General features: G+C 38.7%; 1 protein-coding gene and 1 pseudogene across 15 annotated transcripts; one reads left to right on the forward strand and one right to left on the reverse strand.

The window, feature by feature from the left end:
• Positions 1-36577: 36577 nt before the first annotated feature.
• On the reverse strand, positions 36578-99102 carry LOC114084515 (intermembrane lipid transfer protein VPS13A-like). 15 transcript variants are annotated; one of them, XM_071610459.1, is made up of 8 exons: positions 98844-99102; positions 88546-88589; positions 86133-86175; positions 83773-83868; positions 83406-83507; positions 46249-46338; positions 45661-45765; positions 43042-44663 (listed from the first exon to the last, which is right to left on the reverse strand). In XM_071610459.1, the coding sequence occupies exons 1-7, from the start codon at positions 98941-98943 to the stop codon at positions 45752-45754; spliced, it is 489 nt and encodes a 162-aa protein (XP_071466560.1). In that variant the 5' UTR covers positions 98944-99102; the 3' UTR covers positions 43042-44663; positions 45661-45751. The 15 variants fall into 15 exon arrangements, with proteins under 15 accessions (XP_071466563.1, XP_071466560.1, XP_071466561.1 ...); XM_071610460.1 differs by having other exon boundaries at positions 45661-46112; XM_071610466.1 differs by lacking the exon at positions 46249-46338 and adding an exon at positions 46666-46795.
• Positions 99103-100391: 1289 nt separating this feature from the next.
• LOC139705109 (U6 snRNA-associated Sm-like protein LSm5 pseudogene) lies at positions 100392-100626 on the forward strand (annotated as a pseudogene).
• Positions 100627-144179: the final 43553 nt, after the last annotated feature.

Here is a 144179-nt window from a genome sequence, read left to right on the forward strand (position 1 = left end):
TTTTTAGCTCCTTTGTCTAGTATGAGATAAATCTATTTTTGTAGGTTTGTGTCTGTGTCTTCTAATCTGTACCATTGATCTACAAGTCTATTTTGGTGCTAATGCCATGTCATTTTTGTTACAATAGCTTTGTAGTATAGTTTAAGGTCTGGTATTGAGATGCCTCCTGTTTACTCTTCTTGCTAAGTATTGCTTTGTCTATTCTGGGGCTCTTCTTTTTCCAAGTGAATTTCATGATCGCTGTCTCTATTTCTATAAGGAATGACATTGTGATTCTAATTGGAATTGCATTGAATCTATATAATGCTTTGGATAGTATGGCCATTTTGACAATATTAATTCTGCCTATCCAAGAGCATGGAAGATCTTTCCATCTTTTAAGGTCTTCTTCAATTTCTTTCTTTAGTGTCCTGAAATTTTTGTTGTAGAGGTCTTTTACCTCTTTTGTTAAGTTGATTCCCAAGGTCTTTTTTTTTTTTTTTTTTTGAGGCTATCATGAATGGGATAGTTTTTTCTAATTTCTCTTTCATGGGATTCATCACTGATATATAGAAAATCATTTGATTTAGGGGTATCAAATTTATATCCTGCTACTTTGCTGAATTCATGTATTAATTCTAGAAGTTTCCTGGTGGAGCTTTTTTGGTCCTCTAAGTATAGAATCATGTTGTCAGCAAATAATGATAGTCTGAGTTCTTCTTTTCCTATTTGTATTTGCAGTATTTCTTAAATGTTTTATTCTGCATCCTTTCTGGGCTTAAAAAAAGTATTATTCTCCAGACCCTTTTATTGGTTTGGAATGTATTAATTTTGTTTTAATACCCAAGGGTATTGTGTAAAATGTTAATGCATTTACTTGGTTTCACAATCTCTACCAGTAGAGCAAGAAACTTACACTGGACTCTGATCTCTCACATTATTGATGTGCAACTTTTGAATGAAGATTTGTTTTTTTTACTGTATCTAGTACTATGGACTTATGTATGAAGATTACATGTTTTATAGCTTTTTGTTTATTTTTGCATCTTGGATTTTACTATCTTTCCTTTTAACAGAAGTGCATCATTTATTAGTCTATTAAAATTATTGAGAACAGTTGGTAAAATCTTTGTGGATTTTTTAGTAAGTCGTCTTTACTTTTGCTTACTCATGAACAATATTTCAGCTAGAAATAAAGTTCTAATTTGAGATCTTTTCCCCAGAGTCAGACAGAGTCTAATATTCTCCTCTTTTTGTGTAACCTGCTGAAATTGGCCTTAGTCTTGGTAACAGGGCAGGCTGACTGGGTTTCTGAAGGATTTCCTGGACAACACCAGACACCCAGGAGCAACAAACACAAAGAGCCGACCCAGAGAGAGGGTCAGCCTCCCGGAGTAGGGAGGGGGAGAGAGGCAGCGAGAGCAGAACTCCCTCTCTTCCTGCTGACTGCTAAATTGTCTCTTTGACTTTAAGGTTTCAGTTTGTTTCCTAATTTTAGACATGAATTTGTTTTTATTTCTCTCTTCCATAGTTCAGTATATTCTTTCCATCTGAGATTTTAGTCTCTAAAGTCTGCAAAATGAACAACCTGCGTGATCTCATTCTAAAATTCCTATTTTTCCTGTAGTGACTCTGTTTTTCCTGAACCATAACTCCTCTCGCCCCCCTCCCCCTCTGTCTCTCTCTTGCCTCATCATTAGCAGAGCTTTCTTCCTATGGACTCTCACTGTGGAATTACTCCATAGATGTATTTTTCAGTTGCTTCTGTTAACCGTAGGGATTGGCCAGTCACAGACTCATTTTGATGCTTCTCCTAAAAGGTGGTTAGGACACTCGAATGCTGTGAATCCCAACCCTTCCCCTGAGTTCTGATTTCTCACCCTGACTTCAGTTCTAGCTGAGGCTCTTGCTGGCTGTCGCCCTTGCCCCTTGCTTAGGACCATCGTCACCTTCCGCTGTCCCCAGCTTCCTGGACAGTGCAGTCTAAGAGGTTCCATACTGTCGCCATCACACCATCTTCAACTCCCTGCTCCACACAACTGCGGTGTCATCCGCGGCTCCCACTTAGGTGCGAATGTCACTTCTCTTCATTCCTGCCTGAGTCCTGAACCTCCTTCAGCAAATGCTTATTATTATTTTTTTAATCTTTGAATACACTTGAGAAATACGCTGGAAAAAAATTTCTTTCCTTTGGAACTCAGGTGTTTTCTATTTTATCAAAAGCATTTCTACTTGTTTGGAGGAGACGGTAACCACCCCTGCCAGTTCAGTTCGTTGCCTCCACCTGTACCCTAGGGAAAGAGCACCTACCCCGATGCTTCCAGCAGATCCCTGAGACCATGCTAAATCACTCTGTTTATTATGTGGGTGTGATATGACCCACAGAATATGTGGGTTTGTGCTTTTAATAGGCAGAAGGAGAACTGAACAGTTAATTTCTTGAAGCTTCTTAGAAATGTTAGGAACTTGTTTATTTTCTTCTTCACACATGACTGAGGCACCATTGGCGGTGTGACTGATGTCTCTGCTTTGTCTTGGGAGACTCTGTACTTGTGAACAGTTCACTTTCACATTGATAATTACTTCCAGCAGAATCTGTTTCTTTCCTGCGTGTAAGCCAGAGTTCTCAGTTGTTCATACCTTCCACTGGCAAAATTTTCTTCACCCATCAAGCAATATGGTGCTCTTGTGTAAGAACCATTCATGGTTGTCTGGGCCATTTTTAGATTTATTCATTACATTTTGGTAGCAAGTGATTTGCAATTCTAATGTAATATTTTACTTTATGCACATAGTATATGACAATCTACTATATTTTTCAAAAACAAAGTCGTGCTCCTTACAGGTAAAATTTGTACACACACACAATGCAAGTAAGGTTTTATTCCAAAGCATAGTACATAAAATTAATACATAATACAGAGTCTGAATAGTTTGACCAATCTTCTGCGGGTAAATAATCTACTATTGACACAGGTCTTCAAACCAGAGGACCCATGGAGCCACAGTGGTCACCAAATATGAATTAAGTTCATATACTCAGGATTTGAATGCAATTTATACAGTTTTACATCTTAAAAATGCATACAAATTTCATTGCCTTCACATTTCCAGATAAATAAATTGCAACACAGAGGTTGCTTTATACACTCCTGGTCAAATAGCCATCCGATGTGGTCACCATTAAAATCAGAACATTTTCTACTTTAAGTCCAGTTCCCAAAATCAGAGGAAGTGCCTTCTTCACTTGTCCTTTGTCCAGAGCCCCTGTCCAGGGCAAGTGCCTGAATTTATGCAGCCTGAGTAAAAACCACAGCACCCAGCAAGAGCCACCTCTGTGAAGAAGTCTGCCTGGTAACCAAGTGATCAGCCTTAAACTGAGTCCTTCTCTGTTATCAATCCTGTGGCCAAGAATCATTATTTCAAAACAATGTACAAACCATCTCCAATATTCCTAAAACAAACAAACAAACAAACACAACCCTTCACTTCCTTTGCCTCCCTGGACACACCCAGGTCGGCCACAACTGTTTTCCCAGATGGCGTCCCAGGGCATTCCTGATCAAACTGTGTCAGAGAGCCATCTCTGTGTCTGGTTCAGGGTTGAAAGAAGCACGTACACAAGGAGATGCGACCAGAGAAAGCAGAGCCTGATGGAGGGATCCTTAGTTTTCACCTTTAGCAGAAGGATGTCAACTGTCTCAAGATGGTAGACATTTTCCTCTTCAAATCAAAGAACCCACAGAGACATATTCTACCCCAAGTCTTTAAAATGTTTCACTCATGGATTCAAAATGCCACTGAACTCCTACTTTATTCCATAAAATTTTGGGGGACAAATTTGGCAAATGAAAACACCGGTCTTGCCTCCAGAACATTTGCAGTCTGGTGAGTCCATTCATTAATCCAGTTAACTCAGATGTGCACAAAGCAAGCCAGTCTACACAGCAAGAGTCCCGTGCTCTGGACGACCAATGGGACGCACCTGAGAGGTGACATTCGCTCTGAGTCTTGAGTAAAGCGATTCAGTGAGGAAGCGACGCCTGGTCCAAATGGCGGGGTGGAGGGAGCCATCTGGGAGGAGTGGAGGACGGGATGCTCGGGCGGAGGGAGCAACACATGGTTCTGGGAAGGACCTGGCTGGGCGAGGGCCACGGAGCTGCTGCAGCGCAGGGAGAGGGGTTTGAATGGGCGCAGCCAAGGGCGCGGTCGCCCAGGCGCAGTGGTCCTCAGCAAGAAGCAGGCTGGCGCCATCCGAAGGGGTTCACAGAATGAGCGCAGCGACCTGTGGAAGAGGGTCAGAAGATTTCTTTCTTGTTTCTTTCTTTTTTTTTTTTTTTTTTTTTTTTTTTTTGTTACAACATTTATAGCACAGACAACAAAACAAGAATAGATAGTGGACAACATCTTCCCATACTGCAGAAGGGGACAAACAAAGTCAGGGCAGAAAACAACCTGCAGTAGGGAGGAAATGCTTTCACACTGTGGATTTCCAAAATATATAAGAATGTCCAAGGGTTTAATAGCCAAAAAAGTTACCAATCCAATGAAATCATGGCTAAGGACTGGAAGAGACATTATTAACCTAAGCAACCTCCCTGGGAAAGGTATGGGTGTGAGCAGAGAAATGGTGCCCAGTGAATTTCCCCAGGAACCCGAGGTCTGATTCCCAGCTGGTTTGGACATTGGTTACAATGATCAATTTAAGAATTGCCACAATGACAATAAATAGGTTACTTAAATTGAAATTCTTGGCCAAAAGATAAGCATGCACTTTAAATTTTGGTATATGTTCTAAAACTTCTCTGACAATTTTGCATTGCAATTATCAGAGCATGACAATTCCATTTTCCAACCCTGTCAACATTAGATTTTTCTCATTCTCTTTATTCTTTTATTAGATAGGAACATACACATACTTTATATGTTCTTTGGATAGCTATATTAACATGAAATGCCATCTCAAGTTTATAGTATGTCATATTTTATAATTGACCTACATTTGTCTTTTCCCATTTTTAATAGGCTGTTACTTTTTCTTGAATTATAGGAGCTCAGTGTATGATTAACCTCTGGTGAGTGAGCTGTGCAGACACCCACAGGAACATCACCAAAATACTGTTTTCAAGCAACTGTCAACAGTTTTGACTCATGTATAGAGCTCTTTGCCAGCTTGGAAATTCTGGTTCTTCTTATATGTTTCCAGAGTGAAATCAAGTTTTTCAGACAAGATATTCTGGTGAATATGGTTGATATTGTTGACAAGTCAGAGAAGATAATTTCAATATTTCACAATCATGTTTTATTTTTACATGGACAATATTTGGCCCACCCAATTCAGGACTAGGTACTATAAATCTCTTGAATTAATGAATAGAGTCAATCCATGAAGTCCTACTGAAAGGAAATGCAAAAAATCAGGAATATGCGTAATCTAGATTCATCTATCTATCTATCTAGGCTATTTGTTTCTTGTTGAGCTCCTTCAGACTTTCCTGGTGGAGGGATTGACTTGCAGTTTATCTGAGCCCTGGCAGCCATGCAGGTTGGCAAAGAAGATCTGGGCCAGTCCTGAGCTCCTGCAGGGGATCTCCTGGTGGCGGGATAGATCCAGGTCTATCCTGTGCAATGGGCTCCCATGCATGTCAGCAAGGCAGATCTTGGAGGAGCAAGAGCTCCTGCAGGGTTCTGCAGGTGGTGGGATAACCCTGGGCCTACCCTGAACTCTTGCTCCTGCACAGGTCATTGAGGAGGACCTGGGCTGTGTATGAGCTCCAGAACATGTCTTCCTGTTGGCAGAGGCGATCCTGGGTGGATGCTAAGCTCCAGCCAGTGTATCCTGTTGGCGGGATGAACTTGGGCCTAACCTGTGCTGAGGCTCCCTTGCAAATCTGCATGGTCAATCTGGGCAGAGACTGAGCTCCTGCTGGGGTCTGCAGGTAGTGTGAAAGACCAGGGCTTACCCTGTGCTCCTCCTCCCATTCAGGTCATAGAAGCTGATCTGGGCCAGTACTGAGCCCCAGCTGGTGTCTGTCTGTGGCCAGAGGAGATCCTGGGCCATGCCTGAGTTCTGGAGAGAGTTCCAGTGGGCGAAGGCATTCCTGAGCTCCAGCGTGGTTGGCTGGTGGGTGCAGGTTGTCCAGGCCAAACCTGAGCTCTGGTGGAGGTCTCACAGAGGTTTTATGGACCCGGGCTACCCTGTCCCCTGGCTCTTGGGCATGTTGGCAATGTAGATCTTGGCAGAACCTGAGATCCAGCAGGGGTCAGTTGGTGGAGGAATGGACCCTGTGTTACCCTGGGCACCATCTCCTGTGTAGGTCAGCAAGGCAGACCTGTGTGAGACCTATGGCTACAAATTTCCTAGAAAAAAACAGGAGGAAAAAAACCCTTCATTGTCCAGTCATTCTTGGCAATGATTTCTTTCTTTTTTCTTTTTTTCTTCCTTCCTTCCTTCCTTCCTTTCATCCTTTCTCTCTTTCTCTTTCTTTCTTTCCTTCTTTCTTTCTTTCTCTCTCTTTCTTTCTTTCTTTCTTGATACAACATCTATATCACAGACAACAAAAGCAAGAATAGATAATGGACAACATCTGCCCATACTACAGAAGGGGACAAAAATCAGCGCAGGAGACAACCTGTAGATGTGAGGAAACACGTGAATATGAATTTCCAAAATATATAAGAATGTCCTAGAGTTTAATGGGAAAACATGTTACCAATCCAGTGAAACTATGGCCCAAGAGCTGAGAGAGACATCTCTGGAAGGAGGGCTGTCTTTTTATGATTGTAAGCAACCCCCAGGAAAGGCATGGGTGTGAGCAATGCAATGGTGCCCAATGACTTTCCCCAGGGACCTGAGGTCTGATCCCTAGCCAATGGGGACCTTGATTACAATGATCAATTTCATGGTAAAATTTAAAAATTTGCCATAATAACTATACATAAGTTATTTGAGTTGGAATTCTTGGGTTAAAGGAAAGTGTGCACTTCAAATTTTGGTATATATTTTAAACTTCTCTGAAGAAGGGTTATGACAATTTTTCATTGCAATTATCAGAGCATGACAATTCCATTTTCCAACACTGTCAACATTAGGTTTTCTCATTCTCTTTATTCTTTTTATGTGATATGCACACACACAAATTTACTTTATATATTCTTTGGATTACTATATTGACATGAAATGCCATCTCAAGTATATGGTATGTGATATTTTATAAACAGCCTACATTTGTCTTTTCCCATTTTTATTAAGGTGTTTGTTTCTTTTTCTTAAATTTTAGGAGCTCCGTATATGATTAACCTCTAGTGAGCTGTTCAGAAACCCAAAGGAACATCATCAAAATACTGTTTTCTACCAACTGGGAACAATTTCGCCTCATGTAGAGAGCCCTTTGCCAGCTTGGGTATTCTGGTTCTATTTCCAAATTTCAGATGTGAAATCAAATTTTTCAGATGGGGTATTCTGGTGAATATGATTGATATTGGTGAAAGTCAGGGAAGAAATCTTCAATATTTTACAATCATGTTTAATTTTTACATGGATAACATTTGGGTCACCCAAATCAGGCTTAGGTAATATAAGTAAGTCTCTTGCATTGAAGAATAGAGTCAATTCATGATGTCCTACTGAAAGTAAATGTGAATAAAATCAAGAATACGAATGAGCTAGTTTTCTTTCTTTTTCCTTCCTTCCTTTATTTATGTATTGTTTTGGCTATTTATTCATCAGCTCCTGGGGGATTTCCCCTGGTGGGATTGAGCCATACCTAATTAGGGTTCTGGCAGCCATGCAGATCCATGAGGAGGATCTGGCCTTACCTGAGCTCCATTATGAGTCTGCTGATGGGTGCATACAGTCCTGGGCCCTGCCTGAGTTCTGGAAGTGTCTGCCAGTGGACTGAGATAGTCCTGGGTTGAGCCTCAAATCTGGTGAGGGTCTGCTGGTGGCTTGATGGACTCAGGCCTACCCTAGGTAAGGACACCCATGTGGTTGCAATAGGCTGATCTGGACAGAGCCCGAGCTCCAGAAGAGGTCATCCAGTGGCGGGATGGTCCTAGGCTTACCCTGAGCATGAGCTCAGGAGAGTTTGGCCAGGCAGATCAGATCTAGGCATAAGCTCCTGCAGTGGTTGGCTGGTGGGAGAATGGACCTGTGGCCATTCTGTACCCAGGATTCCACTGCAGGTCGTCCTCACAGATCTGGGGTGATCCTGAGCTCCCAAAGATGTCTGGCAATAAGTGGAGGAAGTCCTGGGCTGAGCCTAAGAACCACAGATGTCAGGTGGTGGCAGGTATAACCAGAGCTTTCCCTGGGGCCTGGCTCCTGGACAGAGCTTGAGGTCCAGGTGAGGTGTGCAGGTGGTGGGATGGAACCATTCCTACACTTGCCAAGGTTCCCGTGCAGGTCGGAGAGGCAATCCTGAGCCAAGCTTAAGCTCCACCTGCTATCTAGCAGTGGAGAAATGAACTCAGGCCTACTACTGGACTCCCACAGGTGTACTAGGATAATCTGGGCTGAGCCCAAGCTCCAGCAGGAGTCAGCAAGTGAGCAGAGGCAGTCCTGGCCTGGGCCTGAGTCTGGTGTGCATCTGACCATAGATAGAGGTGGTATTGGGCTGAGTCTAAGCTCCAGCGGGGATCAGACACTGGTGGGATGGCACTATGTCTATCCATGCGTGGGCTCCCAAGTAGGTGGACTAGGGTGATCGGAGAAGAACCAGAGTCCAGAAGGTGTCTGCCTGTGGGGTGAGGCTGTAGAGCGTGTGGCCTGAGCTCTACCAGGGGCCTACTTGTGGCAGTTGATCCCAGGCCTTCCTTGGACCAGGCTCCCACACCTGTCAGCACTGCTGATCTGGGTGGGGTTGAACTTCGGTGACTGATTGTCAGTGGGTGGAGTCATTCATGAGCGGAGCCTGAGCTTTGGTGCCAGTCTCATGATGACTGGATTGACTTGGGCTACCCTGGGCTCCAGCTTTGTCTCCTGCCAGGACACCGAGTTGGATCTGGTTAGAGCTGGAGCTCTGGTGGGATTCTGCAGGTGGAGGGATGGAACTGGGCCTCCCCTTGCACAGGATCCTGCGCAGGTCAATCTTGGCCATGTTTGAGCTCTGCCTGTGGGCAGAGACGGTCCTGTGTCTGGCCTGAGGGCTGCTTGGGGCCTGCTTGTGGCAGTTGGTCCAAGGCCTACCTTGGGGCAGGCTTGCTTGCCTGTCAGAGGGAGATGTGGACTGGGGCTGAACTTTGGTGACTGTCTGACAGTGGGCAGTCATTTCTGGGAGGAGCTTGAGCTCAGGTACCAGTCTGAAGGTGACTTGATGGACTTGGGCTACCCTAGGCTCTGCCTCTGTCTCCTACCATGTTGTCGAGTTGGATCTGGGCAGAGATGGAGCTCTGGTGGGGGTCTGTAGCTGCCAGGATGGAGCTCAGCCTCCCCTTGCCTGGGCTCTTGTGCAGGTCAGCAAGGAAAATATGGGCCATTTATGAGCATCAGGGGACTGCTTGAGGGTGGAGGTGGTCCTGGGCCAAGCCTGAGCTCCAGCAGGGCTCAGACAGTGGAGGAATGGGACATTCCTAACCTTTCCCTGGCTCTGGTGCAGATGCTCCAGCTAGACCTGGGCTGGGAATGAGCTCTGGAGAGTGTCTTGCCTGTGGGCAGAGTCGGACCTGGGCCAAGCCTGAGCAGAGGTGGAGGTCTGGTGGTGGCCATATGTTCCCAGTGTTACCCTGTGCCAGGGCTCCTGTGCACATCTGCAAGGGTTAACTGGTTGGATGCTGAGATACAGCAGGGTGTCAGCTGTTGGCAGGAGGGAACAGGATCTACCTTGTCAGGACTTCTCAGTGGATCAGCAAGGTGGATTGGGGCACAGATGAGCTCTGGCAGAGGTGGGCCTTTGGGCAGAGACTGTCTTGTTTCTGGCCTGAGCTCTGCTCAGGGCCTGCTTGTGGCAGTTGGGTCCAGGCCTACCTTGGGCCAGGTTCCTGCACCTGTCAGCAAGGCTGATCTGGTTGTCTGCCAAAATGACTTTTGACAGGGTAGACCTTTGGGCAGAGACTGCTAGTCTCATGGTTACTGGATTGCCTTGGGCTACCCTGGACTAGGACTTCATCTCCTGCCATATCATGGAGTTGGATCTGGGTAGAGCTGGAGGTCTGGTGGGGTTTTGCATGTGGCGAGATGACATTGGGCCTATCTTTGCCTCTGCCTCCAAGCAGGTCAGCGAGGCCAATCTTGGCCAAATTTGAGCTCCACTTGTTGATCGGAGGTGGTCCTGTGTCTGGCCTGAGCTCTTCTTGGGGCCTGCTTATTTCAGCTGGTATCAGGTCTACCTTGGACTAGGCTCCCGTGCCTGTCAGTGAGGCTGATCTTGGTTGGGGCTGAAGTTCTGCAGCTGTCTGTCAGTGGGCAGAGTCGGTGCTGGGCAGAGCCTGAATTCCAATGCAAGCCTCTTGATGACTGGAAGGACAAGGGCAACACTGGACTCGGGTTTTGTCCTGCCAGGTCTTTGAGTTGGATCTGGGCAGAGCTGGAGCTCTGGTGGGGTTCTGCAGGTGGTGGGTTGCAACAGGGCCTCCCCTTGCCTGGGCTCTTGTGCAGGGTAGTGAGTCTGATCTGGGACTTGTATATGCTCTGGCAGGGTTCTGCCTGTGGCAGAGTCAGTCCTGTGCTGAGCCTGAGCTCTGGTGGTGGTGTGGCGTTGGACATATGCTCCCAGGGCTACCCTCTTCCCAGGCTCCTGTGCCCATCTACAAGGCTAATCTGGTGGGTGCCTGAGATACAGCAGGGGTCTGCTGGTGGTAGGATGGACCAGGGCCTACTCTGGGCTTCAGCTACCACTCAGGTCATCGAGGCTGAAATGGGCCAGGATTGGCCACCAGCGAGTGTTTGCTGGTGGGCAGTCTGTCCAGGTCCGAACCTGAGCTCTGGAGGTAGCTGCTGGAGGGTGGAGGCAGTCCTGAGCAGAACCTGAGCTCTGGGGCCAGTCTCAAGATGAGTGGATGGACTAGGGCTACCCTGGGCCCCGTCTCCTGTGCAGGTCCTCAAGGTGACTCTGGACTGGATCTGAGCTCCTGCAGTGGTCTGCTGGTGGGCAGAAGCAGTCATGGCCCGAGGCTCAGCTCTGGGGAGGGTCAGCCCGTGTTGGGATGGACCTGGACCTACCCTTTCCTGGGCTCCATGCAGGTTTTCAAGGCTGATCTGGGCAGAGCCTGAGCTCCAACTGGTGTCTGCCAGTGTGGGGAGGTGGTCCTGGGCCAGACCTGAGCTTGGTGCAGGTCTCCCAGTTGAGGGATGGACACTGGCCTACCCTGTGTCTGACCTCCTGCCCAGGTCAGCGGGGGCAGATCTGGACTGTGCATGAGCTCCCGTTGTTGTCTGCAGGTGAGTAGAAGCATTCTGGGCTGGGCCTGAGCATCCCTCTGCAGCTCCAGTGCATCTGGGAAGGGCCTGAGCTCTGGTGGGTATCTCTGGACCTTTATTTTATTCATTTGTTCATAGAAGGTACTGAGAGTCAAACCCAGTGCCTCACACGTGGGAGACAAGGGTTCTATCACCGAGTCACAACCTCAGCCCTATTTGCTTCTTGTTGACCTTTAATCGTACCACCTTGTTGTTCTATATCATTTTTTTTCATGCATGAATTTGAATTTTTATAAATAGCTATTATTTGATATCACCAGCAATGCTTACCAAGCTGGCCCCAAATGAGACCTTGATCCTCAGCAGGATTACATCCTACACATCCACGTCACCTCTGGCATAGGTGTGGAAGAGTGATAACTAAGACATGGTCCATGACTCTCAAGTTTTGGGAAAAATTGCTTTGAAGAGGTAAAGGATAAGCGGTCACTTGACAGAGATCCTGCAGAATTCAGAGCAGGTATGTTTTTGAATAAGATTTATGTATTGATAAAGTTTGTTTATTTCCCTTTTGCTGACGTTGATTTATCTGTAATTTTTTTTTTTTTTCATTTTTCTTTTTGGAACAGGGATCAAACCCATGGCTTTGGGAATGAGAGGCAAGCACTTTGTGGCTTTGCCATTGATCTCTTCCCAGGCCATTCATTCATTGTCAGCGTGGGAATTTGGGTCTGCTTCTATGAATGAATCTACTATGAATATTAAAAAGAGACTGACCAATGGAGTTAGTCTGTGTCCAACCCAATTAGCATAACTTTGGACCAATAGCATTGGTACTTTTTTCAAGTCCTAATTAGCATAAGTTTGGACCAATAGCATTGGTACTTTTTTCAAGTCCTAATTAGCATAAGTTTGGACCAATAGCATTGGACCAAGTGCTATATAAACCCCTTAGAGGCTGTTCTGAGGAAGAGAAGCTGCAGACGCCATCCAGATCACTGCGCTCGAGTTCCCCGGAGATTCCCCGGAGTTCCGCCTGAGTTCCAAGGAAGTTCCAGCCTGCTTTGTTTCCCGGAGATGGTTCCTGGACTTTGTAGAGACTGCCCAAAGAAGAAGAAATGGTTGAGGATCTGCCGGGGTCGGCTGCAGCCCTGGATGGAATGGCCCGCCATGAAGACCTAGGACTCTTCTCTGCTGCAGAGACCTCCCTGCCCCTGGCGGGCAGCCGCCTACCTGCCAGCAGAAGCCATGGAGTTTCGTCTTTGAACTCCGGTTTCAAAGGTATTGTTATATTCTAGATAATTAGTCTAAATATTGAAATTTGTTAATTTTAATTTCTAATAGTGAAAATTATGAGATTTATAAAGAATAGAAGATTATTTCCCACAGTTCTGGAGGTAAGAAGCCAGAAAAAGTCTGTCCCAATAGTTGTGTCGTCATTTGGCAGAAAAGTGGGAGAGACTATACCCACTCTTAAAAGCCCTTTTTCTTTCCATTCATTTGAAGTTGATTTGAGTGTTATCAAAATGTTTAAAGGAACCTAGGAAATCTTTCATTTTATTAATTTTCACTTATTGGTTGTTTAGTTATAAAATCCATTTTTAAAATATTTTTTATGTTGTTAATGGACTGTTTAGTTTATTTTATTTATATGTAGTACTGAGAATTAAACCCAGTTCCTCACACATACTAGGCAAGTGCTCTACCACTGAGCCACAACCCTGGCCCATAAAATTCATTTTGATATAGTCCGTGTTTGTATAATTATACTTTATCTTTTTAGAGTTGCATTCTTAGGATGTACATGGCGGTGGGATTCACTGTTGTTTCCACGTATATACATGGGAAAGCTGTGTCAGAGTCTTTCCACTGTCTTTCCTTTGCGTATGTCCTCTCCTTTCCCTCCATTCCCCATTGTCTAATCTACTGCACTTCTGTTCCTATCACCCCTCCTGTTGTGAGTTAGCTTCCACATATCAGAGAAAACCTTTGTCCTTTGTTTTTTGTAAACTGGTTTAGCTTCATTAGCATGATTTTCTCCAGGTGAATCCATTTATGGGGAGATACTGTAGTCATATATTTTTTTGCAAATTGGTATGTTTTCTTTAATCAACTTTCTAAAAAAGTTGTTCTCATTCTACGTGACAATAGAATGCACTTTGACATATCATAAATAAATGTAGTATGATTTCTCATGTTTCTGGTTGTGCAGGATGTAGCATCATACTAGTCATGTATTTGTGTACATACTTTGGATGATAATGTCTGATTCATTCTACTATCCATTCTACCCAATATTCTCCTTCCCCTCTCTTCACTCCTCTATGCAATCTAAAGCAACTGTATACTTTCCTACTCCCCCACCTTGTCATACTGTGATTAGCATAAGCATATCAGGGAAAACTTTCAACCTTTTGTTTTTGGGGATGGGCGTATCATTTAGCATGATAAGCTCCATCCATTTACCAGCAAATGTCATAATTTCATTCTTCTTTAAGGCTGAGTTGTATTCCATCATATATATGTGTGTGTACAATTGTTTTTTTTTTTTTGTGTGTGTGTGTATATATATATATATATATATATATATATATATATATTATATGTAATATATCATATATACACACACACACACACACACACACACGTATATCTATACTCACACACACCACATTTTCTTTATTATTTATTTGTTGAAAGGCACCTAGGTTAGTTCCATAGTTTAGCTGTTATGAGTTGAGCTGCTGTAAACATAAGGTGGCTGTGTCATTGTAATATGTTGATTTTAAGTCTTTTGTGTATAAAATGAGGAAAGGGATAGCTGTGTCAGATGTTGGTTCCATTCCACGTTTTCTGAGGAACCTCCATACTGCTTTCCTTAATGGTTGCACCAATTTGCAGTCCCAGAAGCAATGTGTGCATGCACATTTTCCCCACATTCTCGCCAACATTTATTGTTACTTGATGATTGTATTCTAGATAATCATGTTTGTGACTGGGGTGAGATGAAATCTTTGAGTAGTTTTGATTTGCTTTCCTCTAATGGCTAAACGTTGAACATTTTTTTCATGTATTTGTTGCTTCTTCTGTGAAGTGTCTGTTCAGTTCCTTAGCCCATTTATTGATTTGGTTATTTGTTTTTTTTGGTGTTATGCTTTTTGAGTTCTGCATATATCCTAGGGATTAATGCTCTGAGGTGCATGTGGGGAAGATTTTCTCCCATTCTGTAGGCTCTCTTTTCACATTATTGATTGTTTCCTTTGCTGAGAATATGCTTTTTAGTTTGAATCTATCCTGTTTATTGATTCTTAAATTTACTTCTTGGAATGTAGGAGTCTCCTTAAGAGAGTCAGATCTTAGACTGTCATAGTCAAGATTTGGGCCTACTTTTTTCTTCTATTAGGATAGGTTCTCTGTTCTAGTGCCTAAGTTTTGATCCATTTTCAATTGAGTTTTGTAAAGAGTGAGAGAGAGGGCTTTTCTTTCTTTTTGTTTTATGTGGCTTTACAATTTTCCCTGCACCACTTGTTGAATAGACTTTTTTAAATTTAATGTATGTTTTTGGTGCCTTTGTCTAGTATGATATAACGGTATTTTGTGAGTTTGTCTCTGTGCCTTCTATTCTGTACCATTCATTGGTCTCTGTGTTGTTTTGGTGCCAATACAATGCTGTTTTTGTTACCGTGGCTCTGTAGTACAGTTTAAGCTATACTATTATGATATGTCTTACTTCACTCTTCTTGCTAAGTATTGCTTTGGCTATTCTGAATCTCTTATTTTTCCACATGAATTTCATGGTTGCTTTTTCTAGTTCTGTGAAGAATTGTCTTTGGGATTTTTATATGAATTCCATTAAAATTTATGCCCAAGCACAAATTAGTTAAAACTATGAAAAAGAATCCTAGCTCACCATGGACGTGACAGTATCTGGTCACTGGTGTCTGTTGAGCCAGCTACTATCTCCTGCACACTGGGTGGTGGCTAAGCTGAGGTTACTTGTTGCACTTCGGTGTTAATGGTGTCTTAGAGTTGAGTCAACTCTGCATGTTGGTGCTGAGGTCTAGATTCAGGCACACTTTGCCACCACACAACCTGGGATATTTTTCTGGGTTTTTTAAACTTTTAATTGTGTGTGAAAATTTCTTTGGGTTCTTTAACCACTTTGCTTGATCAACTTCTGTGTGTTAGGCACTATACTAGGTGTGGAGTACAGAGTGAATAGGCCAAGTCCTTGCTTCCATGGCACTTAATGAAGTTAGTAGGATAATCATAGCATCTGTATCTACCTCAATGTTACTGTGAAACTTAGAAGACAGTATGTCTGTTAATAACGGCAGTGCTGAGGACTGTAATATTGTTGAGGAAATTCACAGATTTCATCAGGCACCACCTTGTTTTTGTCTGGGAAGTCAGAGCAATATGAAGTTGTTACTTTTTCTGTAATAAAAACAGACATTTTTTAATTAGTTACACATGACAGTACAATTCTCTTGACAATTCATACACTTGAATCAAATGGGGTATAATTTCTCATTTTTCTGATTGTACAGGTTGCAGACTCACATTGGTCATACACTCACCTATATATACATACAGCAATAATAATGCCTATTTTATTCTGCTGCTCTTCCTATCCCTGCTCCCCCCCTGAAATCTCTCTACCCAATCTAATGTGATATACTTCTTTTTTTTTCTCCTCACAACATCATACATGTATTCTGTATAACGATGAGGGTCTCCTTCCATCTTCCGTGCAATTCACCTTCTCCCTCCTTTTCCCTCCCACCACTCTTTCCTATTTAGTGGTAACCTTCTTCTCATGCTCTTCCTCCCTGTCCCATTTTGAGTCACATCCCTTATATCAGAGAATACATTCCGCATTTGTTTTTTAGGGATTGGCTAACTTCACTTAGCATAATCTGCTCTAATGCCAACTATTTCCCTGTAAATGCCATGATCTTGTTATTTTTTAGTGCTGAGTAATATTCCATTGTGTATAAATGCCACATTTTTTTATCCATTCATCTATTGAAGGGCATCTAGTTTGGTTCCACAGTCTAGCTACTGTGAATTGTGCTGCTATAAACATTGATGTGGCTATGTCGCTGTAGCATTCTCTTTTTAGGTCTTTTGGCTATAGTCTGAGAAGGGGAATAGCTTGGTCAAATGGTGTTTCCATTCCCAGCTTTCCAAGGAATCTCCATACTGCTTTCCAAATTGGCTGCACCAATTTGCAGTCCCACCAGCAATGCATGAGTGTACCTTTTTTTCCACATCCTCCCCAGCACTTACTGTTGTTTGACTTCATAATGGCTGCCATTCTTATTGGAATGAGATGGTATCTTAGAGTACTTTTAATTTGCATTTCTCTGATTGCTAGAGATGGTGAGCATTTTTTCATGTATTTGTTGATTGATTGTATATCCTCGTCTCAGAAGTATCTGTTCAGGTCCTTGGCCCATTTGTTGATTGGTTAATTTATTTTTTTGTTGTTGTTGTTTAAATTTTTGAGTTCTTCCTATACTCTAGAGATTAGAGCTCTATCCGATGTGTGAGGGGTAAAAATTTGTTTCCAGGATGTAGGCTCCCTATTCTCCTCACATATTATTTCTCTTGCTGAGAAAAAACTTTTTAGGTTGAATTCATCCCATTTGTTGATTCTTGTGCTTTAGGTGTCTTATTAAGGAATTTGGGGCCTGCCCCCACTTTTGCACAGCAGAGTGCTGCACTAGGTATAAAAAAAGCCCTCTGTGCATGACCAAAGCTGGCATCAGTGGAACTGAGCTGAGGACTTGGCATCACCATCACCCAGATCTTCAGGCACAGAGGAGCAGAGGCTGGGCTTGAATGGAGAACCGAGAGGGAGGAAGGCTGAGCAACACGGGAGCCACAGGCCATGGACAGGCCCGTCCACCAGATGAACTGGACAAGAGCCTACCCATCTGGGCTGCTTCCCTCATTTAAAAGTGAGCTCCTACTGGGTGCTGCAGAAGCACTGCTGAAGTGGCTGGAAAAGCAGCGAGAGGTTGAGAGGACTTTGGGGGAATTGTTATTTTTAGCAAATAATACAAAGTTTTCTGAAGTTGACTGCTAGCATCCTCTTCTTATTTTTTTGTAACTCATATTATGAAATTCTTCAATATGCGTCCAATTAGAGTACATAGCATAACAAAGCCCTAGTTGATTTTTCTGGAATACCTTGAAGCACATTTTAGATATCATCTCCTGTAGACATGTCCACATTCTGCATTACTAATCCAGACCTTTCTTGGCAATACCTTTCTTGAAGTAGAACTCACTTATCATAGTGTTCACCCATTTGAAGTGTACCAATCAATGTTGTTTAGTCTAGTCACAGAGCTGTGCCTTCAGCCCCACAGTCAGGACTGCCACACTCTCCTCCACCCTCCCCCACAGAGAAACCAGGCTCTCCAGTCCTGCCCACAATCCCTGCTGCCCTCAGCCCTGGGCAGCCACCTATGCCCTTCCAGCTTTTGCAGAGTGGCCTCCCCTGGGTGTTTCACAGAGGTGGAACCCTACAACCTGTGGCTGTGGTGTCTGGCTGTTTTGCTTATATGTGGCTTTCAATTTGTCCATACTGAGCCTGACCCAGCCCTTCCTTTATTTTTATGGAAAAATAATAATCAATATGTTTTCATACCACATTCTGTATATGTTCTATCAAATGGATGGATGCTTTTACTTAAATTTAGTGTAATTCTCCAGAGTGGACACAAAGAGTAGACATTTGGTGTGTTTCTGCCTTCTTAGGAGTAATTAGCAATGAACTGTTTAATGTAAGATGTTGTGTGAACATGTGGCGGTCTTCCACTTACCTGTCGGATTCCTAGACATGGCAATTCTATGTTGAACTTCGGGAAAAGCAAGACTGACCGAAACTTCTGCCCCATTTTACACTCCCACCAGCAGTGTGCAAGGCTCCTAGTTCCTTGGTATCCTCCTCAGGATGTCCCCCTTTTATTTTTTGACTTCTTTATTCTAACCATCCTGGATGTGAAGTGTCTGCTACTGAGCTTTGACTTCATTCTGCAGTGACTAATGAGGCTAGGCATCTTTTCATGTGACTTTTTTGGTCTTCTGTCTTTTCTTGAGAAATATCTGTTCATACCACTTGGCCAGTTTTAATTGGGTTGTTTATATTCTTTTTTACTCCTAAGCTACAAGAGCTATTCATGTAAGTTTTAGAAGTACTAGGTAGAAGTCCTCATTAGATGCAGGATATGCAAACATTTTCTCCCATTCTGCATTCTTTCAATTTTCTTGTTAGTATATTTTCAACATGATGTTTTAAATTTTTATAAGGCTCTATATTTCTAGTTCACTTGTTGCTTTTGTAATCATATCTACAATTCATGACCAAACCTTATAGAAAATGTAAAGCTTATCTGAGTGTTCTTCATTTATTCCAGTATGCTCCAGATCATCAACCAGGAACAAATGTTCAAAAAGAGGACTAAGACTATTTTATATCATTCTTTTTAGGGGGTGGATACTGGGAATTTGAACTCATTTACTACTAAGCTACGTTCTTGGTGTTTTTATTTTAATTGAGATAGGGCCTCACTAAATTTCTGAGGCTGACCTTGTCTTAGGATCCTCCTGCTTTAGTCTCCCCAGTAGCTGGGATATATGCTGCCGTGCCCAGTTATTAATTATCAATGTTGTTTACCCTTTAATTTCTATACACTAAGCCTGTATACTGTGACTTTTAGTTCTCCTCTCTTAGAGCCTAAGTATATAGGACAAATATTTCCCTCTCAGTGATTCTCTAACCATGTACCACAATTTCTAATCCATAGTTTTTCCATTTTTGTTAGATTCTAGATACGCAGTGACATCAGTTTACATTTTTCATTATACCCAAATGCTGTTTAAGGAAAAATAATTTTAATTCCCAGGTAGTAGCAGTGTTTTCTTTTATGATTATGCTAATATTTTCAGCTTATTGAATTGTGATCATAGAATTTTCCCAAGTCTTTTCCTACCCGTTGGAATACATTTAATTTGTAGATTTACATACAGTTAATTTTTGTGAAAAGCTCATCCAAACTCTGAAGGGCAGTACATCTTCTGGTGTTGGTATGCTTATGTGTATAAATGTAATCAGTAGAAGGAGAACTTACAATCTGGACTTCATTATTTAGCTTTGTGTTGAGCAACTTTTCGTGGTTTAATTCCTGCACCGCCTGGATGGACTGTCTTCCAAGCTGACTGGGATAGGCTGTTCTCTCCAGGAGCAGAAGGTGAGCATCGTAGCTTTGTGGGCTCTGCAGCCTCCTGGAGCGAGGGCTCCGCTCTGCCCTCACCCCCATAGAAGGGCCACTGTCAGAGTGCACATGTCGGCTTGGCTGGACATCCAGCCACAGGGCATAGGTGAGCAGCTTGTCTGCCTGGGAGATTCTAGCACTCTCCATGTCCTACCTAGGGCTCTTCTCTATTGCTTTATGAAGACTAATTCTGAGCTGATTTGGTACAGCTATCAAAAAATGATAAGTTTCAACTTCAGATAGAATGGCAGGTCCTCTTGGCCATCTCTGGTCCCTTTTCTCCTGGGTTCAGCCTTCTGTGGCGTTAAGAGTGTGACTCTGGTTTTGTTTTATTTCCTGGGTCTGTGTTCTTCTTGTCAGTTTTCTCCACTCACACACCAATTTTCAGATGTATATGTTTTATCAAATGGATGGATGCTTTTACTTAAATTTACTGTAATTCTCCCGAGTGGACACAAAGAGTTGGCTTTACTTTTAGGCTACTTGTCTGCCTTTCTGTTTTTATTTTAAGGGTTTTCACTGCTCTATGGATTTGTTAGTTCTGCCTTCACATTAGTTTTGTTTCTGTTCTATTGTTCTAATTACAGAGAATTTATTTTGTTACAGGATTTATTTGTACAATGGTAATTTTGCATCGTTATACTAACCATTTTCTTGCCTAGTGTTTATTCACTTTTATGAGTAGTGGGAGCAAGCTCATATTTCATTTTCTTTCTCCCTGCCCTCCTTAGATTGCATAGATTTTTTTTTCAGTGCTTTGCTTTAAAAGAAAAAAGAAAAACCCTACATTTGTATTATAAATTTTTTTCATTCTTCCACTCTCATTTTTTGTTACCTATTCTTTAAAATGTTTTCAGAATTTTTAACATTTATATCCCATACAGTAACTATGAATGCTTATTTCTATTAATGTAAACTGAACATTTAAATATTTTAATGGCCCCCTAATAAATCATATCCATGGTGTTTATTTGTGAGCAAGACTTTCCACCTTGGATTCCCTGTAATAGGGCTTCTTATCATTACATTTCTGTAATTCATTTATTGTTTTGGGTAGGTCTTTATATGTGAATGGCACTTTGGTTAGCTATCAACTACTGAGGGCCACTCTCTTGGTTTTATTGTAAGCGTCACTAATCCTCAAGCATTGAAGGTTGCTGCCAAGAAACGTGAAGCCAACCTAGCACCCTCTCTTCACAGGTTAATCATTGCTTTTGCCTTGGCACCCAGTGAATTCTTTTAAGGTCAACATGAAGCCACATTGCTAAAATATCTTTGCCTTGTTTGTAAAAGGGATACTGTGTGGATTTTCAGTGTAAGATGTGAAACAGTCTTGTAGTTTTTAGAAAATAATCCTTAGTCATAATTGTGAGGTCTTGGCTCTGACTTTAATTCTCCATCCGGTGGCCTCCAAACATGGACTCGCTGAGCTTCCCTGAGCCCCCACCAGCAGGAGTGATTTATTCATCATATTTGTCAACTAAATATTTGTCGTGTTTTCTGGCTGTGCTGTTTCCCGCGGCCCTCTGCCGTGTTCTCCGTGTCACTTGTGGGCTGGGCTCTCAATGTGACCTTCCTTTCAGTTACTCTTGGTCCCCCCTCCCCTGAGCCCTGTCGCTCAGGTTCCTTCTGTCCTCGGCGTGGCCTCCTGGTGCTGATGCGCTGCTGATCTTTCTCTTATTTTATAAAAGTGATGGCTTCATTAAGTTTTTATGCCCTTAATTCCCAGCAATGTGTTTGGAACCCTGTGTCCCTTCTCTGGGAGGAGCTGCCAGCCCCCGGCTCTTGGCCACTGGCCTCCCCATGGCCTCCTTCTGCTGTCGCCTTCTTAGGATCTGGGGCTGCTTTTCCGTTCAATTTTTTTCTCGTTTCTTTCTTGGTATTTCTAGAATGAGATATTTACTAAAACACAAACAAGTGGGCAAGACACAGACACAGTGGGGAAGGGCAGGCAGCTCTGGCTGGAGGGCGGCCTCCTTGATCTGCTTGGTGACATATTTTGCCCTCACTTTCCTGCGGGCTACATGAAGCTGGCTGCTGCGCCCAGTGTGAACTCCTCTCTGCTCTGCTTTCCTCAGCAGCAGGGTCCTGGGAGCACGGAGAGCTGCAGATTTCCTAGAAGGAGGCCAGGCAGAGTCTGAGGAGAGCTCTGGGCCACCCTGGCCCTCCCCGCTCCATACTGGGGAGGAGACCCCTCCCTGGCCTTCCCTCTGTGGCAGGACTGGGTCTGTGGTCCCACCCAGGGCTTCTCAGGCCTCCTGGGGACCTTGGAGGAGAAGGGAAAGTGCTCTCTGTTTTCAGTCCTTCATGCTGAAGCACGCTGTTCATTTTGTACTTTTTCATAGTTTAGAAAGTTTAATTCAAACATCAGCATCTTGTGATAACCAAATGAACTAAGCTGTCTGAGGTGGGGGGGGGGGGGGTGAGCGTGAGAGGCAGCCCCTTCCTGCCAGGAAGCTTATCACATTCTTAACATTAAATTACATGTCAAGGACATTTCCATAAGCTGGGTATTCTCATATCTGTTAAGAGTTTTTAATCAATGAAGGTGATTAAAAATGATACATTCAAAACACTTTGAAATTTACTGATATTAAGAAAATATGAATAATGAAATTGTTTTAAAACACCTATTTATGAAATTAAAATTTTAAAATAAGATTCTACAATAATAAATTAAAACTTTTATCTGAAATATCACAAAGGTACCTGTGAGAAGTTAGTAAAAATACCTCAAAAACTAACAGTGGAAGTGTGCACATACTAACACACAACTCAGTCATTCAAGTTTAATTTCAGTTTTGGAGAAAAATCAGATTTTTTTTTTTTTAACAGAGAGAGAGAGAGAGAATTTTTTAATATCTATTTTCTAGTTTTCGGTGGACACAACATCTTTGTATGTGGTGCTGAGGATCGAACCCTGGCCGCAAACATGCCAGGTGAGCTTGCTACCGCTTGAGCCACATCCCCAGCCCAGATTTTTTTAATAGTCCTTTGTTCTCACTGTGTAAAGAGTTTTTACTTCTCCCTAAAGTGGACAGAACTGAACGTGAATTTCAAATGATGAGTGATACCAGCCAGTGGTGGGACAGAGGGCTCCAGCTCCTTACAACATCCAGGAGAAGCCAGGAAGCCCTCAGGACTCACATTGTCAGAGCTCTGAAGAGCAGTCAGAGATTCCAGCAGCCAGCACACACTGGGCTCTGAAAGCCAGTGGCAGAAGGGTCCCTCACCCTTGCCCTGTCCTCTGGGGCCCAGCTTGTGTTCCCTGTGGGCCCAGGGTCCTATCTATCTCCAGAGAGGGCAGAGTGGGCCTAATCCTTGAGTTACAGTGTGAGCTGCGCTCATCTTTCTGGAGCTACCAAAAGGTCCAATGCAAAGTGTTCATTCTGCTTTGTCGAATTCTAAACACCCAGGTGGGGAAAGCAGGGGCATCCATGGAAACTGATGCCAAGAGCACTATCCAGCTACAGACACTGGGGCAGCCGAGATGCATGGGGTCATCTAGGGCCTGGGAGGAAGAACTTGGAGCAGCTCCTTTGAAAAATCAGGGAATTCAGAGGCAAAGTGTACTGAGGGCGGATTGAAGAAGTCACGTTCATGCCCAGGGAAAGGTGCGTGCCCTGAGGAAAGCCAGCAGCTGCCCTCAGACTGGTGTCCCTGGGCTCAGCATCATTCTTGAAGAGCCTAGTCCAGAGCCCATCTGCAAAACTGTGTGAGACTGTTTGTCTTCTGGAATTCGTGGCACCAGAGTGGACTCACGGTGAGAAACAGCGCTCTGACCACACATCTTTGGGAAAGTCGATAGACAAGCAAAATATAGGCTTTAAGAAAAAAATAAAAAAAAAAGTGATCCCTGAGGAAGGGAGTCATCTGGTTTCCAGAGTTCTACGTTATTTTATCCAACTGTTTCATTATCCACCAAATACATAAAAAGGCCTCTGAAGGAATAAGAAAGCAAGCTTGATGCAAAGGAAAAAATTAGATTCATCCACACCAAATTTGAAAAAGACTACTAGGCATTAGACATTGAACTTACTACACAGAGACTTTAAAACAGTGACCTTAAGTACACTTAAAAAGCCAAAGGATATTGCTTTAGACAGCTTTGTATTTCTGTGACCAAGATATGTGACAAGAACAACTTAGAAGCCAAAGTTTATTTTGGCTCATGGCACCAGAGGTCTCAGTCCATAGACAACTGACTTCATTGCCCTGGGCCCAAGATGAGGCAGGACATCATGGAGGGAGAGCATTCTAAAGGAAAGCTGCTCAACTCATCTCAGGGTCAGGAAGCAAAGAGAGAGGGGGGAAGGAAGGGGCCTCTTCCAGGGCATGCCACAGGTGACCCATCTCCTCCCGTCCAACCCCACCCGCCTACAGTGACAACCTCGTCAGCCCATTCAAACTGGGAGGGACTGATTAGGTCCAGCTACAATGACCTAATCATTTGACCTCTGACTATTCCTGTGATAATGAGAGCTTTTGTGGGACACCTCATATCCGTGCCATAACAGATACCAAGGACTAAAAGAAAATCAGGAAAATGCATATGAAAAAAATGAGACTATCAAAATTGAGATGGAAATTATTGAAGAAACCAAACAATTATGGAACTGAGAATTTCAATAACTGAAATGAAAAATTCACTAGAATAGATCAAAAGCAGATTTGAGGAGGCAGAAAACATAAATAGTGAACTTGAAGATAAAGCATTCAAAATCATATGAGGTGAATAAATACTAGGGGAAAAAGAATCAAAGAAAATTAGTGAAGTGTAAGCAAACACAGGGGCATGATCAGGTGGGCTGTCACGGGTGTTAGAGACCCACAGGGGTTGGGCGGGGAGAGAGAGAGAGAGAGAGAGAGAATGAGTATTAGAAGAAATAATGTTCAGAGTCTCCCAAATTCATAGTGATATTCAATAACTCCTCAAATGCAATGAAGTACATGAGTCTAAACATTCAAGAAACTAACAAAACAAAAGCCCCACAAAGTTGAATCAGTTCACAGTGGTCCACCTTGAGACACATTGTAATTGAACTATTAGCAGCCAAAGACATGATGAGAACAACAAGATAGAAATGACTTCTCATAGATTAGAGATCATCAATATAAGAATCCTTAAATGTCAGAGGGCAATGAGTTGTCATACTGAAGGTTACAAAAAAATCAAAATAAAAGTAAACCATTAATTGTATACCAAACAAAATGAACCTTCAAAAGTGAGGGAGAAATTAAGATGCTTCTAGGTAAACAAAAACCTAAGGAATTTGCTGCCACTAAACCAACTCTATAATTGCTAAAGTGAATCCTTCAGGTTTAAATGAAAGAATAGTAGCCATTAACCTAGATCTCTGTTTTAAAGTAAGCTGTGTAGAAAATGCAAAACCATTGTATATTTTTAATGTGTGAGTGAAATTTTTATTCACAACAAAATTCAAAGGACAAATACGTAAAAAAGTTATGAATTATTATATTGGTAAAGGTTTAAAGGTTTAAAGCAATACCTTTGTGTGACACTTGTGACAATAACAGCAATGGGGAGAAAGTTTCATAAGGTGCAGAATTTCTGTATGCTATTGAAGTTGAGCTGATAGCAAATCAAAGTAGATCTACCAACAGAGGATTAGAGACAAAACTGTGTACATAAAGTGAAATAGTATCTAGTTGTGGAAAAGGATGAAGCTGTAATTTTCCTATGTATATGTATGAATACATCAGTGAATCTCACCATTGTGCACATCCACAAGAATGGGGTCCTAATCAGAATAAGATATATTCCGTGCTTGTATGATTATATCAAAATGGATTCTACTGTCATGTATAACTAAAAAGAACCAATTTAAAAAAAAGAAGGAAGGTATGATATATGCTGCAATATGGTGATTCATAAAACAATATGCTCAGTGAAATAAGCCAGAAACCATAAGAAAAGTGTGTATGATTATATTTAGATGGCATATACAAAAGAGGCAGAAGTGCCAATCAGAAAGAAAATTAAGATTACCAAGCACAGTAGCCAGGCCAGAACAAGGAGCTATTGTTTAATAGGTAGAATTTCTATTTGGGTGTTGGAAACATTTTAGAATTAGATATTGTTGGTGATTGTGCAGCAGATTGTAAAAATCAATGCCATAATATTGTACCATTAAAAATTATTAAAATATTTTTTATTTCCATTTATTTTACATAATGAAAAAATATAAAAGTGAATTACATAATTAATTTAATTTAAATAACAATGAAAGAAAAATAATAGCAGTAATTTTAAGTCATGTTCTTATTATGTAGAAATCCCAACATATTTTGGAATTGGTATCTTTAGATCAGGATTTTTGTTTCATTACTACCCTTACCCAGCTATTCTCTCAGTATCTTTAAATATGAGCTTCTTCATCTGGATAATGCAATTACATTATTTCCCAACTGAATTCACAGCGTACTTCATAAAATACAATAAACTTCTTCAATTGGTAATACTTTGAAAATGACAAAATAACTTTCTATTTTTAAGATAAAATTATTGTTAATTATTTAATTTTGTGGATTGCACAAATGGTACAGAATTGTTGCGTAAGCTCTATTTCATGTATTCAGAAAAGTAAGAGTAGACACAAAAATAGCAGTTTTAGAGAGAGAATAGAAACGTGGTCCTTTTCAGTTGAATTGATATGAACAACTTTCTTGCAAAAACTGCACGGTACCCGCCCACGGCAATGCTCTTTCGAGAATCACAAGAACCTGATTCTGCTCACCAAGCATGAACCAACCAGAATTATTTAAATTCCCCATATTTCTCTCTTCTTATGTTCTATTCCACACAAAATGGCTCTTGAGTGTCCACGTACAAAATGAAAGTTTCAGAATTTAAAAACATCAAGGAAGGGGGAAAAAATGGGAGAGGCGGTGGCTTCCCTTCAGGCTGGCCAGGTTGTGGCCCATAGTCAGGTCCTCCGTCAGCCTCACCACTTGGCGGCCTTCCTGCCTCCACTTGCTCCTGCAGTTCCACTTCCTCCCCAGGATGCAGTTCAGATTGTCTATTGAGTGGGACACACAGCCGGCTACTTCCAATGCTGCGGAAAACCTGCAGCACCTTCAGAACACACTGCCCACTTTGGAAAGGATAGGCTGTGGCAGTTAAAAGCTTCATTTTAACTATTAACCTTCTGATAAGATTCAGATCTTCTCTGTTTATTTGACCTAACACTAATTTTAAAAGGAAAGTTTCTACATAGCGGAAAAGTGAGAAAAATCATGTACCACATGCTTGAAAGGAGTATAATGAGGAGCCCACCTGTCTATGGCCATGGGGACAGGCATTTCAAGGCACAGCCTCAGGGGCTTGACTCCATCCGTTGGTGGAGTGGAGAACAAAGGGGGCACTTGTGGACGGGGGAGGAAATCACTGGGGAGTGGGACAGGGTTTCCAGTGGCCTTCACAGTTCCCTGTCTTCTCAGGAGTGGCTTCTAGTGTCTGGCCTTAGGGGATGTGGAGCCAGGCTCCCAGGTATGCCCAGACTGGGTTTTTTTTCCCCATAATAGTGAGATTTATTTGGACCTCCTCCTGCATGCATATCACATGGCTTCCTCCGTTTCAGCCCCCAGCACTACCTCTTCTTTTACCCAAATTCCCCTCCTCCACCACCTTGGTCTTTCTTCTATTTATTTCTTGTTTTTAACTGGTACATTGTAGTTCTATATAAAACTGGAGTGCATTATGACACAGTCGCACACATGGAATGATTTCGTCAACCTTACGACCACTTCTTCCTCTTTCCCTCCCCTCCTCGTCACCCCTGGTCCCTTGATTCCACTCTACTCTTTATCTTCTATTTTCATGTGATTCCCTTAAGTTTCTCTCAAGTTTCCATCTGGGAGAGCGCTGGACCCTTCCCTCTCCTGAGTCTGGGGTTCATTTCACTTAGCATGATGTCCTCAAGTTCCACCCACTTGTCAGCAGATGTCAAGCTTTCATTCTTTATGGCTCAGCAAAGTTCTGTGTGTGTGTGTATAGGTACCACATTTCCTGTATTCACTCACTTGTCGACATGCATCTGGGCTGGTTCCAGAACTTAGCTATTGTGAATTGTACTGCTATAACACTGGTGTGCTTGTGTCACTGCAGTGTGCTGATTTTAGTTTTTGGATAAATACCACGGAGTGGGAAAGTGGGTCTTATGGCGGTTCCATTCCGAGTCTTTTGTTAAATCTCTATTTTGCTTTCTAAATCCATTCTACTGATTTTTAGTCCCATCAATAATGTATAAGTGATCTTTTCTCCCACATCTTTCCCAGTAATTATCATTATATGTATTTTTTTTTTAATTTTGGGTACCAGGGATTGAAATCAGGGGCACTTGACCACTGAGCCACATCCCCAGGTCTATTTTGTATTTTATTTAGAGACAGGGTCTCACTGAATTGCTTTAGTGTCTCACCATTGCTGAGGCTAGCTTTGAACTCACAATCCTCCTGTCTCAGCCTCCCAAGCCACAGGGATTACAGGTGTGTGCCACCCCACCAGGCATCATTATTTGTATTCTTAATGATTGACATTCTTACTGGGACAAGATTAAATCTCAGTGTAGTTTTGATTTGCACATCTCTGTTTAGTAAAGGTGTTGAAAACTTTTTTCGTGTATTTGTTGGCTAATTGTATTTCTTCTTTTGAGAAGTGTCTCTTTAAATCTTTTACCCATTTATTGAGTGGGTCATTAATTTTTTTCAGTATTAACTTTTTCAGTCCCTTAATATATTCAGTTATCAATCCCCACTTAGAAGAGTACCTAGCAAAGACGTTTCCCATTCCATAGGACCCTCCTTCACACTGTTTCCTTTGCTCTTCAGGAGCTTTTTAACTTAATGTCATCCTGCTTATTTACTATTAGTTTTATTTCTTGAGATTTAGAATCTTGTTAAGAAAGTTAGTGCTCACAGCCACATGTTGGAGTGTTCCTCTGTGATGTGCTAAAGCAGTTTCACTGCAATTGACTTAGAGTGGATTTTGGGCATTTGAAAGGTAGGGATCTACTTTCACTCTTCTCTATACGGATGTCCATTTCCCCAGCACCATTTGTTAAAGGAGTATCTTTTCTCCAACTTAGGCTTTGGGCAAGTTTGTTAAGGGTCAGATGACTGTCCGTCTGTGCATTTGTCTCTGTGTCCTCTGCTTTACTCCATTGGTCTTCATACCATGATGCTTTTGGTGACTATTGCTTCGTACTGTCATTTGAGATCAGGTGCTCTGATGCCTCCAGCTTTGCCCTTGTTGTCCAGGATCTATTCAGCTATTCCAGGTATTTTCTTCTTGCATATAAATCTTAGGACCACCTTTTCCTAGTTCTTTGAAGAATGTTATTGGTATTTTGATGGGGATTGCATTGAACCTGTATGCTGCTTTTGGTAATAGGGATCTTTTGATATTATTTTTACCTATGCATAAACATGGTAGGTCTTCTCATCTGCTAAGATATTCTTCAATTTCTTTCTTGACTATCTTATAATTTTCATTGTAGAGGTTTTTCACCTTTTTGGTTAGATGTATTTCCAAGAATTTTATGTATGTGGGCTGTTGTGAAGGAATAACTTTAGTGATTACTTTCTTACTGGGTTAATTATTGAACTATAGAAGAACTATTAATATTTGTGTGTTGATCTTGTATCCTGAAACCTCTCTGAATTTGTTTGAGATCTACAAGTATTCTGGAGGACTTTCTGGGATTCTCTAAAAATATAATTATGGCATCAGCAAGCATAAACATTTTGATTTTTTCTGTTCCAGCTTCTATACCTTTAATTTCCTTTTCCTGCCGTATTGTTTTGGTTAAATTTTCCAGAACTGTATTGAATAGGAGCTGTAAAAGTGGACATTCTTTTTGATTTCTGATTTTAGAGAAAATGCCTTTGCTTTTTCTCCATTTGGTGTGAGGTTGTCCATGAGTTATTCGTGTGTGTTTTTTACATATGAATATATCAAGTATGTTCTTTTTATACCTAGTTTTTTTTCAGAGTTTTTAATATGGATGGATGCTAGATTTTGTTGAAGGATTTTTCTGCATCAATTGAAATGTTCATGTGATTTTTGTCCCTGCTTCTATTTATGTGATGAATTACATTTATTAATTTTTGTATATTGGACAAACCTTACATCACTGGGATGAAATCACTTGGTTATGAAGTATAATCTTCTTAATGTGTTTTTGGATGCAGTTTGCTAATAATTTATTAAGGATTTTTGCATCCATGTTCATCAAAGATATCGGTCTGTAAATTTCTTTCATTGATGTGTCTGTATCTGGTTTTGGTATCAGAATGGTACTGACTTCATAGAATTAGTATGGGAGTGTCCCCTCCCTTCCTAATTTATGAAATAATTTTAAAAAGGAGTTGCATTAGTTCTTCTTCAAAGGTATAGTAGAACTCGGTTTAAAATCCATCTGGTCCTGGGCTTTTCTTTGATAAAGATTATTGGGATGAAAATGTGGATTAGTTGCAGAGTGCTTGCCTGGCCTGTATGGGGCCCTAGATTCAGTCCCCAACACCAAAATAGGAAGGCTTTTTATTAATACTTTAATCTTAATGCTTGATACTGGTCTCTTTAGGTTTCCTACATCTTCTTGCATTAAATTGGTTAGTTCATAAGTTCCTATAAATTTGTCCATATCTTCTAGATGTTCCAATTTATTAGATTATAAATTTTTAAAATATTACCTTATGATCTGTATTTCAGTGATGTCTGTGATATCTACTTTTTCATCTCTAATTTTGTTGATCTTTTTTCTCTTTCTTTTGGCTAGTTTGGCTAAGGATTTATTATTCTTAATTATCTTTTCAAAGGACCATCTCTTTGTTGCATTGATTCATTGTATTATTTTCATTTTTAATTTCATTAATAATTATTTCATGCCTTTTAGTGGTTTTGGAATTACTTTGTTTATGCTTTTCTATGGCATTGAGATGTATCATTAGATTATTTAATTGGGATCTTTCTGTTTTCTTTGTTCTTGTTTTATATTTTGCTGAGAGCCACGGCCGAGTCTGTATGGCCCCTGGCATTTTGCCAACAGTATTGATTGACAGGCGAGGCATTACTATCCGCCTCTGCCACAACTTTTGAGTTCTCGCACTATTTTGGAGTTCTCGTGGGGATTTCCGGGGATTCCCCGAGAGTTCCCATTGGTTGGGGAAGTGCAGGAGGAGGGATTTCCGGGAGATATATTTCCGGCTGGGGGTTCCTGGACAAGCCTCGTGGCGTTCGGGAGGATTACCCGGGAGCTGTGTGAAGTGTTTTCCTGCAGTTTAAAAATAAAGTTTGTTTCTGCTTCAGTGGCTAGTGATTTGTGCCCAGCCAGACTGCAGCATTTGGTGGCCCGTATGGGGAACGTGTGAAGCTTCGGGGTAAGTGAAATTGCTTGCCCCTAAGGGAAGGCGAGAGAATGGGTGACCATTTTAAAAAACAATGTGTTCTTGTTTTGATTTGTTTTGTGTTTGTTTCAAGCTGTCTATCCCTAGAATTTTCTCAGGCAGATTGGGAAAAATGGTTGGCTCAAGGTTTGAAGTTGTTCGCCCCTGAGGAAGAGATAGAAATAGACCACAAATGCACATGTCAAGAAAATAGGAAACTTGATACAACGATTTTTTGTTCCGTTTTTGTTTCATTCTGTTTCGGTTTTGTTTTGTGTTATCTTATTGGGTTGCGTTATCTTTATAACAGATTAGAAATTAGTAAAAAACAAACTGAAAGAGTGTTAAGTAAATTGTTAGAGGTTCAGACCATGGAGAAAGACATTTTAGATCAAGCAAAAGAGAAGGTGTCTCAAGCTAGTCAGACAGAGGAAGAAAATTTAAAGGAAGAAAACTTAGAGGAGAAACAGCTATTAGGGAAAAAGCTACAACAGGAGGCTGCTACTAACACCGTTCTATCACCAGAGGGCGTAATTCAACCAACAGCTCCCCCTATGGAGATAGCTGAGTGGCCCTCAAACCCCGTAGTTGATAGATGGGATCCTGAGACAGGACCTCAAAGATTAGCATGCCCTGTACTTGAGCAGGCAGGAGGGCAGCGAATTCACCGTGCTTTAGATTTCAAAACAGTGAAGCAGTTAAAGAAGGCTGTAACAACCTATGGTCCTCAAGCACCGTTCACTGTAAGCATGGTCGAATCCATTACCAACTTGGACATGACGCCAGCAGATTGGGCTAGTATGTGTAAATCTGTGCTAAATGGAGGACAGTATTTGTTTTGGAAGGTTGCCAATGAGGAATTTTGCAGGGAGACAGCTAGACGAAATGCAGCAGCCGGTTACCCTCAAAGAAATCTAGATATGTTGTTAGGAAAAGGACCTTATGAGGGTCAACGGCAACAAATTGAATATGATCCTGGCGTATACGCACAAATTGCTGTAGATGCGGTTAGGGCATGGAAAACTTTACAGGGGCATGGAGGTTTACAAGGTCAATTATCTAAGGTAATACAAGGAACTAATGAACCTTACGCTGAATTTGTAGATAGGCTTATTCAAGCAGCTTCCAGAATTTTTGGGGATACAGAACAGGCAATGCCATTTATAAAACAACTGGCTTATGACCAAGCAAATCGTTGTTGCAGAGAGGTCATTAGACCATGGAGACATGAAGATTTAAACACATATATTAAATTATGTAGAGACATTAATGAACAAGGGCAAGTCTTAGCAGCAGTACAACAGGCTTTAGATGCCAGGCCAAAAACATGCTATAATTGTGATCAAACAGGACATTTTAAAAGGAGTTGCCCCATAGGAGGAGGGTTTAACAAAGCTAGATATCAAACGAATAGAATACCGGGTATTTGCCCACGATGCCGTAGAGGGAAACACTGGGCTAATGAATGCCGTTCTCAAACCACCATAGAGGGTATTCCGTTATCAAAAAACAGACAAGGACCAAGTGTTTACCCACGATATCGTGGAGAAAGGCATCGGGCTCCATTGCCAAAAAACGGACAGGGGGGCCCAATGCTCCGGGGCCCATGACCACAAATGTACGGGGCACTGGAGGAACCCAGAAACACCATGGAGGAACCCAGCAATACCATCAGGGTAGTGCCCAGGACACATTATCCATCAGATCTCTCATCAGACGAACCAGAGGGAGCGCAGGGTTGGACATCTGCGCCTCCGCCAGAGCAGTACTAACTCCAGAGATGGGAGTTCAAATCATTCCCACAGGAGTAAAAGGACCTCATCCCCAAGGAACAGTAGGCTTATTGTTAGGACGCAGTTCTTCTACGCTAAAAGGACTTATGATAAGTCCCGGGGTAATTGATCCCGATTATGAAGGTGAAATAAAAATTATAGCTAGTTCTCCAAAGGGTATATCAGTAATTTCACCAGGAGATAGAATAGCACAGTTATTAATAATACCCAGCCTACATGATAAATTTTCCAGTAGTACTATAGAAAGAGGTTCCAGGGGATTAGGCTCCACAGGTGTAGATTGGGCTATGCTGTCTTTAAATTTAGATTCTCGCCCCATGCTAAAACTAAATATTCAAGGACATGAATTTAATGGGCTACTGGATACAGGTGCAGACCTTAGCATCATATCTCGTCAAGAATGGCCAAAACTTTGGCCGTTACAACAAGCCACTCAAACGCTTCGAGGCCTAGGAATGGCAACTAATCCCCATAGAAGTGCAATGGTATTAGATTGGAAGGATCCTGAAGGATGTGAAGGAACTATACAGCCATATGTATTGGATCATCTTCCTATAAATTTATGGGGACGAGATGTCCTAGATCAATTAGGTTTGACATTAACAAATAACATCAATCCAAATGCGCCCACTATTAGGGCTAGACAAGGTTTCAGGAAAGAAAAAAGATTAGGAGAACAAGGCATAGAAGCACCAATTAAAATAGATCAGGGAATAAATAGACATGGACTGGGTTTTCAGAAGGGGTCGCTGAGGCAATAAAAATTACTTGGAAATCAGATAGACCAGTATGGGTTCCTCAGTGGCCCCTGAATAAAGAAAAGATACAAGCAGCCCATGACCTGGTCAAACAACAATTAGCGGAGGGACATATACAACCTTCTGTATCTCCTTACAATACTCTCATTTTTGTCATTAAAAAGAAATCTGGTAAATGGAGATTATTGCAAGATTTAAGAGCCATTAATAATGAGATGGTTATTATGGGACCTGCTCAATCGGGGATTCCTCAATTGTCTGCTTTGCCAAAAACCTGGTACGTTTTAGCTATAGATATTAAAGATTGTTTTTTTTCAATTCCAATTCATCCTGAGGATAGTCCACATTTTGCATTTACTATCCCTGCACTGAATCATGAAGGTCCTGATCAGAGATATGAATGGAAAGTACTCCCTCAAGGGATGGCTAACAGCCCAAATATGTGTCAAATTTATGTTAACAAAGCAATCCAGCCACTTAGAAATCAAAATCCTAAACTACAAATATTTCACTATATGGATGATGTATTGTTAGCACACAAAGATAAAAACACATTGCTAGAATGTTATGCCACACTTACAAATTTATTAAAAAAAAAATAATCTAGAGATAGCAATAGATAAAGTACAATTAAATTTTCCAATTAATTATTTAGGAGTTCTATTATCCTCAACCATGGTCCATCCACCAAAAATTCAAATACGAGTAGATCAACTCAAATCACTTAACGACTTTCAAAAGTTATTAGGAGACATAAATTGGATAAGGCCTTATCTAGGCATACCAACAGGAGAGTTGGGACCTTTATTTGATATCCTAAAAGGTCCATCAGATCCAAATTCACCCCGCATGTTAACGCCTGAAGCAAGAAAGGCATTAAAATTATTGAAACACTTATGGAAAATATGCATTTGGATAGAATTGATATAACTTTGCCTTTATTATTTATTGTAATACCAACAAAAAATATTCCTACAGGAGTATTTTGGCAAGAAGGTCCATTATTGTGGATACATTTATCTTATTCTCCTAACACTATTCTTACTAGGTATCCTGAGGCTGTAGGACAATTAATACTCAAAGGAATAAAAGCAGCAAAGGGAGTGTTTGGAATTTCTCCCAATAAAATTATTACTCCATATACTATGGATCAAATTGATGAGTTAGCTAATGAGTTAAATACTTGGGCAATAATCATGTGTAAATCTAATGTTTCATTTGATAATCACTTACCATCTAATCCTTTGTTGTCTTTTTGGTCTAAGCATCCTGTAGTTTTTCCAAAAATGACAAGAAAAACCCCTATCATGAATGCTCCAAATGTATTCACTGATGGGTCAAATAATGGTACAGCAGCAGTAGTTACCCCTGATCAAACTTTTACATTTTTAGTACCCAAACAATCAGCTCAAAAGGTAGAGCTTAATGCAGTTTTACAAGCTTTTGTGATGTTTAATGATTCTGTATTTAATTTATTCTCTGATAGTCAGTATGTAGTTAATGCTATAGTATCCCTTGAAGATGCTGGCAGGATTTCCCCTTCCTCTACTGTTTTCTCTTTGTTTTCTGCTATACAAAGTCTAATCTGGGACAGAAAAGATCCATTCTTTATAGGACATATCAGAGCACATACAGGATTGCCTGGAGCCCTTAGTTTGGGCAACGATTTAGCAGATAAAACTACACATGACATACATATTTTCTCTACACTAGAAGAAGCTACACATTTTCATAAAAGATTGCATGTCAATGCTAATACTTTACAAAAGTGTTTTAAAATAACTAAGGAACAAGCTAGACAAATAATAAAACAATGTCAAAATTGTGTGACCTTTTTACCACAAGTTAATCTTGGAGTCAATCCTAGAGGACTGATACCTAACCATATTTGGCAGATGGACGTCACACACTTGCCACAATTTGGAAAATTAAAATATTTGCATGTTACAGTTGATACTTCTTCCGGATTTTTGATGGACTCCCTTCATTCCAGAGAAAAAACTAAAGATGTTATAGCTCATTGCTTACAAAATTTTGCCACTGTGGGCGTTCCAAAACAGTTAAAAACAGATAATGGTCCTGGTTATACTTCTACCTCTTTTAAACAATTTTGCTCATCATTTGGCATTACTCATATAACAGGAATTCCATACAATCCACAGGGACAAGGCATAGTTGAAAGAGCTCATCAAACTATTAAAATGTACTTACTAAAGCAAAAAGAGGGAATTGGAAAGGGGTATATGTCACCCAAAGATAAACTTAAAATAACCCTTTTTACTCTAAACTTTTTAAATTTGGATTCCTCAGGGCTTAGTGCTGCGGAAAGGCATATGTGTCCAAAAAATGTACATAAGCCTAAGGTACTTTCGAAGGATATTCTAACAGGACAATGGAAAGGTCCTGACCCAGTGATTGTCTGGAGTCGGGGTTCTGTTTGTGTTTTTCCACAGGGAGAACAGCAGCCGATTTGGATTCCAGAGAGATTAACTAAAACAATTTATACAGGCCAAAAGGAAGATGATTTGACTCAAATCCATAACAGCTGATATCCAGAACTCCAGTTTGGCTATTCTTACATCTGCAACAGTGATTAACCAGGATGCTTTTTTCAATATTTATTTTATTATTTGCCTTTTCCCACATCATAAAGTTCTATTTTATTTTTGAGCTCATACAGACCTAAGTTAATGTTTTTCTGATCAGTTTTATTTTTTGACTGTGGAGTTTTTAAGCATTGCAATGGAGATTTCACCTAGGTAAAGCTACAAGGCCTTTACTATTGTCTTATGTGTTGTATGTTATGTGTGCACACTTCTGTTTTGTGTTGTATGTCTGTATGTGCGTATGTCCATATATCATATATGAGGAGCGCTCATGAATAAATGGATCCGAATTTTTTTTATTCACGTGATTTTAATGGTTTAATTTAGATTGGGTAAACAGCTGTTGAAAATTGTTTTAATATGTGAACAAATAAGGAGGTTAACAGATCTGTTTGTTTACTTTCACCTTTCCTTCTCATTATATTTAATAATTCTGTTCAGGATAATGTAAATTATTCAAAAAATTGTTTTCTTAGTGCCTGTTGGAATGTTACATAATTTTTTTCTTAGCATCATTGCCAGAATTCCTATCTTCATCCCAGTGCCGGTGAAGACAAAGATAAAACCAAACTACAGCTTCTTCGATAGTTATCACAACAAACTGTAAAAACTGATGCATCAATGAATAATAACTCAACAAGTAATGCTCAATTAAGGAGTCGATTTACTTTGGGAGGAAATGGACATATTGACAGATTCCTCTGCTTTGAATTGCTTGCAGACCTTGTCTGGACTATGTATCACTTGTACGCATTGTGAACTATCTGTTGGTGCAGCGAATTGTGGTAGTGCTGGAGTATTTTTGCTGATGGTGTCACCAGTGGTACAATTTTTCAAAGGAGCCCTCAATTGGCTTAGTGTCCTGGCATTTTGCATCCTCCTCCCTTCTACTAGTGATGGTCTAAAATTTGGGGGCCAACAGAGGTGAGGCAAAGAACCTCACCCCCCCACTGGTGCAAAGGCCTATCCACAAGTATGGCTGTATGCTGGACCGGTAGTCAGTGACGGGTATGATCCAATTGCAGTGGTACCAACCTAAGACAGGAGGCTGACGCCTAGAGGTCAGTTCATCTGATGACGGGTAAGGACCATATGTTGAATTGGACTGCCTAACAGGCACGGTCCCTAAGCCACATTGCTTGTTGTTTAATTAAACAAAAAGGGGGAGATGCTGAGAGCCACGGCCGAGTCTGTATGGCCCCTGGCATTTTGCCAACAGTATTGATTGACAGGTGAGGCATTACTATCCGCCTCTGCTGCAACTTTTGAGTTCTCGCACTATTTTGGAGTTCTCGTGGGGATTTCCGGGGATTCTCCGAGAGTTCCCATTGGTTGGGGAAGTGCAGGAGGAGGGATTTCCGGGAGATATATTTCCGGCTGGGGGTTCCTGGACAAGCCTCCTGGCGTTTGGGAGGATTCCCCGGGAGCTGTGTGAAGTGTTTTCCTGCAGTTTAAAAATAAAGTTTGTTCCTGCTTCAGTGGCTCCTGATTTGTGCCCAGCCAGACTGCGGCAATATTTAATGCTATAAATTTTCCTCTTAGTACTGCCTTTATAGTGTCCCAGAGATTTTGATATGTTTCATAATTTTTCCTTTATGCTTCTAGGAATTTTAATAGTTTTCCTCTCATTTCTTCTATGATTCATTGAGAAGAGTATGATTCAATCTTTTTGTTTTTTATGGTTGGTATAATTTTCCTTAATATTTATTTCCACTTTTATTCCTTTTTGATCTGATAAGATACAGTAGATTATGTTGATTTTTTTTTAATATTTGCTAAGACTTAAATTGGGGCCTACAACATGGCTTGTTTTGGAAAAAGTCCCATGAACTGCTGAAAAGAAAGTGAATTCATCAGCTTTTGGATGATATATTCTATAGATGTCTGTTAGAACCATTTGGTTTATCATGTTTTTTTTTAAGTCATAAACATCTTTATTAGTTTTATGCCTACATGACTATCTATTATGAAAGGGGTGTGTGGAAATCAACCAGTAATGTTGTATTGGGATTCTCTGAAATTTAATGTCAAGAAGTGTTTTTTTTTTTTTGTGCAATTAGATGCTATGATATTTATTATAATTATAACTTCTTATTGAATTATATCATTAACCAGTATGTAGTAACCTTTTGGATTCTTCAAATTAATTTTTGTTTCAAATCTGCTTTGTCAGTTTTGAGAGGAGCTACTCCTGCTTGTTTTCAGACTCCATTTGCATAGAATATATGTATTTTTACTTTCTGTCTGTAGATGTCTTTACTAATGATATGAGTCTCTTGCAAACAGCATATGGTTGGTTCTTGCATTCTAAACCATTTTGCCAATGTATTTATTTTAATTAAAGAGGTGAGTCCACTTATATTCATTGTTGATGGATATTTAATATTTTCTGCCATTTTGTTTTGTTTCCTATATTTAATTTGGTCTTTTTGTTTTGTTAATTGTTCTTCTAGATTGCTTCATCCACTTTAGCAGCTCTGTTATTTGTTTTTGAGTTGTTCTGTGTCCTGTAAATTTTTAGGTTTTTTTTTTTTTTTTTTGTAATGCTGGCTTAGTAGTCATGAATTATTTTAATTTATTCTTACAATGAAAAAAATATTTCTGTTTAAATTCTTAAAGGCAACTTTGCTTGATATAGAAATCTTGACTATCAGTTTTCTTTCATAGCTTTCAATATCTCATTATAATCCTTCATTTCTTTCAAAGTCTGAATTTAGAAGTCAGAAGTGAACCTTATTGATTTAAATCTAAATGTGACCTGATGTTTTCTCTTGTGTCTTCTAATAGTCTTTCTTTATTCTTTCTGTTAAGCATCTTAAAATAAGTCTTAAAATAAGCCTTAAAATAAGTCTGATGACCATTATGACATCTATAACACTAATTTCCACAAAAAGTAATGGAAGACTCAGTATTTAACAGCAGCTTCAACATCAAGTAGACATGAACTCTATCAGGGTTACACAACAGGTGTCAACCACACAGTCCACCATATTAACAACCTTAACATGAATGTGGGGTAGGAATTACACAAATTGCATAGTTCTAAAAGTAGGAATATTACAATTCCTCAAGTGAAAGAAAGTGAGGTAGGTGGGCAAAAGTTGATGCTGTAAAGGAGGAGGAGTAAAAAAAAATACTTAAAATTAAGAAAACAAATTAAGGGGGAAGCAGAAAAGGAAACAAGAAAAATTGACTATTATTGAGGGAAGACAGGGAAGAAGGAGGAATAAAAATAGCAAAAATGAAGGTAAAAACTGCCGCAGTCTGGCTGGGCACAAAAATAACTGGGAGGTCACGAGCCACTTGTAGGTTCAAAAAGGAACTACTTTATTGCCCAAACCCAACGGGAACTCTCCAGAACTCCTCGGAAACTCCTCGAGAACCAACGGGAACTCAACAGGAACTCTGCAAGAACTCAGCGAGAACTCAAAAGTAGCAGGCACCCGAGACGGCAGGAGCCGCCCCACTGCTGGACAGCAGAGGTCCACATACACAACTGAATACACAGCTTGCCCCAATCCAGCATCATCCAGTTACAGCAATCAGTCACCATACCAATAATTATACACAGCTTAACTTAATCACCATCATCCCAATGGCTCGCTGGGCCACCTCCCAGCCACTCCTTCTGGCAAAATGCCAGGCGCCATCCGGACTTGGCTGTGGCTCTCAACAAAAAAACAAATAAAACAAAAATCCTACAAAGTCAAACCTCCAAAGTCAAAGTGAGACGAAAAATGAGTGAAAGAAACAGTCGGCAGGTACAACACACACACACACACACACACACACACACACCCTGGAAAAGGAAATAAAACATCAGGAAAACTTCTTAATGAACAGCGCAGGGTTTGTCTTCTCTGAGGTGGTCGAGGCCACCCACAGGGCTGGAGATTGACTCCCCAGTGCTGGCCCAGCCATGCTGCTTCACCTTGAGCTGTGGCCCCTCAGACCAAGTCTCAGGTTGTGTGTCTGACCTCACTGTTTCTCCCTCCGCTGCCACTCGGCGTGGCCTGGACCTGAGCAGGGTGTGGCAGCTCTCGGCTTCCCTCTTGGCAGTGCTGGGGACAGGGACTGGGGAGGGCTGACCCGTGCAGCTTTGCCTAGACAGACTGGCCCATGCGCTCCTTGTGCGGGGCTAATGCAAGGTCTAAGTGGGAAGTTCCAGCAGCAGGGCTGGAACTGTCCTATTCTTGGGGACTTCCTCAGGTGGATTTACTCCAGATCCAGACCCTCTGTTGCTGGCAGATGCCCAGCTCTGCTGCAGGTCCTGGTCTGAAGAACCTTTGCAATTTCCACCCCCAGGATGGGGGATTACCCCCACCACTCTCACATGCTCCCCTGCCATGGACCTGGACTCCCCAAGATCAGAACTGGAGTGCCTGATCATTTCCTGACCTCGCCCCAGCTGGTCATGTGAGATGCCAGAAACCAAGGGCCAGTGAGCCGGTCTTTGCTCTGTTCCCAGCCCGGGTCTTCCTGGGTACACGCCTCCCTGGGCCCCTGTCAGCAGCGCTGGCTGGGCAGGTATCTGCTGGCGCAGACTGGAGGGCTTTTCACAAACTGGAGCTCCGGCAGCAGGACGCAGGACGCTGCCCCATGACCACTTAGAGATAGCTCCCGGCAGTCCTCCTCCTCCGGCTGCAGAGATTCCCCGCGCTCACTTTCTGCCCACCTTCTCTGCATCGGTTGAGAGCGGCCTCCTGCTCCCTTCTACATCCTCCAGTGCCAACGCAGTGCCCTTCTCCCCTTCTGCCTGTTTTGCTCCTTGCTGCAGTGAGTTGAGAGGCCAGCACCGCCAGCAAAGCTGGCCCATCTCAGATGTAGTATTTCTTGTTCCCTCTTCAAAGCTCTTGAATTTCTGTGTGTCTATGACTATTTTACTGTCCAGTGCTGAATTTCAGTGAATTTCCTCTGTCACCCACCTCGCGTGAAGCAATACCCCTGATGCTAGAATCTGCAACTTGAGCAGATGGAAGGCATCCTTCTCCTCTGAGGTGCAGGCCTCCGACCCTCCTTCTTGTGGTCTTGAGCATGCGTCTTTAGCACTTGCTGAGACTCCTCCAGGCTTGTTTGAGCAGCACTTAGCCAGAACTGGAGCAAATTCACCTGGGTACTTTGCCTCAGTGGGCTTCCCCTTTTGATCTTACTCCATGATTTGGTAGCTGTCTCTGATTCCAGATCTGCTTTCCACAGGAATACTAACAGAGAAAATTTGCAATAATCCACTATTTGGATGACAGTTGAAGATTTAAAATTAAGGCCTCCACCAGTAAGTGTACCATCAGTGTGATTATTTCAAAAGTAACTTCAATATCACTTTATCTATTTGGGGAACACATGTGAGAACTACTTACAATTTTGCTGATTATTAAGGATTGTCATTTGATAAATAAACAATGCAAAACAATAATGAAAGAAATCAAACAATATCTAAATTAATGGAAAGCTGGCCATCCCAACATCAAAATCCCTGCATGCTGTTTTGCTGATACTAACAGTTTTCACAGAGAAGCAGAACTCCGGAATAACAAGCAGGACACTGAGGAAGAACAAAGTTGAAGGACTGACCACTAGATTTCAAGACTCACTCTATAGCTGCATTAATCAGACAGCATGGTGTTGGTGTAAGAATAGATACACTGATCAATGGAACACAAAAGGTAATCCAAAAATAGACAAACCTAGTCAACTGATCTATGAAAAAAAGTGCAAAGGCAATTCACTAAAAAAAGTAAAGTCTGTTCAATAAGTGGTGCTGAAAAAGCTGGTATCCCTATTTCCATATTACAGGTACAGTCCAAGGGGTGGCCAGTTCTGTGTGAGTGAGGGCTGACCAAATGAGCAGGGGAATTTTCAGAACAATGACATTACCCCCTGTGATACTCTCAAAGCAATAACACTATGCAAAGTGCATAGAACTGTACACTATAAAGAATAGACTTTAGTATATTCAAAAATTTTAAAGTCATTTTCTCCAGTGGGGGCATGGAGGAAAGTTCTAAACACTCCAAGAATTTCTTTGATTTACAGAAGGATTGCCCCCCATACTTTCTTCACAAATTGAAAATGTAGTAAATAGAAACTGTGTTGAATAACTACCCCACTGGGCATCCTAGCTGAGCATCACAGCCCGCTGTAGGGTGCTTGCTCTCTCCCAGGTGACTGCTGTTAGGCACAGACCCAGAACAGGGCTGGGCCACCGCACCACAATGGTGACCACCCCTAGGGCTTTAGGCTCTAGACTTCCGGGTTTTTCTTCCTGCCTAGGAAGGGGGCCCGCCAAAGGGGCATCACCAGTTCAGGGGCATCCACTAGGAACTGACAATAGACACACCAATCATAACCACACACACTTTCCGTGGGTGTGATATAAGCCCTCCAAACCACACTGCTGCTGCTGCTGATGCCTCACCCCTGCTGTAGCCTGTGGTGAATAAACTGGACGACCACTGTGCTTTCTGACTGAGTGGCCAGGGTCGCGGCCAGGGTCTTCAGGAGTCTTTCAACTGCAAAGTTGACGGGGTCTGGGTCACTGCCACGGTCCAGCCTGACCAGAGACATCCTGCTGCATATCTGCCTGAAGAAAGATCACAATTCAAAATCACAGCATGGTTATCACATTCACAAGACTGATAAAGTCAGAAAACCCAATGTCAACCATGGTAAGTTAGAGATGGTCTGTATAGGAGCACTGACATTGAACAATTAAGTAAATCTATGGAGATGGGAGTTTTGTTTTAGGAATGTAGTGGGAGAATTGTCTAATGATGCAAGAGGTCAGGGGAAAGTTTCTGGGGTCAGTATGAATTCACACACTGCTCATATATGTACAGAAATTGACACACACAATCATTTCTGTGTATGCTTATATAGCAATTTAATGCATTTAACATTTTATACATATTAGCACAACAATTGAATGAAAAAATTTTATGTAGTTGGCTAAGAAATCAAAATTTCACTGAAGTAGTCAGCTACCGCTGGACAGGAGCAGGAGCCAGCATACAGCTGCCAGTGATATTGTCGAAGGTAGAATCCCACTGTATTGAGAAAACTATTTTCCATCAGTTTCTTCCTCACATATGGTTTTCAATGTTTTTTTGTTTTTTTTTTTCTGGAGGAATTTCAATAAGTCTATGCTTTCTTATTTAAGAAAACTTACAAATATCAGACACCAGTGATTCTTGACAAAGCTCTGGAACAAAATATCAATTTCTTGTGGGGAAAGGCAGAGCTTCTCATCTCTGCTTTTGTCTTTTGGGGTCTAAATTCGATTCTTCCATAACATCTAACCTGGTAGAAGGAAAAAGATGAGAGTGCAAAGGATCTGCAGTAAACCTTAGGTCTGCCACTCCTAGGCCATGAGACATGTTTTGTTCCTTGTGTGCCCTCAAATGCACAGAAGTACACAGAATTGACACCTGCAAGGTCTGGGCCAGGGTTTCTGCTTTGTGAAATGATGACAAGTATCCAATAATTGGTCATAAAAAGCTACTCCATTCATGAGATTTTCAGTGTGGCCAACAATAACTTATTAGCCTACAGTGTTATGATTGATTATTCTTTACTCCTTGAGTTAATCTGAAACATGCAATCCAAATCACTTGCTTATCTGCAGCTCTAATTCTTGGTGATTTAATTGTTGCACAGCTTGCCCAATGAACTGCTGCTTTGTAATTAAGAAAATTGTTGCTTTGGATTCTTCCTTCTAAGTCCATGCATTCATACCTACTGCTAGACCAAATGCCCTTGTCCCTCCCTCCCCACCGCTCAGAGAACACTCTCCATAGGTCAACTTTAAAGCCCTTTAAATTGCTCATGGCTGAAACATCTATCTGTTTAGAAAAATCCGTTTCTTCTCCTTCTTGGACATACTACATTCCTTCCTCTTACAGTTCCATGCAGGGCATGACTGAATGCTGCGTAATATGAGCAGGAGGTCTAGACAGCCCATATGAACCTACCACACCACTACATGTTGTCATTTCTCATTCAACCACTGGACACAGTGGTATGCAGGCCCTCAATATTGTTAGAGCCATGCTGGGAAGAGGGCTGTATCCACGTGTCACTCTGACAGATAACTGTCTACCAAGAAGGGCACAAGCTTGCAGTTGAGCCATATGAAAGTATGCATCAGTTTTTTGCAAACTATTGACATATCTTAGCTACTATACTCTGATTCTAAGTAAAACTAATAATTTGAAAACTAAATTTCTCAACCTGATTTTCATCTTGTGGGAAAATTTGCATCTTCCTCAGGATGAGTCAGCCTCTCTTCTATAGTGTGTTGCAAGAAATCTGGTCAAACCCAGCAAAGGAAGCATAAACAATGTTTTGTTCTCTGTTTACCTCTTTGTCTGCCCAACACACCGCACGTTCATGGAAAGCAGAGTATGCATTCACTTATTTTCACATCTAACAACTTATGGTTTCTTCTCTAAGGACTGTTTGGTCATAAGATTAACTGATACCTGTTGAATGAATAAATAAATGGTGAATGAAGTGAGGTCCTGTGTTTAATTTTGACATTTATTTTATGTTTTTCCCAACCTGTCAACCCAGGGAACCTATCCATTCTCCATCCTCTGAGGCTGATCACAAATGCTGCCTGGCATTTGAACATCACAAGGTCTTGACCTTGACCTCCCTGCTTATAGTACACAGTCCACATCTTCCTGTGGCAATTGTCTTCTTGTGTTTATTTGCATCTGTGTCCCTCCCAGCAGATGATGAGATAGGAATTGACTAGTTTGTTGTTCAAAAGATGGAGGAAGAGCTGAGCACGCTTCACCAGACTGAAGACCAGGAAGGACAATTGGTGGAAACCAGAGCAGTGGACTCTTACTGAGAGCACTCTCCTGCTCCCTCAGAGCCAGGCCTGTCTGTTTATGGTCACAAATGGGAATGGCCATGAGGTCAGCAGGAAAGAATCTTGATGATGGAGGGACTTGGCGGAGAAGAAAAACAGTGGTGCACAGGGAAAAATGCAATAGCATAGGATGGTGGTTCCCAGTGTGTCCTGGGATCAGCAGCCTCATCTGCACCAGGGAACTTGCGAAATACACAAATAGTCAGGCTCCAACCTAGTTAAAGAGACCCTCTGGGGAAAGAGCCCCAAGTCATTGGATTGGTCAGTGCTTCTGGCATATGACGATATTTGAGAGCATCTAGCAAGGGGAGGAGACCTGCCAGCCTGGAAGCAAGACAGCCCCGGAGCACCCTGGGGGCCAGCTCCCTGCAGAGAGCCAGGCCCTGCCTGTGCGCATCACCCACTAGCTATGTCCTGGCAGAGGTAACTTCACCTCTTTTTGCCAGTATATGTAATTCAGGGGTCTGGAAAAATTTTTCTTAGTTGTCGTTGTAGTTCCAAAATTCTAAAATGGTACAAGTTATTATTACCTAAAAGAATGTTCTTCCCAAGAAGCATTGCAAAAGTCTAAAATATTGCTATTTCTCAGACAATCTAACCTGAGCATGTGGGAGAAGGACCCATGCTGCAGGAGGTGCCATGCCTGGCTTCCCTCTCCACTTCTGAGGAAGTCAGGATTTCATGGCGTCTTCAGTCCCTGTGTTCTGAACAAAGAGAGGAACACATCTTTGGTGGCTTTGCCTTGGTTTATCCATCTTCAACATGTGCTTGGAAATGTAACTGCTAAGTGTTGGAGAATCATATTGTGGACACATTGAACACTAGAAAATTAAAATCCTTAGGTAGATAAATCCAAGCTTATTTATGGACATTTCCAGATATTAGACTACATTCATATTCTAGGACTTCATAACACAGTACCATAAGTAAAACAGCAAAATATAACACAAAGATCATTTCCCCATAGTCCTGGGATGTGGAAGACGAGATCAAGGTGCGGGCAGGGTTGGTCCTCCCAGGCTGTCTTCAGCTTGCCGGTGTCATCTTCTCCCTGCATCCACAGGACACCGTGATGGCATCACTTTAACTTAATCACATCTTTAAAGGCCCTACCTCACCGACAGTCGCATTCCGAGGTGCATGATATTAGGACTCCTGCTTCTGCATTGGGGGTGGACACAACTCACCTTCTAATTTGACATTAACAACATGACCACAGATTCTCAAGCAGCATTTGGAAGAAGCCTGGTTATCCTTCAAGGTGAAAAGGTAAGAACCTTAATGAGACCAAAAAAAGGATAAAAAGGATACTTTGTCTACATACATTTGGACCACACTTTATAACAGGCACATTGTTTCTTTTCCTAATTAAGTTGTTATGATTTATTACCTGAAGAGTCAGACATATAATATATATTATAACATATCATGGTATAAAATGTTATCATAAAAAGGGCTTAAGCACCTGGATTACATGCAACTCTAGTAAGTTTAATACCCAACTCCATCTCTTACCCCTTAAATAATAAAATAACTCAAATCTCCATCATGAATGGGAAGCCATTCTAATAAAAATCTAAAGTACCCAACACACACATACTTACTGTAAGCAAAAATAACCAAAACTGTTTCAGCACCATAATTAAAGTACAAATAACCAGGATGGGAGCAGACTTCATGGATCAGCTCTGTCTTCTATTCAGCAGTGGAGTCAGGCACTGGAGGGCTCACTTTCTAGGTAGGAAATGGTGCTGATTACAGGGGAGGTTTGAGTTTATATAGTTACATGGGGAGGTGTCTTAGTCTTTGAACACTTTAACAGAACCTGGGCAAGAGGTTAAGAACATCTGGAGCTTGTTTTCCTTGGGCATGGTTTTTAATTAAGCAGTGTTTCTACATGGCAGGGAAGGAGGGTTTAGGATTCAGAGTCTAGTGCTCATTTGACCTACTAGGGTCATTGTATTGACCTGGGGACAAGATTGATGTGTAATTTCATTGTCACTGGAAGAGAATTTTTTAGTTGGGAAAGGATCCCTCTTCCCAGGGACTGCTCTCTGGAATTGATGGTTATCTCCATTCCAGGGCTTGTTCTGTCACTGGGAGATGATTGATTGGAAGGATTAAAGTTTTGGCTTCTCTCTCCCTCCCTCCTCCCAGGTCACACACTGTCTTGGGGGTTTGTCAATTTCGTAGCCTTCACTCACTCACCCACCATAGTGGGTGATGAACTGATAACAGTACACATCAAACATCATTTGAAAAAGCATCAATTAATTTATAAACCATACTTAATTATTCTCTCATTGGTTGCCAAATTTTTGAATAGGAGCTTACACCAATCAAATGAATCCCTTATTCTGCTGTATGTTGATACATATAAAAACATGATAACAGAGCATCACACAAACACAGATGGAAGAGCGACTATCTCCAGGATAAGACATTTCTTAAGAGTTAAAATTCTAAAATGAGTTTTACTCTGATAGTATTGATATTATTATCATTGTTAGAGCTGTGAAGTCTCTGTGAGTTCTCTGGGATGAGCAGGCCTTGCTGCTGTTTGTGTGTTATCAGGGAAGATCTCAATTAAGTGACATTTGTGGCAGCCTTGCTCATCCTGATTTTGTTCCGTTTTCTCTTTACCAAGAACTGATTAGCTAGGAAATTCGATAAGTTCTACAATGTAGACTGTATTTGGGGAGGTTAGATTCATCCATCAACTTGGGCAGCCTGTGGAGCCAGGGTGTTGGAGCACATGTTAGATTATGCCTTGATGTGAAGGTATTTATTCATAGGATTAGCACCCTCAGTCACTTGATTTGGAGTAATTCAGATTATCCTACAGAATGTGGTAGCCCTCATCCCTTCAATTGACATTCTTAAGAGTACCAGCTGAGGTTTCCCCAGGAAGAAAACATTCTTCCACAATTAGCACCACAAAGATTCTGCCTAACTCAAGACTGCAGTAACTCTTCCCTGCTGTCTTGAACATGCATATCAGACTTGGCAGCTCCAGGCATGGGTTCATTCTTTGAAAATCTCTCTCTCTCCTCATATACATGATAGATAGCTGATAGATAAATGGATACATAGATACTTAGATATATAGTCAGATAGACAGATTCAACCTTTCATGAATACTAAAATCTGTGGATTCTCAAGAGTCCCCCTGTACAGTGGTGTAGTCTTTCCACATTGCCTAAGCACATCCTCCCCTGAATTACTTCTAATGCTAAATAAAATACAAATCCTATGTAAATAGTTGAAAACTGTCTTGTTTAGTAAATAATGACATTAAAAAGTCTCTATGTGTTTAGTAAAGATGTAATTAAAAAATACTTTCCATCTGCTATATCTATCTATCTATCTATCTATCTATCTCTTTGCATGGCTGCTCCATGTGCTTCAGGAGAACACATGCTGTGCGATGGTTGGATGTCAATCCCGTTGACGGATACAGCCCTGAGTTCAACTGCATCTTTGCTAATTTCCTGCTTGCATCTCTGTTATAATTCCAGGGTACAAAGTCTCCAAGTATAGCTCTAGATGTGTGTTTTTCCTGGTGGCTTTATCTGGGTTTGCCTGTGTACTATGATGCTCTACTTTTGGAGCGCACACACTATGAACTGTTCTATATTCTGGAAACATTGACCTTTTTTAATTATGTAATGTTCTTCTTGATGCCTGACAAATTCTTTTGTTCTGGAGATTGCTTTGTCTGACATCAATATTGCTACCTCTACTTTTTTTGATAAATGTTATATTATACACATATATATTTCACTTCTTTAATTCTCTTTGTCTTCATATAAAGTGGGTTTGTTGTTGACAGTGTGGAGTTCATTCTTGTAACTACTGCTACTGTATTTAATCACTCTGATAGTCTCTGCCTTTTAGTTGGATTATATAGACTATTCATATTTATAATGATTACTGATGAAATTGAATTTATATTTAACATGTCAGTAAATATTTTCTGAGCATTTTACATTCTATGAAGCTAGTATCACCCTGATACCAAAACCAGCAGAGACACATCAAGGAAAGAAAACTCCAGACCATTATCCCTGATGAACATAGATGCAAAATTTCTCAATAAAATTCTGGCAAATTGCATAAGAAAACATATTAAAAAGATAGTGCACCATGATCAAGTGGGGTTTATCCTAGGGATGCAAGTTTGGTTTCAATAAGTGGAAATCAATAAACTTAATTCATCATATGAATAGACTTATAGACAAGAATCATATAATTATCTCAATAGATGCAGAAAAAGTATTTGACAAAATACAGCACTCCTTCATCTTCAAAACACTAGAAAAACTAGGAATAGTAGGAACATATCTTAACATTGTAGAAGCTACATATATTAAACCCAATGCTAACATCATAAATGGAAAAAAGTGAAAGCTTTCTCTCCAAAAAGTGGAACAAGACAAAAATGCCCTATTTCACCATTTTTATTTAACATAGTTCTTGAAACTCTAACCTGAGCAATTAGAAGAAAGAAACAGAAGGGATACAAATAGGAAAAGAAGAATTCAGACTATCACTATTTGCTGATGACATGATTCTATATTTGGAAGATACAAAAAATTTCACCAGAAAATTCTATAACTACTAAATTAATTCATCAAAGTAGCAGGATATAAAATAAACACCCACAAATCAAATGCATCCCCATACATTAGTGGTGAATCCACTAAAAGAGAAATTAGGAAAACTACCCAATTCACAATAGCCTCAAAAGAAAAAATAAAATATTGGGAATCAATCTGTAGAGGTAATAGACCTCTACAACAGAAACTGCAAAACACTAAAGAAAGAAATAGAAGAAGACCTTAGAACATGAAAAGCTCTCTCATGCTCTTGGATAGGCATAATTAACATTGGCAAAATGGCCATACTACCAAAAGCATTATACAGATTTAATGCAATTCCTATTAAAATTCCATTGACATTCTTCATAGAACTAGAAAAAGCAATCATGAAATTCACTTGGAAAAATAAGAGCCCCAGAATAGATAAAAAGCAATCTTAACAAGAAAAGTGAAGCAGGAAACATCATAATACTAGACGTTAAATTATACTACAGAGTAACAACAATGGCACGGTATTGGCACCAAAACAGACATGCAGGCCAGTGTACAGAATAGAAAAAACAGAGACAAACCCATATAACTACAGTTATCTCACAATAGGCAAAGGGGCCATAAACATACAGTGGAGATAAGATAGCCTCTTTAACAAGTGGTGCTAGGAAAACTGAAAATCCAAATGTAGCAAAATGAAATTAAATTCCTATCTCCCATCCTGCACAAAATTCAACTAAATGTTGATCAAAGACTCAAGCACTAGAACAGAGACCCTGTGCATAACAGAAGAAAAAGGAGGCCCAAATCTTCATCATGTAGGCTTAGGAACTGACTTCCTTAACCAAATTCCTAAAATGCAAGAAGTATAATCAAGAATCCATAAATAGGATTGAATCAAACTAAAAAGCTTCCTCAGAACAAAAGAAACAATCGATAACATAAAGAGAGAGCCTATAGAATGGGAAAAAATCTTTACCACCTCAGACAGAGCATTAACCTTCAGGATATATAAAGAACTCAAAAAACTTACCACCGAAAAAACAAATAACCCAATTGATAAATGGGCTAAGGAACTGAACAGACACTTCACAGAAGAAGAAATACAATAGATAAAAAAATATATAAAAGAATGTTCAATATCTCTACATATTAGCAACATGCAAATAAAAACAACACTGAGATGTCATCTCACTCCATTCAGAATGGCAATTATCAAAAATACAAGCAATAGTAAGTGTTGGTGCGGATAGGTGAAAAAAGGTACACTCATACATTAATGGTGGGACTGAAAATTGGTACAACCAACATGGAAAGCAGTATGGAGAGTCCTCAGAAGACTTGGAATGGAACCACCATTTGATCCTGTTATCGCACTCCTCGGTTTATTCCCAAAGGACTAAGCCACATCAATGTTTATAGCAGTTGAATTCATAATAGTTAAGTTATACTACCAACCTAGGTGACCTTCAACAGTTGAATGGATAAAGAAAATGTTGTACATATACACAATGGAATATCACTAAGCTTTAATAAAGGATAAAATTATGACACTTGCCGGTAAATGGATGCAGCTGGAGAATATCATGTTAAGCAAAATAAGCCAATTCCAAAGAAATGAAGGTCAAATGTTTTCTCTGATATGTTTATGCTAATACAAAATAAGAGGGAGGGCTAGGGAAGAATAGTGGTACTTTGGATTAGACAAAGGGAAGTGAAAGAAGAGGAGGGGGGTAAGCAAAATAGTAGAATGAACTGGATTTTATTACCCTATGTGCATGTATGATTACACAACCCGTGTAACTAGACACCATGTACAAACAGAAGAATGAGAAGTTATGCTCCATTTATGTATGATGTGTCAAAATGCATTCTATTGTCATGTGTTGCTTATTTAAAATAAATTCTAAAAAACTAAATAAATTTCTAAAAAAAGGAAAACTAGATAAAATTTATAACATTGGAAACAATTTTGAAATGTCAGTTGTCCAATTTGCCATAGAACTAATACAACTGATCGAATAGATCAATTCAGAGACTGAAATGGAAAACTGGGTTGATGATATTGATGATAGACCTATCAATGATGATATATCCTTGGAAGTCAGATCAATTTCAGGGATTAGGATGGACACCTAAAGTGCCCTAGAATGATGGAAGACATAAAACAATTGAGGGGCACAGAGAGCGTTTTCTTAGCTGGGAGAATGCCAAAGAGGCACTAGAAGCCTTTGCAGTGTAGGCACCATTTGTATGAGTGGTGTGGTTTTCAGAGAAAGTAGAAAAGCCTTCTACCTCAACAGGCTTATAAAATAAAGTTAACAAAGGTGGTGGTGCGCGGGGGGGGGGGGGGGGGGGGGGGCTCTGTCCTCTTTTCGTTTGGAATCAGGCTCATTGCTTTTTTGTATTTATCCAAACGCAAAGTGCGTCGGTCTTTGGAATAGTTTTGATTGCCACAGGATTTAAATATCAGAATTCTTTTGGCAAATATCTCCTGGAAAATGAGAAATAGTAGGCATAGACTCTCTCCAGGGGGTAGACCAGGAAGTAGTCTCCTCGTCTGAGAGCAAAGACAGCTCTCGGTGCTGGTGGATGGCAGCCTTGGCTGCTGGAACTCAGTCGGCTGCCCAGTCTTTCCCAGCACCTAGAAAGTCTTCCAAATTTCCATTTTTAGGCCAAGTAAAATGAGCGCTATGCTATAGTTCAGCTTTTTTAAAAGAGGAATGATGTTATGCTAGAGTTGCTTTAAAAATGGGCGAAAATGGAAACATATCTAGAACTTGTTAACTTTCAATAATTTTGTAAAAGTAGGTAAAATGCTTTTATAAGCAGGATGTATATTTGCCAAACCATTTGTTGATGATAGTTTTACAAATATAAATATATGTAACCTGTATCTGAGAAATATTTTCATGTATTTATTGTTTAAAATGATTTCATTTAAAAATTGTCAGCATTTTAATGTATTTAATGTAGACTGTGACTTTTTAAGTAATGTATATTTTTATTTTGCTCTCGAGGAATTTTTAACAATACTCCATAGTGTATTTTAATCATTCTGTCCTAAGGACTGTAAAATGACTTGAAAATTAACCACCTGAACATTGGATTTCAAAGTGAGAGAAAGCTGGGTGATGCTCTGATTATCAAGAAGGCAGACTGCAGAGCTGGCCCCTTGGGTCACTGGGGATGGGACTGCAGCAGTTTCCCTCCTTATGGACTTTGTCCCTGCTGGACCTCCAGGAGGCCTAGGAGGCTCCACTTCCTTCTTTGTGGAAGAGGGTGTAATAAAGGGCAATCTAATTTTACAAAAGTCACCTGTAACACTTCACCTGAATGTATCCATTTTCTAAAGCTCTTATTTCCTTATACAGAAGGAGGTCATGTCCTGGCACATCCTGATCACAAGACTCCTAAAAACTGTACTGAAATGACAAGCCCCTGGGTCATCATGGGGTGAAAGCAAAGTACCAATGTCCCAGTGAGCTCTCTGCCTCCTCTTAATCCTGCCTGGTCAGGCTGATGCCATCCATGTTGTAGAGCCATGTGGCTCTCTACAGGATGTTCAGAAGACTCAAGTCTCCCAGGAGAACAGAACCACTTCTTACAGCCCTAAGGTGGAACCCAGTGCATCTGTCTCCTTATCTTTTGTGATCAAGATGGAAAAGTATACCTTCACCAAGTCAATGGCCGAATGCCGTGAACCCTCCCTGAGAAGATGCCATGCAGACATATCAGCCACTGTGAGAGCTGCTGCTGATTCAGCTGGCAGGTGTCTGCGCCTGTTCTTCAGGGTCTACCTGGTTTCATCAGGTACCAGGTTGATGAGTTACAAGGAGATGTGGTGGGGACCACCTTTGCATCCTTGGAGTCCTTGAGATCATCCTCACCATCTCCGAGATGCAGTTTGGGTTTTGATTTACTATCAGGCCAGGGGAGTGACCAGCTAAGGCAAGTCTGTTAAGCTAAGGTGAGGGCACTGATTGGGAAAACCTTGGCCCCTGACACACGCATGGGAGTATCTGCCTTTAAAGATTGCCACTTTGATTTTTTTTTTTAATTAAGTCCCAAGTTTGGCCTCTGGCCTTTAGTGATAAGTTCTTCATTTAGTGTCACTTGCTCAGTTTTTCTTTACCCCTCTGTAGGTGCAAGACTTAATAAAATTTGTACTTTATTAACTTTATAAAGTACAACACTTATTAAAGACCAAAAATGTACAAAACTAAAGAACTAACACCAGAGTGCTTCATTGTGAGTGCAGCCCCTCCTAACATCACACAGCCAGTGGATCACTCCTTCTCATTCCCTGTGAAATTGCTCTCCTTCCTCTCCCTGGGCCGCACATTGTACTCACCATGCACAGTTGACATTAATTTGGGAAATGGGCCTGTTACTTGACTGATCAGTTAAGGACAAGAAAAGTACATATAACATTTCACCTGAATGTTTCCATTTTCTAAAGCTCTTATTTCCTTATGCAGACAAATACAAGTCTTAAACTGTTGTGATTTTCCTTCTCTGAAAAAAAATATTCTAGCAATCTTCCTAAGTGGTAAATGACCTCAACTTTGGTTTTAAAAAGCCCTTAGTTCTCCTCACTTTTGAAGATACAGAATTTTTGTTTAAAAATTTAAAAGTTTAAAAACAATTATGCATTGCTTCATGACAGGGCCATGTTCTGACAAATGTGTCCTCGGGGGCTCTTTGGCACTGTGTGAACATTGTGCGTGGTGCATACACTAGGTGGTGGCCGGCCACCATTGAGGCGATGGGATCTACAGGACCACTGTCTCATCCGTCCTTGACCAAAGCACTAGCATGCAGGCACACCTCTCTTCTGCATGGCTTCTAAGACTTCTGTAACTCTTCCTCTTCTTCTTCTGCAAGATATTCTTCTTTTCCTGGGTGCTTTGAAGACCACACCTTTCCTGGACATTGAAAACAACATATGCAGGTGTTTTGTTTATGTGGTTTTGCTATTGACCTTCCTTTGTCTTCTTTGACCTTGTATGTACAGGATTCAGTGTCTGTCTTTTATTGAAGAAAGTATTCTCTTAACCAATCACTGTGTCCACTCCTGATTTCTAGCTATGTGACTCTCTGTTATGTGACACCTTTCAAATTGTCCTACTCCCCTTAAGAGAACCAGACAGGGCAGGTGGGGTGAAGTGGGGCATTTCCCTTCTCCAGGGCATGCGGGCTCTGTGAAATAGCAATTCAGCATATGCTCAGTGCCCCCCACCCCTGCCAGAAGCCGGAGGCCGTTTCCTGCTACTCAAGCCTCGAGCAGCTCCCGGAGTTAAACCTGGAGACTCTGGGTCCCTCCGCAGGTGGCGGGAGTGTCCATCTCAGCTGTTGCCTCACAGCCCCAGCTCTGGGACAGGTGCCCCTGCCAGTTGCAGGCTGCAGCTTTGGAGTCTGCTCCCCTGCTTTCCTTCTGTGATCTGTGTCTGTCTGTCCAGCTTCAGGGAGGTGGGCAGACCCCAGTTCTCTCACGAATCCCAGAAGAGTTTGTGTTGAGTTCGTTCGGCGTTTTTCTTGTTGTGAGAATACAGCTGGTGACTCGTGCCCTTGACCTGCTAGAGCAGAAGCTACGAGGCTTTTAATATGTTTTCAAGTATAATTTAAGGTGAAATTGATACCTTTATTTTCCTGAAAACATTATGCCACTCAAAAACTCTTTGATGAAATGTCTTTTAAAATTATTTGTTTTTTAAGTCAGGCCATTTGTTTTCTTATTATTGATTTTGGAGACTTTTACATATTCTGTATAAGTCTGCCACGAAATGTTAAGAATCACAAGTAGATGTTTTTGCCTGGGGTTTTTTCCTTTTATTCTCTTAACAGTGTTGTTGGAAGAGCACAGGATCCTGTTTTGGGTGCCATCTCTAAGATAAACTGGCCAATGTCAAAGTTTCAACTGTTTTCTCCCATGTTTTCCTCTGGGATATTTACAGTGTTAAGTTATACATTTTCAGGAATAATCTACTTGAATGAAGATTTTTATGTGGTACAGAGCACGGAAGTTCATTTTTATATGGATGTTCAGCTCTTGTGGTAGAAAACCAGCATATCTTATCCACTACCCTGCTTTGTAACCTTGTCAAATTGTACTTCCTGTTCTATTTCTAGACTTTCTCTCCTGTTCCTCTGGCCCACATTGTGTCCACATGCCCACCACATGGATGTAAGGTAACATCAGAGCAGGTCTTGAGACCAGGTCATGTCAGATCTTCTGCCTTGTCCTTTTCCGAAGCTCTCTGACTGCTCCAGCTCTTCAGCATCTCCATGGGATTTTTAGAAGCCGTTAGTCAATTTTCACATGAACTGACAGTTTTGTTTGGAATTACATTAATTTAGATCAGGTTTGGAAAAACTCATTTTGTAATTTTATTCGGTCTTCTGAATTTTCCCAATCATTATTTTATGGTTTTCAGTGAAAAAAAAAATCTTTTGAAATACTTCGATTCATGATACCTTTTCCCAGTTTTCACTATTTGGGGAAAATATACACAACATAAAATTGACCACCAGGTTACTTTTAAGGGTACAGTTCTGTGGTGTGAAATGTAATGATCTTCCATTCTGTGGCCCTGAGGCTCTGGGCCGATAAATACATGTAGCTCCCACTCCCTTCTTCTAGTCTCTGGCCACCACCATCAACTCCTAATACTTCATCTTAAAGTATAAGTTTTTAATGGTATTCTAAATGATACTGCTTTTGAATTTCCATTTCTGATTGTAATTGCTAGCCCTTAGAGTTGGTAATTATGTTTTCTGAAAGCTCAATTGATATGTTTCTGCATTTAGACTTGACTCTTCCTAAAATCAGAAACTGCTTTTCTGAGCCCTCTATTCAAAGTGTCAATCAGGAGTGTGAATGAATTGGTGAAGGTTGATTTGAACTTCTCTGCCTGGCATTTTCTTATACCCTGCATGTGGGAAAGTTAGGAACTTCCTTTTGTTTACTCCTCATTGGGTGTCATAGGAAGCATCGTCCCTTGGTTTATCTGCCTCATCCATTTATAGTCTGCAGTAACTTTATTAGCGGTCTTAAAGTTATTGTCAAGACAAAATGAGTTTCCAATACTCTAATTACTACAAAGTTTAGAGAGGAAAAACATCTAAAAGCAATTTAACTGTTATGTCACAATTTATATTAAAATCTGTATTCACAATATTTGTAGAAAAACATTGAGTCTACTCACAGAAAACACCCAGCCTGAATTTCTGATGGGTCAATCACAGCAAAAGACAGTTGTGGGGTATTTGGGATACCTTGAGGCATGATAAAGTCGGGACTGCTCTTAAAGTGGTGCCAGCAGGGTGGAAGGAATGAAGGAAACTCCTGGATACAGCTTCCAATAGCAACAACGGAAGAGTGTGAGCCACAAATTAAATGCCAAAATACTGATTCTAAGTTCACAAAATGAAGTTAGCCACACATCCTGGATACAGGTAAGTGATTTAGTCATTTCAAAGAATGCATTCTTTAGAATCATGTAAACAGAAAATACTGCTGGAATAGCACCCTGATAGTTGTTGCAAGAAAGAGCCACTGGTGGCTGCTGACGTGGGGAGGCAAAAGTCAGGAAAATAGCAACATGCTTGCAGGATCTCCAGGTGCTTTCTCCAAGATACGTATCAGTTGTAAAAGAAAAAAAAAAAAAAAAAAAACAATAACTTCACAGCAGAGAAACCCAGGAACCATATCACCTTAGCCAAGGGTCCACTTTGCTTCCCAATCACAAGTCATGGTCAAACCGTGCACCTGAAGATCTCACAGCTGATCACCACCCGACAGAGCCACTGGCAAACACAGAAGGTCAGTGAAGCTCTGTGCATGCTAGGCACAGCTCACCAGTACTGGTAACAAGGTAGGGACCAGGAAAGACCCATCTCCCAAGCCCGGACACCCATGAGGGGAAAAAGAAAGAAGGAAGGGAGGTGGGCCATGAAGACAGAGGAGGGGATACGACGTATAAGGACAGTGTGGGATCCCAAAGTGGATCCCGGGACTGAAAAAGTGGGTTAGTGGAAAAGTGGGAGAGACCTGTGGGAATGTCAACAGTGCACCTGTGTGGTTTGCCGTGGGGTCCTGTGGCTATTTCAGAAGCCTGTCAGTGCAAGCAAGGCCAGGGTATCTGTGAACTCTGCTGTATTTCTGATAATTTCCTCTCAGTTTAAACTTATTTGAAAAGAGAAGCTAAAATTAGAGTTAATGATAAATGTGAGTTCTAAATAAACCAGGTCAGTTCTTGTTTGAAAGATATTCCAATAATAACATTTTATTTTTTGTTTCATAAAAATTATTTTTGTTCTGGCAGTCCTTAATTAATTTGAGGGAATTGAACCCAAGGGCATGCTACCACTGAGCTGCATCCCAGCCCTTTTATTTTATCTTGAGACGGGGTCTAGCTTAATTGCTCAGGCAAGCTGGAACATGCGGTCCTCCTGCCTCAACCTCCAAGTTGCTGAAATGACAGGAGTACACCATCACACCTGGAAATAAATCTCATTTCCAAAAGAAGCATCAGCATCAAAACTCTTCTGTAAGATGAATTGCATCTTACAGTAGATCTCAGTACGCACCTTCCCACTTTTGCAATTAAATGGGAATTTTAACTTACAACATCACACACTTCAGTTATTAGTGTCTTCTTTTTCACCCAGAAAAATCTATCTATCTGTTTCGCCATGGGGGGTAAAACACTGCATCCCCTAATCCAGTTCATCACACTGGTTAGTGGAGTATGGGATTAACAGGGGGATTGAAACCCAGGCAGCACCACATCCCGTCTTCCCACTTAGTTGTATTCATACGTGGTAGAACTCCACAAATTCTCAGGAAGATCATTATGACCAGCTTCTTGTGTCAGCCAGGCTATTTTTCTCTGCAAAAGGGAAGGAGGATATTTTTATCATCACAGAGAATGTCAAAAAGCCCAAACAATGCCTTGAATAAACAGCTATTTATTTGAATTTATTGGTCCCTTGGTGTCCAGAAGTAATTACAGAAGAGTCCTGAGAAGCCCCAGGGAAGGCAGAGGACTTGTGGGCTTACAGCACCACAGAGCTTGGCACACTTAACACAGGTATGTCAGAGCCAAAAATAAAGAAACATTAATGTATCAACGATGCTGATACTGTTTAGAAAGACAATGTGTATTTCCCGAGGCATTTTAAGCAACAAAGAACATATGGAAGCAAACAGCAGGAAAAATAAAAATAAAATGGGAACAAGGCTGGAGTCCCTCTGCCAGTGTGGAATCCTCCCACTGTCTCAAGGCATCCGCGGGAATGTGCATACTCCGCAGACTCTCTCTCACAAACACAGGGCCTCACACAGTATTCAAAAGTCACGTAGCAGATGCAGAAACGTGTCTTCAGCCTGCCGAATATTCACACTGTACCTAATAACACGTCTCTGAGTAGCAATAAAGGGTTCTCTCCTACTTTGTTTGGAATATTACCCTATCAGTCGCCTTTTTTTTCCCCCTTAAATATTGCACTTGGTCTCGGTTCCGTCCTGTGAGCTTTTGACTCTGCTCAGGGTCTCCACCTGGCTCTCACCTGCCCCTGCTCTCCCAGCCGATCCTCTCCCTTCTCATGGAGAATAGTCAGCACATCCTGTGCATCTCCACACCTCCCCTCTGCCCGTCCTCCTCCTGGTTCTGCGCTTGCTGTCTTAGGGGCAACGTCTAGGTTTGACACTGCCTGGCTCCCTGTAGACGTCACCACTATGAACCAGCCTGTGCTCTAACCAATCCTTCTGACTCCTGAAATTGACCCTCTTCCATCAGTCATTAAATAATGGGGCCCTTCACGGCTCCATCCAAACTCCACTTCTAATTGCAGTCTATAATATCCCTCCTGGCAAATACATCAGTACCCTTGGCTGCAATTATCAGCTAGATGCCAAACCTTCCAGGAGTGTTCATTTAATAATTCATGGATCATGCACTGAGTGCTTAATGTGCGACAGACAATGTTCTAGATGTCAGAAAAGCAAATGGAATGTGGTCCTAGCCCCCACCTAACATCTGAAATTCCTCTGCTTACCTGCAGGCCCATATACCACCAGCCATCTTCATATTTTCACTAGAATATCTCACAACAGCTCGCACCGAGTCTAGTGATGTCTCACACTGACATCTTTGATTCTTCCCAGCCACAAACATCATCACTTCTTTCCTGTAGCAGTCCCAGCCTCCTACCCTTGTATCTCTGAATGCACTCCTGCCGTTGCTCACGAGGTGCTCCTGAGCTTGTCCCCACCTCCCTGCCTTGACCCTGAATCTCTCCCTAAAGGCGCCTGAGCAGGGGTGGTCTTCTTCCAGTTCTAAATGCAGGCCACACAACAACTGGTTGAGTAGAAACCTTAACAACCGTAAGCTCTCTAAAGAAGCCTCCAAGCTGTCAGTCAGCACTACCTGTACCACCCTCACACGTACCCTAAAATACAACCTCCTTCATGCCAGTCAGCACCGTGGGGGTTTTACTTTCCTCTGGATGTTGTGATGATGATGATGATCTGACAGATGGCTCTCTTGTCTTCTGATACCTCAGTTTTATGACAGCAAGTCTCATGTCACCTACATTTTCAAATTCCATCCTAGTTGATTGTGGAAGCCGAGGAAATCATTGATACTTGAAAAAAAAAAAAAAAGGTAAATATGTAGCCAAATGCAGTGATTCTCCTTCTCAATTTGAAGCCATGTCTCTAGACTGGTTAATAGCTAGAAGATGAGAGAGCCCTTCAGACCCCTGGGTGTCTGTAATGAACACGATAACTGTGTTCAAGGTCACATTTCATTGCTGGTACCATCCCCGACTATCTCTTGGCTCTGTGTCTACACTTCAGTGACCTGCGTGTGAAACTGGAGGTGGATGAAATCACCTTTCTTCTGTGGTCAGCAGCAGGGCCATGGGGAGGGGGCTCTGCAGGTGGAAGAAGCCACCTGCTGCTTCTGCGGTGGACTGTACACAGTGGCCCTCATCTTCTGGTGGCCATTCCTTGCACACACTTTAGACTTCCTCTGGTGATGTGAGTTTCTTGCCTTTGGCTGTCTTGTTGCCAGTCTGGTCCTGCCTGTTCTCCATAGAGGATTCCTGGTTGTCCAGCCGAGCCCATTGTCCAGTTAACCAGCACTCTGGAGGAGGCATCCCGCTCCCCAGCCCTGCCAGACAGCTCACGCCAAGTAAGGGGAGACCAATAAGGGCTGTGTGGACCATCCTAGGGTACCCAAAAGAGTGTCCTGCCACCCACTAGACTGTCACCCCCACCCACTGAGGTGCAAATCCTAGCATGGTGACACCCTTCCTAGTTTTTTCGTACTTGAGTATATTCCTTTCAGTCCCAGAGCATTCTCTAGGGTTCTGTCCCATTTCTTTTTTAGTATCTAATCCCCTGTATGTGAATAGTGGGAAATTCTTTACTTAAACCTTGCCTGCTCAAATTACTCTTTACCTTTTATTCCCAATGATCCTGATCAATGCATCTCCTACAGTGTGTGGATAAAACAAGGGCTAATATTATTGCGAAGATAAGCTGAAGAGAAAATAGCCTATCAGTCTACTTTTTCTATAATACACAGAACATTACACTCATATTAGGGATCCTGAATCATTTAAGAACAAAAATAAAATAGATGATAGGAGACATGATCACTTTAAGCAAGATTTGACTGCCTGATCTTGTAAGTAATCACTGTGAGTAACAGAGGTGGCCCTCACTCCTGTAGGAAATCACTGAGGTTAAGCATCTCAATCCCCAGCTCAGGCACACCACACTGTATGTTATAGCTAAGGTCAATACTTCCATTTATATTCTGGATAAGATCCTTTCTTGTATATGAGGGTAATTTATTCCAGCAGTTTTCTCTTCTTATCTCTTGCATTGCCATTGCCCCCTCTTTAGCAGGCCATTCCCATCAGCAGACCAACATGTCCCCTCTCTTGCAAATCCAGAATTGAATCATAAGAGCTGTCCTTCTTTTCCACATCTCCCTTCATTCATTGTGCCATTTCTCTGCTCTTCATTCCAAAACATCGAAAATTCTAGAACATGTCAATGCCCCTAGTTTTCATTTCCACTCCCCCACAACCCTCTCTTGAACTTACTGTTAGTAGACCTTCTTTCTTCACCACCTGGTCCAGGTCTTCTAGTCCCCGCGTGGCCACAGCTAATGGATGTCACACCCCTTCCTGGTAACCTCATGAGTTCCCTCCCACAGACTATACTCCTTTTTCCCTGAACCATTTTCTCTTTGGCTTGCACAATACAATACTCTGTTTACTAATGAAAGATTTCATCCATCTTCTCTGTCCAGTCCTCCACTGACTGTCCCTGGGGCTCTTTGGAGACCTGTAAGTGTCAGGTATCCAGAACACATTCTGGCACTTCTGTTGCCTTGACCTTCCCTCACAGGGTAAATGGTTAGTTCTATGGACCGTAAAGACTTCCACGTTCAGTCTTCAGTCTTGGACAGACCTCAGAATTCATCCCATATTACCATCTCACTGCACTTGCTCACTTAGAGGACCAGGAGGATCCTTCTTGCATTGGAGGGACCCACTTCCTCTATCACACAGTGGGGTATGATAACAATTCCAACGTGAAGGTGTATGGTCATATTCAGGAAAACCCAGTTCAATCACCAAAGGTGGGCAGTGCCAAGAGATTGAAGAAAGAGACAGACAAGCACAGGCAGGACTTCACAGACTGCAGTTTACTAGCGCTCACAGAAGAAAGCACGTCTTGGTCACAGTGGACCTGGCAGGTCCCTCACACCACCGCAGGAGGAAGCAGTTTATGTGCTAAGCTAGACAAAGAATGTACCTGCACTTTCCCCAAGACCGTTCAAATGTCAATCCATCAGGCAAGGAACAGTCCAGATGTCAGCAGCTGGCACAGCACAAGCTGGCCAGATGGTCTTGACATCTTTGTTTATCCTCTCAGTTCTGGAAGGCCTGCTGGGTCACTCAGTAGCCCAAACAGTGGTTACCACCATGATGGGTCCCTGCAAAGCACTTGGATGCTTTTTCTTTGATGAAAAGAATGGCCCTTGATAAGGTATTCTGCACACACTAAGCATCTGAAACTGCCACTGCTCATTCTGCTTTATGAAATATCTGATAATTTGACTATTATTTAAGTAAACCTAAAATCTTATTTTGGTGAATGCTATAATGTTAGTCTTTCTGAATTCCAATGTGAATTGATTAGTGAAAAAATTGGGGGTATTAGGAAAAAAGGTGTGGCATTGGTAAGAATGACCGCAGGATAATTCAGAGAAAGGAGAAAATAAGACTCTGCTTGCCCATGCTATGGTGAAATCTACCTTTCAGACTCTGAATTCCTGAAAAAAGAGAGAAAGCTATAGGAGAAAGACCAAAACAGAAGAGAGACATCAGAGAAATTGGACAAGAGATTCATCTGAACTGTAGTTCACCACTGTGATCTTTCCTATTTCAGAATCTCTTGCCTCCCATTCCCCAACTTGTATATCAATCAGGAGATCAGAGTGGGCCATCACCATGGGGCAGGGTAGGAAGCTAAGGGATAGGTCTTGTAAGGAACACTGGAATGCTGATTTCTGACAAAATTAACACTGCAAAATACACAAGTTAACTCTCATGCACATAGTTTTGGAAATATCTTGCTGAAAAAAAAGCCTATGACATTCTTATTCCTATGTTGGCCAATTACATGTTGAAAAAGGGGTTAGCTAATGTTTATCCATATATTAGTCATTCATTTATTCACCCAAAGTTTGTTGATAACCTCTTCTGAGAATTTGCTCATGGCTATGTTAAAGAAATTATTTTTTTCCAAAAAAGAAAAAAAGAAATCCTATGTTGTAAATATACAGTAAAAATCCAATTCCCATCAAAATCATGCTTTAACATTATTAGTGAGCTGGAAACCTAAGAAATGCAATTCAGAAATACTAGCTCTATATTTTCTGCTTCTCATTTGCCTGTATCAACAATGGAGTAAAATAAAGCGTGAGAGTCTTGGGGGAACATGAGAGGACTCAATGCTCTCTTGACATTGCATGGTGCCCCTCAATGGCAGTCTCATGGGAAGAATGAGAAATGAGCTGTAGCTCTACATTTCAAATCTGCTATTCACCTCCCATAAAGGAAGGGTCTAGGATGGCTGGGAACCCAGGCGAGTGGTCGGCGTGAAGCACACGTCCATGTTACAATTCACAGTGTCCACTTCAGCGAGTCAGGCAAGTATGGATATGAACACCAGAAATGACCTTTTCAATTCTGTGATGTGACTTGGCAAATATTAGCAGAGATGGCCACAAAACTAGCCTTCCTAATTCACATGCACCACCACAAGCAAAGCTCTAGTAAAGGACACACCTATGTGGCCAGCTACGTCCCAATGAAAAATTACAGAAGTGACAACCAACCACAGGTGCGCACGCTGCCTTCCACTCCCAGGCAAGGAGTCCTCTGTGCGCGTCCTGTGGATCTTACATTACCCCAGTTTGGCTTTTCTCCTGACAGCTACTCTACTCAAGTTTTCACTGATGTCTTATGTCAAAGCTACCTTCATTTACCATAATTTGGCTAAGGAAAATCATGTAGAGTTGCAGAATATTTCTATCATGCTAAATGACCTAAAATATTGCCTATAAGTCTTGATTGTTCTGACCCCACCATCTCCTCCTTGGGTCTAAGCATGTGTCCCAACAAAATTTGCCCTTTGAGGCCATGAGGGGTAACACCACGTTGTGCTCTGAACACCCCTGAGACTTGAATGCACCTGTCCATTCCCAGATCTAGTGAACTCAGCTGAGGCCCCAAGAGACTCAAGGAACTATTTATTTTTTTATGGAGAAAAATCAAAGTCCTGAAGAAGCTAAGCTTCAATTTTTAATTCTAACTAATTATCCCAAGAAATACTTGATTGTTGCATAGAAGAAAAATGCATGAATAAAAAAAAAATCCAGCTTAAATTATTTAGTGAGTCTATGGGTTTTGAATATAAGTGCTAAAAGTATACTTATCTATGATGACTGACTCAAATTGTTCTTTCTCATACATAAAACAATTTTAATGCATTTATTCCATCTCTTTATTTACTTTTTTTTGGATTTTTTCCATTTACCCATATGACAGGACCCTGAACAAGTTATTCAAGTTTAATGGATTGATTGAGACTGTTCCATCCTATTCTTTCTGAAGCAAACAAAGAGCATCAATCAAACTCCTTAACTCTGAATTCCATTTTGCCTGAAGAACTCTGGAGAGTACTATCCACTTTCAGTTGCAGGAGGTACAAATCCATTTTCACAATAGCTACATAACAAAGTACACTGTCCAAAGTTCCATAGCCCATCTTGAGTGATTAGCAAATAACAATTAATGTTGATGAAAATCAATGGAGTCATTAGATCAAATTCTAAGTCAGACTGGCATCCATATGGATGGGAACTAGGAACTTAAGAAAAAAAAATCCAGAAAAGTCACTGACGCATTGTTATTAGCAAAATAAAGAGTGAATAGAGCCAGTGCCAGCAGATTCCTTGTCTTTTTAATTTTTTTTTTTTTCTTAAAATATAATGCCCTGGAAAAAATGTGGACGTGAGACTGCAAAGCAAATATCTGAATCTCTTGACTCTAGGGTGGTTGACCTTCTGTCCCAGGCACTTGAGTTCTGATGAAACTCATCCATAGAAAAACTAATGAGAAGGTTTGAAGTTCCAGTGGGTTGCTAATGAAGTCACACCAAGACTGATGAGGTACAACAATGTATAATTAGCGTGTGTGTGTGTGTGTGTGTGTGTGTGTAAGCACTCATCAGAAGGTTGTTCAGAGATCCCTATCTTGTTCAATCTCCCTCTGCATGACATAAAACGTGACCCCAAATGTCAACAGGCATGCTTATCGCCTCCAGCTCCTGATCATTTATCCGCTGTGTCCCCTCTTGACCCGGAAGGTGGAAGGGCAGAATAAGATGATAGTCAGGGTGTAGGACCAGGTGTCAGACTCGGAATCCTTATTTTGCAGCAGAGGTTAAAGAAGTGAATCACAATTTGAGAGACTCGAATCAACTACCGCATGCAGAGTACATACAAATGTGCTTAGCCGAGCTGGCTCAATAAGTGCCCTCTTTTTCCTCTCTCTCTCTCTCTCTCTCTCTCTCTCTCTCTCTCTCTCTCTGTTCTGCCTCCAATCCTCTCACTGTCATGGATTGTTGTAACAAGTTCCTACTTGGAGTCATTATCACCAGCCTTGGCTTGCAAAACCTTCACTAGCTGACGTAAGATCCTGACTGTATTGTATATTTTGAGACTTAGATCAGTCTCTTCTCTAAGTTATTGCTTTGCAGTAACCCTTGGGAGGCTGTCCTACTTACTCACTCTCTTGTCTAGAGTAACCTGCTTCTACCATTCTGGGTCCTTCACTCTTATTAGAAATGATAACCACAGTTTTCCTCATTCTTCTCTACTGAGCTCTTTAAAGTTCATGGTAACAAAATATGACATGCAGCTGAACTAATACTAATACCATTTGAAATTCAGTTGCTAATATCAAATAACATTTCCTACAGATGTAGAAAAGTAAATAAAAAGTCAAACTAACACATCTATTGGAGCACAGCCTGGGTGCACTTTAATTCTAACCTTGGCTGCAGGCCAGCCCCCCCACCCCACTTACTCTCTCCTTTATGTCCATAAACTAATCTTGTGTTGTACTCTGTGCTGTGAGCAGAACGTCAATGTCTCTGGTATGCAGCTACGCATGCTCTGTATTGAATAGCTCGGGGTCAGCAAATATGAAACAGAAGTTCAGAAATATGGAGTAAGAAGGGAGCTCAGAAGCATCTGATTTGATTCCCATGTTTCCTAGGGGAGAATATCAGGTCCCGTTGCCGACCCCACTAAGCTCTCTAGAGATGCATCTGCTCTAAGAATGCAGCTCTCCTGATTGCTCCCAGGGTTTCCATCCCCAACCTCATTTTCCTCTTCTGCCTGTGGAACATTTGTGAAGACCTCGAGTTGAACCTCGAGCTGAACCTGTGTGAGATTGCTCATGGCCGTGGGTTGGACTGCACGGTCCAGGCTTCCACTGGAGGCAGAACAGCAGCTCTTCTCAAGGTATTTGTTGTTTTACTCACATTTTATGAGCATAACACCCATTAAGTCACAATGTGGTCGGTTGTATGTCAGCTTAGAAAAACATGCTCTAAAATGCACACGCTCTCCTGAGCACTTGTTCTCCTTTAAAACCAAGAAATGAGAAATACTAGATAGCATCAGCTCAATGCCCCTTTAACCCAGGTACCTCATTTTAATTTTTTATGGATCTGAAAGAGGGAATCAAATAGATATTTGGAGACACAGGGAGTGCTGGAGAGAAACGGGGACCACCAAGTCGAGTGGTAATGCTGAAGTGGCTCAAAGATACCCTGGATTTCCCACAGAACTCCAGGTAGAGTGTTTGTTCAGTGTATTTACACACAAAACGATCTTAATTCCTGTTCTTCTTGGCAGCCGTAAACTTCACATTTTCAATCTACAGTCTTGCCAGTCCCATTTTAAAAACAAGGAAAAACAACCCAAATAGCAAAAGAATATTGACATTTTTTCCTGGCAAAATCTGAAGTAAAAGAAAATAAATGAAAAAATTGCCATATTCCTCTTAATTCCTTTCCTGCCACCCATCGCTTTCTCCCTAAAAGCATACATTATGTTCGTTCATTTATTATGGCTGCATAATTATTTAGAATAATGAGTCCTCAGTGTATTGGAGCTACAGTGAAAAACCGCAGTGAATCGGCTGTAACTTTTCAAAAAGGTACATATCTGTCAAAAACCCATCTCAGCAGAGATTTGGATTTTAAATAAAGCTTTTGTGGAGTCTTAAGTTAAAAATTAAACAGGAAATTCTAAAATGATTCTTACTTAAAAATTGACTAGGGGCCTGGGTGTGTGCTTCCCCCATGTTAGGGCCTCCGCCGCTCTCTGCTCTCCCTCAGGACCCTGTCCATTTGTTGCTTTCCAGTGTGTTTTGGGTAAGTCCCAGGATTCCAGGACACGTCCAGCCTCATGAGATTTTTCTGGGGTTTCCCTGGGGGAGCTTCAGGTGGTTCCCTGAGATGGAACCTGGGTTTGTTTTTTTTTAGAAATTTACTAAAATTTACTATGGCATCAAATACTTTCTTCCTCATCCCAGGCACTGTCATCTGATACTTATATGAAGTAACAGCGTTCCTTGCTGTTAGGATGTTACCTCGTACATAAGGCAGGCATTGCTCTGGAGGGAGACTCACTTCCACCTTTGCAATGAAGATGCCTCATTGTCTCTCTTCTGGAGGTAAAACTATCCTCAGTAGAATGGGCTGATGCCTTCAGAACTGGTGTGTCCTGCACAGGTAAGCCACCCCTTCACTGGGACTTTCATTTTTGTATAGGTTCTTGGTTGAGTCTTTAATATCATATCTTTTTTGCTTTTTTAAAATTTCAAACTGTACGTCAAAGTACAGCATCATTTTAAGGACAGAAAAGTGGGAAGCTGGAAAAACCCAGACAGGACCCATGGGGTAGGATGGGAAGTTCCAAGGACACTATTGACCTCCCATCAGGACTGGAGTGGAGCAGGCCTGCAGGACCAGTACTTAGCAGTTAGTAATGGACAGGAGGTCTCAGAAGGTGGCCTAGGCTAGCGCTGTAGATTCCTCGGTTGGAGCAGACGTGCTCCACCTCCCAGCCTCTCCACCATGCTGCCATGGAGGCTGCTCTCCAATCTGCTTCTGCCACTAAAAATGGGTCCTGACTTGTGGCCGGCCTTCCATGAGAAAATACAGCTCTGCTTAAATCATCTGGACTCACATGCTCTCTTTTTTCTTTTTCTTTGTTTCTTTCCTTTTTTTTTTTTTGAGTCAGTTGAAATTTATTTCAAATTCCAGCTCTTACATCTTTTATTTAGACTTATCATGTTAAGAAAGTTTAATTTCTCTATGCCTCAGTTTCTTTGACATTTAAAATAGAGATAATAAGACAGACCTGACAGGCCCTTAAAATGATTGAGTGTCTTATATACAAAATGTGAATAAATAGCTTCAGTTGTTTCATTAAGGTGATCTTTGCCTGTTTCCATTAGATCCAATGAGAGAATGGCGTTACGATCACAGCACCAAGGTCAGTACACAGGAGTATTCAAGGTAGTCAGGAGCACCTGTAAAGGCTCAGACTATGTTCTCCTTACTCTGGCTGAAAATGAAGTCTCATGTTTGTCATTTCATTATGTGTCCAGAAGAGGTTAACACAGAGATATTCTTGTTCTCTCCCAGTTTGCACAAACAGTGACTAAATGGAGTAGTAAAGCAATTGTTTTGATTTTAAAAAGTATATTGCTCTGGGTGCAGTAGTGCATGCCTATAATTCCAGCGGCTCAGGAGGCTGAGGCAGGAGGATCCCAACTTCAAAGCCTGCAAGCGGATACACATTCTTCTCAGCAGCACATGGATCCTTCTCAAAAATAGACCATATACTATGCCACAGGGCAACACTCAGCAAATACAAAGGAGTAGAGCTACTACCATACGTTTTATCAGGTCATAATGGAATGAAATTGGAAATCAACAACAAAATAAAGAATAAAAAATTCTGCATCACGTGGAGACTGAACAATATGATACTGAATGAACAATGGGTTACAGAAGACATCAAGGAGGAAATTAAACAATTCTTAGGGGTAAATGAGAACACAGACACAACATATCGAAATCTGTGGGACACTATGAAAGCAGAACTAAGAGGAAAATTCATTGCATGGAGTTCATTCCTTAAAAGAAGAAAAAGTCAACAAATAAATGACCTCACACTATACCTCAAAGCCTAGAAAAAGAAGAACAAATCAGCAGCAAAAGCAGTAGAAGGCAAGAAATAATTAAAATAAGACCTGAAATCAATGAAATCGAAACAAAAGAAACAATCGAAAAATTGACAAAACTAAAAGTTGTTTCTTTGAAAAAATAAATAAAATTGACAGAGCCTTAGTCATGCTAATGAAGAGAAGGAGAGAGAGAACTCAAACTACCAGCATATGTGTTGAAAAAGGAAATATCACAACAGACACTACAGAAATACAGAAGATAATTAGAAATTATTTTTGAAACCTTATACTCCAATAAAATAGAAGACAGTGAAGGCATCGTTAAATTTCTTAAGTCACATGTTTTCAAAGGAGATGTGAACTTCAGAGTGTGATTCTCCTTCAAATTGTACATACGACTTTATAATTTCAATGTATATTTTCGTATCTCAGGGTTGAAAATGTTAGTGCCTCCCACATATCCACTAGCCGCACATGTACTTCATGACAGAGCAACATGGCATACACAAACGTGGACAAACTCTTGCAAAGTTCCCAAGGAATATCTCCTCTTGGTACGGAAACCAAGAGAGAAGTGGAGCAGGTGCTTTAACTCATGAAAGAGAAGCCGCCATCTCCTCCCTCTAGGGAACGTGCACCCTACTGCGAAGACCCCTTCTCTCTACCAGGCGGAAGCTACTTGTTCACTCCCCCTTTGCACACCTGCTGGTTTTTGAACTGTGTGATACATTCCCTGCAGCTTCTCCTGTGTGTGCAAGAGCACTGCAGTAGGAAAAGCCTCGAGATCCAACAGCAGACCACGGAGATGAGGACAGGAAAAGAAAGAACCAGAAATTCCCAGAGCAAACCAGCAAGGCCTGGAGGCCAGAGGCTGAGGGCCGACAGGAAGACTGTCCTGTCCTGGTGGACACACATCAAGCCACCGCAAGCTGTTGACTGGGGAATGTCACGCTGGAGTAAACTGTCATTGAGTTGGGGACAAAGCTTCACCTTGTTTCTGTGAAGGAAGAATCAGTCTTGGGATAAGCTGGAATCACAAAAGGAGTAAAAAGTAAATTAAGAAAATAAGTAAATAAATCAAGTACAGGAATAACATTTGATACAAAACAAAACAGAAATAACTTTGAAATATGAAGTCTAAACCCGCGTGCTACCCAAAAACACTAAAGCAGATGATGTCAACTTTTTCTGTAACAATAAAAATCAGAAATAAATGAAAGTTCTTAAGGAAGACTGTTTTGGGGGATGGGGAATGGTACCAGAGATTGAGCTCAGGGGCACTTGACCACTGAGCCACATCCCAGCCCTATTTTGTATTTTATTTAGTGACAGGGTCTCCCTAAGTTGTTCAGCACCTCACTTTTGCTGAGGCTGGCTTTGAACTCACGATCTTCCTGCCTCAGCCTCCCGAACCTCCAGGATTATAGGCGTGCACCACCACACCTGGCTTAAGGAAGATTTTCATGGATATGATGAAAGAAAATGGGAAAAGGTGCCAAGTGTGTGTGTGTATGCACGTGTTTAAGTTGGTGTTGTGTAAGGCAATGGGAACATTAGGTAAGTACTCAGAAAATGTATTCATGTTATTCATATAAATCAACAATCAATCTTTAATTTCATAGAAATAAAACCCAAAGATCAAAATATTAAAGTTATGTATAAAATGATTGGCAGTAATATTAAGGTCGGGAAAAGTCTTTGGAAAAAAATCAGGAGAACTCAGTGGGAGAGGTTCTGTTTCCCAGCAGCAGGTGAGGTGAGTGACTGTGAGTGTGGCCACCTCACAGCTGCCCCCCAGAGCCCACAGGACAGCCATGGCCCCATCCCACCAGGCAGGAGGAGGGACTGGGGACTGAGCAGGAAAGTCACTAAGTTTTCAGGAGACGGAACCATAGAAAAATTCGTAATGATCATGAAGATTTAAAAAATACTCTCCAAGAAATTGACTAATCAACCAAACCATTAAAAAAATTACAAGATTTAAGTAATAAAATTAATATAGCTTATTTTATATACATACTACATATGTATGTAAATATATGTACCTACGTATACATATACATAGGAGGGTATGTATGTGTATACACAGAGAGATTTTAAATTCAATAGAGAATACTATTATTTTGGGCTGCATGTGAACAGTGATGAGTAGGATGATGTACTGGACAGGAAAAACAGTTCTCTAATTCTAAAGAATCATGGTCAGGTAGGATACAAAGGAAGCCTCTGGGAAGCCGAATCTCTAGACAACAGACTGATGAACCGCTGGAGGGTTTGGCTAAGGGACAGGGCAGGGGAGCTGTGGGACACCTGCTCCTGGGAGCACAAAGGCACATGCAGAAGGTGGCAGGAGAGCAGCATGAAAAAGAAACCCAGGACTGCAGACCGTCATCTGAAACATGGAACAGAACATGTGACCGCGCCAACCACGTCTCAGTGACACCAGGGGGGAGCCAGCGACCAGCCCAGAGAAGGAAGCAAAGATACACTGAAAATGAGGGAAAGGGGCGACAGAAAAGGGACTCGTGGTGGTCACAAGTGGCAACATGGTGACAAGATCAATGCAAATCCAGGTATTCAAAAAGCAGTGTGGCTGTGGGTGGGCCTGGCCAAGCGCAGGGCCCAGGTTCAATCCCAGCACTGCCAAAGCAGAAAGACAGGAAGGAAGGCAAAGCCTGGTAGTAGGAGAGAGACCATCAGGGTGATCCCAGGATCAAGGCCAGCCTCAGCAACGTCCTGAGGCCTCAGCAACGTCCTGAGACCCTGTCTCAAAATACAAAGTAATAAGTAAAGGGATGAAGTGGGCCTCAGTTGTTAAGTGCCCCTGGGTTCAATCCCTGGTGCCAAGGAAAAAAAAAGCCACTAAGAGAATAAAAATATAAAAACTGGTTATATATCAATATATTTGGACACGTTAACTGCCACAGTCTGGCTGGGCACAAATGCCGCAGTCTGGCTGGGCACACAATCACGAGCCACCACACAGCTTGTAGATTCAAACAGCAACTCTTTATTCCCGAACTCACACCAGCCGTCTACAATCACGTTCTGGGGAAATCCACGTTCTCTGCCCAAATCCACGTTCTCTGCCCAACTCCACCTCCACTGGGCTTCTATCTCCAAAATATACTGTCTGAATCCCGTGAGAACTCAAGGGGAACTCAGGCAGCAGGATACGCCCTATTCCCAGCAGGAATAATCTTAAACCTTAAACCTGGAACCTAAACTGGGAACACCCTAAACACGATTATCTTAAAACCGGGAACACCCTAATCTGCCTTGGTCCTTGAGCAAGGTCACCTACATTCAATGTCGCTGCAACATGTCAGCAACATGGGGTACGCTGGCAAGGAAATTGTCATACCTACTTGGCTAATGGCTCCCAGCAGTTACCATCCCTATTCTCTTTTTAAAAGTGCTGATGAAAGCTATCTCCTTTTGTATTTCTAGACTATTTCTCCTTTAGTATTATCAGTCTTCTTTATAGACTATATATATATATATATATATATCTCCTCTCTTTTACTCTAATTACCTACATCTCCTAATTCAGTTGGCCCAGGAGGACTTCACAAAAAGTGAATGAAGATATCAACTATACACCTCAAAACTACAAGAGTTAAGTAAGAATATCTGAATATAAAAGGTCTATATAATTAAGTAAATCAGTCCATAGAATATAAGCTCTTTGAAACCAGAAGACCATATTTCAACCTTGAATCCTGTTTCATAATAAAATCCTTTGCCCTTATAAACTTATTCAATTAAATGATAAGTATTTCTTTCCCTACCCACTATTGTCCTCCTGACTTCCTTATGCAGCTCAAATTTCATATAACAACAGTATCCTCCTACCCATCATTTCACTTTCCATGGTTTCAGCTACCTGTAGTCAACCAATCCAAAAATATTAACATCTATCTTAACTTTCTCAAGAGACTACATTCACATAACTTTTATTTATTACAGTATATCATTATAATTGTTCTGTTTTTCATTGCTGTTAATCTCTTACTATGCCCAATTTAAACTTATAATTTATCACAGAAATTTATGCATAGGAAAAAAAATAGTGTATATATTTATATATAGTGAGATTTCCTGCTTACACCAGGGGGCCCCACAGACACGGGTGGACTACTATGTATTATTTCACCCACTCCTTAAACTGATTTGCTCTTTTTTCTAATTTTCCCTTGTCAATAAAGACCCAACCCTGAATAAGACCAATTTTATATAAACTTCATATAAAAATATGCTCATGCTTGTGTCTTGCCAGGTGAGTGCTGACAAAATACAGATCACAACAGGACAGACTAGAATTATGGTACAGTACTCATCACTATCTTCAAGCAACCAGTAACCCTATTACATTTCTCTAGTCAACATGTTCATACTCTTAGAACAACTATTTCAAAATTCATTTTGACTCTCTTCAAAGTTCCAACTACTCTATTTACACAACTCTGTTTTTTTTACTAGATGTTCTTGCCTCCAACTTTGGAAGAAGGCAGTTTCACAGTTAGATAACTCCTTCTCTGTCATCATCATTCAGTCAAAACAACTGTTTTTAAGGTGAACAATAACCTACATGCCAGAAACAAAATAATTTCTTAATCATCTTACCCATATATTTCATCAAGATCTATTGTTTGCATCTTAAAACAGCCCCTTTCCCACAGAACTATAAATTCCAAATTTCCTCCTATTATTTATCCACTCCTTTTTGTTCTCTTTTTGTATGTTTTCCTCTGCTATACAATCCTACATGTTAGATTTCTTTAAGGCTCAATCCTAGGATTATTTCACTTCTTACTCTATAGTGCTGCTTCAGGGAACCTCATCTATATCTTCTTGCCTGAATTATAAATCCAATGCTGGTAACTCTCAAATAAATATTGAATAAAGTAGGAAGTGAAATACAAAGTGCAGAGAACTCAACACATTCAGTAAACTACAAAGAGTTCAATATGGCTAGAGTAAAGAATGGAGGAGATGAGATTTGGGGCCAGTTATAAGGCTAGAGACGTAGATGAGATTCATTATCATAAGAGCTTTTATATATCTTGCTGAAGAGTTTAAACCTTATCCTGATAAGAACAAGGTGTCAATAATGAATTTTAAGCATGACTACGCATTTATATTTTAGATCTAGTATAATAGGAAGGACTTCTGATTAAACATGATGGATTGCATAAATTTCTCTATTGCTCAATAAAACCTCATTAAAGCAAAACAAGGGGGAAAATGAATAAATCCCCAGGGTCAAAGGAAAAAAAGAGAGGAAAAAGAGCAGATGACAAAGCAATGAAAAATCAGAAACTAGAAAGTAGATGGCCTTAAGGAAGAAGAAATTCAATTCTAAATGACCATGAATGGAAATACCATTGAAACACAAGATTAATTTGAAAACAGAATCCTGGAAACATTCAGGCTTAAACCCCCACAAAAGAAAAATGGCCATCAGGGAGCATGGTGAAGGGTAAGGGAGATAATACAAGAATTGATTTAAAGTCTGCATACAAAGTAGTTAAACTTCTAGGTCCTCTCCTAATAGCCAAGCAATTATCCCTTTTGCAAACAAATGAGAATGGAATGGTTTATTCTGGAGAAAATTTACCTAACAGGCTCCAGATTCATTGGGGGGGGGGGGCAGCAGAATAAGGCTCACACTAAAACAGAGTAAAATTCTACATAATGTACAATTACATGCAAATTCACTTAATAATATTATCAAACACATAACAAAGCTGAGCTAGAAAATATATGTAATTAGAGGAGGATCCAAGATGGTGGTCCAAAGGGAGGAAGCATTCTGTGTCGCTCCATGACCTAAGACTCAAGTAGTAAGAATACTGCTTCTTTGAGCGCATGAGTGTGCATGCACGAGAGAGAGAGAGAGAACACCCCCCCACACAGCTGCTCCCACGCAGGGCTTCAGGCCTCAGCATTAGAGCAGGACTCCCCACTACTCACCAACATAGGTCTCCCAGGTGCCCAAGCAGGACCACCAGCATCAGAACCCACAAAGGATTTCTGGCAACCCACCCACACAGAAATCCCAGACAATGCTCCCACGCAGGACACCTGGCCACTGCCCACGCGCAGGAACTCCAGCCACCACTCCCATGCAGACTCCATCTACTAACATGGGGCTCCCACATCACCTCCATCTTGGGACTCTGCAGCCATTGTCATAGTCCCCTGTGTGCAGTAGACTACCTGCACCTGGGGACATTGCACAGGTTCTGAAGACAGCCAACAGCCACAACACTGCACACCACAGAGCTAATCTCTAAACACATCACCCAACACCATGGCCCGGCTCTCCCAACCCGACCCAACACCCCATGGCTGAAAACAGTTGCCTCCATCTTGGGTCACCTTCATCACCACCTTTGGTTGGGGCAATTCCAAGTATGGAACACTGGCTGAGCAGGTATCATAGTTCCCAATTACCCCGTCTCCCCGGCAGCCGCTAGCCTAGCAGTGACTGCACAATACAAAACAACTCTCCAAGACAGGTGTGCGGCTCCCAAAGCACAACCCATAAGACCTCTGGAGATAAAGGTCCCTGATTAGGAAGTAGAAAGGGAAAGGGTGAGTGAGATACAATTTGGAGTCTAATTTAAGAGACCAGGAACTGTGAGATCTATAGGTGAGATAAGGAGATAAGACCAGGCACTCACATCACATGAGCAGGCCCCAAAGGAGATCCTTGGGGTGCAGTCTCCAATTGGGGACTGGCAGGTGCCATACCCCACTTCCAGGTGACCTGCACCCAAGTCCAATCCTCCCACTTTGGTAACCTTCACCATCCTGAGGGTAGAGATATCAGCTAACAACAGTCAACCCCACCTACTGGGAGAGAAGGAAAGCAGGAAAGATACTAATCTCCAACCAAAACAATTCTTATTTCTTTCTTCAAGATTATACTTTCCTCTCGCTCCCTCCCTCTCCCTCTCCCTCTCCCTCTCTCTCTCTCTCTCTCTCTCTCTCGCCCTCACATCCCTAACATATCTGAAACCAAGTACTTTGTATGAATTAGGATACTGAGGACTGGGATGTCTAAATAGTATCTTACAGTTGTGTTGTATATTCTTTTTTCTCCTATTTTTACATTTTTTTAATTTTTCTAATATTTATGTGTTTTTTGTTTATGTGTTCTACTGTCTTTCCACTTGTCTTCCCAAAATTACTTTCTTCTCCTGCTACTAAACTTTCTTCTTTAGATTCTTCTTTCATATTTCCTAAGATATAATAAATCTACATCCTCACCTCCTATCTACTCAACATCTTATCCTCCACCTCACTCCCGGCTCTTTGTCCAACATCAGAAACTGTAAACCCTTTTGCAAACCTACTATTTATATTGTAGATAATAACTAAATTCACCATTTCTGTATATTGTGACCAAACTGTAAACATCTTAATAACAACTATTTGGTTTAAGGTTGTATGTTATTTGTATTGGGAACTATTAACATTGTCCTTCCCCTCAAAGGAGAGGTACTGGAACCCTGCAGGGACAATATAAGCCTATATGGTAAAACTGGAACACCTCCAATCCTGCTAAAAGGGAAGACACAAGAACAATGTGAAAAGACAAAGGAAGAAAGTGTACCAAACAAATAAAGTCACTACATTTTCAGATCCATGGCCAACACAGAAGAAGAAATGACAGAGAAGGAGTTCAGGATGTACATGATTAAAATGTTCTGTGAATTAAATAATGATATGAGAACAAATACAGGCAGGAAAGATCATTTCAATAAACAGCTACATAAGCAAATACAGGAAGCAAAAGATTACTTCAATAGGATGATGGAGGTTCTAAAAAAAAACACCAAACAGAAATTCTTGAAATGAAAGAAATAATAAACCAAGTTAAAAGTTCAATTGAAAGCATCACCAATAGATTAGACCACTTGGAAGACAGGACCTCAGACCATGAAGAGAAAATATATAATCTTGAAAAGAATATAGACCACCCAATGAAGATGGTAAGAAACCATGAGTAGAACATTCAAAATATGGCAGTGCATAAAAAGAACAGATTTAAGAATTATTGGGATAGAGGAAGGTATAGAATTCCAAACCAAAGGAATGAGCAATCTAGGAAATACTATCAGAAAATTTTCCAAACATGAAGAATGAATTGGAAAAGCAAATATAAGAGGCTTACAGGACGACCAAATGTACAAAATCACAACAGTTCCACACCAAGGCACATTATAATGAAAATGTCTAGCATACAGAACAAAAAGAGAATTTTAAAAGCCAGGAGTGAAAAGAATCAGATTACATGTAGGGGAAATCCAATTAGGTTATCTGCAGATTTGTCAACCCATACCCTGAAAGCTAGAAGATCCTGGAACAACATTTATCAAGCTCTGAAAGAAAATGGATGCCAATCAAGAACCTTATATCAAGCAAAATAAAGATTTAGATTTGATGATGAAATAAAAACCTACCATGATAAAAAAAAAAGTTAAAAAAAAGAATTTACAACTAGAAAGCCTGCACTACAGAACATCCTAGGCAAAATATTCCATGAAGAGGAAATGAAAAAAAACAATAAAATTCATCAGAGGGAGGTATCACACTAAAGAAAAAACTAATCAAAGGAGAACCAAGTCAAATTAAATGACAAAAATGGTTGAGAATACAAATCATGTCTAAATAATAACCCTGAATGTTAATGGTCTAAACTCACATATCAAAAGACACAGACTAGCAGATTAGATTTTTTAAAAAGACCCAACAATATGATGCCACCAAGAGACTCATCTCATAGGAGAAGACATCCACAGACCGAAGGTGAAAGGTGGGGAAAAATCATACCACTCACATGGACTGCGGAAGCAAGCAGGGGTTTCCATCTTCATATCAAATAAAGTAGACATCAAGCTAAAGTTAATCAAAAGGGAGAAAGAAGGATATTTCATACTGCTCAAGGGAACCATACACCGACAAGACTTAGCAATTATAAAAATATATTCACCAAACAATGGAGCATCTACATTCATCAAACTCTTCTCAAGTTCAATAATCAAACAGACCATAACACAATAATTTTGAGTGACTTTAACATACCACGTCCACCACTAGATAGATCTTCCAAACAAAAGAAACTACAGAACTCAATAATACAATCAATAACTTAGACCTGACATATATATAGAGAGAGAATATTTCATCCTTCAACAAGCGAATACACTTTCTTCTCAGCAGCACATGGTTCCTTCTCTATACTAGATCATGTATTATGCCACAAAGAAACTCTTAGCAAATACAAAAAAGTAGAGATACTATCCTGCATTCTATCAGATCATAATGAAAAAAAATTACAAATCAATGATAAAATAAAAATAAAAGCTACTCCAACACGTGGAGACTAAGTAATATGCTACTGAATGAACAAAGGGTTGCAAAAGACATCAAGGAGGAGATTCAAAAATTCTTAGAGGTAAATGAGAACACTGACACAACATATCAAAATCTCTGGGACACCATAAAGGCAGTACTAAGAGGAAAGTTCATTGCATGGAGTTCATTCCTTAAAAAAAAAAAAAAAAAAAAAAGTCAACAAATATATGACCTAACATTACATTTCAAAGCCCTACAAAAAGAAGAACAAATCAACACCAAAAGCAGAAGACAGAAAATAATTAAAATCAGAGCTGAAATCCATGAAAGTGAAACAAAAGAAACAACTGAAAAAATTGACAAAAAGTTGCTTCTTTGAAAAAAATATATAAAATTGACAGACCCTTAGCCATGCTAATGAAGAGAAGGAGAGAGAAAACTCAAATCACTAACATACATGATGAAAAAGGTACTATCACAACAGACACTACAAAAATACAGAAGATAATTAGAAATTATTTTGAAAACTTATATTCCAATAAAATAGAAAATACTGAAGGCATCGACAAATTTCTAGAGTCATATGATTTGCACAAATTGAATCAGAATGATATACACAATTTAAATTTATCAATTTTAAATGATGAAATAGAAGATGCCATCAGAAGCCTACCGACCAAGAAAAGTCCAGGACCAGATGGATACACATCCGAGTTCTACAAGACTTTTGAAGAAGAACTAATACCAATACTCTCGAATTTATTTCAGGAAATAGAAAAAGAGGCAGCACTTCCAAACTCATCCTATGAGGCCAATGTCACCCTGATTCCAAAACCAGGCAAAGACACATCAAAGAAAGAAAACTTCAAACCAATTTCACTAATGAACATACATGCAAAAATTCTCAATAAGTTCTGACGAATCAAATAAAAACATACCAAAAAGATAATGCACCATGATCACAAGGGGTTCACTCCAGGGATACAAGTTTGGTTCAACATACGGAAATGAATAAATGTAACTCATCACATCAAGAGACTTAAAGATAAGAATCATATGATTTTATCTAATGATAATCAATGCAGAAAAAAAGCATTTGTCAAATACAGCACCCCTTCATGTTCAGAACACTAGAAAAACCAGGGAAAAACAGGAACATATCTTGACATTTTGTAAAAGCTATCTACGCAAAGCCCCAGGCCAACATCATTCTAAATTGAGAAAAATTGAAAGTATTCCCTCTAAAAACTAGAACAAGACAGGTATGCCCTCTTTCACCATTTCTATTTAACACAATTCTTAAAACACTGGCCACAGCAATTAGACAGATGAAAGAAATTAAATGGATATGGATAGGAAAGGAAGAATTCAAATCAGCACTATGCTAATGATATGACTGTATACATAGAAGACCCAAAAAATTCCACCAGAAAACTTCTAGAACTAGTAAATGAATTCAGCAAAGTAACAGGATACAAAATCAATACCCATTAAACAAAGGCATTTCTGTATATCTGATATACAAATCCTCTGAAAGGAAAATTACCCATTTATAATAGCCTCAAAACAAATAAAATACTTGGAAATCAACCTAACAAAAGAAGTGAAAGACCTCTACAATGGAAACTATAGAACACTAAAGAAATTAAAGAAGACCTTAGAAGATGAAAAGATCTGCCTTGTTCTTGGAGAGGCAGAATTAATATTGTCAAAATGACCATAGTACCAAAAGCACTATACAGATTTAAGGCAATTCCAATCAAAATCCCAATGACATTCCTTTTAGAAATAGAAAGAACAGTCATGAAATTCATCTGGAAAAATAAAGAGACCCAGAATAACTAAAGCTATCCTTAGTAAGAAGAGTGAAACAGGTGGCATCACTTTACCAGACCTTAAACAATACTACAGAGCAATAGTAACAAAAATAGCATGGTATTGGCACCAAAATAGATTTGTAGACCAATGGTACAAAATAGAGAACAGAGACTAACCTACATAATTACAGTTATCTTATATGGACAAAGGTGCCAAAAACATACATTGGAGAAAAGATAGCCTCTTCAACAATGGTGCTAGGAAAACTAGAAATCCATATGCAACAAAATGAAATTAAAACCCTATCTCCCACCATGCACAAAACTCAACTCAAAGTGGATCAAGGACCTAGGAATTAAACCAGATAAACTGTGCCCAAATCTCCATCATGTCAGATTAGGCCCCACTTTCCTTAATAAGACTCTTATAGTATAAGAAGTAAAATCAAGAATAAATAGGATGGATTCAAACTAAAAAGCTTCTTCTCAGCAAAAAAAGAATAGAGAGACTATATCTTGGGAGCAAATTTTTACCCCTCACATATCAAAGACCACTGATCCCTAGGGTATATAAAGAACTCAAAAAGCTAAACACCAAAAAAAAGAAATAACCCAATCAATCAATGGGCCAAGGAACTGAAAAGACACTTCTCAGAGATGATATATAATCAATCAATAAATATATGAAAAAATGTTCATCATCTCTAGCAATTAGAGAAATGCAAATCAAAACTACTCTAAGACTTTATCTCACTCCAGTCAGAATGGCAGCTATTATGCATACAAACAACAATAAGTGTTGGCGAGGATGTGGGGAAAAAGGCACACTCATACAGTGCTGGTGGGACTGCAAATTGGTGCTACCAATATGGAAAGCAGTATGGAGATTCCTTGGAAAACTGGGAATGGAACCACAATTTGACCTAGCTATCCCACTCCTCGGTCTATTCCCAAAGGATTTAAAAACAGCATACTACAGGGACACAGCCACATCCATGTTTATAGCAACACAACACAACAGCTAAACTGTAGAATCAACCTAGATGCCCTTCAGTAGATGAATGGATAAAGAAAATGTGGTATATATACACAATGAAATATTATTCAGCATGAATAGAGAATAAAATCATGGCATTTGCAGGTAAATGGATGGAGTTGGAGAATATTATGCTAAGTGATGTAAGCCAATACCAAAAAGTGCCAAATGTTTTCTCCAATATAAGGATACTGATTCATAATGGGGTTGGAGGAGGGCATGGGTTTATAAGGATAAAGGATATTATTTATGCCTTAAGATAGATGAACTCTAGATAGGGAAAAGGGAAGGGATGGGAAAGTAGAAGGCATGGGGGTAGGAAAGGCGATAGAAGAAGATGGACATCATTACCCTAAGTACATGTATGAAGACACAAATGGTGTGACTCTACTTTGTGTAAAACTAGAGATATAAAAAAATTGTGCTCATATATAACAAATTAGAATAATGTAAAAAAAGAAAATCTATGTAATTAGAGTATACTATTTGGCTCAACGGTAAACATTTATACTACTCGGTCAATCTTCACAGTCCCATCACTATATCATTCACACACACACACTATACACATACACACACACCCACACACACACCCACACACACACACACAGTCTAAATTTAATAAATCAAGTAATAGAAATGTATCTTATTTAGCAATATGATAATTCTTTAGGGAGTAGGGTATATGGCTAAGTGAGAAGTGTTTTGTTTATTTAACTTTGGGTACTATAGTACTATTTAGCTTTAAAGTTATGTACTGTTTATTATATTGATAAAATAAATATTTTAAAAAGAAAATGCCTACGAATGACTATATAGAGGATATGAAAAAAGTTTGACAAAGAAAATAGATTTACATGTGGTACTACCAGAGATTATGCTAAATCTCCACTAATGTTTGTCAACAGGTAAAACATTTTATTTCTGGAGTTCACTTTTCATTTAAAAACAATCAATGCAAGAATAGTGAAGTATACATATGCTTTATTTTAAAGATGCTTAGCTGTTCAAGGAATAACAGAGGAGTAAAAGATAAGCAAAGGACTAGATTAGGTAGATGACTTTATTTTTTTAAAAAAGGAGAGGCTACAGTATGTTTAAGCTAAGAAGAAAAATCCACTAGGGAAAGAAGCAAAGAGTCAGCATGTAAAAAGTAGCTGGAGATGCTGACTAGGAAGTGAAAATAAAGAGATGCAGGATACCTCATATACCACTGAAAAAGGGCTTATAGTAATAATGGACCATGTGGTCTAATTTGAATAGGAAAAGATGTGAAGTAAGAAAGCAAATAAACAGTCTATGGCAAATATAAATATATCAAGATACTAAGTATCTTCAAAAGTGTAAAAATTGATACAAGGAGAATACAAAAGCAAGGACTAGAAAGGTAAGAAAATACACTTGATAAAATTAATGGCTATCACTAAAAGCTGACCTTTATCCTTATAAACCAGACATAGTATTTATGCCTTAAGATAAATTCTGCAAGGTAAAAAATTTTGTATACATGACAAAATACAAACCACATTAAAATTCTCCATGTAATAAGATTCTCTCATATTTGTTAAATAATCTCAGTGCCTCCAGAGACAAACATTCTATTATGAGAAATATTTGTTTTTTTACACTTTCTTATTAGCACTTTTAGGTTTGTTTGGTTTTTTTACCTTGATCAACTACTTTTTGCTTTGTTTCTTCTATTCTTTTTAATTCCTGTTGCTTTGCTTCTAGGAGTTGTTTTTCTTCCTTTAAAGGATCATATTTTATTCCTATAGAAGCATTAAAAGGAAGAATCTAAATACTTTAAATTTAAATATACTCATTCTAACATTTACCTTTGAAAAAAATCACTAATTCATCGTCTACAAAAATTTAGAATAAAAGCCAATTTTATTTGAAGTAATATACCAAATTTATATATTAAAATATCTCCAAAATACCACCCAAAATATTTTATACAAATATAATTATAAAACATAAAGGTTTTCCCATCTATAAAAAAGAGTAAATTATAAACTTTAATATTTGACTTACTGGAAGAAGGCACTATGAGTAAATAAATATCTTCTAATACAGCTTCAAATGGTTGAGTATAAAGGTTTTTCCATGGAATTCTAAGTTTAAGATTACCTACAGTCAAAAAAAAAAAAAAGTATGAAAATATTCATCCAACCTACATTTACCATCCATCTATTTTATTCTGCCTTAGAAGAGATCTTTGAAAGATCAATAAGACTAACTATATCCAATAATGGCAAGGGGACAATATGTTCATTGTACCACACATTTGGAAATGTTTTCTCATTCAACAAATTGTATTCCTATTATATATACTAGGGAAGATGCTAAGTGGTGAGGATACAATAAAAACTAAACTGACTTCTTCTCCAGAAACTTGGTGTCAGGTTGGGATTGTAGCTCAGTGGTAGAGTGCTTGCTTAGCACATGTGAGGCATTGGGTTCGATCCTCAGCACCACATAAAAATAAATAAAATAAAGGTATTGTGTCTATCTACAACTAAAAATATTGAATTTTAAAAAAGAAAGTGACTAGTAGAAGGAAAAAATAAACAATAATAATAATATTAAAGAACGATAGTTGTGCTCTATATGTGTAATAAGAATTGTAATGCATTCCACTGTTGTTGTGTATTTTAAAAATAAATAAATAAATAAAATTTTAAAAAAAGAACGATAGGTACTAGGAGAAAGGTATGCAAACAAATACCTTAAATGATTCTCCAAATTATCTTGTTTAGTCCAGAGTTCTTTCCATTACCTTGTATTACCACTAAACATTACCTTATCATTTTTAAACAATAGCAAGCAAGAAAAAAGAGGAATGCATGATCTAAAGGAAATAGGTCCATCGAAAGGAACTAGATATCTATATACACACATATGTATATACATGCATATACATATACATATATATGAATTTATATATCTATACTCACACGTATACATACACACACACACATTTGGGTGGGAAAGAGGTGGTGCCTGAGAATCAAACCCAACACCTTATGCCTACAAAGCACATATTATATCACTGAGCTTTACCCACCACTCCCTCCTGATACATGAGGTTAAATTAATATACAATAAAATATGACAATAATTATTTTAAGAATTCAATGACTTATTGAAATTTTTAAAAGCTATCTTAAATATATTACCTGTTGTACAATGGACTAATGGGGATTATTCACCATACCCAAATATGCATTTATAGGATTATTATGATACCATAAGAAATAAATGAGTTCAAGTCAACTTGGATTATAAGAAATCCTTATTACACATAAATACAACATGGTTATAAGTATTTAAAATATATACATGTACACAATCAAAAACTCCAAAAAGAAAAATGTAAGGGGGCAAAATAATGGGTGACGTTCCCCCCCACCCTTTTACTTATGCTAAACTGCCTTTAAATGGGTGGAGGAATGGGACAAAATTCAAGTCTTGGCAATATAAGGTGATGAAAACTTTCTGTGGTATATGGTCCAATACCAACTATAATACACAAAACTGTGAAAACCTTCATAATATAATTTATGTAAACTTTCAAAATACCAGTTCCTCAATGGGACCAATACATATTCAATAACATTATAGAATCCCACTTCAAAAACAATATAGCAAAAATTTCAAAGTCCCAACTAAAGACACTTATCATCTTCCACAATATTTAAAATAAAACCATAATATAATCTAAGAATTATGACAAGTTTTTATTAAACATGTTGAAACTTTACACTCAGTTTCTACTCAATCAATATATTTAAAGTATGCACTATAAATACAGGTAAATTAATACAAAAACAAGGGGCTGGGGTACTAACTTAGAGGTTGAGCACTTGCCTAGGACATACCAGACCCTATCTTTGATCCCAGAACCACAAAAAAATAACATAAGATAAATAATTAAAAATAAAATTTAAAATATAAAAAATGTAAAACAAGAAATTATACAGTATTTTCTGGAAATTCTGGAAACCTAGGGAAAAAAATCCAGAGCAGAAACAAGTTTTCAGATTGGTTCCTGGTGACAGTACATGGATGATCCAAACCCTCATCCTCACATCATATATCCAGTACTAATCAGAATACAGCAACAGTGATTACTCAGAAACCTAGAAAACAAAGACACTTAAGGTACCTGGTGGCCCCCAACTCAATTTTAAAACCTACTAGAATGTGTCATTTCTAAATTATGAAGGTATCAAGTACTGGGCAAGAGTACATAAATCTCACAATATTTTTAAGCCATACAACTAAACCCTACCTAAACAAGAATACATGATAACTTTATTTTCAGCAGTGCTCAGAAATATTTAAAATATATCATTACAGGGCAAGAAGGGCATTCCACTAATACAGCTTACCAATATGACCAACTTTAACTTTAAAGGGCACATCCAGTTGACTCTACCAAGAAAAAAAAAATATGTAAAGCATTAATAAATATAAAGTTCAAAACAAAAACTACTTTTTTCTCCCAATAATTGCTTAAAGGGTATCTGAATTACCTGCACATTATCTTCAATACTTACTTAAATTTACAAATATATAATTAAAATATTATTCAAGTCAATAAAATTAATGGAGGCTTCTCTTTTCATAATAAGTAGTATAAGGGTCCACATTCCTGCTGCCCAAAAAAGCTACCCATACCAGATAATTAACACTTTTGTATTATTTTTTTTTTAAGTGAGAAAGCTCACTGTCCGTTTGTGCTTCTAGAAACATTTTGCAAAAAAAAAAAAAAAAAAGCTTCAAAACATTTCTCCCCATTCAATGTCAGAAAGAACAGCCTTTATAATAAATGGTGTTAGGAAAATTGTATACCTAGTTGCAAAAATATGTCTTATGCCATACAAAAAATTAACTCAAAATGGATTAAAGAACTAAATGTAAAAGCTAACACTATAAACGTCTTAGAGGAAAATATAAGGAAAAATCTTCATGACATTAGATTTGGCAATGATTTCCTGGATAAGACAACAAAAGCACACATAATTTAAAAAACAGATGAACTGACCTTTATCAAATTAAAAACTTTTGAACACCAAAGGATACTGTCAATAGAATGTTAAGGTAACCATTGGAAAGAGGTAAAATATCTGTTAAGGGTCAATATGCAGAATAGATAGATTGCCAAAAACTTAACAACCACAGCAACAACAACAACAAAAACCTGATTAAAAAACGATAAAGGACTTGGACAGACATTTCTACAAACATACACAAATGGTAATAAGCACATGAAAAGAGGTTCAATATCATTAGTCATTACTAATTTGATACTAATCAAAATAATAAGATATCACTTCACATCTATTGGAATGGCTATTATCAAATAAAAGCAGAAATAACAAATGCTAGAAGATTTAAAGGATATGAAGAAATTCTTTTTTTTTTTTTTCTTTTTTTTTTGGTTCTGGTGATTGAACCTAATACCACTGAACTATTTCTCCTGTCTTTTTTACTTTTGAGACAGGGTCTCAATAAGTTGCTGAGAGTCTTGCTAAATTTCTGAGACTGGCTTAGAACTTGCAAACCTCCTGCCTTAGCCTTCTGTGTTGCAGGCATACATCAAGGCACTCAACAAGGATTTGGAGAAATTAAAATCCTGTGCACTGCCGGAGGGAATGGAAAATGGTACAACTACTATGGAGAAAAAAACCTGGGTGGTCTCTAAAATATATATAAATATAAATAAAAATTTTCATATGACCCAGCAATTTTACTCCTAAATAAATACTCAGAGAAGTTGAAAACAGCATCTAGAATGAACACATGTACACAAATATCATTGTAGCATTATTCACAAGAGCCAAAAGGCAGAAACAACCAATGTGTTCATCAATAGCTGAATGGATACGATCCGTATGTATATGTGTACACACACACACACACACACACACACACACCACACAAATATTATTCAGCCATAACAAGGAATGAGAGTCTGATACATGCTACAACATGATGAACCATAAAGACACTTTGTAAGTGAAATAAGCTAGACATAACTGGACAAATACCACATAATTCCATTTATATTTAGAATAGGCAAATGTATCAGGGTGGTGAGAGAGGATTAGGAAACTACTTTTTAATGAATACAGAGCTTCAGTTTGCAATGTATAAAGAGTCCCAGGGTCTGTGGGGAGAGGGAATAGACGTTACTATTTAATGGCTATAGTTTCTCCTGGGGATGGAAAAGTTGTGGAAATAGTACTATGAAGGCTCCACGAAATTGTGAATATAAGCCATGCCACTGAACTGAACATATTAAAATGGTATTTTAAAAAAGTGAAAACTGAGGGGGGGGCTGCAATTGTGGCTCAGTGGTAGAGCGCTCACCTAGCATGTGTGAGACCCTGGGTTCGATCCTCAGCACCACATAAAAATAAATAAATAAAATGAAGGTATTGTGTCCATCTACAACTAAAAAAAAAATTAAGTGAAAACTAGAAGACAAATGAAACACTAAAATAAAACAGTATGGGAATAAATAAAATATAATTTTTTATGTATGCAAGTATGTATGTATTTATGGCAATGTTGGGGTCTGAAACCAGGGCCTTGCCCATACTAGATAAGCACTCTACCACTGAGCCACAATATCAGTTTGTGCTTTTAATGAAATTGAATCTTTGTTTTACACAATTCACATTTTAAAAATAACTTCCAAAATTTTTTTTCAAACTTACATAATTTAGAATGGCAAGCTGTATTAGGAAGAATACATCAAATGCACTAACATTAAAAATTTTTATAGTTAATACCTACCAGGGCATTTTCTTTGACTTCAAGATTCTTGAGGGCCACATCTCCTAAAAAAAAAAAAAAATATTACAAAAATAAACTTAAAATGTTCAAAACTTTTTCATTTTAAAAGGTTAAGTATGTTTCATTCTTGAATATAATACTAGGGAAGAATAATCACAAAAAAAAGTACATAAACAGAAAATAAAATCTACCTTTTTTTTTTTTAACTAGCTTACCTTCATTCTTCTGCATGACCTAAGATGGTATGTTTAATCAAAACTTACTGAAATTTTTTTACCTCTGCAATTGTAGCCTAACATTAATGTATACAAATAATTTAATCAGAATAATACAAATACTATAAATCCACCAAAGTAGCATAATACAAGATCAATAAGCAAAAAGCAAGTTGTATTTATATGGGCAATGAACAGTCTGGAAAGAAATTATAAAAATGTAAAATCAGTGAGCACACAGATATTTAAATATAAAAATTTTCAAATTCAAATACAAAATGAAAAAAATTTAAATTAACATAATAGAACTGCCAGATGATTATTATTTTTCCAGAGGGGAAAAAAAGGAGAGATAACATTACATACATATTATATGTAATATGATATAGTTTGAGTAATAATAGCTGCGAAATTTCCAAAATTAATGATACAAACACCATAGATCCAGGAAGCTCAGAGAACACCAAGTTCTGACCTCTCTGGGGACTACTGAAAGGAATGGTTTCTGTATTAGATGACTCAGAGCTCAGGAAAAGAAATTATAGTTTGGATATCAGGTTAAAAGCCAAGAAAACCAGTGGTAGACACCATAACTCATAAGAGCTACACCGAACTATAGCCTGTAAAACTGAGATCCAAGAGATTAAGTATAAATAAATACAAAAAGAATACATATGGCACAAAGAAGTAGGTGAGGTATATTTAAAAATTTAAGTCATATTAAAAGCAGTTGTAACCTGGTATAGTGGTAATCCCAGCAACTCAGGAGGTTGCAGCAGGAGAATCACAAGTTTGAACCCAGCTTCAGCAACTTGGCAAGACCCCTGGCTGCTTGCAGGCAAGCAAGCAGCTGCATATCTGGGGGAACTGAGGGGGAAAAAAAAAAACCACAAACATAAGCCAAGGGATAATGCATGCCAAAAAGAAGGCTGAGAAAACCTTAGGCCTTCATTCAGGGCTTCCTCATGAAGGTCTCTTAAGTACAGAGCCAGTCTGCAGACTAAGAGGCAGCTCTCTTTTCAAATACCCAATTTTTAAGAAAAGATAAATAATACATACAAAGATGCATACAAAGAAACACAAAAACATGGTCCATTCTAAGGTGAAAAAACTTCAGGAAACCAACATTAAAGAAACAGGCTCAGGATTTACTAGAAAAATGACTTTAAAACAACTTTCAATTATGATCAAAGAACTGAAGAAACACAGGATACAGAACTTAAGGAAATCTGGGAAACTATAAACAAAGAATATCTACAGAGTTAGAAATATTTAAAAAAAGAACCAAATATAAATTCTAGAGCTGAAAAGTATAATAATCAGATGGAAAAATTTGCTACAGAAATATTAATAGTAGATTTAAACAGGCAGAAGAAACAATCACTGTCTTGAAGATCAGTCATCTGAAATTGTAGAGGAGCAAAAAAGAAGAAAAGTAAATAGAGCCTAAGGACTAACAGGACACTATCAAATGGATCATTTTATGTGTCATGGAAGTCTCAGAGATGAGAGATAAAGAGCAGAGAGCTCTTTGAAGAAATAACATACAAAAACTTCCCATATTTAAGGAAGACATGAATATACAAATCTAAGAATCTCAAGAAATTCCAGATAGGATAAACCTAAAGATTATTAAACTTCTCAGCAGAAACTTTGCAATCAAAAGTCAATGAGATAACATATTTAAAATACTGGGAAACAATTTTAACAAAGATTATATCCACTTAAACTCTTTCAAAAATAAAAGAGAAATTAATATATTCCCAGATAAACAAAAGCTGAGCAAGTTCATTTCCATTAAACCTACCCTATAAAAAATTCTAAAGGAAATCCTTCAAGTTGAAAAGAAAGGATACCAGATAATAAACAAACATCACATGAAAAGCATAAATTTCTCCAGGAAAGTCAAACAAGGACAAATATAAGATCCAGCAGTCTTATAATGTTGATCTGCATCTCCACTTTATATTATGTTTTATATGACAAAAGTACAAAAAAATAATTATAAGTCTATGTTAATGAGTATACGACATAAGATGTAATTTGTCTCACTAATCAAAATATAGATCAAGGGGGGATGCACCTGTAAAGTTGTTTTTGTACACAATTCAAGTTAAATTGGTACTTATTTAAAATACAGTGTCATAACATCAGGATATGCAATCACCATGGTTACCACAAAGAAAATATCTATAGAATATACACCAAAAAAAAAGGGGGGGGATAAAAACATGTCCCTACAAAAAAAAAAAATCAACTGAACACATAAAAGCCATAAGGTGCAAATGAGAGACAAAAATAAGCTTTCAAACATATAGAAAGTGAGTACCAAAAAAGACAATACTAAGTCCTTTCTTATCTGTAATTACTTTAAATATAAATGTTCAACTCCCTAACCAAAAATAAATAAATAAATAATGGCAGAATGGATTAAAACAAAATAGGATCCAATAATATGCTAAGAACACACATAGGTTAAAAGCAAAAAGATAGGAAAAGAAATCTCAAAAGAGCAGGGATATCTATGCTAGATATAATCAGACATATAAACTTTAATTCAAAACCTCTTAACTGGAAGCCGCCCGCGCGAGGTCGGGGTGAGCCCCTCAGCGGGGCGGGGCCCGGGCAGGCTCTGGCTGTGGCGCCGGCCGTCCCTCCCCCCGGGGGTCCCAGCCCAGCCGCTGCGCTGGGAGCCCCTACAGCTGATCCGCCGTTCGTGTCGCCCGCTCCTGCCTCCCTCGCGGCCGCCCTCTCCTCCGGACCAGGGCGCGCCGTGGCCCCTGCCGCCTCCTAGGGCTCCTGCGGGCGCTGTGGGCCAAGCCCATGGTGTGCAAGGAGCGCGTGGTGAGGCCCTACTCAGAGCTGGGCGAGCGGCCGCCGGAGGACAACCAGAGTTTCCAGTACGACCACAAGGCCTTCCTGGGCAAAGAGGACTCCAAGACCTTGGATCAGCTCACCCCAGAAGAGAGCAAGGAGAGGCTGGGGAAGACAGTTTCAGTGATGTTCTACCAAACATTTAAGGAAAAAATACTAATCCCTTATAATCTCTTCCAGAAAACACAAGCAGAGGGAACACTTCCTAATTCATTCTATGAGGCCAGAATTATCCCAATACCAAAACCAGATAAAGATACTTTGGAAAACTCAAACTAATAGTGACAGAAAGCAGATCAGTGGCTGATCAGTGGACAAGAAACATGAGAAAGGAAAGGGGGCTTAAAAGAAAGGATGACAAAGTGACACAAGAAACTTTGGAGCATGACTGATATGTTCATTATCTTAATTCTGATGACGTATTCCAATTGCATACACATGCCAACACTTACCAAATTATAGACTTTAAAAAGTGCATTTGAAAAAAATAGTATGTATTTTACTATGTCAATTATACCTCAAACACCTGTTTAACATATATGTAGCAGGATCTAGATAGTGGATAGGTATGTAAATGGACATAGGCTAAGAAAATCTGATAACATGGATTCATACTTGAATACTTCTCATAAAAGTACTATGAAAGAACTTAGAACATGGTAAAAGTAAATAAGTAAATAAAAATTTTAAAACGATTACTTAAGGGCTGGGGATGTAGCTCAGTGGTAAAATGCTTGCTTCACATGCACAAGGTCCTGAGTTTGGTCCCCAACACTGGAAAAATAAAAATAGTAACAATAATAATACTTCAAGAATTAGAATTGGTAATTACCCCTGAACTGCAAGAACCATTTGTCTGGTTCCCTAGTATATTCCTATTTCAGAATAATGACCTCTTAAAATTAGGAAAAAGGTCCTGACTGAATCTTCATTTTTTCCTATATAGTCCAGTCCCTAGCAGAATGGAGGTATGCAGTAAATGGCTACTGTACTGTACACAAAGAGAAAACTGGGGATTAACATTTCAAAAACAGGATATGCACACCAGTTAAAGAGCAATAACTATGTTACATAAAGATGTCAGGCATAACAACAACAAAAATTATAGTTGTCCAAGTAGTGTAAATTTGGAGAAAAAAAAGAAGAGAAGAAAGACTAAATTAAGAAAAGGCTATGAAATTCAGGTTTTTCTATGCTGAAAGTAATAATTATTACACAAGACACTTTAACTGCCTTTTGAATTTCTAACACTTTTGCCTTAAATGTTCCCTTAAAAAGTAACCCAAAGAAAGACCCAAACTAATAAAATTAGAGATTAAAAAGGACATCTTCACACATTTCTGAAATCCAGAGCATCATTAGGGGCTACTTTGAAAACTTATATTCCAAAAATTTAAAAATATGGACAAATTTCTGGATACATACAACTTATCAAAATTGAATCAAGAAAATAAAACCTAAACCAACCAATAAAAAGCAATGAAATTAAAGCAGTAATGAAGTCTCCCAACAAAGAAATGAAGTCTCCCAACTTAAAACCAGATGGATTCTCACCTGAATTCTAACACATTTAAAGAACTAATGTCAGTGTTTCTCAATGTATTCCATGAAAGAGAAAAGGAGGGAATACTCCCCAAATCATCCTATGAAGCCAGTATCACCCTGATACCAAAATCAGGAAAGGACACAACAAGGAAAGAAAACTACACACCAGTATCCCTGATGAACACAGATGCAAAAATCCTTAATAAAATGTTAGCAAGTTATATTCAACATATTAAGAAGACTATACTTCAATTTTGCTTTAATTCCAGGATTGACAGGATGATTTAACATAAACAAATCAATAAATGTAACTTACCACATAAGTAGAATTAAGAACAAAAATCATGCTGTCATCTCAGTAGATACAGGAAAAGCCTTTAGCAAAATCCAGCATCCATTCATGCTAAAAATACCAAAGAAATTAAGGATACAAGGGACCTACCTCAACATCATAAAGACTATATGCGACAAACCCAAAGCCAACATCACATTGAATAGAGAAAAACTGAAAGCATTTCCTCTAAAATCAGGAACAAGACAGGATGTCCTTGACATGTTCCTATACTTAGAAGATCCACGGGGGGCGGGGAGGGAGACACCACAGGACTGTCGTGTCTCTATCAGGAGACTTCTAGAGCTGATAAATACATTCAGCAAAGTAGCAGGATACAAAACCAATATACAAAAACCAACAGCTTTTCCATATACCAATGGTGAATCCACTGAAAAAGAAATCAATAAAACAATTCCATTCACAATTGTCTTATTATTTTTTAATAATAATAATAATAATAATAATAAGATACCCAGGAATAAATCTAACCTGGGAAGGAAAAGACCTTTACAATGAAAATTATAGAACATTGAAGAAAAAATGAAGAAGACCTTGGAAAATAAAAAGACCTCCAATGTTCTTGGATAAGCAGAATTAATATTATTAAATGGTCATATTATGAAAAGTGATACACAGATCAATGCAATCTCAATCAAAATACCAATGACATCCTTCATGGAACTAGAAGAAAACTTCTAAAATTCATATGGAAGAATAAAAGGCTCAGAATAGTCAAGGCTATTTTGAGCAATAAAAGCAAAGCTGGAGGTACCACTATCCCTGACTTCGAATTATACTATAGACCTATAGTAATAAAAACAGCAAGGAATTGGCATAAAAACAGACATGAACAACAATAGAAGAGAAGACAAAAAATTCCACAGACACCTGATCTTTGACAAAGGTGCCAAAAACATATTTGGGGAAAAGACAGCCTTTTAACAAATGGTGCTGGGAAAACTGTTTACCCATATATAAAAAAACGAAACAAAATCCCTATCTCTTACCCTGCACAAGTCAACTTAAAATGGATCAAAGACCTAGGATTTAGACCAGAAATTCTATAAATGATAGAAGAAAACACAGAGTCAACACTCTTAATATACAGGTGCAGGCATTGCCTTCCTCAATAAGACTCTTAAAGTTCAGTAAATAAAACCAAGAATTAACAAATGAATGGCATCAATTAAAACAAACAAACAAAAAAAAACTGCACAGCAAAGGAAACTATTAAGATCATGGAGAGCCTACAAAATAGGAGAAAAATCCTTGCCAGTTATTCTTCTGACAGAATATCTAAAATATATACAGAACTCAAAAACTTAACACCAAAAAACAAATAATCTAATCAATAAATGGGCAAATTAACACATTTCATCTCATTCCAGTTAGAATGGCAATCATCAACAACACAAGTAATAAAAAATGCTGAAGTGGATATGGTGAAAAAGGTACATTTAAACACTGTTAAACACTTAGTTGCAAATTAATAAAACAACTGAAAATCAATAAGGAGGTTCCTCAAAAGATGAGGAATACAACCACCGTATGACCCAGCTATTGCACTTCTTGGTATGCACCCTATAGTGATACATGCATAACATTGCACAAGAGCCATTTATGGAACCAGCCTAGGTGTTCATCAGAAGATAATGGATAAAGAAAATGTGGCATGCTGAGTTTCACTCAGGCATAAAGAAGAATAAAATTGTCATTTGCAGGAAATGAACAAAACTGAACGATATCAAAGTGACATAGCCACTAGACTCAGAAAGTCAAGAGTCATATGTATTCCCTCATATGTGGAAGACAGAAAAAGGAAGAGGATCTCATGAAAATAGAAGGGAGAGCAGTAGAATAAAGGCTGGGGATTAGGGAAAGGGAGAGGAGAAAAGAAAAATATAAAGGAAAGAAATAGACCAAATTATGCTATGTGCAGATTAAATATATCCCAAAGAAGCCATTTATGTATAAGTTCCCCCAAAAAAAAATTTTAAAAAGAGGGCACTGCTTAAATGTTATAACTGCAAATACAAAGGAGTGCAATAATATAGGCAAAATATTCATATAAAAAATACCAGTGCTTTTGAGGATGTAGTGAAATTAAATCCTGATATTATATTGATGAGATTGCAAATGATACAGAAACTTCAAAAAGCAATTTCATATAGCATTAATACTTTGCTATTGTTGTTATTATGATGAAATATCTCAGGCTGGGCACTTACTAAAAAAGAAGAAGGGAGGGAGGAAGGGAGGGAGGGGGGGAGGAAGAGGAGGAGGAGGAGGAGGAGGAGGAGAGTAGTAGTAGTAGTAGTAATAGTAGTAGTAGTATAATTAGCCCACAATCTTAGAGGCTGAAATTCAAAAAAGCACAGTGCTATGGTGAGGGTCCCCCTGGCTATAGCATCTTGTGGTAGATGGACTCACAATGGCAGGAACACATGCAAGAAAGAGATCACACAGGGGGACAGGAAGCCAAAGTGAGGAACAAGTAATGACTTCCCACTAGGCCCTAGCTCTAGAAGATCCCAGAACCTCTTAACATCACCACACTGGGGACCAAGCTTCCAACACCTTTGGGGGATACATTCATACTATATCCAAATCATAGTGTGGAGTTTTTTTTATTTATTATTTGTTCTTTTTAAATATATATGATAGTAGAGTATATTTTAACATACTATACATACATGGAATATAACTTATTCTAATTTGAATCCCATTCTTGAGGTTGTACATGATATGGAGCTTCACATTCATATGTGAACATAGGCAAGTTATGTTCAATTCATTCTACTGTCTTTCCTGTTCTCATCCTCCTTTGTCTAATCCAATGAACTTCTATTCTTCTTTCCCCCTCTATTATGTGTTAGCATCCACATATTGGAGAGAACATTTTGCCTTTGGTTTTTTGGGGACTGGCAAATGCCATCATTTCATTCTTCTTTATGCCTGAAATATGTAGTTTCTCATAAAGTTACCATATGACCACACAATCCTACTCTCTTAGGTATTTACTCAAGAGAAACAACAATTTATGTTTACACAAAAACCTGTAAATGAATGTTACTGCAGTTTTACTCGTAACTGCCAAAATAGGAATATACTTCAACTGTCAAAAATATAAATATTTGTAGTTCATTTAGAGAATAAACAACATTCACAAGTACAGGAATGAAATACTTATGTATACAACACATGGATGACTCTCAAATGCATTTTGTGTAAAAAAGTGAAATCAAGAAGTCAGACTCAAAAGACTACAAATCCTGTAATTCCATTTATATGACACTCTGAAAAAGGCAAAATGATGGAGATAGAAATAGATCAGCAATTGCTAGGAGGTTGGGAGTGGTCAACTACAAAGGAGCAGCAGAATGAATTTGGGGGGGCTTGATGGAACTTTTCTAGATCATTATTGTGATGATATCTGCTTCTTACCATTCATCAAGAGAGACTTGTACACAAGTGTTTTAAATAAATAAATTTATTGATAAATCACACTACACAAAACTTCTCATCAACTGCAGAAACACTGTTTCCCTACAGATAAAAGTACACCTTAATGCCAGGTGCAGTGCTGTGATCCCAGAGGCTTGCGAGGCTGAGGAAGGAGAATCCAGAGTTCAAAGCCAGCCTCAGCAAAAGCGAAGTGCTAAGCAACCCTGTCTCTAAATAAAATACAACAACAACAAAAAAAAAAATAGGGCTGGGGATGTGGCTCAGTGGTTGAGTGACCCTGAGTTCAATTCCTGTATCCCTGCAAAAAAAGTACACCTTAAGTGTTTTCTAAGGCTTCTTTCTGAGGCACAATGAGGAGTCAGGTTTTATTACTTTCGCTTTGCAACTGAGAAGTAGCACAAATCAAACAATCTACAAGTTTCTGGTACTCATCAGAGAGGCTGTGCTTACATTTAAGTCCTTGATTTTTGTAGTCCACTCCATCACGGTATTAGATGACATCAGTAGTTACAGAGGTTTTTAAAAAGTCAAACTAAATTACTTGTTTATATTATTCCATAAACAAGAAGACTCAAACAAGTATTTTAGAAGGCTGGAAGTGTGCGTATGTCTGAGAACAAAGTACTTTTAAAACAATATACTATTCACACAAATAATTAGCCTTAATTTTGGCCTCAGAAATTCAATTCAAAAAGGAATCTAATTTCTAATACATTTTTAAAATAAGAAAGGGTATAACACAGAACAGATGGAAGAACTAAAAATGAGGCTCTAGATAAGGTACAGCACTACAGTAGAGACACACAAAATAAAGCTTTAGTCCTTCACCATACAGTGCAGATGCATGCATGTTCTTTCCTATCTTCTGTAGGTCTGACATGATGCCCAGACCATTTAGGTTTTGTTGTTTTTGTTTTTTAAGTCAGTAATTCACTGCCAATGCCACATTCTTCTTGGTCAAGCTATCACTGAACACACAAGAACGACCTAAAGATTTATTCTGACTTAGCACTTTCATCTCTTTTTGCATTACTGGGAACTGAACCCAGTGGTTCAGACATGACAGGCGAGCACCCTACCGCTGAGCCACACCCGTCTGTAACCCCAGCTGCTGGGGAAGTTGAGGCAGGAGTATCCCAAGTTCAGCCTCAGCAATTTAACAAGGCCCTAAGCAACTTAGCGAGACACTATCTCAAAAGAAAAAAAAATAAAAAAAACAATAAAATGGGCTAGGGATATAGCTCAGTGGTTAAGCGCCCCTGGGTTTAATACTCGGTACAAAAAACAAATTTTTGTTGTTGTTCTATTCAGGACTTTCCTGTTAGTTACCAGCCCGGAGCCCAGGCTGGTAGAAGGAAAACCCAGGCGTTGAGCCAAACAAGCCAGTCTGGGAGAGGAAGTAGGAGGGCCTATTCGGTCACAGCGCCTTGCCTTCACGTGCGAAGCAGCGTGCAACATTCCCGTGGGCTCTCTAGAGCCTTCCTCATAACCCAAGGGGAAAATGACAGTGATGAGACCAAACTCAGAAGCATGTGGTGGCTTTCCCTAGCCAAACGCGCTGGACAAGGGCCCAAAAAATGGGCGCCTCCCCCGGAACCTGAACCCACGGAGCCCACTACCAGTGCCCTCAGCTCCAAAAACTGGCAGTCTTTCACCCTGCACTCACGACCCTCCCCCAAAAGTAACTCACGAGCTGAGGCCCGGGAACCGCCGCCCTCTTTACATAACTTGAAAGGCTAGGTGGACGGCGGCAGGTGGCAGCGCAGGGCTATCCAAAAGCCCGAGGCCCCAAGAAGGCACCACCCGATGCAGGCAGTGAGGGCCCCGGAGGCAAGCGAAACGGATGTCGGCGGCGGCCTCGTTACCTTTCCAGATGCCCAAAGAGAGCTGCGACGTGTCCAGGTTCACCACATAGTCCCCCAAGAACCGGTTCAACACCTCCACGACCACCAACTCGAATACCATCTTCCTCGGCTGCGCAAGGCACAGCGGCCGCCCTCTTCTCCCAGTGCCCCGCCCTCGAGACCGCCCAGTTTACCGGCTCCCGGAGGGCTCCGAATGCAGCGCCTCTGCCGCCAGCCTGATGCTCAGCCCCAGCGCGAGCCGGGCAAGGGCGAAACGGCTGCTCTCACCTCGCTTGCGCAGCTCGGGCTTGTGGGTGGGGGCGGGGCGTGGTGTAGATCTGAGCGCGCCTCTCCAAGCGGAAGGGCGGCTGCGCGGCCGCCAGTCAGGCGGCGCGTGCCCCTTTGGGGCCAAACCCCGCTGGTCTTCCGTGGGCCCCGCCTCCTCCGCATTGCCTAGCAACAGAACAAATGCTTGGTTTTATTTAGCGATGGCCACAGTCTGCAGCTTCAGCTTCAGCCCCCATTTTTACCCCCATTAGCCCAGTTCACCCTGAGTCTTTCCCATAGGCCCTTTTTATATATGCAAATCAAAGAAGGCACACTGCCAACAGGTTACATGGGGATGGAGGGGAGCAGGACTCATGCTCATAAGTTAATGTTTATGACCTTGAGTATAAAAGCTGAATCAGAGTGTTTCTGGCCTTGACTTACCATAACATAATTGGTTTCTAGCCCTAGCTGCACATTAGAAACATAACAGCTTGCCGGAAGTCTCAGCTAGGTAACCTAACTACAGCCATTTTGGGGCCTAGCCCAACACTGACCTAAATTAAGTAAAAATTAGAGCTCTTTCAACCCCATTTCTGAGGTTTATAATAGCCCTAAAGGCCTGAGACCACAGGAGCACTAGATGTGAGATTTGGAGATGAGTGATCACCTTCTTACCTATTTCAGATATGAGTGTACCTTGAACTTCTCTGCATGTCAAATAACAATGACTTCTGTTACTTTCTGTATCATATTATTATTATTTTTTTTTTGTAGTGCTGAGCATTGAACCCAGGGCTGTGTGCATGTGAGACAAGCACCCTATCAACTAAGCTATATCCCAGCCCCATATTACTAAATTTTGAGCATAGTCACCAGGGTTTCAAAACTAAAAGTTCAAGTTTTATCTTTGCAAGTAGAATGACTGGCAAAAAAAAAAAAAAAAAGGTGTAAAATTTTATTTTACATGAATTGATTAATTATTTTTATACAATCTTATATTTGAAGGGCCTTTATAAGGTCTTTTTAAAGGTCTTAAAGATAATGAAGTGGAGATGTTAAGGATTTCTCCAAAGTCACACAGAACTGGAACCTGGCCTTTCTAACTGACCTCACTCAGTGGTGGAGGTCAGAAGCACTGCATTGCTTCTCTTGCATTTGGCTTACATTAGAAATCTACTACAGGATGCTGGCCACTTCTGGCTAAGCCACTACAGGATGCTGGCCACTTCTGGCTAACACTGCCTACTGCCACTAGAGCTTACAGACAAGTATACAAAGCAAGTGTATAGCACAAGTATAATGCACCTGCTGCCACTAGAGTTTGTGGACAAGTGTATAGGATCAAGAATTCATATTGTGATGAATGATAAGGAAATTGATGGAACTCTTCTAGGATTAACTGTCAATATGGTGCTATAAGATGTCACTGAGTTTGACATCAGAAGGAAAAAGGATTACTAAATCTGATAAGATTTTGCTTAATGGAAAGAATATAACAATGTTGGTTCCTGAAGGAGAGGGACCTGAAGGATGAATGATTTTCCTTGACTTATACTAGATTCCATTTTGTTTTATAATAGATTTTTTTAAATCTTGAGTATTTTTAAAATATATATTTTTTAAATCTTTTAAGGTTTAGGTTCTCTAAGGATAATTTTTCCCATTAAAGGGAAATACTTTCAAGATATATTGTATGACCAAATTTCTAAATTAATCATAATTATCTTGGAAAAAGAAGAAATTAATTCAGTTCCTTTTTCTTGTAGTTGTAGATGGACAGAATGCCTTTATTTTATTTGTTTATTTTTATGTAGTGCTGAGGATCGAACCCAGTGCCTCACAAGTGCAAGGCAAGTGCTCTGCCACTGAGCTATAGCCCCAGCCCTATGAGTTTGGTTTTTTGAAGACTAAAAGGTAAAGCCTTTTTGGTTGGAAAGAAAAAAGAAACCTTCTTCAGAATATCTGTACGGAGAAACTAATAGAGGCGAAGATACTTAGCAAAGGATAAAGCCCTAATGAGGTATTTTGCTACTTTACTATTAGTAAGAAGCCAGATGTACAGTAGCCACAAAATTCCATTGTTATATCAACCATCATAAATTTAAAGTTGCAAGAACTTCCAGAATTTACTCCAAAAATGCATGTTTAAGTATCTTGACAACTTAATATTGGTTTTCTACAATCCAAGAAACGGGAAAGGGTGCTGCTGAAAAATTAGAAGTATGAGAATTTAATTGCTGAATGGCAATGAAAAAAAATCTACTGAAGAAAGTTTAGAAATAAAATTCATATTGTAACTGAATCCTATTCTAATATTAGGTAGTAAATCATGAACAACACATTTCCCTGTTACTCAAACATATTATTTACATTCAGTCATGGTGTTGCCTAATCCATCCAAGGAAGTTTGCAGGTAAAACTACGTTTATGCTATAATGAAAAACACAGGTACGATAATTAAACCAAATTTCTATTGGACCTTGAAAAATAAGCCTAAGAACTACTAAGAAAAAAGTTCAAGTTTTAAATTTGGGAATATGTCTATGTAAATTGTTCTTCTTCCATAAACATAATTAAAACGTTATATTTCGTTGTATCACCAAATTGTATGATCAGATGGGAAAAACCTGGGGGAGCACTCAAAGGACCCCAAACTACAATATCATCTAACTTCAATAAATTTCTAACTTTTGTAGGTAGGACTTGCTGTTTTATGTTTAGTTTCTGTCTATGAAATTGCATGCTGGTAGTGATCTTGAACCTTTTTTCTGCAACTCTTAATTCTTCTATCCACTAGTAAACATCTTTGGGGTTCTGCTTGTCTTTATCATTAGTTTTATAGTAGCAGGCTAGATGGATTACAAAGCCATTGAAGAAGACCATGATCCTAAAAAGTATGCTGGAGAAAGATGACCATTAACTGACTTAGCCATACAGAGCCTTGGACTCTGTCTCAGTTAATGGCTTAAAAATTATAAATAATAAAAGTTGGACTGGGGTTGTAGCTCAGTGGTAGATCACTTACCTTGCATGTGTGAGGCACTGGGTTTGAATCTCAGCACCACATAAAAATAAAGATATTGTATCCATCTATGACTAAGAAAAAAATTTTAAAATAAATAAATAAATAAAAGCTACTTGGATATATGTGCTTCAGTCTTTAAATGGAGAAATGTATCAGAAGCATACATGAGAGACAAGAAACATACTCAAGTAGTATAGGTGGAAATGTAAATTGACACAATCTAAAAGGCAATTTTTAAACATTTACAAGCACACACAGAGATGACTTTTGACTCAGCAATCCCACTTCTAGAGATTTGATCTAAAAAATTGTAAAAATCCCAAAAACTATCCCTCTAGAAATATTCACTAACGCTTTACTTATAACAAAAAACCCATAAACAATTTAAATATCCATTAATAAGTAAACATAAGTAAACACATTGTGTTACTATGCAGGCATTAAGATGATAGGGAAGATGTAAACTAATATGGAAGGATGCCAATATTATAAGAAACAAGATGCAGAATAGTATCACACCAACTGTATAAATTGTGGATGTGTTTTTAAGCATGCAAAGTATATATATATATATATATATATATATATATATATATATATATATATACACACACACACATATATACATAAAATACAGAAATCTAGAAGTACACTCACCAAATATTAACAGTAGTTATTTCCAGATGACAAGTTTTTTGTGAATGAACATTTTTCTCTATTCTTGAAGTTCTTTTTTTTTTTTTTTTTTTTTTTAACAGTGAGCATGTGTGGGAAGCCATTCTGACACGTGACTGGGTGGCTCCCGTTAAGGGTCTGAGGCGTTCTGGCTGTGTCAGAACTTTCCCGGCCCTTTCCTGATGAGAGAACCTGTCCGTGTGGGGGTGTGACTGACCACTGACCCCGGGGGCCCAATCACTGACCCTGACCTTGGAGTGCAGTCCCCCCTCAACCTTCATTGGATGGAATTATCCCCTGAATTTCTTGTTCCCCAATAAAAGGCTACTCCCTGGTGTGTTCACTCTCTCTCTCTCCTGCTAGCCCTGAGTAATCCTTGCTGCCCTGCTGGGCGGTTAGAGGTTGGAGCCAGAGAGGGGAGCCATCTGGGACCTGGCAATAGAAATAAGGTAACTGAGTCTGTGTGTTTTATTTCGATCTCTTCTAGCTAACTTTTATGCCAAGAACCTCATTAATGAAACCATTGCGCAGGCCGCCTGGTGGAAGCATGTATTAATTTGTTCTAACCTGTGAAGAGGAATGTGTTTGAAATTTTATTATATTGTATGTTATTTTATAACTGGGAAAAGTATAAATGCACAAGGACAAATTGTTCTCCCTAGATTTATAGCCAAGATATGAAGAGGGATATGAACCTTTAAAAGTCTGCCAAAAGACACAAGCAGACATTTCCCAAAGAGAGTGTACAGATGGCAAATAAGTACATGAAAATATGTTCAATGTTATTAGCCATTGGGGAAACAAAAATTAAAACCACAGTGAGATATCAGAATATCTTATTCTATTTAACCTGTCAGAATAGTTTAACAACAAATGCTGGTGAGGATAAGGAAAATTTGGATTAATCATATATTAGAAATGTGAAATGATACACCCACTCTGGAAAAAAGGCAGTTTATACAAAAACTAAACATGTGCCTACCATGTAAACCAGCAGTTGTACTCCTAGACATTTACCCTAAATAAATGAAAATATATGTTCACACAAAAACCTATACATGAAAGTATATAGCCACTTTGTTCATAAATAGCCAAAGCTGGAAACAGCCCAATTTTTTTCAATGGCTAAATGGTTATATTGTGGTTCCTCCATAATATGAAGTAATAGTAATAGAAAGAAATAAACTACCAATACATGCAACAAATTGCATGATCTCAGGGGAATTGTGTTGCATGAAGCTGTATTATCCCATTTATAAAACATTCTTAAAATGGGATTGGGATATAGCTAAGTGGAAGACTGCTTGTTTAGCATGCATAAAGCCCAGGTTTCAAACCCCAGCACTGAAAAAAAATCTTGAAATGGATAACAGATGACTGTTTGCCAAAGGTTAGGTATGAGTAGGGGGTACGTGTAGCTACAAATGGATAGAAGGTTAGGTATGAGCAGAAATTGTAGGTGTGGCTATAATTAAGTAGTAGGAAAGTATCTTGTGTTTATGGTACATTTCTGAATCTTGATTGCAATGGTGGTTACATTAAACTACACACACAGAGAAGTGCTTAAGACTCATGAAATCTGAATAAGCACTACAGATGGTACTGATGTCTCTATTTCCAGGTTTTGATGTTGTATTATAGTTATTTAAGATACTACTATTGAGGAAAACTGGGTAATGGTACATGCGATTTTCTTGTAATTATTTTTACAACTTCCTATGAATCTATAATTATTTTAAAATAATTCTTTAAAGTTCTGCTAATTTAAGGTCAACTAGGAGTTGCCTCAAAAAAAGAAAAAAAACGAAATGAGCTTAAGAGATTCTATGTGATGTTTTAACATTTCTGCCTAGGGTCCTTGGTAAATTATTCAAGGAAAGGTATTTGAATGTAGTCCCTTATCAGAATTATTAAAATACCCTTACTATGTGGTCTCCATTAAAATACTTGAAAAGGGAACATAAAATAAGGGATTTTAAGCACTTTCTTCTGCCTCTATCTGAAACAATTGGCCTCTTTTCAGTTAGAGAGCCCAAAATGCTCACATCAATCAATATTTGCTGATCTCAGATTTCTGGTTAGATGGTTGATTTTACAGGACTGACTGACTGTTATTCAGGTTTGTGTCCAAAAAAAATGTCATCTAATCAGAGAGTTCTTCCCTGACCTGTCAGTCTTCAGCAGTCACACTTGGTCAAATTATTTTAGCAGCACCTGAATCTGGCTTGCATTTTCTCCAACCGAGACTCCTGCATACAATCCAAGATTCCTGAAAACTTGCTTTTCACTTCTAAGGAAAAATGTTTATGTAAATCCACCTGCTAGCATAGGAAGACCACAAGACAGGTGAATTTTGACTAAGTATACTTTGGGATTGTGCAAATCGGGATTCTGAATATATGGCATAAGCCCAAGGGAAACGTTATCGGAAATCATTTCAAAGTGATGTTCTCCAAACCTAAAGTCCCACATAAATCCTTTAGAAGTAAGTTCTACCAAAAATTAGTTTTAGAAAAAACCACAAAAATAAATAAGGCAACAATCCACTATAAGCTGGAGATGGGAGATGCAAAAGGAGGACCAGAGTACAATAATTTCAGAACATAAAAAAACTGTCTGAAAGATTTTTAATAATTTAAAATAATTGAAGATATATAAGGTACAAAAACATAAGCACATGAACAAACATTATAAAATAGACAGGTTTTTAAAATACGTGTAGAACTTCTGGAAATTGAACAAGACGAGTAAAGAGACAGGGAATATAGAAACAATCAGAAAATACAAGATATATCAAATAAATGTTATAGTAAAAAGAATAGGGATACTGTCTGAAGAGCTGATAGCTGACAGGTTGTTATAGGACTAGTGACAAATATGACTTCTTAGTTGAGAAGTAAAACAGGTCACGGCCAGTATAAATTCACAGTTAGAAAATGCAGAACACCAAAGGAAAAGAGAAAAAAAATGAAAAGCAACTGAAAAGAAAAAGTGGATAATTTTGTAATAATAATAATAAAATAATTTTAAAGCTACGAGATAGAAAAATAAATTTCTTTATCTAGAATTCAATGTCAAGGTAGATTACCATTTCGGATTAATTACAATATAAAGACAACGTCAGGTAAATGTTAAGAATGTTTATTATCTACAGGACCTTTGTTGAAAAAACTACCAAAGGATAAACTTCAATTGGAAATTGAAAGAGGAAAGGAATAAAAGAAGCAATAGCAATCAAGAAAATAAACATGGGATAAGTGTAAACATTGAAAAAGACAGTGAAAAATTTGCTATTATTTTACTTGACTTAAAATCAAGAATGACACACAATTGCTAGATATAGTGGTGCACCTGTAATCCCAGAGGCTTGGGAGGCTAAGACAGGAGGATTGCAAGTTCAAGGCCAGCCTTAGCAATGTAGCGAGGTTCTATGCAACTTATTGCAATGCTGTCTCAAAATAAAAAATAAAAAGGTCTGGAGATGTAGCACAGTGGTTACACCCCTGGGTGTACCAAAAATAACAACAACAAAATACAAGCATTCAAAGTAACATAAGAAAACTCATTAATTGTTCAAGAGAATGACAGAACAATTGATGAATCTCATTTTTAAGCCAAATATATATTTAAAATTTAAGAATAATTTTAAAAATACTTGAAATGTAATCTATCATTTATAGCCAATAAGGGGGGAATGGGATTAAAACAAATGAAGTGATCTAATCTAAAAGGCAGGGAATAGGAAAAAAACACCATGCTTATTCATAATTTAATAATGAAACACCTGAGGTATTCCCTTTAAAGTCAGTAACAAGAGAAATATGTTTTCTATGTTACCACTATCCAACATTACACAGGCAGTCTTAACAAAGCAATAAGAATTAAAGGCATAACAACTAAAAAAGAAAAAGTCTATTATTTGTAGATAATGCAATCATGTGAAAAATTCTACAAAATATACAGACACACTCATAAAACTACAAATAGAGCTTTTAGAAGTTTCTTCAAGAAAATTCACAAATATCCTATACTGTAGCAACAAACATCTAGAACAAACATGTTCTGATCCCCTAGCAATTCTACTGCAAGTGTCAATCCAAGGAAGCTCTTATATAAATGCACACAAAACTAGAAATAAGGATACTTTCAAAAAAATTGTTAAGAGTAAAAAAAATAAATTAAGCAAACAAATGAATCAGATTGTCCCTTAGTGAAGTATACTTGCATACTTTGAATAAAATGCCATGTTTAAAATGATGATCTGGGCTGGGGTTGTGGCTCAGCGGTAGAGCGCTCACCTAGCATGAGAGGCCCTGGGTTCGATCCTCGGCACAACATATAAATAAACAAAATAAAGGTATTGTGTCTAACTACAAATAAAAAATAAATATTTTAAAAAATATTTTAAAAAAGTGAATGATCTGTCAAATAAATCTGTATAATGTTGAATGAAAAGGCAAGCTGCAAAAGTTAGTTTTCAGAAGGTATCATTTATGTAAAATTTCCCTAAAATGTTATGTATAAATATGAACATAGTAAGAAAAATACAAAACATGCATGGGAATCATGTAGGGAAAGGAAGCTTCTAGCTTCACATATGTAGGCCCTTCTGGATCCAGGACAGCAGGACTTAGCATATCTGCAAAATTTTGTTTTCCTTGAAAAAATACTTGAAGCAAATATGGCAAAATTTTAAGCTTTGGTCTTAAAGATGTCTGTTTTATTTTCCATGTTTAAATTCTTTTATAATTTAAAAAAAAAAACAACAACAACAACAGTTGAAAAGATATCTATTGATCCTACTGACATTTTAACCAAGTTGTTTTTGGCCAAGTTTTCTAATGCCATCATTATAATACCTGGAATGATGGATGGAACTAAGCATTAGATTACAAATGCATGGGAATCATAGGGCCACTTTGAGATTCACCTCCATCCTCTCCATTTTTCTTCCTATTCTACTTCACTTCCTCTTTCTTTTTCCTGCTGGTTTGTGAGAGAAGTCATGATAGATCTCGAAGTTCCATACAAAATAAGAACAATCTAGCAAGAAAAAGAATAAACTATCTCTCCCCTCGCTGTCTTTTAGAATTATGTTTGTATCCAGGTGAGCTACAGGAGGACTAATTTATCTCTCTAGCTGCTGCTCTACCAGCCAAGTTCATCATTCACGCATTAGAGAGCTGAAAACCTTCAGAGACTACAGATTCTAGCAATAAATTAAATCTCTTACTCAGAGACTTGGTTTCTGTTTGATTTTTGAGAAAAATCTAAGATAAAAGCCCTGGAGGGAGGATAAAGATGATGACAAACGACTTATTCCCCAATTTCTCCCAGCTTACTTTAACATTTTATTTTTCTTACGACAAAGAAGAAAGCAGTTCCAAAGGTAGTGCTAGCCCTTCTATCCTTTCTGCATGAGCAGCAACAATAAGAATTCCTTTTCCTTCATCACAAGAACAACAGTAACCAGAATCCACAGTATGCATAACATGGAGCTATTGTCTGATTGGTTTGGCCCTGTGCAGCCCACTTAGGGCAGACTACACAGAAAGTCATGTTTATTGTTCTGAGTTGATGTCTTTCCTTATCTTCTCAGAGGTTTAGCTTAGACTGAGTCTGTCTGTCCCTTGACTTATGTCAGTTAGCATCTCTGTCCCAACCTTCTCTACCTTTTCCTGATTCTGTAAAACAAACAGGTTCATGAAAATCAACAGAGAATAAATCCCCAAGTACTATTAAACTGCCAACCAATATCCATAAGGTGAACTCAACAATAGCCAGACACACACATTTGTCCAAAATTCAGAGTACTCAAAATTATCTCAATACATAGACACAGATGCATTTATTTCAAGGTGGAATTGACTTTAAATTAAAAAAATTTATCAAAATGATTCATAAGCTGTGTATTTAAAAAATCCATACACTGAAAGTACATTTTTGCTAACTAAGTGGTAGTATAGCCCAAGTGTCTGTTTTCATATAGATAATAACATATATCAACATGAAGGTTCCTCCGACATTAGGTCAAAAAGATGCCTATGGTAGAATATGCCAGAGCTGACCCTTGGAATGGCGACTATGCCAACAGGAAGATCAGGCACTGACTCTTCAGCTCTTTTTACTGTCATATTTTAAACTTGATCTTTAGGATGAAAAACGATCCCTTAAGTCCTTATCTTCTTGAGAAGACAAAAGCAGTATCTTTGGCAAATCAACATCTTATTCTGAGAGAAGCAGGTAAACAGATTTTTATTTAATTTAAATCGTGATTCCAAATTTCCTAAAATTCCCAAAAGGATGCTGGAGAAACTGTTTTCTGGCACACAACTGGAGCAACCCAACAAAGTAATTCATGACTAAAAGAAACCATACATTATATAAGTTCCCAACACCTCACCAAAGAAAAGTACCTAGTGGAAATGGGCAACTTTATGATTTTTTTTTTTATTTGGGCCCCAGGGCAAAAATACCATAAAATAACAACATCAGTAAAATTCCTTGCTTATTGAATTCTGAAAAAGGTTACTGAATTTTAAAAAAGAATTTAATTAAAATGCTGCATTCTCTTTCATAGTTAATACATTCAGATCACAATTGAAAATAAATAATTATTCTGTACCCAAATATAAAGTTTAAAGGCCTTCCTATTTTCTGTCTTCCTATTTAAGAAACATTTTACATAATTATTTTCCAATATTTACCAAAATTTAACTATCAATCCTAAGATTAAACAACTGTATAAAACAATCTAAGCTCTCAGCATAGAATCTGCTATCATTACAATTTACCATAAATTTAAAAAAAATATACATACCTCAACAAATATAAAACATGGGATGATGGAATAACTTTGTTGAGTGTTGTTTCCTACAGCCATTTCTCAGACCATGTAGCAAGACTGCACCGTCTAGAACTGTCCAGACTGAAACAGAAATAGATTTCATGGTGTAAGAGCCATATGTTCAGAAGTCCCTTAGGTACATTCATAAAAATATCAGCAACCCTCTAGATAAGCAGGCTGTGTGCAAACAATGCAAAATAGTGACCTATAGCACAGCGAAGCCAGACTAACAATCATTCCAATGAAAAGCAAATAAGAGATACCAGCTATAAATAGTCTTAGAGCCAAAATGACCAGGTAGGAGGCCTCTTATGCATAGAGGTATAGCAAATAGAATTCTGGTTTCTAGGCTTTGCTTAGTGCCTTAACCTGGTAGACTGCTGTCACATCATGAAACAGTTTACAACATAAAACATTTGTTATCATCCCCGCTGTGTGTAACTGTCCTGTCTGTGCCTAATCCCTCAGTGTGCAACCTTGTTTCTTAGGCCCTTGCTTCTGTCTTTGGAGCTTTCCATCAGTGCACTAACCTCTGACTTCCTTCCTTCACCATTATTTGCCTTGACTACACAGCCATTAACTGCTTTGGGTTAATACATCACTGATCTGTCTCTCTGGGTTCCCTCTGCCCAGGGTATGATCCAGACACAAAACATTAAATCTATACTATTCTCTCAATTTATAAGAATGAAATAGCTGGACAACAGCAGATAAATGTTAAAATATTTTATTAGAATATCCCCAACCTGCTTCAAACTGAAAATGTTCTTGAATTAGGAATTAGGTTATTTTTGGGTTCTTCTTTTATGAAACTTGCCAGGTAAAATCATTTTTCCTTGACACTTTTTATTCTCTACCCAAAGCCATGATACACGTGTTTTATATATCTGCTCTTGACAGTTATCTTTTACCTATTCAGTTCTCTGTCATTTCTATCAACAGTTCTTCTGAATTGTGATATGAACTACTCATCTACTTGAATGGCCAACTATACTTTTTTTTTTTAAAAGGTCATGAATTAATGTTAATATCTTTATTTCTCTCCTTACTAAGTCTTCCCTTACCCTTTTACAGAATAACATTTCAAAATATGACCTTCTCTTTTTTTATTAGTTGTTCAAAACATTACATAGCTCTTGACATATCATATTTCATACATTTGATTCAAGTGGGTTATGAACTCCAATTTTTCCCCCGTATACAGATTGCAGAATCACATTGGTTACACATCCACGTTTTTACATACTGCCATACTAGTGTCTGTTGTATTCTGCTCTTTCCTATCCTCTACTATCCCCCCTCCCCTTCCCTCCTCTCCCATCTTCTCTCTCTACCCCATCTACTGTACTTCATTTCTCTCCCTTGGTTTCCCCCCCCCTTTCCCTTCACCTCCTTTTATATGTAATTTTGTATAATGATGAGGGTCTCCTTCCATAAACAGGGACGAGAGGTGGGAGGGAAAGGAAGAGAAAAGGGAAATTGCATGACCTTCTCTTTTTGAGATGCCAACATTTTGCTTATGAATTAAAACCTTCTCAAATTTAATATTGCATGCTTTATAAGTTCCTTCCAATCACAGTATTTAAATTATCTAACTTTTTAGACAGCTTATTTTTCCTTTAAAGATGAATTCTGAAAAAGGTTACTGAATTTTAAAAAAGAATTTAATTAAAATTTAATTTAAATTATCTGTTAAAAATAATACTCATAATATTATTATTTCACCTATTTTTGATTTAGAAAGAATATTTTCTACATCAAGAAAGGAATCTACATGCATACATGTTTTTACACATTGATCTGGCAATCATGTATCATTTTCATTTACCTTTATTAACTTAAATCCTAGAATTCACTTATCAGTATCAATAATTCAGATTTTTCTTTTAGCATCAACTAAATACAGTAAAATATATGTGAAAAGAAAAATTTTAGTGATGTCCAAGTGGGCAGGGGTATAAGTAAAAACCAAGAAATTAGACACCTAGTATTTTAGATTACTTCTCCAATTAAAAAGAAGAGCAATATAAGGGAGAATAAGGGACAAACTTTGAGGTATCATATGAAATTCTCCCTTATCTTAATTTTTCTGGTTCAAAATGCAAGACAGGTGTGTATGTGTGTAGGGGGGAGTGAGAGGTAAGGAGAGGGAATTATACCAAGGCATATTTTTTTCGGGGGAGAGGGTTACCGGTGATTGAACTCAGGGGCACTCGACCACTGAACCAACCCTATTTTGTATTTTATTTAGAGTTAGGGTGTTTTGCAAACCTAATGAGGTTTTGCAATCCTGAATGCTGCTACTAGAGAAGAAACGACAACAGTACTTGTGTTTATTTTTCCATCATACAATTTCCTAATTCCAATCCTTGGTAATAAGTGAAACTACAAGGAAGAGAACAAAGAGAAGAAAGCACATCTCTTTATTTCTTTTTTGTTTTTAATTTTTTGTACTTGTAAATGGACAGCATGCCTTTATTTTATTTGCTTATTTTTATATGGTACTGAGGATTGAACCCAGTGCCTCACGCGTGCAAGGCAAGTGCTCTGGCACTGAGCTCCAGCTCCAGCCCTCTTTATCTCTTAAAAGGGAGAAACTTAAATATAAGTATACTCCAAGGTAAGCAGTCAATTCTTGACTTCTCACCCAGTCTCCTGAGTTCCACCTAATAAAGTTGACCGATAAGCTGACGGTGACTGTATAGCTGCAATCACACAGAAAAAAGTACTAGATTTAAGTTTCTAATCTCTTGTGTATTCTTTTCCTTTGTTATCCTTTATGTGTGAGTCACAAAATGTTATTCCCTATCTTCTTATCCTGCTGCTAAATATGTTCCTCATTTTTTTTTGAAACTGACAACCAAAAAATACCCAAAGATACACTGAGGCTCAGGAGAACCTGAAGTTATGATAATTGCACTTAAGACCAAGCACGTATTTAGTCTGAGGTTACTTGTATAAGTAACAGTTATCTGAAGCTATGGTGACTCTTTTGGAAATGACCAGTTGAGCCTGTACCAGCCTAGGCTCTTCCATAGTTCCTCAGTCCCATAATGCTATTTTAGATCAGTTTTAAAGTATTCTTTCCTCTTGTTCTTTAGGGGAATAATTTCTGTAAATTCCTACAGAAACAGAAGCTTTTTGCATGTTCTCTTGTTCTTCATTTTTTTTTGTCCCCAAATCCTCTCTTGAGGACTTTTTATATATCCCATCACTGCCTCTCAACCTCTCTACCTATTGTTACCCCTTTTTCCTTATTTGTATTACTTTTGACTCTTCCATGAAAATGTCCCTCTCTTTTTTTTCCAACAAGAATTTAGCTCTCATTCCAATGTATCCAAAGTTGGAGAATCATGTACTGTGACCCCAAGTATCAGTTTTGGAACTTTTCACTGTCCCCACCCATCAACTCAGGCTTTGAAGCACCTACATTCACACCCATCACCACTGCAATTGATTTGCTTTTCAATAGTGTGCTGGACCCACCTGAAACCTGCTCATTGTGTTCCTCTTCACTTCTCCCACTCTCAATTTCAGTGACTTAAGCATCTACACTAATGTGACCTTACGTCTACCTGCCTTAAAATTCTGTTACTTAGCTTAGCTGATCTTTTACTCCACCTTAAATTAGTTCCAGGCCAATTATGGAAAACATTTTGCCTTTGCTCCATCTTGGCAGTTTGTATTTTATGTCTAATTTATTTATTCATTTATGCAGTACTGGGGATTGAACCCTGGGCCTCATGCATACCAGGCAAGTTCTCTACCGCTGAGCTATATCCCCACTCCTTTTAATTTCATTTTTGAGACAGCATCTTGCAAAGCTGCCCAAGCTGAACTTGAATTTGTAATCCTCCTGCCCAAGCCTTCTGAATGCCAGAATTACTGTGTCACTGGGCCTGGCATGTTACTAGCTTTTAAACATGTAGTATTATTTAATAGTTATAAAGAGTTCATAGTGTATAAGCTAACATATATGGTACTGAGAATTGACCCCAGTGCCTCATACATGCCAGGCAATTATGCTACTGCTGAGCCCCAGCCCCAACTCCAATAATAATTTCTTATATAAAATGTAAATGTTACATCTAAGAAATTTCACATCATACCCAGTTCCAACTGTGGAGTACCCTCAGTTTTTTCTTTAATATTTAAAATATTACTGGTCTATTTGTCATATGGTATGAATAAGAAATGAAGGATGCATAGTCATCTCACATGTCTAAGGACACTTTCTACACTTCCCTCAGCTATTTTGCCCATCCCCATTGTTGTAACTTATACCCACAAGTTCAGAGGATTGACACTAGAGTGTCACAAGTTAAATAATAAATTCATTGATTTCCATTTTTCTTCTCATATTTCTCATCTCACATCAAACCCCAAAATAGGAGGGTTTCACTTTGAATTAAGAAAAACAAACAAACCATGACTTCCATTTTCATCAGTATGGTGGATTAGATACCATGAAACCACTAATTTACTGGACAAAATATTTTAATATCCTCTCTTGAAGACTTTTTATATATCCCATCACTGCCTCTCAACCTTTCTACCTATTGTTACCCCCTTTTCCTTATTTGTATTACTTTTGACTCTTCCATGAAAATGTCCCTCTCTTTTTTTTAGATCCCAAACAAAGAAAAAGCAAGAACCCTCAGAATGTGTACTAAAGCTACCTCTCACCTGAATATTCCTGCCGAATCAAGGACACCTGGAGTTTCTGTTTGGTTGTGTTCCTAAGATAAAGGAGGTAGGAGGTAGGAGCCTGGGCTCATGAAGCAAGGAACCTGTGACTATACCTTTGGGGTAACAGTGAATGAGCCATAAATCTTACTGCATAAAGAGGAGATAAGACAGAAATGTTTTGTCTTTTACTAGGGCAATGAGTGGTAGAGAAGGAAAAAAGAGCATCCCTGAGATGTAACTACTAGATGGCTTCAGGTGAGTTTGCCATCCAAAATAACATTACATCTGATTGAAAACAAAACCTCAATTTGAGAATTGAAATCAAAGTTGTCTCAACTGGTATTGCTTTTGACTTTAAACTCTATAAAAACAATACTGAAGAAAATAAGAAGTTTGCAGTTAAAATACATAAACAAACAAGGTGCCAATAGTGAGGACCAGGAGAAACATCCAAACATTAAATAGAGAATATTATTAAATACTATTCATAATGTGTTTGGGCAAATAAAACTTAAGCTAAATATGACCCAGAATTATGACATTTGTTAATGTCTAGGATATTTATGGAAAAATGTAATAACTTAAATAAAAAAATAATTAAAAATTCACTGGATGAATATCATCTTCTGAGAAGGGCCTGTTTAGTTCCTTGGCCCATTTATTGATTGGGTTATTTGTTTTTTGGTGTTAAGATGTTTGAGTTTTTTATATATCCTAGAGATTAGTGCTCTATCTGATGTGTGAGGTAAAAATTTGCTCCCATTCTGAAGGTTCTCTATTCACCTCACTGATTGTTTCTTTTGCTGAGAAGAAGCTTTTTAGTTTGAATCCATCCAATTTATTGATTCATAATTTTATTTCTTGTGCTATAGGAGTCTTTATATATTTATTTATATTATTCATTTTTATGTGGTGCTGAGGATCGAACCCAGCACCTCTTCACACATGCTAGGTGAGCACTCTACCACTGAGCCACAGTCCCATATAGGAGTCTTATTAAAGAAGTTGGGACCTAATCCGACATGATAAAGATTTGGGCCTACTTTTTCTTCTATGAGGCACAGGGTCTCTGGTTTAATTCCTAGATCCTTGAGACACTTCTCAGAAGATGATATACAATCAATCAACAAATATATGAACAAATGCTCAACATCTCTAGCAATTAGAGAAATACAAATCAAAACTACTCTAAGATTTCCTCTCGCTCCAGTCAGAACAGCAGCTATTAAGAATACAAACAACAATAAGTGTTGATGAGGATGTGGGGAGAAAGGCACGCTTATACATTGCTGGTGGGACTGCACATTGGTGCAACTAATATGGACAACAGTATGGAGACTCCTTGGAAAACTTGTAATGGAACCACCATTTCACCACCTATCCCACTCCTCAGTTTATACCCAAAGGACTTAAAAACAGCATGCTACAGTGACGCAGTCACATTAATGTTTATACCAGCACAATAGCTAAATTGCAGAACCAACCTCAATGCCCTTCAATAGATGAATGGATAAAGAACCTGTGAGATGTGTATATATATATACACATATATATATATATACACACACGTACACATAAACATATATATTCACACACATATACATACATACATACACAATGGAATATTGCTCGGCAATAAAAGAGAAGAAAATCATAGCATTTGCAGGTAAAAGGATGGAGTTGGAGAATACTACGCTAATTGAAGTAAGCCAATCCCAAAAAACAAAATGCCAAATGTTTTCTCTGATATGAAGATGCTGATCCATAATGGGGATGTGGGGGCAGGGAGCATAGGAGCAATGGAGGAACTTTAGATAGGGCAAAGGGGAGGGGAGGCAACAGGTGGGTAGGAAAGGCAGTGAATGAGATGGACATCATTACTCCAAGTACATGTATGAAGACATGAATGATGTGACTCTACTTTGTGTTTAACCAGAGACATGAAAAATTGTGTTCTCTGTGTGTGCTGTGAATTGAAATGTGTCTCTCATATATAACAAATTAGAATAAACAAATAAATTTAAAATAATTCACTGGATGGATTGAACATCAGATAGATACAGAAAAGGATAATGAAGTAGAGGATATCTTATTAATATATGACTCCAAATACTGTTCACAGACACAGGGAAAGATGATGAACTAGAGGTCAAGAGATGTGGAGAGCAGAGTGAGAATGCAAAATACATGCTCAGTTGAAGTACAGAATGGACGTAATAGATTGGCTGGGAAAGAGATGTGTGTGTATATATATATATACACACAGAGATAACAGCTGAGAACATTTCAGACAACAAATCTTGGAATCCCAGTGAGGCCTAGGCATGATAAGTAAAAACCACACATTGTAGAGAAACTGCAGAAGTACATAGGAAAAAAAAAACAGCCAGGGAGAAAAGAGTGATTTCCCACGATTGCTGGCTTCTCACCAACAGGTGTGAGGCCAAAGAGAGTAGAAGGGTATCTTCCATGAGCTGAGAGAAAATAACCAATATAGAATGCTATACTCTAGGATACTGTTTTTCCAGACGAAGAAAGAGCTAAAGCAAAATAAAGACATTGTCACATAGGTAAAAATTGAGATAATTTATTACCAATAAATCATCAATTAAAAGAAATTATAAAATTCTAGGTAGCAGGCCAGTGATGCCAGAAGGAAAATCAGAGGTGTAAGAAGAAATAATAAATAGCACAAAAAAGTGAGTAAAGCTAAGTGAAACTGAGTAAATATAAAAGAATAGTAATTGTTAATTTATATAAAATATTGGATTAAAATAACAATTGAGGCTTTGCAGTGATTGGAATTAAACCATTATAATGCCCTTAGTTTGTTCCAGAGGAAAGAAAAACTGTTACCTTAGACTGTGGTAAGAAAGCAAATTAAAATACTTATCATAACTATTAAAAGAAGAGACACCGAGCAAAAAACATTCAATCAATAGACAGGAAAAACTAAAACAAGAAAACGGAGGAAAATATTAATCCAAAAGAAATACATAAAGAAATTAAAAAATATTCATCATCACAGTGAAAGTAAAGGAAAAAAAAAGTTCAATTGGATTTTTAAATATCTAACAAAAATTGTTTAAAGTGATGCAAGAGTTCAAAAAGTCAATGAATAGAAAAAAGATGTACTAAGAAAGTATTATAGCTATGAGTTATAAATTCAAAACAAAAGAAATTGTTAGAGGGCTGGGGATGTGGCTCAAGTGGTAGCGCGCTCGCCTGGCGTGCGTGCGGCCCGTGTTCGATCCTCAGCACCACATACAAACAAAGATGTTGTGTCCGCCGAAAACTAAAAAAATAAAATAAATTAAAAAAAAAAAAAAAAAGAAATTGTTAGAAGTAAATCTGATTACTATGTAACAATAAAAGGGTCATTTCAATATGAAGATAAAACAATTTATTTTTTTTTATTTTTATTTTTTGAGATAGGGTGTTGATATGTTATCTGGGTTGACCTTGAGCTTGTAATCCTCCTGTCTTAGCTTACCAAGTAGCAGGAATTACAGGCGAAGATAAAGCAATTCTAAACTTGTATGCACCTTAACATCATCTCAGAATATATAAGCAAAATTTAAAGAACTACAAGGAGAAATTGGCAAATCTATCAATCACGGTAGATTTGTAACATACCTCTCTCAATAATTGATAAATCAAGGAGATACAATTCAGAGACTTGAGTAGCATAATCATCAAGTGTGACCTAACGGATGCATATAGAGCATTTTACATAACAATAAGAGAATTGCCATTCTTTTCAGGCATTTGGACCACATACAAAAATTAACTCCACGCTTGGTTGTAAAGTTAATCTTCAAAAATAAAAATGGCCTAACAAAGACCATATGTTCTTCAAAATGCAATTAATTTAGATAAAAATGTATTATTAAAAAATAACTTACAAAGTTGACTTATACCTTGTGAATAATATCTCTGATACATATGAAGTTGCCTCCTTTTTGATTTTATAATATATAATCAAGAAATAAAAGAGAGGAAAGTTGGTGTAGTGGTGTGTGCCTATAATCCCAGCCACTGAGGAGGCTAAAGCAGGAGGATCACAAGTTTGAGGCCTGTCTCAGCAATTTGGTGACACCCTGTCTCAAAATAAATAAATAGAGGGCTGGGGATATAGCTCAGTGGTAGAGCACCCTGGTTTCAATCCCCAGTACTACAAAAAATAAAACACAAAACAAAAAGAACCAAAAGAGAGGGTATAAATAACAATTTTACATATGAAAAAAATGAATGTAAATACAGTTCTGTGCAGATTAATAACAAAGGATTTCATGAAAATCTAAGTAACATTTGAAAGCTTATATGATACTATAATTTCCTTAAAAATATATTTTATCAAAACTAATTCAAGAAAAAATTAAAATCCTGAATGATTTTATAACCATTACAGTAAATTAAAGCAGTATTTATTAAAACATTTCCTAAAGAAAATATGAGGTCAAGAGAAATGAATTCTATCAACATTTAAGGAATAGGTAAATTCAAACGCTTTAAAAGAACACACACACACACACACACACACACACACACACATTTCAATTTATAAGGTTAGTATAACCTTGATACCCAAACCAGAGGGATATAATTGAAATAACAAAATGTAAAAGGAAAAAATTATAAGCCAAGTTCACTGATGAACAAAAACAAATATTAGTCAACTATTATAAAACACAATAAGCCATGATTGTCAGTCATACTGGCAATGCAAATTTGGTTTATTATTTTAAAATTAATTTATTTCAGTTGTCATAATAACACTTAAAAGAAGCAAACCATATGATCACCTCCAGAGAAAAAGAAAAAAAAGCCTGATGATTTCTTTTCAACATCCATTCAATCCATTCATACATATTTTTAAAAAACAAAATCTTACATAAATAGTATAATTATGAGAAACTGAACGCTTTCCCTTCAAGTCAGGGACAAGACAAGGATGCCCTAACATCCTCCTATTCAATTCTTTTCTGGATATTTTAAAAAATACAAAAGGATAATATGAAGTATAAAGTATAAGATTTGAAGAAGAAGAAGAAAAGATGTTACTGTTTTCAGATAATATGACCATTTATATAGAAAACCTGAAAATCTACACATATATTTTTTAAAATAAAAAAATTTATCAAGACTGCTGGATACAAAATCAATACAAGAAATAAATTTCTGTACACCAGCAACATTAAGAAAATTTTACAGCATTAAAACTGTGAAATATTTAGGAATAAATATTTTGTATCAAAGATGTAGTAAATTCCATGTGGAAAATTATGCAATTTTTTTGAAAGACTATAGGAGACCTTATTAACTGAATACTTTTAGATAAGAAGACTCAAAATTATAAAGACATCAATTCTCCTCAGATCTACAGCTTTGCTTAGAACTTGACAAGCAGATTTAAAAATTACTTGGAAGAGCAAATACTTAAAAGTAATCCATAGATATCAGAGGAGGAAGCTGGAGAGAGTTTTTTTTTTTCTCTGCTAGTTATTATGACATTATTGACCAGGGTAATTAAAATAATTGACAAAAACTTAGACGAGTGCAACCAATAAAAAGTTCACAAATATAGGAAATTGGACTTTTGATAAAGCAGACACTGCAGACGGAAGGAGGGGGTTGAGGGAAGAAGAGTGATTATTAAGGAAATGGTGCTGGAATGATTGTATCTTTATAGAAAAAAAACATTTAATTCTGAGTAGATTAAAAACTTCAATGTGGAAAACAAAGCTATAAAATTCTAGAAGTCAGAAGAGAGGAAAAAATTTATTACCCAGATAAGGGAATGATTCATTAAGAAGACAATATAAATAATAAATTCATCTGTATTATAATTAAAAAATGGTTATTCTTAAAAAGACTCAGTCAGTTAAAGAAGAAGAGCAGTCCTTAAACTCTTCGAAAAAGTAGATGAAGAAAATACTTTTAAATTGTTTTTATGAGGTTAGTATTTCCTTGATTTAAAAGCCAGACAGATAGCACAAACCAGAAAACTTGCAGGCCAATATCTCAACATGAATGTGGAAATCCTCTACAAAATACTAGCGAATGGAATTCAATGGCACATTAAAAGGATTATACCTCATGAGAAGTAGGATATATACTTGGGATTCAAATTCAAGGATGGTTCAACATACGTGCAAATCATTAGTGTGATACACTATGTCAAGAAAATGTAGGTGATAATCACATTATCTCCTCAATACATGTAGAAAAAAAAACACTTGAAAAAAAATCAGCACCCTTTCATGATAAAATAACTCAACAAATGAGGTATAGAAGGAACTTACTTGAACAAAATGAAGGCCATAGTGAAAATGTCACAGCTAACATCATATTACATAGTGAAAAACTGAAAGCTTTTCCTGTAAGAGCAGAACAAGACAAGAATACTCACTTGTAACTGTTGTTCAATGTAGTACTAGAGGTCACGGTATTGCAATTAGACAAGAAAAAGAAATAAAAGTTATCCAAATCAGAAAGGAAGATGAAAAATTATCTTTGATTGAAAATGACATGATCTCAAATAGAGAAAACCTTAAAAAACTCTGGAACCCCTCCCCCAAAAACACTAAAAACAATAAAATAAAACTAAACACAATTGTTAGAATTAATACACACATTTAGCAAAGTTGCAGGATGCAAAATCAACACAAAAATCAGTCACATTTCTATACACAAACAACACTTTAACCAACAATAAAACTAAGAAAATTTCCTTTTATAATAGCATCAAAAAGAATAAAATGGCCAGGAATAAATTTAATCAAAAGAGTTAAAATAGTTATAAAATAGAAAAGAGTTTCTGTTATTTTAAGATGGAACCACAAAGATCACGAATAGTCAAAGCAATGTTGAGCAAGAAGAATAAATCATTCTTTCTGACTTCAAATATATTATGGAGCTACAATAATTAAGACAGTATGATACTGGCATAAAAACAGATACATAGACCAGTAGTTCAGATAGAATGATCAGTAATAAACTCTCATATGTATAGTAAATTGATCTTGGATAAGGGTGCTAATATTACACAGTGAGGAAAGGACAATCTCTTTATAAATTGTGTTGGGAAAATTGTGTATTTGTATGCAAGGGTGAAATTGAAATTGGACACATGCCTCACACCATACACAAAAATCAGCTCCCAATGAATTAAAGACTTTAAACAGAAGTCTTGAAACCATAAAACTCCTTCAAGAAAACATAGGGGAAAAGTGCTCATTGGCTTTGATTTCTTGGGTATGACACCTGAGTGTAGGCAATAAAAGCAGAAACAGACAAATGTGATTATATCAAACTTTAGAAGCTTCTACACTTGTAAAAGAAAGAACAAAATGAAAAGGTAATCTACAGAATGACAGAAACTATGTGAAAACCATAAATCTGATAGAGTTAATATCCAAAATATGTAAAAAACTTGTATAACTCAGTAGCAAAAGCCCAAATAACCTGATTAAAAATGGGCAAACAAGTTTTCTATGGTTTGAGTGTGTCTCCCAAGAGTTCATAGGTTAGGAGTTTGGGTCTTAGTGTGGCAGCGCTGAGAGGCAGTGGGACCTTAGGAAGTGGGCCTAGTGGAAAATCCTTAGGTCACTGTGGGACCTTCTCTTAGAAGGGACAGGAGCTCTTGTGGGACCTTTGAGCTCTCACAAGAGTGTTGTGAGCTAAACTCCTGAGTTGCTCTTTGACTTCTTATTTTGAAATGTGATCTCTTTCTTCCCACATGCACTCCTGCCATTGCCATCCACCTTGAGGTATTGCAGCCAAGGGAGACCCTTGCCAGAACTTGTGTCACCATGCTGTTTGAACTTTCAGTCTCCCAAACTGTGAGCTAAAAAACCTATTTTTTAAAAAAAAAAAATAAAGTTAGCCTTCTTCAGGTATTTCATTATATTAATGAAAAAAATGGACTAAGAACTAAATGGCCATTTCTTCAAAGAAGACATGCAAATGGGCAATGGACAATATGAAAAGGTATTCAGCAGCACTAATCATTAGGGAAATGCAAATGCAAGCTACAGTGAGGTGTTATCTTCCAGTAAGACAGTTATTATAAAAAAGACACAAGATAACAAGTATTGGCAAGAATGTAGAGAAAAGGAAACACTTGTGTTCTTCTGGTGGAAATGTAGATTAAGAAAACATGAAAAACAGAATGGAAGTGACACAAATGATAAAAAATAAAACTACCATATAATCCAGCACTTCAGGGTGTGTGTGTGTGTGTGTGTGTGTGTGTGTGTGTGTGTTGCAATCAGCCTCCAGAAGAGATATCTGCATTCCCATGTTTGTTGCAGCATATTCACCATAGCCAAGATATTGAAACAACCTATATGTTCTTTGATGGATCAATGGATAAAGAAAATTTAATATATATGTAAAACATCTCAGACTTAAGAAGGAAATCCCACCATTTGTGACAGTGTGGATTGAGTGGAAGAAATTATGCTAAGCAACGTAAGCAAGACATGGGAAAACAAATACTGCATGATCTCACATGTACAATTTAACACAGTCAAATTCACAGAATTCATAGGATAGTGGTTGTGGGGATGAGTGTAGGGAGAAATGGGGTAATGTTGGTCAAAAGGTACAGTTTCAGTTAGAATCAATTCAGCAGATTTAATGTACTAGTATGGTGTTGGTAGTTAATGATACTATTTATGTAATTGTAATTTGGTAAGAAGGTAGATAAAAGCAAAAGCTTAACACACACATAAACACACATACACATTATTTTTGTAATGATAATGGATATATTAATTTGCTTGATTGCAACAATCATTTCACAATTCTCACGTGTATGAAAATATCAAGGTGTACAATTTCTACAATTTTATGTCAGTGATATCTTAATGAAGTTGTTATAAATAAAGATGTTAGTAAGTAATGCCCACAGCATTCAGAACTATATAATAGGGAAGACTGGCAGATGGATATAATCTCTGAATTTTGCAACAGGGGTAAGATTAGGGGAATGGGAGGTGATTGATCAGGTATTGTCCTTAAGAAAGGGCCTGGGTAGAAGCTGTATCAGAGGATATGTGCTTTATAGCAACTGTTCTCAAACTTTTTGGTTTCAGGACCTCTTCATGCCATTAAAAGTTATTCAGGACCCAAAGCACTTTTGATAATGTGGATTATATCTATGTATATTTATCATCTTAAAAATTAAAACTGAAAAACTAAAAATATTAAGATATTACATTTTAAAATAAATCATATTTTCATTAAAATTATCACTTTTTAATTAAAATTATTACTTTCATCAATTCAATAACATTGATGAGAAGAGTGGAATTGCTTCATTATTTTGCATAGATCTTTAAGACTGGCTTAATGGAGGAGAGTCTTATTCTCCTATCTGATTCTACATTCAATTTCTATTGATATCTTATGACAGGCAGTCTCTGAGCAACTCCAATATACTGAGTGAGATTGGAAGTGGAAAACGTGGATAACACTTGTGAATTTTTAAAAAAAGCATTTGATTTTGCAGATACCCTAGAAGGCACTGAGGGATCTCCCAGGGTTCCCTAACCATTTGTTCACAGAGCAGAGGGTAAGCACAGGAGAAAAAGGAGTGGTTGTGGGGTCTTATTAAGTTGGAGTAGAGGAGTGTTCAGGATATGGAGGTGATGGGCCCCCTTCCACTTGGGTTCTTGTTGCTAGAATTTCCTTTTTAGATGATAAGATCACTGTGACTTAGGAATGGCATGAAAGGATATCTTTAATATTACCTGGTTAATGTTTTTCTTCTCCTTGTCCTTCTGAGTTTTGGTATATTCTAAAATATCTCGTTTTTTTTTTTTTTTTTTCACCAAATTTGGAATTTACAAAACAGTCCGTATACCTATTTTGAGATATTATATCTCCCAGAAGACATTTTTGGATCATTTATATATCTATAAGCGACTCTTTGCTGTCATTTCAATACAAATAGGATTACTAGTTCCCTTTTAGAAAGTGCTACAAAAACCTAGAGTACTTTTACTGCAACTTAATATTACATGAGCAAATTTCATCTGGGTTCTTTCTTATTTCTCCACAAGGTGCTGCTGTTTCCCTTCTAATAAGGCAAGGCAACTGACCCACTAAGAACACAATGCACTCTGCATAGCTTTTGTTCTACAATTATTACGGTTTTGGGGTGTTATTAGATTTATCCCATAGAAGGATACATAGAGTTTTTCTTGCAGAAATATATATTTTTTTGGCAATAAATTAACTCAAAATTTGGCATTGTCATAATGAATATTTCTTTTTAGCCCTGCAATTTTATTCATAATATTTATATTTTTAATGATAGCAACTGATTTTTTAAAAACATATTTATATTATGTAGCCAATGACTGAAATAATTTGCCTTGGAGCACAGATAAATCACCCATCAAGAAACTGGGTTTAAAATAGTAACATTTTAAGAAAGCAATTTACACTCCAATTTGCAAGTTTTTTTTTTTTTTAAATTAAAACATTTCTAAAATGCACTATAGTTGTTTAAAAAAAGAAATTTTTTTTTATGGTAAGGAAATAAATTGAACCTCTGTGCTGGGAAGCACAGAAAACAAATCAGCATTCTTTATAAATAGATTTTACTGCTGGTTCAGAAATTACCTTATGTGCTTTTTAGATGATGGAGAAATGAAGTCAACTGTGGTTTGCACTGTGCATGCATCATATTTGCTGTGTCATTTTCAAAAGGATTATGGAATGTTGGGAGGTCAAGATTTTCTAGATGGAGACCTCTAAAGACGTGGCAAAATGAGAAAATGAAAATAAAGCAAGCCTAGTTGTTTTATATATACAGCAATAAGTTGAGGGGAAGTTCTGGATTGGGAGCCAGCAGATCTATGTTCTCAGTTTGACTGTCATTGGTGACAACAGCAGGCAAAACACACAATAAATGCTAAGGCTGCATGGGAGCTAGGTTGACTGGCAACTGGAATAGGGAGAGAGGATGCTGGTCAGAGGTGGCAGCCGAATGTTCAGTGTTCAGTGCTAAGAAGGGAGTTAACGTGCATTCTGAGCCCCAAGCTGACACTAGAATCTGAACTTCCTGGCTGAATGTGAGACCCCAGTCTAATGGGCAGGATTAAGAAGTCTCAGAAGTCTAAGCCAGTGAGAACCCACAGAACTGTGCTCTGCAGGTGTTGCCTGGTGAGTAGCATCAAGATGTTCAAATCCATTTAGCACACATTCTTTGAGAGTTTAGATTAGACAGAAGCATTCAATGGGAGCAGAGACAAGTTTTTCAGATGTGGACTGGAGGTTCAGTCCCAGAGCCTGTACTTCAAGGACCAAACTGTGGAGAGAGAGAGAGAGAGAGAGAGAGAGAGAGAGAGAGAGAGAGAGAGAGAGAATTTTAAGTCTTAGCCTGCCTGATTTTTTTCACAAATTACCATAGACTGGGTAGCTTAAACAAGAATTGGTTTCCAGCAGTCCTAGACTGGGAAGTCAAAGGTCAAGGCACTGGCTGATCTGATGTTCAGTGAAGACCCTCTTACTAGTTTGCAGGTGGCTGTCTTCTCACTGTATCCTCACATGGCTGAAAGAATGAGCTCTACCTTTGTCTCCTCTTCTTATAAAGACACTAATCCATCCTGGGGATCCACTCTCATCTCAACCTAATTACTTCTCAATGGCCCCAACTCTGAATATCATCCCATTGTCAGTTTAGGTTTCAACATGAGTTTGGAGGAGGACACAAAAATGCAGTGAATAACATTTCATCTAATGACAATCAGTTATCCTTTGGATAAAAATCTAGCCCCTATAAAAAGACGTCACTTGAATCTTACTAAAAGTGTCTGGATTTGTTAAAAACTATGCACACTTGACTATTACTCTGAAGATTTTCTCATTCCTATCCTATTATGTATACAGATGTTTTACAGAATTACCTACACAAGCCTAATAGTTCAAACTATTACCGGCAGCTTTTTAACACTGTAGGTAAAATAATGTGCTTTGGAATCCTACAAGAAAATTTATTAAATGCTAATGCTAAACATTTTTATATATTATTTAATCTAATCCACATGAAACCCTGTTTGTTGGCTATCCTTGTTGTTCCCATTTTGCAGAAGAACTGCATTTGACAGAGTTGTTCACAGTCACACTGTTGATAACTGGGATCCTACTCCACATCTCTCTGATTCCAGGACCTATTTACCATTCTCCTACAACACTTTTTAAGTCTCTGGTAATGCTGACACCCTTTCTTTTGAAATCTCACTTCTTTATGGGTAGCATTTTTTTTAATTTTTTATTGTTGGCTGTTCAAAACATTACATAGTTCTTGATATATCATATTTCACACTTTGATTCAAGTGGGTTATGAGCTCCCATTTTTACCCCATATACAGATTGCAGAATCACATCAGTTACACATCCATTGATTTACATATTGCCATACTAGTGTCTGTTGTGTTCTGCTGCCTTTCCTATCCTCTACTATCCCCCCTCCCCTCCCCTCCCCTCCCCTCTTCTCTCTCTGCCCCCTCTACTGACATTCATTTGTCCCCCTTGTATTATTTTTCCCTTTCCCCTCACTTCCTCTTGTATGTACTTTTGTATAACTCTGAGGGTCTCCTTCCATTTCCATGCAATTTCCCTTCTCTCTCCCTTTCCCTCCCACCTCTCATCCCTGTTTAATGTTAATCTTCTTCTCATGCTCTTCGACCCTACTCTGTTCTTAGTTACTCTCCTTATATCAAAGAAGACATTTGGCATTTGTTTTTTAGGGATTGGCTAGCTTCACTTAGCATAATCTGCTCTAATGCCATCCATTTCCCTGTAAATTCTATGATTTTGTCATTTTTTAATGCAGAGTAATACTCCATTGTGTATAAATGCCACATTTTTTTTATCCATTCATCTATTGAAGGGCATCTAGGTTGGTTCCACAGTCTTGCTATTGTGAATTGTGCTGCTATGAACATCGATGTAGCAGTGTCCCTGTAGCATGCTCTTTTTAGGTCTTTAGGGAATAGACCGAGAAGGGGAATAGCTGGGTCAAATGGTGGCTCCATTCCAGCTTTCCAAGAAATCTCCATACTGCTTTCCAAATTGGCTGCACCAATTTGCAGTCCCACCAGCAATGTACAAGTGTACCCTTTTCCCCACATCCTCGCCAGCACTTGTTGTTGTTTGACTTCATAATGGCTGCCAATCTAACTGGAGTGAGATGGTATCTTAGGGTGGTTTTGATTTGCATTTCTCTGACAGCTAGAGATGGTGAGCATTTTTTCATGTACTTGTTGATTGATTGTATGTCCTCCTCTGAGAAGTGTCTGTTCAGGTCCTTGGCCCATTTGTTGATTGGGTTGTTTGTTCTCTTATTGTCTAATTTTTTGAGTTCTTTGTATACTCTGGATATTAGGGCTCTATCTGAAGTGTGAGGAGTAAAGATTTGTTCCCAGGATGTAGGCTCTCTATTTACCTCTCTTATTGTTTCTTTTGCTGAGAAAAAACTTTTTAGTTTGAGTAAGTCCCATTTGTTGATTCTAGTTATTAACTTTTGTGCTATGGGTGTCCTATTGAGGAATTTGGAGCCCGACCCCACAGTATGTAGATCGTAGCCAACTTTTTCTTCTATCAGACGGCGTGTCTCTGATTTGATATCAAGCTCCTTGATCCATTTTGAATTAACTTTTGTGCATGGCGAGAGAAAGGGATTCAGTTTCATTTTGTTGCATATGGATTTCCAGTTTTCCCAGCACCATTTGTTGAAGATGCTATCCTTCCTCCATTGCATGCTTTTAGCCCCTTTATCAAATATAAGATAGTTGTAGTTTTGTGGATTGGTTTCTGTGTCCTCTATTCTGTACCATTGGTCCACCCGCCTGTTTTGGTACCAGTACCATGCTGTTTTTGTTACTATTGCTCTGTAGTATAGTTTGAAGTCTGGTATTGCTATACCGCCTGATTCACATTTCCTGCTTAGCATTGTTTTTGCTATTCTGGGTCTTTTATTTTTCCATATGAATTTCATGATTGCTTTCTCTATTTCTACAAGAAATGCCGTTGGGATTTTGATTGGCATTGCATTAAACCTATAGAGAACTTTTGGTAATATCGCCATTTTGATGATGTTAGTTCTGCCTATCCATGGGTAGCATTTTATTAATCTGTGACCAGGACACCATATTGCCAACAAGAAATCCTTTGAAATTTTTAATATTCATTTTGAGATAAGGAACAGTTCTGTGGAATTGTCAATTGGTAAACAGCATTTGGAGGTTGCTAAATGGGCTCTTCAAGTAGAAGACACATCGGTTGGGCAAGAGAAGACAGAAAGCTCCCAGCTTCTACTCATACTTCTCTTTTACTTCATCTTCAGGGAGACGTACTGCTATGGTTGGCCAAGGATAAGGAGCTTTGAGGGGCCATAGCTAATAGTGGGACTTTTCTGACTCTAGGTGGAGATTCATGGGCAAACTGGAGAGTTAACAGTAGCCTGGGGTTGGCTGCTTTTTTTCAGGAGAAAGTCTAATCATTTCTCCCTCTTTTGGGGATCCTCTTTGTTCCCCCAAATGTTGATAAGACATGACTGCAGACTAATATTTAGCTTCCTATCCACTCTCTTACACCAAACTCATAACCAAAAACAAATAAGAAAAATAAGTTGTAGGCAAGCTTCCCTGGTACCAGTGAGGCTACCCTCTGATGGGTGGTTTTCCTCTACCTTCCTGCCTGCTAAGTATTCCAGCTCTTTCTTACCTTGGAGTGTCCAGATCTAAGTCATGCGTTTGGGCTGGGGAGAAGCAAGTGAAAGGAGGTCTCTGCTCTAATTTGGCATTAGACCAAGTTAGTAACAGAATTCTGGCTTTAGGCTCAGCTCAGTAGAGTTCTGTGTTTGGGGAAAATCTCCAGGTAGTAATAAAGTGTTATTTAACTGTGCGTTGTTTTCTATACATATATATATATATCTTTCTTAGGGACATTGTAGGGAGATTTGTTCCTTGGCCAAATACCATCTTAATCACCTCCATTATTACAAAATTTATTTCCCTTGTGGAATTAAAATCTAAATGGAGATTGAAGAAACAAGTACAGTGAGAGAATTAGGTTATGAGGTAAATCTTTTAGCATCTTCTTGGGGATATCGATTGTTTCTCCTCTTGTTTTTCACCAAGTTGTAGGCTTGCATAATAGTAGTGATTTGGTTCCAAGCAAGCTTACTGGTTGGTTTGTGGCAAATTTGACCACCTGTAGGACTCTTGTCACTAACCGGAAATCCCACTGTTTGGAGGTGGGAACTGGGAAGGCTATATTTACAAAGTGTTTTGTTCCTACCACTTTATTAAGTACTGGACATTTTGAATAATTTTGAATATTTTCAAATTCAACTCTCACAACAGTACCATGATGTGTATATTATTAGCCCATTTTAGAGATGGCAAAACTGAGGATCAGAGGCTGAGTCACACAGCTAGAAAGAGGCAGAAGAGAGGATATCTGAAGCTGTTCTCTTTGGTATACCATTTCTATGCAACCTTTTATCCGACAGTCCTTTCTTTGATTCTTCAATATCATTAGTCTTCAGAAATTTTTCTTCAAACTGCAGAATTCATGAGGAGGAGATGCTTGAAATGGAGATTGACTGAAAGTGGAGATTTGGAGTTGGAGAGAAACACAAGACGGTTTTATAGATAAACCTCAGTAATGTGTGAGGCTCTGAAAATCTCTAAGTTCTCTGTCCTACCAGCTCTTTATATTAATTTAGATGTCATATGAGCCTCTCTTTTTGGTTAAATTATGAAAATTCTCTGTGAAAGATTATTAAAAAAAGGATCAGGAGGGATAATATAAAAAATTGACTCTGATCTCATGAATTTTATTCAATCCAAATAGAGGTTGGTCCAATTTGAAGAGAGCAGAATTGACTTTTGCAAATCCTTCCCTGCCCAGTGCCCCCTCAATCACAAGTAGTTAAGTTCATTTAACTGCACCAAACTTATTAGTTTGTACAGTCTAAAGGAAGCCAATACAGGAATGCTAGGCTTTGACTGGGGCAAAGGTCAAGTCCAGGGACAGTGAGTGTGGGCAGATCACCATAAAGGGGTCAGGGTCTGGTTACCTTTGGGTTGGCTGAAAATCACACAAATCAGTTATGCTGCTTTCAAATGCTACCCATGCCTGCTGGAGTTAAACAGAACTCTGCAGAGGACAGCAGCCAGCCCGAGTATGGTCCTGAGCTGCCTGTACTCATCAATATCTTGGCTGGTGGCCCTGTGCTCAGGGGCAATTTGCCTAGCTTTCTTGATCCACACTAGAAAATTTGCTTTTGAAGCAGTTTGGAAAACTCCAAAAGAAACATTCTTCATGCTATTGGTATTTCTGCCAAAGAGAAAAGATTCTGCTTTTCATCAGTTGTGTGTTTTTGCTCTCTGTGTTTCTCTAGCACCTATTGCTGATGGTTCTGCTCATGATGACACAGAGTGTAACTGCAGCAGAAGAACAGAACAGGACCTCCTGGCCCTCAATTCCAGGCTGGCCTGGGAACAGGCTTATGGATGTTCAGATGCTTGAATGCAGGCGAGCTGGAGATCCATAGCAATTCTTTTTGACATGAGGCTGGACATTCTTTATAGCTTCCCCAGACACAAGAATTGGCAGGGCTTGAAAAAGAATCACTGGCAGGAAGCTCATTTTCTTTATTGCTACCTCCCCAGATGTAAAACTAAAAGCTTTTTACCTAAATCATGTTTGCAATCTCACGGGAGTAGGAGGTCATTTCCTTTAGAGTTTTCCCCAATTGAAGTCTAGTCCCAGAGGTTCAGTAGTTCGAACAGTCCATTTGAATTTGAAGAGCTTTCTAATTGATGTTTCTTATTCTTTCCTTCAGATTTGTGGTCATTCTTTCTCCTCTCCCTCTTTCTCCCATCAAATCTCAGATTCCTGAAAGTGAAATCCTTCCATTGTGAACTTCCTCATCTTTCACTTGATTAGAATATTCATCTATAATGATAGCTTTAGCTTCATCACTTCAAAATAACCGTCTATAACCTTCTTTTGAGTTTTCTCTAATTATTTGACCCAAGGTTTTATAGATGTGTGTGTATGTATGTGTGTGTGTGTGTGTATGTGTGTGTGTAGTTATGATGTTGTAGATGGACACAATACCTTTATTTTATTTATTTATTTTTATGTGGTGCTGAGGATTGAACCCAGTGGCTCACACGTGCTAGACAAGTGCTCTACCACTGTGCTACAGCCTCATGGCCCCCACCCCCCCTTTTTAAACTCTGTAAATAAAAAGCAGAAAATCAGAGGCCTCCTGCTGTGTCCAGTGATTTGGGTTACAAAGTATCATGGGGTGCTGACCCTCCTGTTTTGTGTTTTGTAAATGAATAAAAATCTAAGAATTTCTTATTTCCAAGATTTAAAAATATAATAAGTGACATTTTATCTAGTTCTGTCTACAATTCTGGTGTGAAATAACAAGCTGGGAACCCTGTGATCTGAAGTGGACAGAGTGACTAACCCTCTGTGTGACCTCCAGTAAAATGGCTTCCTCTTTTCTGCCCTTTCTGTCCTCGTCTGTGAAATGTGAATAACTTTGCCCCACTTAATTCCCTGGCTGACTGTATCAGGTCATGCACAACAGAGTGTATTGGGAAGCATGAAGCTCTACAATTTGGTACGATATTGCTTGTCATTTATAAGCTTCTCCAGTCCTTGGGTAGTGCAGGAAATATTTCTTCTATAGTAAAAATGTCTTCTACATGAGCTCTGGGTCCTTCCTTTTTTTTTTTTTTTTTTTGGCTCTTCAGAGAGTCTGTTCATTACTTTTCCATTTTTTCATCTGCATTTCTCATTTATTCCTTCTTGATATTTTCTGTCAGCATTTAAATGTAAATCTTTCATTTTACAAAAAGTTTATTTTTTATCTGGGAGAAACTCTTCCCCTTGGCTTTCACTTTTTACTGAAATCATCAAACTACTTTTGTGAAGGTCTCTGAATTAGTGGGTTAGGGCTGCCATAACAAAATGCCACTAATTGGGTGTTTTGTTTTCTCACATTTCTGGAGGCTGGAAGTCCAAGATCAGGCTGTTGGCAGGTTTGGTTTCTTGTGAAGTCTCCTCAGCTTGCAGATGGCCAGTTTTCTTATAAGGATTAGGATCCACCCATATGGCTTCATTTTACCTTAATTACTTCTTTATCAGCCACTTCTCCAAATACAGATGCATTCTAATCCTTATAAGAAAAGGAGATTAGGCCACAAACAACAGAGACTAAGAGAGGTAGTGAGGGTCAGGATTTTATGAATTTTGAATATGAGTTTTGGGGGAGGGACACTATTAATCCTACCTGTCACCTGTAGCCTTTTTATTTCTAGGACCAATGGAATCTTCAGAGTAAATTCAACAGAATAGACTTCTTCCTCTAGTTTGGAACTTTCCTTTGGGGGGATTCACTGGCTTCATTGGCTGTATGTGAATGGTTTTCTTCCCTTTTCTCTGGCTTAACTCTCACACTTTTTCTTTTTTTCCAATTCCTCTTTTTTTTTTTTTTTTTTTGGCCCAAACTCTCTAAGTGTTAAAGTTCTTTAGTCCTCTGCCCTGGGTCCTTTTTCTTCTCACTGTACTCAGACTCTAGACATGATCTTAATAATTCCGATGGCTTTAAATAACATCTGTATGCCTATGACTCCTAAATGTAAATCTGTACTGTAGCTCTTTTCTACTAAACTTTAAAACAGTATGTCCAACTGCTGTCTTGAAATTACCATGTGGATTTTCACAAGCATTCTAAATATTAGAGCTCAGAACTCTTGAATTCTATTTCAAAATCTATGCCTCTTCCCAAATCAACTTTTTCCTGTCAACTTACTTCTTCTCCAGACTTTTTGGTCTTCATAAAAATCATCTCCATTTACCTACTTGCTTCTGCCAGAAATGAGGAATAATCTTTGATGCTTCCTTCTCATCACTCCTCTACATACTTGCAACTAAATCCTGTTATTCTGTCTTCAAAATGTCTTAAGGCTATCCACTCCTGACATCTCCATCCTCATCTTCCATCTGATCTATAGAATGAAACTCTTTTTCCAAGCTTTGTGCTCCTCCGATGCATTCTTTATGGAGCATCCAGATAGATCCTTTAAAGATTTCAATTAGATCATGTTTAGTTTTTGTTTAAAAATTTTAAATGTTTTCCCAGGACTGCAAACACTAACCATGTAGGCATTAGTGCTGACTTAATTATTTCTGTTTATGCAGAGCCTAGCCCAGTGTCTTGCATTTAGTAGGCACTTGCACATTGACCTAGCTCTTGTCTACTTCTTCAGCTCTACCTCTCACACCAGTAATCATGTCTCAGTTATGTTGCCCCCCTTTTTTAGGCTCCTGGAGCTGGTCTACTTCAGAGCTGCTTTCAGCCTTTTTTTGTTGGCTAGCATCCACTTATATTTTTGCTCCTCTAAGGAGTGTCCAAAGCCACCTGCATGGGCATCTCTGAGTGTTTGTTAGAATTCAAGCCTCGCCCCAGAATTAATGAATTAGAATTTATGTGAATTAGAATCTACATTTTAACAAGGACCTCAGGTGAGATATATACAATTCTGTGCTTTAGATTTCAGCCTCGTTATTACTTCTTTAGAGAGACATTTCGCTAATGCCCTTTAGGCCACTTAATGGGTGGTAATGCCCAGAAAGCATCTGTGATACCCAAGAAGTATAGGAAGTGAAGCCCCAAAATGGGAGGTGCTGCCTACCAATCAGAAGCTATTTCTATATATATAAAGGAACCGAAAATATGTGAAGAGTTTTGATTTCAACAGATTGAAAATTATAAGAAGTTTTGTTTACTTTAATAAATATTTTTGAGTTCTATCTGAAAAACACTTTATAGAATTGTTTAGTTTTAATTTACTACATCATGATGCTGTAGACTAAATGCACAGCAGTGAGCCACAATTGGTTTGGTTTTTCCAATATTCCATTGATCCATGGTTGTGGGGTGCATTGTAGAATGTCCATCTAGAACTCCTATTCCTTAATGTAGTTTGATTTCTGCTTTGTAACAAGCCAATTGTTCAGTGTTTTGTTGCAAACACTTTAGACATTACATAGTTGACTGATTGGTTTGTGGTTCCTGGGGTCTTCTGTGGATTCTGCCAGAAGCAGAATTATTACATTATTGTAACTCCAGCCTTTTACAAGGAACATAGAATGAGTGCTGAACTCATGAACTAAACCTTGGTTGGTGACTGTGAGATGAAAGAAAACACACTAATTAAAAATAAACACTTAAACTTGCCTCAAAGTATTTCTGAGGTGTCATACATTTATTCTTTGCTTGTAAAAATACTTTGTTGTCTCTATTTCAAGTATTTCAGGATTTTTATGGATACCAAAATATTCTATGAATTTAACAAGAAAACTCATGGGAGTTATTCAGCGAACTAAAAGTGTTGGCAGAGATGTGCTTTTAAAGTAGAATCCCACTCATTTCTTGAGTATTGCAGCTGCTCCTTGTTTATTTAATAATAGAGCTGATGAGTAGTAAATCTGAGTGGAAATCTGGGTGCAGGTGTGGTGCTATTTAGACATAATGGGGGACACATTTGACAACTGTTGCAAGCTGTAGACGTAAAGCAAAACAGAAGTTCAAGTCAGTCCTATGTCAAATCTATGTAGTTTAAAACTTCACACAGTTTCTCTGGACATTGGGGAGAAAGTTTTATAAAAATCTAAGGGAATAAGAAAGGGTCCAATTTTTTTTTGATTGCTATGAAGTAGTCTCAAGGACTTTTTCTTATTAACCCATCTCATTCTCTGGAGTGAAATTCAGACTGGGTGTAGGATCTCTAAAAATCTTACCACCTAGTCAGGCATTTATGTTTCAAATATATATATATATATATATAATATTAATTAGTTAATATATATTATATATAAATAATATATATTATATATATATATTAATTGTAACAAAAGCAAGGATGAGGAAAGAGAAATGAATGGACTCAGAAGTTTCTCTGAGAAAAATTGAAGGCATTCCCTCTAAAATCTGGAACAAGACAAGGATGCCCTCTCTCACCACTTCTGTTCAACATAGTTCTCGAAACACTGGCCAGAGCAATTAGACAGACGAAAGAAATTAAAGGCATCAAAATAGGAAAAGAGGAACTTAAATTATCACCATTTGCAGATGACATGATTCTATACCTAGCAGACCCAAAAGGGTCTACAAAGAAACTATTAGAGCTAATAAATGAATTCAGCAAAGTGGCAGGATATAAAATCAACACGCATAAATCAAAGGCATTCCTGTATATCAGCGACAAATCCTCTGAAATGGAAATGAGGACAACCACTCCATTCACAATATCTTCAAAAAAAATAAAATACTTGGGAATAAACCTAACAAAAGAGGTGAAAGACTTATACAATGAAAACTACAGAACCCTAAAGAGAGAAATAGAAGAAGATCTTAGAAGATGGAAAAATATACCCTGTTCATGGATAGGCAGAACTAACATCATCAAAATGGCGATATTACCAAAAGTTCTCTATAGATTTAATGCAATGCCAATCAAAATCCCAACAGCATTTCTTGTAGAAATAGAGAAAGCAATCATGAAATTCATATGGAAAAATAAACGACCCAGAATAGCAAAAACAATGCTAAGCAGGAAGTGTGAATCAGGCGGTATAGCAATACCAGACTTCAAACTATACTACAGAGCAATAGTAACAAAAACAGCATGGTACTGGTACCAAAACAGGCGGGTGGACCAATGGTACAGAATAGAGGACACAGAAACCAATCCACAAAACTACAACTATCTTATATTTGATAAAGGGGCTAAAAGCATGCAATGGAGGAAGGATAGCATCTTCAACAAATGGTGCTGGGAAAACTGGAAATCCATATGCAACAAAATGAAACTGAATCCCTTTCTCTCGCCATGCACAAAAGTTAATTCAAAATGGATCAAGGAGCTTGATATCAAATCAGAGACACGCCGTCTGATAGAAGAAAAAGTTGGCTACGATCTACATACTGTGGGGTCGGGCTCCAAATTCCTCAATAGGACACCCATAGCACAAAAGTTAATAACTAGAATCAACAAATGGGACTTACTCAAACTAAAAAGTTTTTTCTCAGCAAAAGAAACAATAAGAGAGGTAAATAGAGAGCCTACATCCTGGGAACAAATCTTTACTCCTCACACTTCAGATAGAGCCCTAATATCCAGAGTATACAAAGAACTCAAAAAATTAGACAATAAGAGAACAAACAACCCAATCAACAAATGGGCCAAGGACCTGAACAGACACTTCTCAGAGGAGGACATACAATCAATCAACAAGTACATGAAAAAATGCTCACCATCTCTAGCAGTCAGAGAAATGCAAATCAAAACCACCCTAAGATACCATCTCACTCCAGTTAGATTGGCAGCCATTATGAAGTCAAACAACAACAAGTGCTGGCGAGGATGTGGGGAAAAGGGTACACTTGTACATTGCTGGTGGGACTGCAAATTGGTGCAGCCAATTTGGAAAGCAGTATGGAGATTTCTTGGAAAGCTGGGAATGGAGCCACCATTTGACCCAGCTATTCCCCTTCTCGGTCTATTCCCTAAAGACCTAAAAAGAGCATGCTACAGGGACACTGCTACATCGATGTTCATAGCAGCACAATTCACAATAGCAAGACTGTGGAACCAACCTAGATGCCCTTCAATAGATGAATGGATAAAAAAAATGTGGCATTTATACACAATGGAGTATTACTCTGCATTAAAAAATGACAAAATCATAGAATTTACAGGGAAATGGATGGCATTAGAGCAGATTATGCTAAGTGAAGCTAGCCAATCCCTAAAAAACAAATGCCAAATGTCTTCTTTGATATAAGGAGAGTAACTAAGAACAGAGTAGGGTCGAAGAGCATGAGAAGAAGATTAACATTAAACAGGGATGAGAGGTGGGAGGGAAAGGGAGAGAGAAGGGAAATTGCATGGAAATGGAAGGAGACCCTCAGAGTTATACAAAAGTACATACAAGAGGAAGTGAGGGGAAAGGGAAAAATAATACAAGGGGGACAAATGAATGTCAGTAGAGGGGGCAGAGAGAGAAGAGGGGAGGGGAGGGGAGGGGAGGGGGGATAGTAGAGGATAGGAAAGGCAGCAGAACACAACAGACACTAGTATGGCAATATGTAAATCAATGGATGTGTAACTGATGTGATTCTGCAATCTGTATATGGGGTAAAAATGGGAGCTCATAACCCACTTGAATCAAAGTGTGAAATATGATATATCAAGAACTATGTAATGTTTTGAACAGCCAACAATAAAAAATTAAAAAAATATATTATCAATATTTTCTAAAAAAAAAAAAAAAGAAGTTTCTCTGAGGCTCTACAGAAGATGTGTGGGGTCATAACACCAGAGAGGTGCAGAGAGGGCAGTTCCTGGCTCCCCATTCTTTGCCCACCTTCTACTTTACTGTTCCTCCCCATCACCCACTCAGTTTCCTCTGGGGTCCTGAGTTGTGAGCCTTCCTCAGGTCTAGTCATCTCCCTTCTACCCGCTCTAATAAAGGAGCATGATTTAAGTAAGGATGCCAATTTGCATTAAATTAAATGAATTCAGCAATCATGATTAATTCCATGCTGGCTTCCAACACCAGAAAAAAAATAATAATAAAAAGAAAAAACTGTCTGCCTTTCACTGAAGTCACCATGTACCATTTTATCATGTCTTCCTGAGACATAATCCACATTTGATATCCACCTGGGTACACATGTCACTTTCCTTTTGCGTAAAATAATTCTGGACTAAATAATCTATCAATTCTCTGGAAACCCTAAGATTATGTCCTTTTATGGCAGAGTTCCCTTATATCTCAGTGACTCCTAAGTCTAGTTTTTTCTTTGAATAGTCAATCCTGGCTTTCCTTTCCATTTACTATTCCTGCCCACACCCAATTGACCTAATATATAATTTGAATTTTTTTACCCAAGAAACTGCAACTTCTTTCATACATCTTCTTTCATGAAGCTGAACTCTGATGATGTTTTGGTTGAGGACAATGAAAAAAGACAAGATTGAATATAGTTACAGTATGCACTAAAAGTGTTTAATCACCAGGAAGTGTAGTAAAGAGGAATAAATTCCAGAATCTCACAACTTTCAAACAGAGGTATCTCCTTATTCATTTTTCTTTAGGCCTCAAAAATACATTTCGTCACAAGTTGACTCCCAAACTGCTTGGCTCAAATAGAATATAGTGTGGAACTGGTAACTGGAGAATCCTATGTGCTGTGCTCTGCTGGAGCTGGTAGTTAAATATTCAGGATTTATTTTTTGAGGTGGTTGCCAATGTTTTGGTAGCTTGACATTGACTATGGTGGAAATATGGACACAATAGAAATAAGCAAATGCTACCATTCTAGGCTTCCCCACATCCTCCTTTCTCTAAATAACTGGTTTACTTTCTAGCTCACCACTCTTTTTATTCTTATAAACTTTCAGAATTCCTGTAAGATTTCACAGATCTTCCTATGCTCTCTATCCCACTCAGAATAAACCAAAGTTCTTATGATGGCCAATAAGGCCATCTAAATGAGTGTTGCGGCAGGCCCCAAAAGGCTATAGTTAGGCTGTCTTGCCGAGACTTCTGGACGGCTATGCTGTTTTGGGTGTGTAGCCAGGCCTGGGAACTAGCTATGTTATGGTTAGTCAAGGCCAGAAACACTCTGATTAAGCACATATACTCAAGGTCATAACCCTTAACATGTGAGCATGTACCTCCTCATGCAACCTGTTGGCAGTGTGCCTTCTTTGTTTGGCCTGTGTATAAAAAGGGCCTATGGAAAAGACTTGGTGGCGGGGTAAAATGGAACTGTCTGGGGACTAAAGCTGATGCTGGAGGCTGGAGGCTGTTTCCATCTTGGAATAAAGCATGTCTACTATCCTAACTGCATCTTGCATCTTCTTCCACCTGCCCTGCTCCAAACCTTGTTTCCTGGGTCTGAGCACCCTGCACGACAATGAGCTGACCCATTTTTCCTCTCAATCTGCCTCCTGTCTCCTTCTATTTCTCTTGATTGTTTGCCCTTTCTCCCTGGAGTACTCTTCCCCAAATATCCACAGTGCTGGCTCCCTCACCTCCTTTGAATGTTTGCTCAATTGTTATTTTCTCAGTGTGACCTTCTGTATTAGTTCCCGGTGATTGCTGTCACAAATTCATATGCTACCTCTGCCTCCTCAGCTTCTCCAGCATTGAGGATGCCCACATCCCTGTACTCCTGGCTCCCTTCTACCCAGCAGTTCTAGCCACCAGTGATCTCTGTCTTCATGTTTCCTGCCTCTCACCTTTATTCCTCCTTCTTTCTTTCAAAAACACTTTTGTGATTACAATAGGCCCATCTGGATAAGCCAAGATACCCTCCCCATCTCATGATGCCTAAATTAAACATGTCTACAAAGTCCATTCTGCTGGGTAAGGATATGGACATGTTTGGGAGGGCATTATGTTGCCTACTATACCTTCCTTGACCATCCTGACCCATTATTACTTATCCTTCTTCCACTCTGGATTTTTCTCTGTATTTAGCTTCTGGCATATTAATATTTTACGTATTTATTTGGTTGATGGTCTGACTTCCCTCCCCCACTAAATGTACTCTGCATAGGGTAAATATTTTTGTTTTATATACCATTGCTGATTTTTTGATGTTTAGAACAGTGCCAGGATTACCCAAGGCAGAACCACTATGTTCACATTGCAATAGTTACCCTTGTTCTGATTTCTAATATTCTCCCTTATATTTGCTTTCGCTCTTTCTTTAGAATATATTGAAAAAATTATATTAGTTTCCAATTCTAGATTATAAAGTCCTAAAGCAAAGAAAACTTTTCACTCTTCATATTTCTGTAACTCTTCTTTGCATAGTGCTGGTATTGAATATATAGATGCCTAGTATTTGCTTTTCTATTTCTTACATTTTGTTCCTTAGAAATTAATCTAAAGGAGAATAGGATCAATTTTATCAGCTGTCTGCGGGTTTTTTTTTTTTTTCGTTTGGTGGAGGCAGGGAGGATAGGGAGTGAAGGAGGTCTTTACTTTTATTTTGTTTTATTTTTTGGTGTTTGATATTGAACCCTGAGTAGCTTTACCACTGAGCTACATCCTACCCCTTTTAATTTTTTATCTTGAGACTGGATCTTGCTCAGTTGCTGAGGCTGGCCTGGAACTTGTGATCCTCTTGCCTCAGCCTCCTGAGTTCCTGGGATTAGAGGCACGTACCACTGCTGAGGTCTTTACTTTTAGAAGAGAGCTTCTTTATATGGGAAGTATATCTCAGTTTGGGCATAGTGGTAATAAATTTGGAATTTACAACCCATAAGACCATACACCTTCAGAAATAATTTTTCCATGTAGGATTTCTGTGACTGGTATTCTGATTATTGTGAAAGGATAGGTTCGGATGTCTACATTTAAATCCAGCAAAGCCTTGAAGTTAGGGTAGTGGTGCAAGGGATAACTTTTGCTTGAAAATTTTGCAACCTGTTTATGTAAAGTACAGAAGGATCTGTATTTTAAAACACCAAGAGAATTTTCTTGATGTTATGATTATGGCAAAAATAGAATTCTTAGAATTCTCAATGCTAAGTTGAGAATAGATGTTTTGATACTTTTCCTGCTGTGGTCTGAGACTTGGAATCATGAATTAAGATCTTGCATCGACATGAAATCCTCATTAGCATTTCTGGTAGTTATAGTTATCTTCTTCCAGAGCAAAACTGATGTGTGATAAGAAGGAGAACATTTTCTATTGATACTTAGATTATGATGGCAAGACTCTTCCTTAGAAAAGCAAGAGAGTTGTGAGGACACCAGATTCTGTAACATCCTTTGCCTTCAAGCCATTGCAAATAACTCAGATCTATCCAGTAACCTTATCAAGTAAAAGCAAACAGTAAAATAAAAGTCATTTATCTGAAACAGCAGGTTGGAAACTTTATGGGTACACTATGAAGGCAGTTTGCTAACCCAGTCAAAGCTTTGCTCCATCAGAGCAGGGCATGAATTTTTCATTCCCCTAGTAATCCAGGTCTTCAGAGTTTCGTGGAGTTTTCTCACTAATACAGCAAATATGTTGTTGACATTCTGCTTATGGTTGCCAAGGATAAAATAAAACTTGCTTTGAATAATGTTGTAAAAACATTGAAAGAAATCTTTGCTGTGGGAACTGAAGTTCAATTATATGCTCTATACACACCTTCCAAAGGTGGGAGGGGGCAAACCTTTTGAGTTGATTTTTAGATAATAGGAGCAGACATCTTTATTGTTTTTTTTTTTTTTTTCTGGTAAAGAGAAAGGAAAATCCCAATATTATCTTTTCTGGTCAGTATGTGTAAAGTTTAGTCCTCTTTTGTTTCTTTGCTTCCCCTTTGGATCCTTTTTTCATTACTTGAGTCCATGTATAGAGAAGTTTAAATAAGTCTAAATAAGTAACTCTGGGAATTTTTCAACTTATTCTCATGATGTTTCCATTAATGCTGAAGCATTTTGAAAAACTTTTTATTGGAATGGGCTAATGGACATGTGAGATACATGTCATCATACCCAAACACTGTGTTGATGAATTACTATCCTATGCACTAATCCAGGGCAGTGTCTTCTTTCCCTCTTTCTCTTCTACCAGCTCCCGATTTCCCATCAACATTTATGTCTGGGTCTGAGTTCTGAGAGGTTTGTCACACAATTAAGGTTGATACTGACTACAAATGAAGAGCTTGACTTAGGTGTTGGTGTTATAGGGCTGGGGACTTCCAGGAAACTGAGGCAGCACAAATATCCCCCTTCAAATCTTGATTCTTGCCATCAAGGCAGAAAGATTTCAGCCGTGTCATTCAGAGTAACAGGCACGAGTTTATTAGAAGTGATAGGAAAGGAGAAAAGGAGTGAATCCTCTTAGAGAGGAGAGGGGCAACATGCCTCTCCTGTCCCTTTCCTGAATTCTAGTTTTATTAGAAGTTTCCAGAGAAGTCCCACCCAGGTTCACCTCTTAACTTTTGACTGACAGAAGGACAGTATCAGCCTTTGAAGTCACCACTGCCTTGACAACTCTAGGTCACCTTGGCCCATGCGGACCAGTTCTAATTGGATTCTTAACCATAAATTCTCATAGGTTTTATGGTTAGGAGAAATTATCTTTATCTCTCTTGAGTTTCAGGATCTAGTCTGTGAAAGGGATGTAACATTTTTTCCTTTCAGGGTAACTTGGGTTCATTTGAATGACATTATTTTGGGTCTGCCTTTCTCCTGAAGATAACAGGTAGTTTTCTGAGAAATGTGACATGTCCTGTCCACTTCAGCCAGGCAAGGCTGCAGGAAAATTGCTTCTTAGAAAAGAAAAGCATGTGAGGACCAACACAGTGGTCCTGTTATATAGAATTATTCCATTACTGTGAGTTCCTACCACTTACATCTCTCTGTCCCCCTATCATTAGGAAACCAGGGAATGACACCTAGAGTCTGCAGGCTCCTTTAAGGCCTGTGAAGAAAGTGAGGCAGGTCAGCAGAGTAGGAAATGATGCTCTTGAAGCCACTTTAAGGCAGTCACTGGGGGCTCTGGTAAAGGCATTGTTAGTAATGAGCTGATTGGGGACAGGGGTGGTAGAAGGTATATGAGATGGATGGCAGTATTGATTTGTTAGGGTAATTTCTGTTTCCTCTGAGTCCCATTTAATCCCTTCTATCCCAGTCAAATTCACAGGCAATGAAAAATCCTCCTGAATTTCTGACTAGGCTCTTTGCCATCATTTCTCCTCTTTGAAGGGATCTTCTTTGAGCAAGTGGGAAAGTCAGTATGCCTGGAGCAGTGGGGTACTTGATTCTCTTTCCTCATCAAAACTGTTGGTAGCCAAGTCAAGACAGAGCCTGGTTATAGTATGTGTGCACTAGTCTCTCATTTTTTAAAAAAATAAATATGCCTTTCTACTGTGTATTCTTCCACTTCTTTTATTTTGTAGCTCACTAGTTCAACACATTTATTTATGGGCCAGCTGGTTTGGAAAGAGAAGGGAACCTTCCTTAGCATCAAAAGGGGAGAAAGAGAATGTACAGAGATATAGGGTTGGTCTTATAAAATTTTTGACAGTTTTTGAAATAAAATAAGACAACCTGGAAGAGCAAAGACCTGATACATCTGGAGATTCTTAAAGAAATCTAAAAAATTAGTTCAATAGAACTCCCACAATCACTTTACAAAAGTGATCGGCCATGTTGGAATAATAATGTATAATTCCAAGGTTTTAAAGTGTTTAGCCAACATTTGTTCATGGCTACTGTGGGTCTGGTGCAGGACAGTTGTAGTGGGACCCCAGCAATGAAGTGGAAGTCCTCGCTGTTATGCCCTCAGTTACTGTCCCAGTGCAGAGTACTTCACAGCATGTATCACATGTCCTGCACAAGAGTATGGTTAGTAGTTCATCTGGTGGCCAAACAGGGCAGGCTTCAAGGAGGATGTGTCACTTGAGTTGGTTGAGAAGAACAAGTAGACTTTTATCAGGCAGAACCTGAGGGATGTGACATGCCATTTTGTTAAAGTTACATTATACCTTGGCACTTGTATGAAATTTAGATGTCAGGATAATAAGAGAGAAATGGTGTGTGTGTGTGTGTGTGTGTGTGTGTGTGTGTGTGTGTGTAGTATTTTTTTTTTTTACAGAATTTCTTTGTGTTGCCAAGCTTATTTGTAGAGATGAAGTTTGCCTGAGTTCCCACAACTGAGGTATGATTGAGCTAAACTGTAATTAATCACCCCCAATGTCGGGGCCTTATGGCACTCCAGGTG

Source organism: Marmota flaviventris, chromosome 3, assembly GCF_047511675.1.
Source record: "Marmota flaviventris isolate mMarFla1 chromosome 3, mMarFla1.hap1, whole genome shotgun sequence".
NCBI lineage: Eukaryota > Metazoa > Chordata > Mammalia > Rodentia > Sciuridae > Marmota > Marmota flaviventris.

What these genes read in the sequence shown, in the direction of transcription:
- LOC114084515 (XM_071610457.1), bottom strand. Translation starts at nt 98,943, where the DNA reads ATGGTATTCGAGTTGGTGGTCGTGGAGGTGTTGAACCGGTTCTTGGGG. An exon ending in AAGTCAAAGAAAATGCCCTG is followed by an intron (nt 86,176 to 88,545) that starts GTAGGTATTAAC and finishes TTTTCTTGGTAG; the next exon opens with AGTCAACTGGATGTGCCCTT. An exon ending in GCAAAAAGTAGTTGATCAAG is followed by an intron (nt 46,339 to 83,405) that starts GTAAAAAAACCA and finishes GGTCTCATTAAG; the next exon opens with GTTCTTACCTTTTCACCTTG.